This window comes from Tamandua tetradactyla, chromosome 6, assembly GCF_023851605.1.
Source record: "Tamandua tetradactyla isolate mTamTet1 chromosome 6, mTamTet1.pri, whole genome shotgun sequence".
Classification (NCBI taxonomy): domain Eukaryota; kingdom Metazoa; phylum Chordata; class Mammalia; order Pilosa; family Myrmecophagidae; genus Tamandua; species Tamandua tetradactyla.
The window spans coordinates 159,241,445-159,385,623 of record NC_135332.1 but is presented as its reverse complement, the minus strand read 5'-3'; the positions used below and the strand labels follow the sequence as shown (position 1 = coordinate 159,385,623).

At 35.1% G+C, this 144,179-nt stretch overlaps 1 long non-coding RNA gene across 1 annotated transcript; it reads right to left on the bottom strand.

Annotated features, from left to right (window-relative positions):
• Positions 1–25,000: 25,000 nt before the first annotated feature.
• On the bottom strand, positions 25,001–114,720 carry LOC143686457 (uncharacterized). The gene is made up of 4 exons (XR_013177166.1): positions 114,551–114,720; positions 87,439–87,516; positions 27,546–27,654; positions 25,001–25,190 (listed from the first exon to the last, which is right to left on the bottom strand). It is a non-coding gene; the product is annotated as an uncharacterized LOC143686457 (long non-coding RNA).
• Between the last annotated feature and the right edge of the window lie 29,459 nt (positions 114,721–144,179).

The window sequence follows — 144,179 nt, the reverse complement described above, 5'->3', positions numbered from 1 at the left end:
TGGTCTGCCAACTCTCCCCATTGCACCCTCCCTGTCTAGCAAAGGCCCTAGTTGGCTCACAAACCATGTACATATCTGAGCCACAACTAATCATACCACTGTTGAGTCACCAACAGAAAATCCCACAGACTGGTTGCTTTCCTCTTTGTGGTATAAGGCAGTGATTTGAAAAAGAATCTTTTCCCTGTCATTTTTTCTCTTCTCTTCTGAGTCATTTTCACCCTTTTTCTTACTCTCATTTCTTCCAACTCTTAACCCATCCTTTACTAATCTTAACAGCTATTTTAAAAGGATGCTTGTTCACCAGATGCAACTTTCCAAGGGCTCATTTGGAAAATATAACAATCTCTTTCTGTCTCTCTAACTGCCAAAAGTCATCATGAGTCATGATTTTGACTCAACTGACAGAAACACTTCATATAAATGGTTGGCCTTTCCCAGAGATGTTTCTTAGCTGCCACTCCATCTTGTTGATACCAAGTGATTGATAAGATGCAGTATTTGACCAGAGTGCCGGTTTATCCGGCCATTATATCCTTTGTATTCATCCTTTTTCTGTTGCATGTGGCTAAAGCAATCAGTTTAAGTAGATGACAAGCAAAATATCTGGCTGTCACCGAGTATTCTACTCTAGAGTATCTTGTTTAGAACGTTCTTATTAAGTTACAGTCCCCAAATTGGACTAGTTTCCATATACTAAATCATAAATTAGATAATGTATTTTTTAAGTAATAATAATAATGCTAATTTAAGATCATATTATTCCTTAATAATATTGCTATTACAACTCAATCTTAATTACTTGGGACCCATGTAGAAGAATTTGTTCAACTAAACAAAGCATTGGATTTCTTACTATTTTAAGTTTAGTAATATTATGCTAAAAGGAACTATTTCTGGTATGCAGTATTTACCTTTTAAAGTATAATTTTAAAAAAGTTTAAGAAGTATGATTCATACAAACATAGAATAAACATGTCAAAGATTTGGTTAACTCATTAATGAGGTGTACCAGTCAGAAATTCAACTAGGTAAGCAGAATTAGTAGGATATATGGACAAACAGACAAAAATAAATACATTTTTTAGTTTGCTCATTTATTTAGTTATTTATTACAAAGAATTGGCTTATAGTAGGCTAAAAAAATCTGACCTTCTGTAGGGAAATATAAAAGGAAAGATCACAGGTAGGCTAGCCAAAGCTTGTTGTTCACAGGAAGTCAGGAAAGGAAGATTTCTAGAACCCCAAGGACTGAGGCTGTTGTCCTTAGGAAGCTCATGTCATTTTTTAAGGACTTTCTACTGAATAAGTCAGGTCCACCAGAATAATGTCTCTAACTTAAAGTCAACTGATTAGGAACTTCATATTTGCAAAGTCCTCTCTCAGCAGCACCAGCGTTAGTGTTTATTTGCACAACGGGGAGAACATGTGTGTACCCTACAAAATGGCTGCTCCCTTCCTTTTGTCTTCCATGTCTCATGTGACAGTAGCTCTTGTAGCTCACTCTATCTGGAAATACACTAGAAAAGCAATTCTGTGGAATGTAATTTATCATAGCCATGTTGATATACTATAAAATTTAAGTATGGAATCTATAAGATTAATAGTTCTAAATCAGATACAAAACTTGTTAAAATCTGTTTCAGTTTGCTGAAGCGGCCAGACTGTAATATACCAGAAATGGATTGGCTTTTACAAAAAGGATTTATTTGGTTACAAATTAAAAGTCCTAAACCATGGAAGTATCCAGATTAAGGCATCCGGAGAAAGATACCTTGACTCTGATGAAAGACTGATGGCATCCAGTTTACTTTGTCACATGGGAGGGTACATGGTGATGTCTGCTGGCATCCTTAGAGACAATCATTTAAAACAGAGTTCCCCTCTCCTGACAATGAAGACATTTCTGATAACAGGAAATTCAATTTTAAACTACAAACTGTAGTGATATGAACAAATTTATATTGATGTGTGTCTAATACACTATCAATTTAGATATCTTAGCAAGTTATTATAACAACTGCACAAGGAAAATATAACACATTTCTCACTTTTGTTCTGACTCCTTTCCAAGTCACTTTCAATAATACAAAATGAAAGGATTTTGCTCTTTGGCTTAAAATGTTCCCCAGACATGCATTACCTACTGGCTCAGCACCATATATAGCAGCATAGGAGATATAGCCCTGCATGATCTGAGTCTTATTATCTCTCCAGGTTCATTTTTGGCCATGCACAATCAGCTTCTATGTGTTCAATAACTCTACCAAAGCAAAAGACTGGACATTTTCCAAATCTCCAAATACAAGCCTTGCCATTTCATATAACTCCCTTTGCAAGAAATGCCCTTCACCCGCTTGTATTTATGGAAAACTTCTATTCATCCTTTAAAACTCAGCTTAAAGTCTCTTCCTCTGAGAAGCTTTCCATTGTCCTGCCTATTCAAATAGCCTTACAGACTCTAAGCCTTACAGGCCTTAGAGTCTGTAAGGCTTTTGTACAGGCCATTGCCTTCTTCACTTTGTTCTCAGGACCTGGCTGAGGATTTGATTAAGTAATAGCTGTCTATTAAAAATAAACATTTGTTGAATAATGAATATCATCAATTCTTCTGAGAAGATACTAGATATGGGCAATTAAACCAATTAAGTAGAAAAACCATTCATCTGAGGACATATTCATTTTATTATTGCTCCTTATTAATGGGTCTTAAACTTAAGCCTGCATTGAATTACCTTGTCAAAGCACAGCTTGCTTGACTCCTATCAGTTTCAGATTCAGTAGATTCTGGGTAGAACCCCCAAATTTTGTCTAGATGCTGCTGCTGCTCAGGGGCTACACTTATTATAAACCTTTTCCCCAGTGATTGGGCAATAATTTTACCAGGTGCATTTAAAACAGTTCTGGTAATGTTAGTTTTCCTTTAAACCAGTTGAATTTAACTTTTTTTTTGGTGAGGGTGGTAGTTATCAGAACTATTTATGTTCCTATGGAAGCAATAAGTCTCTCCCCAGGAAATCTTACAGATGTAGTAAATTTGTCATATTATTTCAGGTGGTTCCTGGACTCTCCTAAATCTCATACATAGACCTACATTAAGAATTCTTGCTTTTAAGCTTGTCATAAGTGGGGAAGATGAGATAGCAGAGGTAAAATTGGTGCTGTCTTAAAAAAATCAGTATGTTCAGATACAGAGAAATGAAAGTATGTTAAGTCCAAAGGTAGGATGCACTAAAACTTATATAGTGTTTGCTATACCCAAGCTCCTCTAGGTGTTTTTATATAGATTAACTGAATCCTCACGATAGCCCTACACTGTTGGTACTATTGCTTTTTTCATCTCGTTGTTAAGAAAATTAAGCACAGAAAGTTTAAATGACTTGTATAGTGTCATATAACTAGTGGATGGGAGAGTCAGGATTTGAACCCAGGCAGTTTGTCTCTTAAAACTCAGGCTTTTAACAACAACAACAAAATAATAATAAAAGATAAAAATAAAGAAACTCATGCTTTTAACCATGCTTGTCACAATGTGTTACTGCCTTTGTGAATCATTGAGCAGGATCCTGAATGAATTGAATTAATCTGGAATTAGTTGAAATAGGAGACTAGAAGTCAGTCCATTTGTTTTGTCACCTGGTTTTATAAAGACAGTAAAGTTTACAATCCAATTCTCAATTGACAAATTTTGAATTCTGCCTTCCCAAGTGACTTTGAGGAAATGGGATATGCTTTCTGTTTTCTTATCTAATGGAACCATTGAATATATGCTTTTGTACTTTTTTTTAAGAAACTGATAAGTTTTTGAATTAGAAGATTTTTAAACATTATGACAATTACTGACAATAGGTTTCTTACAAAATTAAGAATATAATCATTTAAAGCTGATCAATATTTTCCAATATTTACTTCTTTTCCACTAATTGTAGCTCCAAAAATATTTAATTTTAATGAAAATATTTCATGTATCAATATTTCAAACATTTATTGAGCAAATATTTTATATATAAGGAAATGCAAACATCTCCTGCATCAGTGCAAAAGTAGAGATATCGTGATGGCATGCAGCCTGATTATTATTTTCTCAGCAGCATTTCCTATTAAGCCACTTAGTAAGTGTGAGAATTATTTAGAATGGGTTATAATAAAATAACAAAAATATTATCTTTGGGTTATATTATTTTCACACTCATCAAAACAGTGTCTAGTAAAATATTCTCAATGCATTTTAAAAAAAATAAGTACTCTCTATTAAATTTTAATGACTCTACTATGAGATTTGATATATTAAGCAATGACATCAGAGGAACAACTGTGTCGTTTTATTAGCAATACTGATTTCTAGCAATCTTTATTGCCAGTTTTCACAACTCTCCTTCCTCTTTGCTTTCTTGTTTTTTCCCTTTTTGTTTTTCCATGCAATCAAGTCTTGGGCAAGAGCTCTTGGCCCCTGGGATCGATCTCCACCAGACAACATGATACAAAGCTTCCGTCTGTTTCTGTACTTTAGCTGTTCCTGGCTAGAATTCAATTATATATAAGACACATGGCTGCTTCACATTCAATAGGATTAAAAAAAAAAAGTTTGCTTCCTAGGAAACACTTGTTGATTGTTAATAGGTATCATTTGGGACTTGAAATATCCGGGATTTCTAAGAGTCCACTTGATAACTGCTCCTCTTCATGTGTAACTAGGTTATTAAAGAATCTGGATGATAGTTGTGGGATATAAACAGGATATTGACTAATTCTTTTCCAATTCTTCTTCCTTCAGTCTGGCTTTTGAATTTTCATTCCTTCTGCCTTGAGTACATGTAGGCAGACGTGGCAGCTTTGGTCACTTAACGTATACTGAATAATCCAGGTCAAATAAGAAATTCATTGTCACATTTAATTGACAGATTCTCTCTCTTCTTACTTTCTTCACCCCTACCCTTGCCTCAATTGGTATGATCTGCAGTGTAGATGGTATAATTTGTTTAATTTTTGCTTACTGATTTTCCCTGTATTGCTGGTTCCTGCAGGAATGAATAGGGTCTAGAGGAAGAGGGGCAAAAACTTGATGTCTGTGGTGCTACAAAAATCTGTTTTCTACTCTCTATTTGATAAGGTTTCAAATACTGAGTCTCTTTTAGTATGTACTTGTGAACTTTTGGAGACTATTTAGAGAATACATTTCTTCTATGGGAAAAACACTCAGTCTAATCACTAGAAACCCTTCTTAAGTTTTGGTCTTTCCTCCCTGCCCAGGGGCAAACATTACTGTCCATTAAAGTAAATTCCCTCACTGTGGGAGAATGCAGGTCCTTTAAAGAAACTTGGGTCAAACTAATTTCCAGAGTTTCTGCTTGGTTTATGGTAAATCACTGTTCTAAACATTGGCTAGTTGTGCACCAAACCATTTCCTTTTCTTCCTGGCCAAACAACTATCCTGCATTTTCTAGCCTTCCTTGCACTTGATATGGACATGTGACTGAGTTATAGCCAACAGAATGTGAGTATAAGCACTATTTCCAGGCTGGACCAATCAATTTTCCAGGGGCAGGACTCCATGTCCTTGTCACATCTGCCCCCTTGAGGCAGAGCAGTACAGAGATTTTGGAAAGCACTATTGAAAATGATGAACTGCAAGATGAAGTAAACCTGGTCCAATTAAAGGATAACTGCTTGCCTCTTTGCAATTTTCATGAGCAATAAATAAATTTCTATCATATTTGAACTATTATACATTTTAGAGTTTGTCTCAGCAGCTAGTGAAACCTTACCTAATTCATTCACACTAGAATTGTCAGATAGAAATACAGGACACCTAGCTAAAATTGACTTTCAGGTAAACATTGAATAACATTTAAAGTCAGTATGTCCTGTGGAATAGATAGACATATTTACACTAAAAATTATTAGTTATTTATAGGAAATTCAAATTTAATTGGGTTTCCTGTATTTTTCTGGAACGTCTAATTTTTGCCACACTAAAAAGTGGGTACATGTGCCATCCTACTCTTTCCCTCTCTTGTCATTTCACCTTCTTTGCATATTTACACTAGAATTCAGAAATAAAAAATTTAGAAGAGAATCAGGTTCTAGCCTCCACACTGACAACGTGCCTTGAAACTCCAGGGGATTCATGTCAGCCTCTTCCAAGAATTCTCCAACCCAAATCTGTTTAAGCCTCTCGACCCAAGTTTCTCCAGCCCAGCAACCATCCATCTTAGAATGGTATGTAAACCTTGCCTCCTGAGGCTCCTTGACCTCTATGCATGAGTCTCTTGGAGTCCAGTTGGTTTTGTTTAGGGCAGAGCATGCCATAGCATTTTTTTAAATAATCATACAATTCAACACTAAAATGAATTTTTCCTCTGATGAAATTGAACCTTTTTTTATTCAGATTGGAAGGTGTGGTGGGAGTAAAGGAAGCAGGATATTCTGGCTAATGTTAGTAGGTCCTGCAAGGATGTTTCTAGAAGCTCCTTTTCAGAATGTGGAGAAGCTTATTACCTATTGTTCTTTTTGCGTCTTCGTTGAAATTCAGTTGAATTGGAACAGAAAAGTTCCATTCCATATCTAATGACACATTTGTAGATCATCCAAAAAATGTGGCACTCAATTGTGTACTCTTAAATACATTTCAAAAGGATAACATTAGCCAACCATATATAAAAAGTATCTCTTTTGCTCAGCATAACCCAATGTCCTTGGATTTATATCTTTGGGAAAGTAAAACTTGGTAAAGTAAAACTGACATATATCTTAACAAAATCTTTGGCAACCCATATAATCTATGTTTGTGCTTCAGTTATGTGCTTTGTAGCATTCTTTCTGGTGTTATATTATAATATACTATTTGGTAAATATAATACTAACCATTGAAGTTTTGTTTTGTTTTTCCACATATTTAAATAATTTAACCCAAAGTTTGATTTCTTTCTAGGATGGATATTATATTTCTTCAGAAAAGGGCAGTAAAACATAACCTAGAAACTAACATTGAATGTAATAATTCTTTAAGGTTTCAAAGAAAACAATGCCCTGAAAAGTAAAAGGAATGCATTACTTTTGAATTAATTTGAATAATGAGAAATATAAGTTTGAAATACTATATTATGTGAGAGATAAGAAACTGAAACTCAAAAATTTCAAAGGGGCCAACAGACTTAAGTTAGAGACAAACATTTACACTTTAATCTTTAATTTTATGGTATCAACTTTTAGAACCACAGGAAAAAAATTTCAAAAAAAGAAAATAGCAAAAGAAAAAATTAAAACATGCAATTGTGTTTTATGACACTTACATAGTATACTATTTTCTTAATCTTACTGAGGCAGGCTAGAACAGGAAGAGAGGGGAGAGGGGGAAAAAAAACCTATGAAGGAGCCCTTAAACAAGGGTGGTTAATTAAGGTCAGGAGGGCCCATGTCTGGCACAGACTGTCCAGGGGCTACCCACTTAAAGGAAACACCCACAGATGTGGAACCATCTGGAAGTAAATGACCCCCACTTGAGCAAATCATTCAAAGAGAAGGGTGGAGTCAAATGACCTTCACCTGAGTGAGTCATCTATGGAGAAAGTCCTTTGGCTCCACCTATGTCCTTGATGACCCACCCAAATGCCCTATTTACCACCAGGTAATGCCTTGGAGAGAAGGGAGGGGAAAAGAAAGCCCAAACAAGGAAAGGAGAGGAGGGAGAAAGTAAAGCTAATCTGTAAAAGCAAATGGCCTATATTGCCTTCTTGCCTCTTGCCTTTTAACTTTCTTTTCTTGTGCAAGTGCCCTCATGTCTTCTCACATGTGTATCCAATAAATTTTTGCCTGCTTACTCTCTGGGATGTGACCTTGAATTCTTTCTCATGGCATGGCCAAAAATCTGGAATCCTAAATCTGGTGACATTAGTTTGGCGAGCCAGCCAGGAGTCACTTCTCTCCAACCATCTGGATTGGTGATTACAGGGAGGCTTGGCCATGTGCTGTCACTTTCCTTCTTACTTGGCTCATTGTTTTTCTCTTCTGTGTCCTCATGCAACTTTGTGTCCTCCTAAAAGGATAGAATCATTTTCACTGCTCTCTCTAGGAATCTAGGGGCTCAAATGCAGCTCCCTCAGAACATAAAGTCAATTCAACCTGAGCCTCCAGCTCCCTACTCCGAGAGGGCAGGAGCCCCATCTCCACAGTCAGGGTGTGGAGGAGGCTTTCTCTCTTTCTTTGGGTCTTTCCATCTGTTCATCCACTAGTTTTGCTATTAGCCCTCCTTAGGATGTCATATAATGCAGGAGGAAACCACTGGCTGGGAGAATAGACTCTTGGGTGTGTGTTCACTTTGTTTAGGAAGATCTGTGCTGCAAAGAATGGAAGGAACCTCACTTCTGGCCCTGTACTATAATATGTTCATACCTAGACCTGTAGATTGTCTGAAAAGTGTACTAAGCCACATTTTATTTTATGACTGGTCTTTCCAAGAATATCTCCCCCTAAGGGAGGGCCCAATTTATTTATTATTTAGCCTGGCAACACCTGAGAAGACTCTTTCCCTAGAATTTCATTGTTTGTGGCAAATCCTCTCCATTCCCTTATGCAGTAAATCAGACAGTAAATTAAGAGTACAAACACTTTTAGGAACATGAATGGGTCAGCTCAGCAGTGTCAGGATGGTACTGGCCCATACAATTTCTGAGTCTTCAAGGACCCTGGGGACATGGAGATAGGAAGGCTAATCCCATGGCACCAAGGTAACACTGCTTGGAAGAGTAGGCTGGCAATCCAGAATGTCAGACACTGGTACTGAAATCAGGCTCTTTTCCCATTTCTCTCTCTTCCTTAGAAATGGTGGTGCTTCCACTATTCTGGCTAACAGTCCATTGGGCTGCCTGCCATGAAGTTGGGATAAATTTCCCACCTTAGAGCTAAAAAAGAAAAAGATTATTTTCTACTGCAACACTGCTTGGCCATAATATCATCTGGAAGACAGCCAACATTGGCCCATGAATGGAACCTATAACCCTATCTTACAGTTAGATCTCTTTTATAAAAGGGAGGGAAAGTGGCAAGAAATCCCTTATGTACAAGTTCTTATGACCTTAAATCTGGATAAACCCATGAAGGTCTTTTGCAAATTATGTCATGCTCAGGAGGATTTTCAGGAGTTTCTTCCTCATGCCTCTTCTTCATGGGAGGAGACAGATATTTTAGATGTCCTTTCTTAAGTTGCCCTCCCTACTGTGACCCTGTCCTAGAACGTAAAACACACCTAGACTAGCCCCTAGTGCTGAGGCTGTGGCTTTCTCAACACCCTCTTCACTTCTACCCTACTCTAGTCTGGCAGGTCATTCTTGCAGAGAGGTCCTATACTATTCCACAGGGAAATAGGGAAGAAAGGATGGCATGTTTCTCATTCAGGAAGTAGCAAATGGAGACTTTGGAAACTTCTGTGCTCATATCCCTTTTTCTATGTCCAATCTGGCACAGTGTAATAAACAGCTAGAGAGGTTCTTGGAGGACCCCTCCAAATTTATGGAAGAATTTTAAAACTTGGTATTAACCTATGAATTTACCAGGGGGGATGTGCAAGCTATTCTTTCCTCTTGTTGCACTCCTGAAGAAAAACATTGAATTTCCACTGAAGCACAAGGGTGCCATAGCCTGCCCAGTAGGTCTGACCCAAATTGGAAATACCAGAGGGGTTAGGTAGACCTGAAAGCCAGAGACCACATGCTGACTTCTCTATTATAAGGAATGAAAAATTGTAGCACCAAACCTGGTGTAATATGTTACAAAGCATAATTCAGGTAGATAATGAAATTCCTACTGTATTTCAGGGAAGACTGGTGGAGGCTATGAAAAAGTATACCCAAGTGGACTCTGACTTCCCAAAGGGGCAAATAATGCCTAAAATCTATTTTGTTGGTCGCTCATTTCCCGATATAAGAAGGGAAATTTAGAAACTGGCTTTTGGGTCACAACCCCTGCTGAATGATCTTATGAACACCATTTTTTCTGTTTTTAATAACCAGGATGGGGCTGCAGAGGAGGAAAAGGTAGAGAGAGAGAAGAACAAAACTTGGCTCATAGGGCTTTCCATGAATGGCAAACAGCTGTGTTGGGGCCTCCTAGGGCAGAAGCCAACCAGATCTTGCCATAAGTGTGGAAATGGGTCATTGGAAGTAGAAGTGTTCTCAAAGATCCTGAGAGTTCCTGGGGCTGTGCCCTAGGTGTAGGAAAGGTGGACACTGGGCCTGGAGTGCACTAAGTTCTGGAGGGGTGTCGGGGTCCTCCTGCAGGCCTTAGTGACTCCTCCTAAGCAAGACTGAGGAGGTCCATGGCCACTAGTAGCTCCATCGCCAAAGAACATCAATTTCAACAATCCCTAGGTGACCTTTGATGTGCCAGGCATGACAATTGATTTTTAATTGATACTAGAGTCACCTAATTCTGCTTTGACCTGTCACTGAGGCTGTTGTCCCACCCACTTGTCCCATAGAAGGGGTAGATGGGAAGCTGGGACCTTCACTCAGCTCCTCCTTTGTTGAATTGGCAGTGCTCTTTTGAATCATCAGTTCTTGGTAGTATCAGAATGCCTTACCCCACTTCTAGAAAAAGACTTGCTACAGGCACTGGGTGCACAAATCCAACTAATTAATAGGCTGTTTGTCTCCCCCAGGTCCTGAGGACCCTGCAGAGGATCTGTAACTATATGTCTATCCTTAGCCAGAACTGGAAACCCAGACAGGCTCATCCCTCCTGAACTAGTTAATTAAGTCCATCCAGTGGTATGGGAGACAGAAATTCCTAGGAAAGCTTCTCACATCTTCCTGATTCTAATCAGTTATAGACAAAACTAACCCCTTCCCAAGAGGAGGCAGAACCCCCTTAAAACGGAGGATATAATGGGTATTCACTGAAAATTGGCCTCCTAGCACCCCTGTTAGTTTCCTTGTAATACCCCTATCTTGCCTGTATAGAAACTAAATGGATGTATCAGTTGGTGCAGGACTTCGGAGCTGTGAACAGCTTTGTAATTCCCCTTCATCCTATAGTTCTCAACCTTTGTACCCTTCTTAACAAAATTCCTAGCTCTACCCTGTGATGCTCAGTCCTCGATTTAAAAGATGCCTTCTTCTATACTCTTACACCCAACTCCCAGTTCTTATTTGCCTTTGAATGGCAGCTCAGCTGGACAGTTTCGCCTCAGAGGTTTATGATAGCCCTTATCTTTTGGCAAATGCCTTAGCCCAGGAATTAGCCCCCTTACATTTAGTGTCTAACACATTTCTTCATGTAGATGATTTACTAATATGTATTCCCACTCCAATGGCCTCTCTAATGTACACAATTACCACATTTAATTTTTTAGCTTAATGAGGCTATCTGGCTTCACATTCTAAAACCCAAATTGCCTTATAAAAGGTCCTTTACCTTGGGTTTGTCCTTACCCAGAGGAGCACTCTGTCATCGGAGAGAGTCCAGGCCATTGTCTCAGTGCCTCCCCCTGGGACCAAGAGGCAATTAAGAACATTCTTGGGAATAGCAGGGAACTGCAGAATTTGGATACATTGATTTGGAGAAATAGTATATAGCCTTTATATGAAGCCTGGGAGTGGAGGGTGGCTAAATAGGGCCTCCTTGGAATGCAGAGCAGAGAAAGCTGTTGCTTTTACCACCCTTAAAAGGGCCCTTATTCACCCTCTCACCTTTGGCCTAGCAAACTTTGAGAAATTCTTTTACCTATCTGTTACTGAGGAAAATGTGGTAGCATTAAGAGTCCCAGTACAGGAACTAGGGAACATTCCCCAAAACATACTTTTCAAAGCTGTTAGATACCACAGCTCAGGGGTGGCTCTCTTGCCTCCAAGTGGTAGGTGCCACTGCCTTACTTATAAACAAGTCATCAAGCTGACGTGGGGACAGGGTCTAGTAGCATATGCACCCCACCAAGTCAGATGCCTTCTGGAGGCAGGGGGTCATCAGTGGCTCTCAAATAGTAAGCTCCCCCAAATATTAGACACTCTAGAGGTCCAGATCCAGTTCTTTCCCACCCTAAATCCAGCCATCCTTTTGCCTATAAGCCTAGTCCAGGAAAATGTACCTGTCGAGCACTCAAATATAGAAATAATAGCTCAAAATTACTCTAGCTGACCAGACCTGCAGGATCAACTCCTACTTAACCCAGAGTTGGAATGGTTTACAGATGGAAGCACTTTTGTAAAATAAGGGATCAGAAACGCAGGATATGCTATAGTATGTCTGCATGAGGTTATCAAGGCAAAGCCCCTATGCCCTGGAATCTCAGCACAAAAGCTAAACTCATAGTTCTCACCAGTGGACTAATACTAGCAGCTGGGTGGAGAATCAATACTTCTATACTGACTCTAAATATGACCTTCTAGTGCTGCATGCCCTTCTGCCGTGTGGATAGAAAGGGGAATGCTCACTGGTGATGAGTCTCCTCTTAAGCATAGATAAGAAATTCTCAACTTACTAAAAGCTGTGTTGCATCCTCAGGAAGTTGTAGTGATCCACTCTCAGGGACGTCAAAAGTCTGATTTCCTTTGTCACTAAAGAAAATGCTAATGCAATGAGGCATTACTCCATAATATTTCTCTCCCACAAATATCCCTTGCTTAAACATAGGAGGAAAAAGAACTAGCAAAGAAGTCTGAGTAGGCACAAGAGGCAGGTGGATGGCTCACTAAGCAAGGGGAAATTTCCCTGCCTAATGAAATTCAATGGATAGACCTCCAGGGACTTCATCAGACTATCCATCTAGGTAGGGACACCCTTACCACCTGGTATAAAGGATTTTTGGAGGACAAAATTTAATTCAAACCATTAAAAAGGTCACTCAAAGGTGTGTTCATTGCACCATAAGTAACTCAAGTTCTAGAAAACTTACCTGGCCTCTAGCCTTAGCACCCTCAGTCCAGAGGAGAAGAGCATACTCTGGGGAAGACTGGCAGGTTGATTTTACCTGTATGTCACCTTGCGAAGGGTTCAAATATCTCCTAGTCTTTGTGAACACTTTTTACTGTCTGGATAGAAACCTTCCCCACCAGAAAGAAACAGTTAACGAGGTTTCCAAACTTCCCCTCAAAGAGATCATTCCTAGGTTTGGCCTATCCATATCTATTCAAAGTAACAATGAACCAACCTTTAGTAATAAAATAACCCAAGTAGTGGCCACCACTCTTGGCATGATATGTCACATTCACTGCACATGGAGACCCCGGTCATCCAGGAAAGTTGAAAGATCTAACCAGAGTTTAAAGCAAACCCTAGCTAAACCATGTCTGGAAACCAATATGTCCTGTATTCATAATCTTTCTGCAGCCCTCCTTAGCATGTTTAGTGGTGAGGGAACCTCTCCAACTAAGCCCCTTTGAAATGATGTATGGGAGGCCATTCCTAACTGAGCACTTACTCTTTGATCCAGAAACCCAGCATTTAGCCAAATACTTTACCTCATCAGGAATAACTCAGGAGCTTAATCTGGACCTACAAGCTCAATTCTTCCCTACATTGGATCCTGATCTACCTCTATCAAAGATAAAACCTGGGGACGCTTTCCTAATCAAAGCCTGGCATGGAAGCAGACCAGCTCGAATCTAAATGGAATGGACTGTACTCTGTAATTCTCGTCATTCCTACAGCAGTCAGTCAATGGAATCTCCAGCTGGGTGCATCTATCCAGGGTCAAGCTTACCTGTGAAGAGCTCCTTGACACTCTGGTACAGGAGGAATCCTTCAAATGCCAGCCACTAGAAGGACGAAAGCTTTTGTAAAAAAGCAAAGTAACTAAACCTCTTTACATCGTGTTCCCTAAATCGGGTTTCCATTTCATTCACCTGAACAGCCTGATAATAGCTGTTTCTGATTATCCTTTAAAGACTCTTGTCCAGTATGCAACCATACAGCTAAACCTGTCCAATTACTGGATCTGCACCAATCAATATTTAACCAGCTTGGCATGGTCTGATAATAATACCTGCTGGGGAACTGTGGAACTTTCCATTTTCCCCAACTCTGCAGCATACAGAACCATGGTCCCAGGATGCATGGGGTCCTTTACCTAACTTTCCAGGGGCACTTTCTTATGTTCTGGAGCAACTTAAAGTTCATCAACTTGTAACACTTCCCATTACAGGTTCTGTGTACTCAAAAATAACAGGAGCCCCCAGTTCTACTTTCTCTTTCTATGTCAAATCAAATTCCACAAATGGTCTTACTTAAGAGAAATTACACCTAACCTGTGCAAAACCATAATTTACATCTATCTGAATGTTATAGATGGGAACTAGAAGTATTAGATGCAGGCACCAAAAACAAGGCTCAAGGGAACCTCTGGCCAGAAAGGCCTACTTTTTGTACCAGTCCCAACTATTTTCTCACTGCCAAATTGGATGAGGTGGCACCTATTTTAATAACCAATCCCTAATTAATTGCTGGGACAGAACGGAGTTTTAACACAATAAACCCTATCAGAAGTGTTTTCTAAAACTGCTATTCAACAGGAAGAATGCTGTAAACTAGACCCCAGTATTACTGGCCCCTTCATTAATGTGACCTGGCAAAATAAGATGCCATCTGGCATTCTTTCCTATGAGCAACCTGAGTCACAATCACGCCCTCTCCCCCTTAACTGCCATTTGTATGAGCCTCTCTAAAATATGCCTACATGCCACAGGGACAGACTCCAACAAACACACCTGTGTTCTCCCAGGACAAAGTGGAGGCTGTGTTACCTCAGTCTGCGGACATCTTGCTACCCCATTCTTTGTTGTTACTCTCGAAACAGAAGAGGAGCTATTTTCCCTTTGTAGAAATAATACATACCTAATTCTGCCCAGCAACTGGACAGGTTCTTGTTCTTTAACTTATGTAAGCCCCCAGCTCTTTGACCTAAATGGTTCTACCCAGGCACCTCTCCCTGCCTTTTACCGCTTTTCTCATTAACAGGAACAATCCTCATCTTAATATCCTTTTTGCATCAACACTGGCAGCTAGTTTGGGAATGGGGGCTTAGTCTCTAGCCATAAGCTTCATCATAACCATTTCCTTGAATCATCTCACAGTTTAGCAACCATGGCGCAGGCTTTAGATCTCCTCTGAACCCAGAAAAAGTCCTTAACTGCCATTGTCCTTCAAAGTAGGCATGCCTTGGACCTGCTCACAGCAGCCCAGGGAGGAAACTGTCTATTCCTAAAAGAAGACTGCTGTTTTTATACAAACCAGCCAGGACAACTCCAGCAAAACATCAAAGACCTAATAGATCAATCAGAACATCTCTGTGAAAATGCAGAAATAGATTGGAAGCCACTTTCTTTCCTTCCCAGCCTGCCATCTTGGATTCTTCTTTTTCTAGGACCTCTAATTTCCTTGCTTGTCCTTCTTTTATTTGGACCATGCATCTTTAACTTTGTTGTTAAATTTGTCACCACCAAATTTTCCCCCCTGCTCTGATCCCAAACAAGGGTCTCCCTTCTCTAGTCCATCTATAGAGCCAGATAGTTCTATACCCTGCCAGGCAAGGACTTCCGGCCCTGATCAGCAGGATGAAGGCCCAGTAAATGGACCATCATCCCCTGATTGCCCCTTAAGAATAAGGGTGTACAACTCTCTGAGGGGGAATTTGAGATAGGTTAGGATAGGGAGAGGAGAAAAAAAACTGTGAAGGAGCCCTTAAGCAAGCGCAGCTAATCAAGGTCAGGAAGGACTGTATCTGGCACAGACACCCTGCCCAGGGGACACCCACTTAAAGGAAACACAAGGCAGTAGCTGACCCATCAGGAACCAAATGACTCCCACCTGAATGGGTCATGTAAGGTGAAGGGTGGAGCCAAATGAACCATTCTAATGCACTGTCTACCACCAGGCACCACCCTCCAGAGAAAGGAGGAGAAAAGAAAGCTCAGAACAAGGAAGGAGGAGAGGGAAAAAAGTAAAGGGAATCTTTAAAAGAAAATGACCTGCATTGCCTCCATGCCTCTCTCTTTCATCTTTCTCTCCTTGCAAGAGTGCCATCATGTCTTCTCACATGTGTATGCAATACATTTTCTGCCTGCTTATTCTCTGTGCTGTGCCCTTGAACCTAGAAGCCTAAATCCAGTAACATTATTTTCTGTGGTTAATACAGAAACATTTAGTTTAATGAAACAATGCAGCTTATTATGGAGATAGATGTTCAAAGCAAAAACAGAATATGCAGTGATCTAATATCTTTTTAGTAAAGCAGCAAGGAAGCTATTTGGTAGAAATCAAATTTGGTATTTTACATAATGATTTTCACTCAATATTAGGAAAATATTGCAAACTTCTTCAAGAAAAGTTTTAAAAAATCAGAAAATACTGAGTCTAATTCTTAACTTTGGATAGGAACTGTTAGTCTAAACTCAGAGTCTGCAAACTTTTTCTATAAAGGTTCAGTTAGTAAATATTTGGTCTTTTCATGTCATACAGTCTCTGATGCAACAACTCAAATCAGCAGTTACAGTGTGGAAGCAGCCATAAACAAGGCATAAATGAATGAGCATGGTTATGTTTCCATAAAATTTTATTTTCAACTTGGGCCAAGGGCAAACTTTGGGCTGCATTTGGCCCAAGTACAAGGAGCTGATACTCCCCAGATGTAGAATAAGTACACATTACCTTCCTATCTTTCTCTAGGGAGAGAGGCTATCTTCTGGTTCTGAGTAACTTTTCAGTTTACAAGTAAATTCCAGTCTGGTTCATACCAGTTTGGTCTCCCTTTAAAATGCATGATTCATTTACTGAAAAGCCTGCTAATTTCTCTGTAAAGTGAATGTACTCTAAATCAGATTTGTAAAAAGAAATAAAACAAAATAGAGTTACTATGGCTAAGAGATTTAAAATGAATTGGGAGGTCATTCTGGTTACTCTTATGCAGTTCTCAGCCAGATATCACACACTGCCAAAGTATGCAAATCCTCAAGCAACAATGTTGTGGACATCCGGACACCATGAGCAAACCACAGGATAAAGAACTCTAAACTATATAACCTGAAGGATATTTGGAGCAACCCAAATATCCATCCTGTCCCCAAATTGAGCAATTTTTTTCTTTAAAAACCCTCACCTGGAAGCGCCAATATGGAAAACAGTTGAGGTTGCTGACTGAATCTGTGTTCCCCAATTGCAATTCTGAGACCCCAAAGAAGCACCTTTTTTTTTTGCCTTGTAGCTTAATTTATTTCTCAGTTGATAGATCTAATCTGTTGTCAAACTGCTGGTGGTTTTTAATTTATTAAAATTTAAAAAGAAGCAAACTTGCTTTTCAAAAGTGAAGCAATTCCTTCTGCAAGGTATTAAATTTTTCCTAATCCATTTTGTTTTTAATGCGGATTAGGGAAGATCTTATGATAGCAACTAAGTAACTTTGTTTTGAACGTTTGAGATTTCTCATCATGTATGTATAATCTATTTACAGGCAATCAGACATCTTGATTATTTATCAAGCTTTTGGTTAGAATCATCTCTGCATAGCAAATCACTTCCTTGAACTGAACCTTCTATCAACTTCATCATGGGATAAATAATATTGTGACTTTAAAAATAGCCTTTGATGGCTATCCTTATCTATCCCTACCCCTGAATTTCATATATATGCTGACTCATTTTTCATTAATTCATAAAGTCAGTAGATATTTGTAAAGACCTAGTGTGCACATATTGTTAGGCATTGAATGAGTTGTGGCTACAGATATGGACAGGGCTAAATTGCTATCTGTGAAATCGGGTTAAAACAGAATAAAAACTGCCATTTAAAAAAGAAATTTATTCTTATACGTAAGGAAATATTTTTAGTATTAGTACCGTAAACCACACAGGACAGGATAATGATGAAGTCTATGTGAGCAGAATGCCCTTTTGAAGATTTCTAGTGAACTTTGTTGAAGTGGAAAACTTTGGTCTAAGTTTCCAAAATTATTTACAGATTCAGCTGCCTCATCCTCTATTTTCTCTTCTTCTGGTTCGCCTACAGACAAATCATTCTTTGATTTTGTTCTCCGTTGCTGAGTCACTCTTGATTTGCAATCTTTCCTTTGAGTGAAGTAAGAAAAAAAATATTTTGGCTAGAATTGTGTGCTGCCTAGTATCATGTGTAGGGTTATCTGATGCTCACCAAATTCTGTCTTCTTCTCTCTTACTAATGTACTTTAATACTTCCCACATCCCCCTTAATTCATGTTTTCTACTGAATTGTCTTCAAGTTTACTTTATAGCATGATGGAAAAGGAGACAGATCTTTCTCTTTACTTTATCCATCTGTTTTCTCCACTTAATTTGATATCTACACACTTTACAACTGTTAATCTTATGTTAATATATTTATTATGAGTTCTTACTTTTTCTGTCATTAATGAACAGAAAGTTAATAAACTCTAATGGATTTAGTGGGCCATCATACACAATTTGTCTTAAGGTACAATTATCATAAGGTAGTGTTAAGAAATGTGATAAAATGTACTCTTGAATTGCCTTACAAAATATCCAGCTTCTGCCTAAATAATGTAGACATGTTTCAAAATCAGCTCATAATAATAATTTCAAACGATTGCAAGTAAAACAACATTTTCTAGGTAAAAATTCTATGCTACATAAAGGAATAATTATTTCCACAAATATTTACATCCTCTTTTCATAGGAGAAAACAAACTACATGAGTTTATTAACAGAAAAAAGGTGGGATCATATCATTCTTTTTTTCTAAATAAATCTTAGAATATTTACACAAAAATGTTGCTCAGAATAACCACAAACAGGATAATACCTGGCTTTTTATTCAGTTTCAAATACTGGCTAGATCTGAAGCTCCATGAGAAAGAGATACTGGCTCTTTTGACCAAGGTTATTTCACTAACATGTAACATAATGTGTGATACATAGTAGGCATTCAACAAATCTTATAACATGAAGAAATGACTCAATTTATGAATTCCACAACCTAAAGAATTATAAAGATTTCTCCTCCAAAGTTCAACTTCCATTTAAAAAGACATGTAAACCAAAGCAAGCAAACAAAACCCTTTTTCAAAAAATGCCTTTATTTTTCCTCTTATGCTTTTTCAATGTGCCTTTACATATTTAGTACATATAATCATCAATATTCAATAATAATGTTTCAATAATCATATTTCAATATAAGTCAACGTTAGTTGAAAACGTTCTTCTAGCTTTCCTAAGTGATCCAGATTTCATCTCCAGCTGACACCTGTTAGAGACAACCATTTGTTTTATGTCCCTTTCCTTCCTCATTTTAATATTTTGTCCTACTTTCAGTACAAGATAAAGATTGATATGCAACACAATACTAGAAATCAACTTAAAAGCTAACTAGAAAATCCCCAAATGTTTGAATATTTAGAAATATACTTCTAAAATAATGTACCAGTCAAAGAAGAAATTACAATGAAAATTAGAAAATATTTTGAACTGACTGATAGCAAAACACTACCTATTAAATCTTCAGGGTGCAAGTAAAGCTATAGTTAGTAAAAATGGGTAACCTTGTATCAGAAAAATCAAAAGGCTGAAAATTAATGGACTAAGCACTGATCTAAATAACTAGGAAAAACTGAAGCAAATGAAACCTAAAGAAAGTATCAGGAAATAAATTATAATTATTAATATAGAAAGAAAGCATATATTATAGAAATCTAACAAAACCAAAAGCCAATTCTTTAAAAAATGACTGAACCATTAATTAGCTGTTAGATAACCTAAAGAAATAAAAAGCAAAGGAAACAGAACAACCAGTAATAGGGATGAAAAAGGAATCAACACTAACAGTCCATACCTATTTTACTAAAATATACAAGAACTCTACAAAAAACATATAAGCTATAACTGAGATAAACTTCTAAACTTTATATAGAATTACTAAGATTCAAGACTAGTCAGGAAATTTTGAAGTAGAAGAAAATAGTGGGAGAACTTTTTCTATTATATATTAAGACTTTTGCAAAATAAGCATAGTTAAGACAGCTGTTGGTATGAGGAGAGACAAATAGAAAAATGGATCGGAATTAGAATCCAATAACAGAGTGTATTAGGGTTCTCTAGAGAAACAGAATCAACAGGAGATATTCATAAATATGAGATTTATAAAGGAGTCTCACACAACTATGGGAATGAAGAGTCCAAAATCCGTAGGCCAGGCTGTGATGCTGGAGGCTCTGATGAAGAGCCTGGAAGAATTCCACAGGAGAGGCTCACGGGCTGAAGGAGCAGGGAAAGAGTCTCTCTTCTTCCTTAAAAGCCTTCAGCTGATTGGAATAATTTATGGTGGGAGTCATGCCTTAGTTGATTGCAGATTTAATCAGCCAAAGATGCAATCAACTGACTGATGATTTAATACATGAATCTTCTGGTTTATCCACCAGCCAGGAAACATCCTTGCAGCAACAGGCAGGCTAGTGTTTGCCTGAGCAGACAACTAGGCACAATCATTTGGCCAAGTTTACACCGTAACCCAACCATCAGACAGAGGAATGCAGGTACCATATTTTTAAAAGATGAATTTTCAGCACAGTAGGGGAATGGTAGGCCATTCAATAAATTGTCAGGTGATTGGATCTATAAATGAAAAAAAAATTAACCCTTGTTTCACATTCTTGATACCAAAATTAACTGCAGGGGGATTGAAACTCTAAATGTGAAAGAGAAAACAATGAGGCTACTATAAAATAATGTAGAAAAGTCTCTCCTTTTTACTGGGTTAAAAATATCTCTTTGACAGGACACAAAAGCACTAATCATAGAGGAAAATATTCATAAATTAGAGTACTTTGAAATTAAGAACTTCTGTTAGTTCAAAGACACCAGTTAGTGAAAAGGCAAGCCACTGAGTGGGAGGAGGTATTGGCAATACACATAATTTAAAAAATATGTATTTTCTGAAACTGTGAATAATAACTATAAATCAGTAAAGGATCAATAGACAGTCCAAAAAGCAGTGTCTGTGAAACATGAACAGTTGCTTCATAAGAATTTCTGCAAATGTGTAATGAACATTTGAAATCTTGTGCTACCTTAGCAGTAAAGATATTTAGATATTTAGCAGTAAATTAACAAGAAAAAACTATGATGATACAACCATTGGAATGGTTAAAAAATAACAAATACTAACAACGCCATTTGTTGACAAAGATGTGGAGCATTGGAACTCTCATATTCTGTTGATGTGTTGGTAATGTACCACAATTCCATTTGAAAAAAAAGTATGGTATCATCTCCTGAAATTGAACTGACACATACACTATTAACCAGCAATTCTCTGTATAGATATATCCCGATGAAAATGTGAATAGCTGTGCCCCTCCATATAGTGGCAAGATACACAGTGGACTAGCATGACCTTCTGTGGGCTATCAAGTTAATTAAGTTCCCACAGATTACAGGATGATTGAGAGGAGAGTCAACATAGCCCTAAGGCAGGAGAGTAAAGATAAAGAGCTGTCCTTGGCACATGAAGTCAAACTGCTTCTGATGATCTTTTCTGAAAGTTATTGGGAGTTGGAGAGATCATTTGCTGGGTTAATGGTTCCTTACTATGTGTTAATGATTGTGTCCATTTTCTTCAATTAAAATACCGGAAAGAAAATGGCCCTCCAATTGTCTAGTCATCTGATCTGGTTTTTGATTTATACATACAGGCGTGATAGGAATCATTGCTCCTGCATATTTCAAGTCTTGTTGATTTCACTACTCTAAAATTCATCCTGGGTGCAATATTGTTTTTGGTTAATTATCTTGGTAGGATATGTGGGATACTTTTTACTATAATATTTCTTACTTTAAGACTCGGGGAAACATTCCCACACTTTTTTCCCACCATATATTCTGGAACTGTGGAGTGTATCAAATACATAGAATGCATCAAATATATTATTAACTGACTGCCATAAACCTCTACTTTATGTGGTGGATCATGGTGACATTTGTGTCTTTGAAAGTTAACATCTACTTAATTATCAGAAAATCTGGATGTTTCCTTTTACCAGGTTCACAGACACTCTTGTAAATATCCATAATTCCCTTCCATCAGAATGTATGGCTCTGACCATTCCACATAGCTCAGAGACCCACTTTCCTCATGATTGAAAGAGTTCTGGAAAACTCTTCTAATTCTAGAGAATTAGATAAGAGGCTATGAATCCCAACTAAGACGAATTAAGTTTCTGTCATATCTGTTTTTTTTTTTTCCAGTTGTATATGTTAAGGAGCATCTTGATTAATCTTATATTTCATTTTTAGGGGCCCAGAATCAATTTGCCATTGCCACAGATCTGTGCAGGTCAAAAACTGATCACCAATCTCCCCCTCTGGTTTATTTTAGTAAGTCGCATCCCCATTGTCTTTGATGATTACACGCTACATCTTAGGGTCCTATTAATTCCACTGATGCTTCTCAATTCCTTGCAGCATCTCCCACTGCCATAGCCTGCCTAGAAGACAACTCCACAAGAGTTTTTTTTTTTTTTTTTTTTTTTTTTTAAGAATCTTGGTCTCTTTTCACCAATAAATTCTTGATAATTTGGTGAAAGAAAAGCCTAGGTGGATGGTTAATGGATGGCTGAAGAAATTGCACAGAATAGATTCATTTCAACATGCCATTTCCCTAGCTTTTAGATTTATTTTAGCATCCAACCAGCTAGCCCAGCAAACAGATAATGCCAACTCTAGATTCTCATGCAGACGTATTAACTACTGCATTCCATATGAGTATACCCATATCAATAAGGTTAGCCCAGATGCATCCATCCAATGCCTTGGAGTCCCACTACTTCTCCAGCAGTACCAGTATCATAAGAAACTTGGTGACAGTAAGCAATTAATTGCTACTGCTACCTGAAACCCTTGTAATTTGATTTTATTGCTCAGCCATCTATGTCAATTAAGTAGGCTAGATTATGGGCTCATTCAAAGCCACAAGACAGACTTTCTGTTTATAAACATATATTTTGAGATAGACATCCAGAAATTTCAGTTGTCTTTTTCTCTGTTGATGCTCTCTCTGGTTTTCAGACAAAGTCAATTGATACTACTAACTTATAATGCTTATTTTACCATAGCCACTCAATACCATAACCACTAGATTCCTTAATGCCTTGATATTTACCTGTACAATATCACATGACTCCATTAGTGATAGTCATAATAACTGTGCTTCTTATATCCCCTGGCAGAGACATTATTTTTGCACTTCACAAGTATACAAACAGCCCATTTCAAGAATTTCTCTGTTTCATCAGGTCAATTAATCTACTGGCAAGATCCAGCAGTAGCAACTAGCACCTTCAAATTGATTAAGGAACAGTCTAATAAAGGGACCCATAACAAATTTCAGATGGAATGTAAGAAAACTCCAAGGGATAGAGCCATGCCCAAGGCCTAGTAAATGGATTGGAGGAAGTAATTTTCATGTTTGTTTTAATTTATAAGCTCTTTCTGTGTTCCTAGACTTAAAAATATTTAATAATGGGTTCACATTAAGTAACGTCAAATCTGACTAGAGTTATAGAAGGAGGCTTTTGATTTTAAAGTGTCTAAAACAAACGTTCCAAAGCATTAGTTGAAAAATTATCAGGATGTCAATTTTAGGGGTCTATCTCAGAATTTCTGATGTTTGATTTCAGATGGAATACTGTTCAATGTTTTTAAGGAGTCCACAGATGATTCTGCTGCAAAATTGGGTTTGAAGCTACTATTCAGTTCTTTGAAAGATCTTCTATGACATGAGATCTACCCATGGCAAGTTAGAAGGTGATTGCCCACAATATCTTCTATTTGAACATCCTCTGGACAGTACCAGCACTAGACCCATTTAATACTCAGAAAATATGAAGTAGATATTAAAACTCTGATTTTATAGTTATGTACTCTTGTTTTACAGTTATCTCAGTGTTAGTGCCTATAAATTTGCAAGCAGTTAGCAAACACATGGTGCCATTTTAAAAACGAACTATATTTAGCATGCAAAAATATCAATAGCTTACATACTATATTTCTCCTTTTTTCTGGTTTTCTATCCTTGAAGTAAGTCTCGTTTTGCAAAGCACAGACCAAAACAATTCTTCTCTCTATCCGACCTCCACCAGTGGCAACATTTACTAACAGCTTTTATCAATTTCTTATAGATTTTTGTCATGCATACCACATTTATAAATGATGGGAAACAAAATAAAGTCTACTAATGTGACCCTGGACATAGATATGGACTTCATTCCTTCACCATGATATGCAACAGTGCATTAAAAAGCATTAATTTCAGAATTTCAGAAATTACTCTCTTTGATGAAATTTACCCTGTCCCAAGGGTTATTATTTTAACAGCAAATTTTAATTATGCTATGTTTTCTGTAACAATGACATGTAGAAAATGTGTATCATAAATGTAATATTTGGGGCATGAAAACAAAGAACTAAATGTTGAATATTCTCTATGGTTGTTTTGAGCAAATTATGAATAGAGTAGAAGAATTCTGCTTATGAAAAAAGAGGGTATGTATATACATATATATGAGTATAAGAGTGTAGGTGTAAAAATGTATATATTATATATATATGTATATGAATTTGTATATTTATTTGTATAATATGAGCCATGCTATTAGATTCACTTAATGTAGCTGGCTTCAAAATTGTGTAGTTACTGTGGTGAATTTTATAGTGTAAATGACATCACAGATAATTCTGTGATTGGGCATTTGTATTCGGGGCAATTTCAAATCTTCCAAAAGGGTTTTTTAAAAATTTGTGGTATAGTCACTGAAAACTTTTGTATTTCCACCATGGGTAACTTTGCCAAGACAATCTTCTATAACTATTTTACTTGAAAATTACATTGTAATTCTCTTTTGAAAATTATATATTTTCAAGAATGAAATAATCTTCTAATAATAATAATGTATTAAAATGATCTTTATTCACTGCATTTGAATACAGAGTAAATACAAAAAGGCAACTATTTTGGTAGATTTAATTTGATGACTTTATTACCTAGAATAGAGATATTAGATGCTTAAAAACCCAGCAAGCATAGAATTCTTGTGCCACAAGAGGAATGAATCCAATTGTGGGAGCTGATTAAGCAGTCTATGTAAGATTGTCTTCACATTTGTTGCTGGAGCTTCGAGTCCACAGGATGGACGGTTGGAAATCTCTCTTGTGGCCAACCGTTACTGGGAACACATAGGAAAGGAAGTTAAGAGAGAAGTTGTTCAGCCTAGTTGAGTTGGTACATTACCATAGTACTACAATCTGGATTCTTATTTTAGTTATGAGGGATATATATATATATAGCTATATGTGTATGTGGAGTCAATACCAAGACAAAATAGCCAACTCAATGAAATAATTGGTTGTTTGGGGAGAAAATAAATAGAGTTTTCCTTTAATTTATTGACTTTTTAATTTTTTGGTGTCAGTTTTAACTAACAAAACACTTTCAACCCCTTAAAAAGAAAAATGCAATTGATTACATCAAAACAAAGAATCACAAAACTAGAGATTCATAGCAATATTATATATACAGCATCATTAGCATCAATCTGTAAGGAATGGAGTAACTGTAGGTTATGTGAGATTATGGGGACATAGATCCGTGAAGCCTGAATCAAGAACTTGGCTCCTGCGTTACCTTGGGAAGCCTCAGGCTCCTAACACTCAGCTCTATCAATCATGATACATGTGCATATCACAAATAAATAGCAGATGCTCACCATATTTAACATTTATTAAACAGTAATTCAGGGTATTCATAGATAAGTAATTTTAAATATCTCTTGTACCCAACTTCCCATCAGATAGATGTATGAAATTCCTGTTTTGGAAATAAATATCTATCCTAAAAGCAATTGTTCTGATTTTCCATTCATCATTCCCCTATTTATTTATTATTATGTTGACATTTAATTCTCTGATTAAAAATCAATCATTTCTATTGATTTTTCTCACTGGAAATGAAGAAGTTAAGTATTAAAATTAGGAAAATATGAGTTAACTCATAAGGGACATGGTCTCCAAAGATACTTCCCACTCTTTGAAATAATATTCTGATATTTATTGATCACTTATATTTTGCCAGGGAATGACGGTGTATGTTTACTGGCAATATCACAATCATTATGCACAGTTATTCCATAAAGCAAGTATGTTTTTATTATCCATATTGTACTGATAGTCAAACAAGTGAAATAGATCTGTGCACTTTTTGTCTTATATTCTTCTTAAAATAAATTGGAAAAGGATTTACCCAACTTGCATGTGTTTAATTTGATATCTAAAATTTTTCATTCAAAATTCAAATACCTTTCCTACATATTGCAAATACTTGCATTTTTAATGGAAAATGGATATATTATTGTTTCAGATAAACATGATGGACTTCAAACACAATGATAATTTGATATCTTTCTTCAATCATTATTTAAAAAAAAAAAACCTCTCTAACTGTAAGAAATACTGTATTATTCCTTTCCCCCTTTGACTTATTTCCTCCTCCAAATTTTATATTGAGGTCTTTTTTGCTTGAATATATCTTATTGATTTCATTAAAATATTCTATGGTATTTTACTATACTATTATTGAATATATATTAAAATTTTATTTTTAAATATTTTATTTGATTACAACTCTACACTCTAATATTCCACTTGAGTTATCATTACAACTCTTACTATTACAAATATTAAAACAATAAAATATTAAAATGTTGAAAAATAATTATTCAGGAAATGCGTATTCTTAAAACTTTATATTTTCATATGGATAGATTCTTTCCCGTTTAATTTATGGATGATGGATGAATAATGTACTTTGCTAAAATGTGGCAGAGAGTTCACAAACAACTTTTTTTTTTGCATGGGCAGTTATCAGGAATTGAACCTGGGTCTCTGGCATTGCAGTGAGAATTCTGCCTGCTGAGCCACTGTCACACCACCCTATTTTATTTTTTAATAGAAATGTGGGATGAGAATTTTTAATCATACAAATATATAGATGGATATGGAAAAAATTTGTGAAAGCAGTATTTCTCAGTTGATTTTGTGCTTATAATTCAATAGACTTTCAGATAAAGATTTTTTTAAATCATCTATTAAGTTGATAACTTAATTAGGTCCTTCTCTAATTTTGTGGAAAGTCAAACTGGAAACCACCTGAATTGCGAAGAGATTAGTTTCACAATCATTCGAATTATCCTTCTTCAATTTTTGGAGGAACACCAAAAATAATTACCAAGACTTATCAAATAACTAATAGTTTACTTCTTACCTTTTCATTTAGAAGCAAACTTTAATTTTATTTATGCAAACATTTTTAAAGAAATATATTCATTATAATATATATTACCACTTCTTATGGGGTAAAATTATTTTAAATACAAACAAATTCAAAACATGCTTCATAACCACAAGTATCATACATCAAAATTCTAATTCGAGGAAAAGAGATTATATATATCTGTTTGGAAAAAAAGAGAAGGACAGGGTAAGAGAGAGGAACAGCCTGATACAGAAATATGTAAGGCACGTACCTTCTATGGATTATCACCTGGATGAACCGAGGCGCAATGAAACCTACATTGTTTCATACTGATGTCTCTTTGCTCTGCTGTGATGAGGTTCCCTCTGGAGCAATGCATTCTTTGACAAAATTCAGAGAATGGAAGAGGCAGAAATTTTCCAATGGAAACAGTTCTACTTTCCACCATTCTGCCCTCTAATAAATCTGATTTTAGGATATCAAGCACAAATGAAAATATTCCATTTCTAATGTCACGTGCACTTTTTAAACTATTAGACAAGACCCTAAACTTGACAATGGGTCTGTGGTGCCTTACTTAAAGAGACTTTACCAGCACAAATAATTTTAAATGCCCCATTGTTTGGCGTCCCAGAAGTTTTTTAAAATCCAGGACAGTTCACCATAGAAGGATTCAGGTTGGATAAGACTTGTCCCTTCATTTGTCAAGTAGAAGAGGGGTGATTGTGATCAGGAGGTGGAAGAGGAGATCCCGCTTGACACACAACCATACCAGGCAGGGTGATGTGGGAAATGGCACATATGGAACTTGAACTTCTAGAGACTGACTTTCTTAAATCACTCTTGCCAGGTCTTTGGAAAGTCTTCGGGTACACCCAGAAGTACATTTAAAATCCAAGTTTGAAGACCACTGATTTAGAGAGATCAAGTTATTTGCAGAAGACCGAACAGATGAACTTACATTTAAGCTCAGACATCTTGACTCCAGAACTCAAGCTCTTAACTACTATACTATAGTCCTTTCTTTCACATTACTTTTATTTAAGGTAGTTTCCACCTAGAAAGAAAAGCCTATTACTCTTTAATAGCTGCAAGTCTCACACTGTCTCTCAGTGTAAAATGGTGCTACTTTAACCACCTCAACCTGTAATTCTACCTTCTTATAACAGGGCTGAGAATGTTTTTTTCCCAAATAGTTCTAATTTCTGGAAGTTGAATTTAAGCCTCAGGAAATCATATATCAATTAGAATGCTCAAATAAACTTTCTACATTTCAATTTATGAAATTTTATAGTACTGAGGTAATGATGTTTTAAAGTCAATTTTTTGGTGTTCAGACTCATGGTTTGGCTGCTTTATACTTTCTTAATTTTTTGTTCCACTTTGTCTTAATACAATGCCACAACATTATTATAAGATAAATATTTCAGCTTCATTTATTAGGAAAACATCACAATTTTGTTTTAAAAACATAAATCATGGTAATTGACCTAGATTAATACTGTATGTTCAAAAAAATGTTTGCCTCTGCCAACTGGAAATCATTTTCACACAGGGAATAGCATATAACTGCTATAGCAGTTCTCTCTAGAGGGAGAGCAAAGTACTGCTACTCTACAAGAGTAGTTTTACTGTTTGTACTGCTGACAATGAAGGCTAAAATATTTTCTTTGAATTTTTTTTTCTCAAAATGTTGTAGTTGACCGTTAGTAAGCTGTTTTGAGATATGGAAAAATAGTGTATTTGTCTTTGGAAAACAGAAAGGGAGGGATCGAGTGAGAAATTGCAGGAGAAAGGAAGGAAGGAAGGTAGGCAAACAGGCGGCTATTAAGGAAAAAAAAAAAAAGAAAATTGGAAAGGAGCTTAAATATCACCCAGGTATTCTTTCATTTCTAAACTGGCGTATCAGCCAAACAGATCTGGGGCTATAATTTATATGTTCTGTTGAATATTAGAGAAAAAAACAAATTTTTTCTGAAGGTATGCTGCTTTGTAGCAAAATAGTCTCTGTTTTGCAATGAAGTTTCATTGACTACCTGATCATGTACCTGATATTACATTTGACCTGCTTTCCTCAGTGTTATTTCTGATAATTCTACAACAGTTCTGCTACAGACATACATAGAGACAGCTGCCTTGGTGGCTGTTTAATGATGTTGCACAGGATGGGTTATGGTGTCAGCTTTCTGCCCAACACGAAGGCCCGCTTTAGCTCAGAACCCAACTGGGAAATTCTTTTCCCTATCCCAACATTAGTGATCTTTTGTGCAGAACTATGAACATAGATGCAGGAGGCAAAAATAGAAAGAAAAAGTTGCAGCCCCAGGTAAGTATATGAAGAAATCATTCCTAGGTACAAATAGCTAGTTCGTGACAAGTATTTTGAAGAGCACATCAGAGTCAGGAGATCCTCCCTAGCAAAACATGATGAAGCCTGGATGGTGCACTCACCGATCAGAGATCAATTTTCTGGATGAGCACAACCTCAGTATTTGCTGCTAGACTTTTTGGAGCCACTCTTCTTTTAAGTATGTGTGACTATATTCCTTACCAAGAATTTTGTGAACAATTGGGAGCTGTTTTTTGTCCTCCAAAGTCACGATATGGGGCTTATTCTTCTCCCTTACAAACGGCTGACTTCTTTCTATAAATTCATCCTATGCTTGATACAATTCCACTTTTTTCTTTCTCACAAAGAATCACTACATAAGGCAACTGAGAGTAACAACCTTTATTGCAGAATTTCTTGGGAGGTAGCCCACCCCAGGCGATGCACATAAAATGTTTATAATAAACAATGTTAGATATTTTTGTTCAGGCTTCTGAAAATTTCTCACTAGTTTACTTTCTCCTCGAAATCTTAGCCCCAGGCCTATTGCTAAAAAGTTCTCTCTCCTTCCACACTCTTTGCACATTACTTCTTTACATATTGTGTATACATTATTCTCTTTATCCTTGAGTGTGTGAGAAACTCCAAGTTCTACTTCATTTGGTATGCAGAAAACTCATCTCTGTTTTCTCTTCTTTCAGAAAAAAAATGTCATGTTGGGAAGGAGGACAGCAAGGAAGTTTTCACTTTCACACCCAAAGGATCCTTTTCCTAAGCAAGGTGTCATTTATATTTACTTTCATCAAACTGAACCACTTCCTTGTATATGAAAGCTGCTGTAGTCAATTTCTTTTTAAAATTAATATATTTTCTATGGACACAAGGAAATGATGGACAAGATTTTCAATGAAACTGAAAAATACAGTTGACATATCCCAGCAAATATCCCCCCAGGACAAGGGATTTTGGTTTGTCTATATCTGAGCCTTTAAAGAATGCAGTGGGACCCTAGGAAAAGATAAATTATTCACTTGTCTTTGCATCTGGGAAATGTCTTCCTTGTTTCATGCAGTGTGGGGTCTCTTTGGGCTCTGTCAGTTTGTGTCCAGTCCCTTTACTTACCAAGCATTCATTAAATCGATTACTGAGTGAATAAGGTTTAGTATTTGAAGTCTGAGTTTTTACTTTTTTTCCAGTTCTGCACTGCTATTTACATGGAGTCACAAAAGCACACCCCTCTCCGAGGAGAGTTAATGGACCAGCTTTGCCTATTTTCTAGTTCAGAAGGTTGTTTCCCTTGGGGGAAATCATAGTTTCACTAACCATTGCTGGAGTATTTTCCTGCTTTAAAATGCTGCCTCTGGGCTTTTAGTGTGTGTCTGTGAAGTAAAGTGACAGAGGGTTTGAAACAGTTCATGGTTTTAGCTGCTGCTTATTCTAGAAAATCCTTGTGGCACTGGGATGAGGAATTTCCTCTTTCCCCATGGGACTGTCACGTAGTGGTGATAAAAGGTCCTAACACTCGACCTCTTTTATTAAGCCAGCAGATTTTTGTTTGGAAGGAGACTTGAAAGTCTGAGGAGTGATATATCATAGATAAGCTGAAACCATGTCTATGGTGTGTGGCTCTGAGCCATCTTTTCATCATTTATCCCGTTACCATTGAACTTGTTCAAGCTCAGATGTGGATGACACGGAACAGATTGGTACCTGGTCTCGATCAGACAAAAATTCTACCAGTAGCTGAGATTTTGCATCTAGAATCACAAGAAAGTGTTTGTTTGGGGAGAAGAACTTGTATCTAAGAGCCACAGATTTAGGTCTCAATTCTAGCTCGTGAATTCTTAGGTAGGTCATTTAAGTATATTGTAATATTCTTTCTTCTGTTGAGCTTTCATTTATTTTTGTCTGTTTAGGAGTAATGCTACTTACATTTTAATGCAACTTTGTAAAATGTATTAACAAAAGTATGAGCATTAGGTCTTACTGATTTTCAGGAGCCAAATTACTTTTCTAAATATTGTCATACTGTAGTAATCTTATATAAACATCACATGAATGGAATGAATTAATGTATTTTAATATATTTATCTACTTATGTCTATCATATAAAAAAATAATTACAATTTGTACTTGACAAGTGGCTGACAACTGTATGCATCATTTATACGTGTGTTTGTATACATATATAAATACACCACATACATGAATGTTTGAATAAGGAATTGACTACCACAAGTTTCCTGTATAAGAAAGTGACCCAATTCACATCAGTACGAATGAAACTTTGCATGTATATATAACATAAAATATATGTATGTCTACTTCTTGAATTAATATAGAACTTTAATACAGTCTTACAAAATCACTTATGTTTTTATAAATTTTGTACAATTTTCTAAAAGTACATTGAAATGGAATGATTAAGAATGTAAGGGCAGTGATTTTGAGCAAAGAATAACAATTAAGGACACATGGGTTTCCAGACACTAAATAGTTATTATAAAACACAATATTCCACATATTGTATTAACAGGACCACCAAAAATATATAAACAGGTTCTATATATAAAGAATTAGAATATAATCTCCAAAGTAAAGGAGTAAATATTTATAAACTATGTGATAAAATTAATCAATTTAGAATCTTAACATGCATTTTTTCACTAAGATAAGTTCTAGAAGACAAATCAAATTGAATTAAGAAAATGAAAACATAGAATGAAATAACGAAATATACATAAACAAAAAGGAGGTCTTTCTAGGGGTTAGTACAGTGAAAAAAATAAAGAAAATGTACAATTCATTTGTTAACTATACAACAAAATCACAAATGGCATTAAAATGTCCCAAATTTTTAAAGAAAATATTTTCCATAATTATAATGAAGTCCAAAGGTATAATATATAAAGTATTCATAAAATAGATTTACATAAGACTTGAGTTCACTGATCAAAATATGAGCAATGACCATGGAAAATGATTCGGAGAAAAAATAGAATTTTCTAATAAATATAAAAAAATCAACTACATTAGTAATAAAAAAAGTGAAATCTGATAATTATATTTAAAATGGTAAAAACTGGAAAATACTTAAAATTATATATAAGTTTGTTATGTTGCATAGTTGCAGTGCAGTGGTTCTCAAGCCTGTCAGCACATGTGCAATATCTCCTAGATCCTGAAATGAAATTCATACTTACTATAAATTACAAGATGCATAATTTCTAAGCAAAAATAAAATAATAATTCCCTAACTGGAAAATAAAAAAAAAGATTATTCAAGTTGACCAATAATGCTAATAAAATAACTGATTTAGGGAACCTATTTCTAAGATTCTTATAAATAAGACTGACTTAGGTGTTTTGTGACTAGATATTTTCGATAAAGAATGCTGTTAGTTGATAAAATGCCTGGTATGCCTTGTGAAAAGTTGTTGATAATCCCATGTTACTAAACAACTATGTTCTGTGGTTGCATAAGCAATGACAATAGAAAATTGATTTGATTCAGTGAAATAATTTTCAAGATTTTCCAATACAGACAAACCTTTTGTATCCATTTTTTAGCAATTTCATGTAAACAGAAATGCACTATTATTACACAAATGGGGATGTTTCTCCCATTTGAATTTAAAATTTGCTTGACTTATACACAGCTAAGTTTTTAATATCTTTCACAATTTTATCAATTCCTCTCGAAACAGTGACATTGCTCAGAGAAATAGAACAAATCATTTCATTTGTACTTCTTTCTACCAAGGGACTGCTGGTAAAATTAGTTATTTTCTAAAATTGCGTAGCCTAACATGCTTTGTAATTATTGGTGCTATTCTGTTACAAATGGGGCCTTTATCCTACTGTTTGAAATAATTTTTAAATAAATATTCCTGTAACAGCATCACAGTTTTTAAACTTTCCTTTAAGTCTTGGAAACCTGACATGTCTTTTTCAATTTTAAAAGGTTATTGCTTTGTAAGATGTTCAATTGATCATTATTATTCCACTACTCCATTAGAAAGAAATATGTTGGCGGTATAGGCAAGCTGTAGTTCATTTACGAGCAAAGTGATAAACTCCATTTGTAATGTTCAGCCCAAATATTGTAGATCCTTTTATCTTGAAATTCGATATTTTGAAATGTGGTCTAATTCACTGTAAATTTGACTGAAGAAAATGTAGATTAATATGCATAAGATGTATGTAATGGCACTTTTTGTAGTATCATTGTCAATGCTGTGATTATATGATATGATGAACAAATTTCATTAAGTTTTGAACCAAAATAAGGAGGGAATAATAATAACTTACCGAATGCTTAGTATGATCCCAACACTCTTCTAAGAGATTTATATGTTTTTACCCATTTAATTCCCAACTACCCTAGTAATTAGAAACTGTTGTAATCCCCATTTAACAGATAAAGAAACTGAATCAAGGAGAGGGTAAGTAACTTGCACAAAATTGGAGATAATTGGTGGAGGAGCCATGTAGACTAGACTCAAAACCCATGCTCATAATCCCTAATTATTGCATAGTAAACTTAGTGTACAGTACATGGTAAAATTACATGGTAAATGGAATGCATATTAAAACATTTTTTAGTATTTATTGAGGATTTCCGTTTCTATGTTCATGAAAGATTTTTATCTTTAGTTTTTTTTTTGTACAATCTATGATTGATTTTGTTAACAGGATAATGCTAGCTCCACAGAATGAGATGGGAACTGCATTCTCCTCTTCTATGTTCTGAAAGAGGTTGTTTAAAAAATATGTCATTTCTTTAAATGCTTGCTGCAATTAATCAGTAAAACCATCTGCTCCAGGAAATTTTTTGGTAAGATTTTGAACTATGAATTAAAAGTTATTCATTAAATCTACAAATATGACAGTTTATGCTTTGTATTACCTCTTAAATGAACAGTAGTAGTTTGTTGCTTTTAAGGAATTGTTCATGTAAGTTGTTGAATTTAGAGTTCTATGTAATATTGTATCACTATCTTTATAATGTCCATGTTGTCTCTGATGATAGCACTTCCTTCTTTCATTGTATTGGTGATTTGTTTCTTTTCTATTTTTAATTTGTTAAAATGGATAGAAATTCATTGATAATTTTAAAGAACCAACTTGTGTTTTTATTCATTTTCTTTTCTATTTTTCTGCTTTCAATTTCATTAATTTCTGTCCTTGTATTTATTAGTCTATCTTTATGTTTACTTAGGCTTATTTATAGTTCTTTTTCAAGTTTCTTAAGGTAAAGACTTAGATTATTGATTTGAGCATTTTATGTAATATGAATATTTAATGCTATAAATTTCCCTCTAAGCACTGTTTCAGCTGCATCTGACAAATTTTTATATTTTGTATTTTCAGCTCAAAATATTTTCTAATTCCCATGAGATTTCTGCATTGACTCATGGATTATTAAAGTGCGTTTAATTTCTAACTGTTTTGAGATTTCCAATTATCTCTCTATTATTGATTTCTCATTTAATTCCTCCCTGGTTTTAGAACATAATTTGACTTTTTTTTCATTATATTGTTTATTAATATTTGTGTTATGACCCAGGGTATGATCTGCCTTGGTGTATGTTCCATGTACCCTTGAGAAAAATGTATAATCGTATTTTATTGGTTGGGGTGTTTATAAATATCATTTGTCTAGTTGGCTAATGGCAGTATTTAGTTCAGGACTTCTATATTCTTGCTGATTTTATTGGAGAATTGTACGTAGAAACCAAGGTCTGAATAATGAGCACCGTTATTGCTGCTGGAGTGTTATTATTCCTAATCCTCTCAGCAAAGAGAGCTAGGTGATACATGTGCTCATACTAACCAGTGTACACAGTTACCTAACAGTGTTTCTGATCTCTCCATCTGTCTATAAGTTAAGATAAACCACAGGTTCATTGAAACCTTTTTTTCTTGCTTGTCTGTAATTTTCCTTTCTGACAATGAGAAACCTAGTTCCTGCCATCCGACATTCATTTACTTATTTGTTTAACCCAAGGACACATATAAAACAGTGCCAGAATTGTTCATCTGTGCCCCTGTGGGAAACAAATTTGCTAAGCAGAGTACACTGTTGGTGCACAGTTCTTTTTTCAGGTATTTTTACTGTGAAACATAACATATATACAAAAAAAAAAGCAATACATTTCAAAGTACATTGTAACAAGTAGTCATAGAACAGAGTTCAGAGTTTGGTGTAGGTTACAATTCCACAATCTTAGCTTCTTCCTTCTAACTGCTCCATGACACTGGAGAATGAAAAAAAATATCAATATAATGATTCAACAGTCACACTCCTTTGTTAAATCCTATCTTCTGTTACAACTCCTTCTTCTCCTTTAATCCTTCTTCAATCTTTAAGGATATTTGGGCTATACCCATTCTCACTTTTTCATGTTGGAAAGGGGTTTAAATAATATGGGATAGGGGAATGGAACTAGTTGATGCTTTTGGAGAAGTTGACCCCTCTGGATATCAGGCCTAGGAACACATCTGGAGATTTTAGGTTTCTGGAAAGTAATCTTAATGTATGAAACCCTTGTAGAATCTCAGATAAAATCCTGGATGTTCTTTAGGATTGACAGGCATGGTTTTGGTTGGGGTTTGGCAAACTATGGTAAATAGCAATATCTAGATGGAGCTTACACAAGAGTCACTCCGAATAACTCACCGTTATTACACAAGAGTCACTTAACTCTCTTTGAACTCTTTTGGCTATTGATGCCTTATATTGTTATATTTCTTTCCTCCCTTCTAGTCAGGAAAGCATTGTCGATCCCACTGTGCCAAGGCCAGGCTCATCCTTGGGATTCACATTCCATGTTGTCAGGGAGATTCTCATCCCTGGATGTCATGTCCCCCCTAGTGAGGAGGGTAATGATTTACTTGTAGAGTTGGGGTTAGAGAGAGAGATGTCACATCTGAACAATGAAAGAGGTCCTCTGAAAGTAACTCTTAGGCATAACTATAGGTAGTTTTAGCTTCTCTGCTACACAAATAAGTTTCACAGAGCAGGCCTCAAGATCACGGGCTTGACCTATGGACCTGGGAGTCTCTAATGTTTGAGACCGCACCAAGGGTTTCCCTGGTGGTAAATCTTAATAGCTTCATATTTGTTTTCTCCTGACCCTCAAGAGAATTTGCCAATACTTTTAAATTATCTGCTCAACATACTCTGGGATGTATCCAGGCATTACATTGAGCTATACAGAATTATAAACACTTTTTCCCTTTCTGGGCTCCATGTACTTGGGTTATTTAAATGATCTATCCAGATAAGTTGCGTTAGATAATGTGTTACAGAAAAGTTAGGTTTTGGACCAAATAAACCCCTCTTTCTTTGGTCTCAGACAGCAGGTGAAGTTCTAAAATCATTCCCCCTGCATTCTGAGTTACCTTACTCTCAACCCGTTGGCTTCATTCTTATCTCTAATTGAAGGCTGAAACCATTTGGGTTTCTTTAATAGTTCTTGTCTGGGCAATGCTGACTTTCAGAGCTGCAGAACTCCAGCTCTGAGTCTTAGCTGTCACACAGGTCCCCAGAGTTACAGGGTGAGATCAGGTTATACATATATAGCACAGCATCTCAAAATCTAGAAATAACAATTACCACTGTAGACTAAATGTAACTGCTATAAAAGCTTACAAACTAGGCCCCAATTTTTTAATAAGTATTTTATAAAAGGGACCACACAATATTTGTTCCTATGTTTCTGTATTATTTTGCATCACATAATATCCCCCAGGTTCATTCATCTTTTACATGCCCTACGACTCATCCCTTTCTGCTTCTGCACAATACTTGATCATAAGTACATACCTCAGATCTCACCATTCTGATTCTCATCAGTGTATCCTTCAGCCACCTGCATCCACTGGGCATGATGTATAATGTTCAAGGTCAACAGTTCATATCTCACATTATCCTCACTTAGTTGTACAATTATCAACACTCTCAATTTTAGACAATTTTCATTGTTCCCAAGAGAAAAATAACCAATAACACACTCTCACCAAATAGAAAACCCAAACCTCCCCTTAACCCTTGTCTCTCCCCCCTCCACCAGTTATTTACTCCTGGTATACCTGTGGTACTGTTGATGTCTTCCTGTTAAATATAAACCATAGCCTGCAATGGTAGTATTCCACCTATACCCCTCTATTATTTTCTCTTTGTACACTATTCATATCTTTGATGTAGTTCTTACAATAACTTATTTATATCTGTAATGTTAATCACAACCCCTTTCAATATGTTCATCTTAAATATGGCAATATTACTTATAGACCCACTAATGAATTGCCTTCTCATCTGTTCATTCCTTTACAATTAAGCTCAACTTCATCAGCTAACCGTTCACCCATCTCTAGCTTTTATGTATCACTAGGTCCTCTGTATTTTGTATTATAAGCCTCTGAGTTTACCTTTACCAAGGTCATCAAGGCAAAATCATACAGTGTCTATCCTTTTGTGAATGACATTTCTTTTAGCATTATGTCCTCAAGGTTCATTCATGTTGTCATGTGCTTCAGGACCTCATTTCATTTTATTGCTGCATAGTATTCCATTGTATGTATCTACTACATTTTGTTTGTTCACTCATCTGTTGATTGGCACTTGAGTTGTTTCTGTCTTTTAGTAATTGTGAGTAATACTGCTGTGAAATTGGTGTGAAAACCTCTCTTTTTGTAACTGCTTTCAGGTCTTCTGGGTATATACTGAGTAGTGCTATTGCTGGGTCATAGGGCAACTCAATATTTAGTTTGCTGAAGAACTGCCAGACCGTCTTTCATAGTGGCTGTGCCATTATACATTTCCACCGGTGATGCTTAAGTGTTCCAAGTTCTCCACATCCTCTCCAACATTTGTAGTTTCCTGTTTGTTTAATAACAGCCATTCTTATAGGTAGGAGATGGTATCTCATTGTAGTCTTGATCTGTATTTCCCTCATAGCTAGTGAAAATGAGCATTTCTTCATGTGCTTTTTAGCCATCTGTTTTTGGTCTTAGAAAGATGTCTATTCATATCTTTAGCTCATTTTACAATTGGGTCATTTGTTGTCTTGTTGTTGAGTTGTATGATTTTTTTATGTATACAGGATACCAAACCTTTATCTCATAGGTGATTTTCAAATATTTTTCCCATTGAGTTGACTGTCTCTTCACATTTTTTACAAAGTCTTTTGAGGCACAGAAATATTTGATTTTCAGGTGTTCCCATTTATCTGTTTTTTCTTTTGTTGCCTGTGCTTTGGGTGTAAAGTTTAGGAAGCTACCTCCTATTGCTAGGACTTGAAGATTTTTCACTATATTTTTTCTAGGAGTTTTATGGTACTAGCTTGTTTATTTCGATCTTTGATCAACTTTGAGTTAATTTTTGTTTAAGGTGTTCGTTCTTTTGGCTATTGATATCCAGTTCTCCCATGCCCATTTATTGAAAAGACTATTCTACCCCAGTTCAGTGGATTTGGAAACTTTGTCAAAGATCAGTTGATAATAGATTTGGTGGTCTGTTTTCACATTCTTAATTTAATTCTATTGGTCAATACTTCTATCTTTGAGCGAGTAACAAGCTGTTTTGACCACTATGGTTTCATAATCTTTAAAATCAGGAAGTGTTAATCCTTCCACTTTGTTCTTTTATTTTAGGATATTTTTAGTTATTCAAGGTCTCTTTCCCTTCCAAATAAATTCAGTAACTTGCTTTCCCAAGTCTTCAAAGTATGTTGTTGGAATTTTGATTGGTATTGTATTGAAATTGTAGATCAATCTGTGTCAAACTGACATCTTAATGACATTTTACCTTCCTATGTATGAGCAGGGAATGTCTTTCTACCTGTTTAAATCTTTTTTTTTTTCTTTTAGCAATATTATATATTTTCCTGTGAACAGGTTTTTTACATCCCTGGTTAAGTGTATTCTTAGATAATTGATTTTTTTTAGTTGCTATTTTGAATGGGATTTTTTTCCTTAAATGTATCCTCAGTTATGTCATTACTTGTGTATAGAAACGTTATTGATTTTCACTCATTAATCTTGTATCCCATAATTTTGCTGAGTTTATTAGCTCAAGAAGGTTTGTTGTAGATTTCTCAGGATTTTTCAAGTATAGTATCATGTTATCTACAAATAATGAAAGTTTTAATTCTTCCTTTCCAATTTAGATACCTTTTATTTCTTTTTCCTGAATGATTCCTTTTGCTAGAATTTCCAGTACTATGTTGAATAATTGTAGTGACAGTGGGGCATCCTTGTCTCATTCCTTATCTTAGGGGGAAGGCTTTCAGTCTCTCACCATTGAGTTTGATGCCAGCTGTGTTTTTATCATATTGAGGAAGTTTCATCGATTCATACCTTTTGAAGTGTTTTATCAGAAAAAGATGTTGAGTTTTGTTGAATGCTGTGGTAGTTAGATTCAGTTGTCAACTTGGCCAGGTGAAAGCACCTAGTTCTGTTGCTGTGGACATGAGCCAATGGTAGGTGAATCTCATCTGTTGCTAATTACATCCGCAGTCGGCTAGGAGGCGTGTCTGCTGCAATGAGTGACGTTTAACTTAATTGGTTTGTGCTTAAATGAGAGAACGCAATGTAGCACAGTCTAGCAGCTTGGCATTCCTCATCTCAGCACTTGCAGCTCAGCCCGGGCCCTTGGAGATGGAGAAAGAAATCACCCCGGGGAAAGTTGTTGGAACCCAGGGGCCTGGAGAGAAGACCAGCAGAGACCATCCTGTGCCTTCCACATAAGAAAGAGCCTCAGTGGAAAGTTAGCTGCCTTTCCTCTGAAGAACCAACAAAATAAATCCCCTTTTATTAGAAGCCAATCCGTCTCTGGTGTGTTGCATTCCGGCAGCTAGCAAACTAGAACAAATGCTTTTTCAGCATCAATTGAGATCATGTTATTTTTCCCTTTTGATTTGTTAATGTTCTGTATTATAGTGATTGATATTTCTTGCATTGAACCACCCTTGCATTCCTGGTAGTGGTGTATAATTCTTTCAATGTGTCATTGGATTTGATTTTCTAGAATTTTGTTGAGTAGTTTTGCATCTATTTTCATTAGGGAGATTGGCCTGTGTTTTCTTTTCTTATAGCATCTTTACCCTGTTTAAGTATAAGAGTGAGATTAACTTCATAAAATGAGTTAGCTAGTGTCCCTTTTCCCTCAATTTTTTGGAAGAGTTTCAGCAGGATTGGGTGGTTAGTTTTTTTTTTTTTTTTTTGAATAGTTGCTGAAGTTTCCCTGTGAAGCCTTCTGACCCTGGACTTCTCTTTGTAGGAAGATTTTTGATGACTAATTGAATGGCTTTACTTATGATTGCTTTGTTGAAATCATCTATTTCTTTTCAAGTCAGCGTAGCTTGTTCATGTGTTATAAGAATTTGTCCATTTCATCATCTATTTATCTAGTTTGTTGGCATATAGTTGCTCATAGTATCCTCTTATTATTATTTTTTTTCTTCAGCATCCATAGTAATGACCTATCTCTCATTTCTGATTTTATTTGCATCTTCTACCTTTTTTCTTCGTTACCCTAGCTAGGGGTCCATCAATTTTATTGATTTTTCTCAAAGAACCAACTTTTGGTTTTATTGACTCTTACTATTGTTTTTTTGTTGTTGTTGTTGTTTTTCTCCAATTCATATAATTATGTTTTAGTCTTTATTTCTCTTTTTCTATTTGCTTTGGGGTTAGTTTGCTACTCTTTCTCTAGTTCCTCCAGGTGAGCAGTTAAGTCCTTGACTTTTGTTCTTTCTTCTTTTTTAATATAGGCATTTAGAGCAATAAATTTCCCTCTTAGCACTGTCTTTGCCACTTCCAATCAGTTCTGATCTGTTGTATTCTCATTTTCATTTGTCTCCAGGTATTTACCAATTTCTATAGTAATTTCTTCTTTGACCTGCTGATTGTTTAACAGTGCATCATTTAATCTCCAGATATTTGTGTAAGTTCTGAGGTTATTGATTTGGGGGTTACTGATTTCCACCTTTATTCCATTGTGATCAGAAAAAAGTGCTTTGAATAATTTCAGTCTTTTTACACTTATAAAGACATGTTTTGTGCCCAGCATATGATCTATCCTCGAGAACATTCCATGACCATTAGAGAAGAATGTATATCCTGGAGTTTTGGGGGTGTAATGATCTATATATGTCTGTTAGGTCTAATTAATTTATTAATTTTTTTTAACTCCTCTATTTTCTTGTTGATCTTCTGTCAGATTATTATATCTGTAGAGGAGAGTGGTGTATTGAAGTCTCCCACTATAATTGTTGAAATGTCTATTGCTTTCTTCAGTTTTGCCAATGTTTGCCTCACATACTTTGGAATTCCTTAGTTGGGAGCATAAACATTTATGATTGTTATTTCCTTTTGGTGAATTGTCCCTTTTATTAATATATAGTGCTCTTTTTTGTTGCTTATGATGTCATTAGATTTAAAAATCTATTTTGTCTGATATTATTATATCTACTCCTGCTTTATTTTGGTTGCAACTTGCATGGAACATCTTTTTCATCCTTTTACTTTCAATCTATTGGGTCTAAGATGATTCTCTTATAAGCAGCATATAGATGGATCATATTTCTGAACTGTATCTTTTAACTGGTGAGTTTAGTCCCTTAACATTCAAAGTTAGCTATTACTACAAAGGCATTTCTTAAATCTACTTTCTTATCCTTTAGTTTTTATTTGTCAAATCTATATATTCTTTTCCCTCTTTCTCTCTTTATCCTTCAAGTTACCCTTACTGGTACTCTTCAATTCTGTGCCCCCCTCCAGGCCTCCCTCTCCTTTTCTTCTTTTTTCCAGCCAACAGAACTCCCCTTAGTATTTCTTATAGGGCCAGTCTCTTGTTGACAAATCCTCTCAGCCTTTGTCTGTCTGTGAAAATTTTAATCTCTCCCTCACTTTTGAAGGATAATTTGGCTGGGTTCAGAATTCTTGGCTGGAAGTCTTTCTCTTTAAGGATCATAAACATATCATACCCCTGCCTTCTCACCTCCATGGTGCCTGCTGTGTAGTCTGAACTCGGTCTTATGTGGTTTCCCTTGTATGCCATGAGTTGCTTTCTCTTGCTGCTTTCACGATTTTCTGTTTCTCTTCAACATTTGACAGACTGATTAGTATGTGTCTTGGAGTAGGCCCATTTGAATTTGTTCTATTTGGATTTGTTGGGCTTCTTTGATTTGCATATTTATGCCTTTTATGAGGGTTGGAAACTTTCCCTCCATTATCTCAACTAATCTTCCTAACCCTTTTCTCTTCTTCTGGGATACCAATCATTCTTATACTTGTGTGCTTTGTGTTATTCATTATTTCCTTGTGATCCAATTCAAATGTTTCCATCTCTTTTGCCATTTGTTCTTTTGTGCATTTGAATTCAATTATCCTATCCTCTGGTTCACTTAATCTTTTTCTGCCTCTTTAAGTCAGTTGCTGTGTGTCTCTAGGATATTTTTAATTTGGTCTTCACCATCCTTCACCTCTGTGATATCTGCTGTTTTTCCACTTGTTCTTTCAAATTCTTCATTATGCTTTTCTACTGTCTTCTTGTTATCCTTTATATCATTAGCCAATGCATTGAATTTATTTAAGAAAGTTGTATGGAAATCTTTGATTAGCTGTTCCAAAGTCTGTGTCTCATCTCCTGCTTTAATTTGGTCATTTGGCTTGAGCTATATTTGCCTGCACCTTCTTATGCATTATGATTTTCTATAGACTTAAAGGCATTTAATTATCTTGATAGGGTTTCTTTGGATGTTGATTTCCCTCAGTTGTCTAAGGGTTTGAATTTGCTTGGATTTGCATTGAAGGTCTCCTTTTGCACTTTTCATTAGTAATTCCTTGCCAAACCAAGGCCCAGACCTCAGGTAGGGGATGCGGATGGCATGAGGGGTGCAGGGACAGGGTGAAGCATGGGCAGGGCATGGGGCCAGGGTGTGGTGCAGGGGACACAAGGCAGGGTGTGGTGGGAGGCGGGTCACTAGGGTGGTGTGGTGAGTGGGGTGCAGGGTGGCAGGGCATGAGTAGCAGATGCGCAGGTGTGAGGGTGTGGGATGCACATGTATGCATGTGAGGGGCACAGGGTGTCAGGAGGTTGGGCATGGGTGTGCACATGCCTCGTTGCAGGGTTTGAGGGTGGGGTGCAGGGGCCAAGTGTGAGGATTGGAGGGATTGGTCATGGGCACAAGGAGGGCAGAAGGTGGCAGTTGTGTGGGCTGGGCGTAGGTGTGCAGAAGCATGGAATGTATGAGATCTGGGTGCAGGGGTTGGAGAGGTAGAGCACAGGCTCATGGGTTATGGAGTGGGCAGGTCGCAGGTGTATGGGACAGGTCATGTGTGTGTAGGGCACGAAAGCTTGGGTTGCAGGAGGGTGGGGCATGAGTACATGAATACATGTGCTGTGAGGGCTGGGTTGCAAGTTATGTGTATGGGTGCAGGGCACATAGGACACAGATGTCAGGGAACAGGGTGCGGGGGGAGGGCTAGCATGTATGGATGCCTGGGTGTGGCCTGATCAAGGGAAGTAGTTTGGCTTGCTTCCTCTTGCCTGTCTCCCTGTCCATGCAACCTCTGAAGGCTCTGGACCTTCATTTGGGAAGGTGTCCAGTAGGCTCAGTGCATTAGTTGGATGGTCTCTATTAGCAGGAAAAGCTGGTTTCCTGGCTTTTGGGTTCCCCAAGAGAGCTCTGTACCATGGAGCTGAGGGGGCTGATATTCCACCCTAGCTGTGGTGACAGGCACTTTTTTGGGCACAGTCTCTTATCTCCAGTTGAGTCCTAATAGAGCCCACTCACCCAGTTTTCTGCATCCCCATTCCTCAGCTTTTTCATCCAGAACCTCTCTGTACAGTTTAGAAGATGCTCTTAGTCATTCATATCCTGGATCCACTGTCCTGGTCATTTTTCTGTCACTTCTCTGTTCCTGGGAGCAGGAGTGAACTCAGCCTATCATATTGCGCCATCTTCCTAGAAGTCTCTGCACTTTCTTTTGTGTTTAGTTTTACAGTTTCCAGTAAAAATATTGGTCTCCAGAGTACTTAGATCAGCTCCTTCGTTTATCCTCGCTCCTGTCATCCATGTATGTCTTTCATTTGTAATATATTTAATTAATTTGTTAATTTAATTAGTATGTCAATTGTATAATTAATATGTTAAATTAGTTATGATAATTTGCATTCCATTCTTGCATCAGACATCTTGGTTGTTTATTGTTTCTTTAAATTTGCAGGCATTAAAGTTCATTCCTGTGATTTATATTACTCACAGAATTACAATTCTATGAGTTTTGAAAAATGGTTTGGATAATATGTCCACTACCACAGTAGCAGATAGAGCATTTTCTTTACCCTGGCAGTTCTCCTGAGTTCCCTTTGTAGTTAACCACTCCTCCCTCCCTAGTCTCCTGGCAACCATTCATATTCTCAACACCTTGTGAATGTTCAATGCCCCAAGTGTCTCTTTATGCATAACAAGATTTGACAATTTTTATTCTCTGGAATCTAAACCCTATTATTACATTTACTGAGCTATCTTAAGACTTCGCATGTATGCGTGTGGATTTGTGTGTAGTGTAAAGCTATGGAGACTGTGAATCAGCCCCGTGAATTTAAAGTTAAATCCTCCCACCACCTTCTTTCTTCTCATGGCCTTAAGTGCCCTAAGGGAAATTCCAAACAGTACAAAAAAGGAACAGAAGTTGGACAGCTGATTGAATAATGCCTATTAATATATGGCATGGACTGTTACTTAGAGTTGAACTTCATAAATGTTGTGCAGAGCTTACATTTTATCTTCCCAGGAAGATCTAATAGAGGAAAAAAAAGCAATACAAATTTTTCACCTCCTTATGTCTTAGAATTTCTAATAACAAAATATTTCTTCCTAAGTCAAATAATTTTCTGCTTGCTGTTTGCGCTCACTCTTGCCAGTTGAATTTGCTAATGAAATCTTCTATGTTTAAAACATCTACCTACCAGCTGTCCAAACCTCTTTTCATTGCAGAGACTCACAAAGGCCAAAATTCTATACAGCTTGCTAGCCAAACCTAGTCTACAGCTGCCTTTTCAGACGGCACCAGTTATAAACCAATCACACATCTGAAAAAGCAGTTAAAAGTCACATGCTACATCCCTGAGAAATATATTGTGCAAACCTCCATATGATTCCTACTAGCTGCAGACAACACAATATTAGTGTGTGGTTTACTTGCTCAAATCCACAAAATATCTATCAAAGCTACTGCAAAGTGTAGTCGAATTTTGTTCAGTGCCAGAAATCTTACAAGTCACAAGGATGACCTATATTCTATTCTTTCCCATTGATCCTTATATAGTATTTGTTGTGCAACAACATATTATACTGGGTGTTATTACTCACATGATTTTGGAATCAGTTAAGAAATAGTATTAAGAGTCAAGCAGGTGGAATAAAGATATCATCTCTTATTGATAAAACTAGTATGTGAGAATATGACTTAGGTCTGCTACCCTAATGTAGAGATGAAATAATTGCAGATAATGCTGGGCACCCATCTGCCTCCACCAAAGCTTTTGCCCTCCTAACCCGAGAGTAAGCAGGATGTGGACTTCTGGAAGATAGCAGGCGCCCAAAGGCAGAAGGTGAAAAGGAGGGATTGAGCTGATCATATTTAGTTTTCGCTTCTAAAACTCATCAATGAAATAAGAAATAAGTAATTCCTCCTTTGGCATGGAATTAAGGAGAGTGTGGGGAAAGGTTAATAATTTAAGGAGTTTCTCTCCACATGAAAATAGAAGAAGTAAAGATAAATATCTCCCCTAAGAATACTATATATTTTCTTTCAACTTTCAGAATGGATCTATAGACGAAATATATAATAATTTAATATGATTATGGAAGAGGGTATAACCATTATTCATTAATTATGGCAACTTTGAAGTAAAGGTGTAGCTCAAAAATATCAGGTGGAATAGGATAAGTGATATATGTCGAAGGAAAGGGGAGCTATTATCTTCATAATCAAACATAGAGATCAAACAAGAGCTATTAGGAAAAATATTGGAGCAAGAATATTTTAAAATTAAATTAAAATTCAAATTTGGGAAGGGAGAGGAATTTTTGTGAGCTAAATTCTCTTCTGGAAAAAGTTTTTAAACTGGCAAACTGATAAATAAATATTTGTCTATTATTAAAGTTAAGAGCTAACTATAAAAAAACAGTTGAAAGTTGATGTTTTAAGGAAATGAGCTTTATGTTGGGGTGATATAGCTGTATTATAAGCCCTTCTGTACAATTTTGTTTCTTCCATATGCATTTATTACTTTTCTAAAAGTTGAAAAATTGAAAACGTAGGGATTCAACTTTATATCTTGTAAAAATTTCCTATTTCTAATTTTATAACTGTAGCTGGAAGAAATTTTTAATAAAAATATCATAAAATAATGAGCAGGTTGGGATTCTAACATCTGATAATAAATTATGTGTTACTGACATCTTAAAAATTTAACATTTACTAAGTGGCCAGGAATTGTTTTGATTTATTCTGAATCTCAAAATTTTCTTGTGAAATTTCTTTGGAATTTGAATGCAAATCCCTTGAATTTGTTTGAACAAATGTCTATTATATTCCAGAGCTCAATATTGGAAAAAAAATTTTTTTGTTTAATTTTGGCATTATGTGTTAAGGAACAAATACATTCAGCTTACACTTTATTATGGATAAGGACTTCAAATTAAGAGTTTTATTGCAAAAGTTCTTAGCTTTACTGAAAGTCCCCTTCACTTTGCCATTTCAGTGATTCAGAAGGAAAAAAAGCGCGTTTTAGCTGCTTATTTTATTAGTCTAATTGTTAGCGTTGACTAATAGACTGCCTTGAGCTAGGTTCTCTTTTGAAAACCAGTGCACTTGGCAATGTGATAGTGTTCTCAGTTGAAAACCAACTATTATTAATCCCTGTTATACAAATACAAGGTGTGGTTGCTTTCTCTAGCCTCTCAGAAACTTCAGTGAAAATGGTTAACATCCCAGCTATGATTTCCTAGTATCAGCTGCTGCAGGTGGGTTTCACAAGACATGATTGATTGTTTTTGTTGTTTTGTTGGTTTGAAAACATTAGATTTGATGTTAACTAAGAAGCTGCTCAATTAAACGACATGAAACTTATATTTTCTGTTGAACATGTTTTCCAAAGATAAGAACTATCAACTACTGTACAAACATTCGAATATGCTTCAAACATGATGCATGACAAATCAACAGCTTTTTAGTAATACTGGGGTCAAATTATAATGATTTATATCTTATACAATTTGGAGCTATTTAATTTTATAGATATCTATCTTTGGATATGTTATTGCTTCATTAATTGGTCATTTAGATTTTCATTTTATGTTAACTGAATATAATATATTATATAATGTGGAAAGAATTTAGCCTTGTTTTCATTAGCCATGCTATTTTTAAAAAAAAATGTTTTATTCACATACCATGGAATCCATCCTAAGTGTACAATCAGTGACTCCCAGTGTAATTACAGAGTTACACATTCACCACTACAATCTATATGAGAATATTTCCTTTTCTTCTAGCCATGCTATTTTTAACAAACAATTTATTTTTAAAAAGTATCCATATATTTTAATGTAAAGTTTCATTTCTTCTGTCTGCAATTATATTTCCTTATAATTTATATTCCTATAAAGATAATACTTCCCAATTGTATTTCATTTCTACTTCTCTTTTACTTCAAATGCTCACAATTAATAGGAAAAATTATCTAAATTTGGTAATATTTATATTTCTATCATTTGTGCCCAAAAATCTCCAAGAAAAGATTTGAGGATTTGACTAGTATATGATAAAAGTATAAATGCAGTGAAGATGAATATAGCCTTCCCTGGGATATTCCAAGTAGGATAGGTTAGCCTGAGTCAGACTGGACTAGCAGGGAACATGGGGCTAATCTGTATAGAGTCTGCTTGCTTGCTTGCTTTTTCTAGTCCTTGCACCAAGAATCTCTCCCCTTGACTTAGGTATGAGTGAAGTAATATACTTCTCATCAAGAAAAGGAAAAAAGAAATGTAGACTCAAAAACTAAAAACTTAAAAATAAGTAAATAAGGGACACTCTGACCAAATACAAATTTGATGTAGTTTGACAGGCCATCTTTATTTTCTATATTTTCTATATTTTCTATATTTCTATATTCTGTACTAGTAATTTCATGTTATGGTTCATATTTATTAAGAGACGAATGTATATATTAATTCAAAACATATATTGAGTGTCTAATAGGTGTTTGGTGTTTTTCAAAAACCTGCTCTTCTGTCAACCCCAAACTCAGGTCTTCTACTTTTAAGATACCCTACTATTCTCCTGTCTGATCCCTTCATAACTGGCAGCCATTCTCTGCTACTTCCAGCCACATGTGTGTGTGTGAGGAGGGGTGGGGGTTGGAACCATTCTGCTTAGTCCATGCCATTTGAACAAGGTTTGCTAATATTTTACCTGCTTCATCTCACTAATCATTGTTCTATGTCTGAGAAAAGGACTTGAGTTCTTTATCTGGGACCAATTGCTTTCCTAACTTCATATCTGCATCTCTTCTGTTCTTTAATGTAACACTAGGATTCTTTTATCAGCCCAGGTTGCAGAGGGAAGAGATGAAAGAATCCTTGCTCTAAACTCTCACCTCTCATGCATTTTGTTAAGGCTGTACTATCCTTTAAGGCCTTACCTGAGCTATTGGAAAAGAAAGAGATTTACTAAGTATTTCATTTCAGTTCTAGCTCTCTGTCTCTTACCACTCTCTCCCCTAGCCTCCCTCTCCTAATATACCAGAATCCCTCCACTTCCCCTCCTCTACAGAATGGCTTATGTGCTTTTAGTGGGTAAAAGGCAAAGACATAATAGAAATAGGGGAAAGGAGTAATATTACATATATAATATAACATAGAACTATTCAGTCTTTTCATATATTAACTCATGTAATGCATCAAACTTATGAAGTAGCTAATAATATCATTACCATTTTGCAAGTGAGCAAACTGAGGCATGGAGAAGTCAGCTAACTTGTCCCAAGGTTTAATCTATCAGAAATTTTATTAAATTACACTAAAATAAAAATCCTTTGGTCAATGACCTATAAGGAGCAGCTGAATATGAAAAAATCAAGGAGTTAAGAGAAAATCTATTTAGGCTCCCCTAAGTTATTTGCCATCTAATAATTGTCTAATTTGGAATAAATATGTCAGCCTGTCTGATCCGACCTAACTAGTCTAGGGATAAAGATCTTTCTATTGACTATGAAATCAGAGGTAAGTGATGTGGTTTTAATTCGTCACAGGTCCATGGGCTTGGGGTCCAAATCTATCATTACCTTGTGATAATGTTTTGTGGTTTGTGTTTTTCTGTTTTTAACAGCAAGAATGGGAGTTAGTCAGAGCTGACATTTCATGGAAAATTTTTATGATGTAACTATAATTTGCTATCAAATTGTTGAATAGGTATTGTATACTATCTGCATTTATATGTACATCATTATGTATATTTTACAAGCCTAATCATTCTGGCCAAGTGGTGAACTTTTAAGGGGTAGATTTGACTTAAAAAATACAAATTAAAAATATTCTACACCAGATTAGATATGGAAATGGAAACAGTGATTTCAAACATGCAAGATCTCACACTAGTTGAAATGCACCAAGAGTGCAATGCTTAAATAACACAAATTCAATTATTTTTCTAAACCCTCATTCCCCTGGTATCTCTGACTAAAACCAATAGTAACCATAGAAATTGATTATTAAATAGAACATGATTTCATATCATAATTGAAAAATTTTCAAAATAGAATGTAGGCACATAAAACTATAAACATATTAGTGATGGAGTTATACATTGACCCGTTTAAAGTTTAGATCAGCGTTGCCAGAGCTAAAAGCATATCAAAGTGTATCAAGTTCGTCTTCCCCAGAAAAATTGATTTATATAAGCTATAATAGCATGAAAAAATAAATTCAGACTCTTCAGCTAATATGATTTCTGTGCTTTTGTTTAAATTAAGAGAATATCATAATGGTTAATTTCATGCATTTAATAGTTTGTTGTTGGTATATAGGAAAATAATTGACTTCTATATATTGACCTCGTATCCTAGCAAACTTTCTTTACTAGTTTATTAGTTCTACCATGTCTTTTATTTTATTTTTATTTTTATTTTTATTCATTTGTTATTCTTTCATTTCGGTTTTTGTTTGTAGAATCTTTGTGAGTTCTTACATAGACACTCATGTAAACTGCACATAAAAGCAGATTCATGTTTCTTTCTGCAGTAGGCAAAATAATGGCCCCCAAAGATGTCTGTGCCTTGACTCTTAGAACGTCTGAATCTGTTAAGTTAAATTAGGAAAATAAGGGATTTACAGATGTTAAGGTTAAGACTCTCAGTATGGAGATTGCCCTTGGGTTACCCAGGTGGACCTATTCTAATCCTATGAGTCCTTAAAGTTGGAGAATCTTCAACTGCAAAGAATCAGAGAGAGAGAGCAGTGTCAGAAGGAGTTGAGCTGCTATTGCTGTCTTTGAAGAGATATCATGTGGGGCGCCAACCACAGAATGCAGGCCGCTTCAAAACCCTGGAAAAGGCAAGTTAAAAAATTCTCCCCTAGACCCTCTAGAAAGGAATATGACCTTGTGGATGCCATGGTTTTAGGTCAATGAAGTCAGTGTCAGACTTTTGAGCTGTAGAGCTTTAAGATAATAGATTTATATTGGTTAAGCCTCTAATTTGTGATAATTTGTCATAGCAACAATAAAAAGTGAATATACTTCCTATTCTGTATAAATTTTATCTTTTGCTTGTCTTATTGCATTTACTAGGACTTTCAGTAAATGGAAAGTCCAGTGTGGAATGACAGCAGTGAGAGGGGACAACCTTACCTTTATCCTGATCTTAGGGAGAAAGTGACTCTCCTCTGGCCATTAAGTATAATGTTAACTGTTGGAGTTTTTTTTATAGTTGTTCATTTTCAATTTGAGGAAGTTCCCCTGTATTCCCAGTTTTCAGAGTGTTTTATTTTTTTTAATCATGAATGGGTGCTAAGACTGTGGCAAACAATTTTTCTTCAGCAATTGGTAGTATTGTATGATTTTTCTTGTTACCATTTTTACATGGTAGATTACATTGATTTTCAAATGTTGGACCAAGTTTGCATATTTGGAATAAATCCTACTTCATCATGGTATATAATACTTTATTAATGGTTGGGTTCAATTAGCAAAATTTTTGTAGAGGATTGTATATATGCTCATGAGAGATATTGATCTTAAATTTTCCTCTCTTGTAATGTCTTTGTTTTTGGTATTTGGATGATGCTGATGTAATAGAATGAGTTAGGAATTATTATATCTGCTTCAAACAGATTTGGTACTGTTCCTTCCTTGAACTGTTGATAGAATTCACCAGTGAAACTATTTAGGCCTAGTTCTTTCTTTTAGAAAGCTTGTTAATTATTAATTCAATTTTTTCAATTGATTTATAGGGCTACTCAGATTACCCATTTATTTCTCTTGGTGTGAATTTTGGTAGTTTGACACAAACTTTTTGAAATAATTTGTTTCATTAAAATTATCAGATTTATAGGCATAGAGGTGTTCATAGTATTTCTTCCTTTTAATGTCTTGGCAATCATTAGTGATGACATTAATTTCTCTATAGATAATTTATGTTCCTTTCTCTTTTTGCTCTTGGTTAGCCTGGCTAGAAATTTATCTTTTTTTTTTTTTTAATCTTTTCACGGAATCAAATTTTTATTTGCTGATTTCCTCTGTTATTCTTCTGTTGTCAACTTCATCAATTTCTTCTCAAATTTTTAATATAGCCTTTCTTTGGCTAGCTCTGGTCCTTGTTTGCTCTTGTTTCATATTATCCTAAGATGGAGGCTTAGAGTATTGACGTTTACCTCTTCGCCTTTTCTAATACATGCAGTTAATTCTATAATATTTTTCTTTAAATACTGTTTTAAGTGTTTCCCATATTTTGTCAATTTTATTGTCATTTTTGCTTAGGTTAAAACATTTAAAAATTCCTCTTCAGCGTTCTTCTTTGATCCATCACTTATCTGTATTTGTATTGCTTAATTTCCAGATACTTGGAGATTTTCCGGATTTTTTTTTTATTGATTTCTACTTTTATTTCATTTTAGTTTGAGAACATTTGCATAATTTCAATGCTTTTAAGTTTGTTAACTTGTGTTTTATGTCCCGGAATGTCATTTATATTGGTACTTGTTCCATACAAACTTGAGAAGAATATGCATTCTGAGATTGTGGCTGGAGTATTCTATAAATGTCAGTTAGATCAATTTGATTGGTAGTATCTATATCCTTACTGATTTGTATTTGCTTGAGCTATCAATTACTGGCATGATGTCTGCAACTACAATTGTGGGTTTGTCTATTTATTAGGAACATACATTTTTAGGGCTGTTATATCTTCTTGGTGAATCAAAACTTTTAACATTATATAATAGGCTTCTTTATTCCTGATTATCTTTTTTTTCAGATGTCTATTTTTTCCAGACAAATATAGTTATTGCAGCTCTCCTTTGATTAGTGTTAGCGTGGTATATCTTTCTCCATCCCTTTACTTTTAACCTTGTGTGTTTATACTTAATGCACAACATAATGTTTGGCTGTTATTTTCTATTCTCTCTGACAATCTTTGTCTTTTATTTGGTCTTTTTTAGACCATTCATATTTAAAATGATTACTAATATAGATGGATTAATATCCATCATGTATGCAATTCTTTTCTATTTGCTACATTTATTCTTTATTTTCTCATTTTTTTCCTGCCTGCTTGGGTTTAATTGAGAAATTTACATAGTATTATTTTATCTCCTTTCTTCTTCCATGAACTATAATTCATTAAAAAATTAGTGGTTTCCCTAAAGACTGAAATATACATTTTTAACTAATCTAAGTCCAGTTTCAAATAACATTATAACACCTCCCATGTAGTGCCAGTAACTAACAATACAATATTTGCATTTCTTTCCTCTAATCTTTTGGGATATTAATTTCATACATTTAATTTATTCCTGTGCTGTTATCATCCACTATATTGTTATTGCCTTTGTTTTAGATAGTTACCTTTTAGATCAATTAAGAATACACAATATTTTTATTTTATTTATTCTTTCTCTGATGATCTTCCTTTCTTTATTTAGACCCAAGTTCCTCATTTATATACTTGTCCTTTAGCCTGAGAATTTATTTCAACATTTCTTGAAGAGAAGATGTGCTGATGATGAATTCCCTCAGGATTTTGCTTGGTTGAGAATGTCTTTAATTTGAGGGGTAATTTTGCAGGATATATAACTGTAGGGTGTTAAAAGATGTTTAGAAATCCTTTCAGAACTTTTAATGTTTCACTTCATTATTTTTTTCTTGCATATTTTCTGGTGAGATGTCTGCTGTAATTATTTTCAATGTTCTACTGGTGAGATGTCTGCTGTAATTATTTTCAATGTTCTACTGGTGAGATGTCTGCTGTAATTATTTTCAATGTTCTATAGGTAAGGTGGTTCTTTTTCCTTCTATAGCATCTTTCAAGAGTTTTTTGCTTGTTTTTCTATAGTTTGAAAATAATGCATATACATTTTGTTTTCTGTTTTTTCTTTTTTTATCCTTATGGGGATTCTCTGAAATTCCTTGATATCTAGTTTTGTGTCTATCATTAATTTTGTAGTTATTGGCTAGTATTACATCAAATATTTCTTTTGCTCCATTCTCTCTTTCTTCTTCTGGTTTTCCTATATACCATGTTACATATTTTGAAATTGTCTCATATACAAATACACTTTTGTATAATGTTTCATTTCTATATATAATTTTTCATTCTATTTTCTCTTTACACTTCAGTTTGGGAAACATCCTTTGGGCTCTCTTCAAGCTCACTAATCCTTTCCTCATACACATTGAGCCTACTGATGAGCCCGTCAAAGATATTCTTCATTTCTAGTACCTTGTTTTTGCTTTTTAGAATTTCCACTTAATTTTTAGAATTTCCCAACTCTCTACTTACATTATCTGTGTTCTTGCTTTCTCCCTTAAACATATTAATCATTTTTTAAAATTCCTTATTTGATAATTCCAACATCTATGCCATATCTTTGTCCCGTTCTGATGATTGCTTTGTCTCTTTAGAATGTTTTCTTGAAATGATTAATGGAATTAGCATTTAAGAGGACACTTTTTCAAATAACGTTGATTTGGAAACTTCTCATATTACTGTTGCCCTCTCACTTTACCTCAGTTTGTGTATATACAGGTAGGCACTTGCCAGCATGTTTCCTTTTCCTAGGTCCTCTATTATGGTATCTGATTTTAATTATTCCTTGAATGTACACTGTGCACAAAATCAATAATACAAAATTTTCCTTAAAAATCCAGAATTAATTATAATGATACTATGTGGGTGGTGAATTGAAGAACAACAAAAAGGCACTTATGGAAAAAGCTATTTATCACTTTGAATTATTTATGTATTTGTAAATATACTGGTTTACTAAACATTAATTGAGTGATTAACATGAACTAAGAACTATGTTAGATGTTTTGCAAAAAATAAAACTAAGACATAAATATTTTTGATAAAGTTTCCTAAATTTAATATGTATTAAAGCATGAGAGGAGATAGCTAGATATAAAGTTAAATGTAATAAAATGTAACAGGGTTGATATACTTCCAAAGTGGTGACCTGTACAAAGTGGTTTAAGGATATTATGAATTATGTTATACCAATTTAGATGGAATAGACACGTTCCTTAAAATATATCAGTAATTGTAGGAATTACAGCTGACAAAATAATTAGTATAAAGTATGATTAATTATTTATACTTAAGGAATTTAACTAGTGATTAAACAGCTTTTCCTAAATTAAACCCCAGGTTTCATTGTTAAACTCTATCAGAGACTTAAAGAAGAAATAATAATTATATTACACATACACTTTCAAAAATTAGATACTATGGTACCAGAAAGATCAGTAGCACTAACTACAGCCCAATAGTCCTCATAAACTCAGATGCAAATGTCCTTAATAAAATTTTAGAAAAGTCAGCAACCATTGATCAAAAGAAATGTCTCTGAAAACTTCTAATAAGTGGAAACATCCTCAATTTGATAAATGATATCCATGAAAAATCCATAGCTAACATCATACTTAGGTCTAAGAAATATCACTTGCCCCCTAAGATTTGAAAAAAAAAGCAAAAATGTCTTTGCTTATTACTTTTGGTTGGACTCATATTGGAGATCCTAACTAGTTCAATAAGGGAAATAAAAATCCTAATTATGGGAAAGGAAGGAGGATCATGGTGTTTAATTGTAGACAACATGGTCATTTATAGAGAAAATCCTAAGGAATCCACAAAAGTATTATTAGAAGTAGGGATTTCATTAGCAACTTACAAAACACAAGGTAAGTATTAAAAAAAAAAACAAATTGCTTTATTAATACTAGTAGTAGTGCCATTTACATTAGTACTAAAAAATATGAACTATTTATGAAATGAAAAAATTTGAGTAAGATCTCCAAACTGAAATCTGCAGAACAATACAAATGGAAATTAAAGAAAACCTAAGTATAGAGAGATGTACAATATTTAAGGAATGAGAGACTCTTTATTTTAGGACGTCAACTCTCAACAAGTTTATGAATTCTACATAATTCAAATTGTAAACAATACTTTTTCTTTTTTCTTGTAGAAATTGAAATGCAAGTCTGAAATTTAAAAGTAAATTCAATGGACTTAGTGCAGCCAAAACAGTCCTGAAAAGTGAGATGTAAGTTGGAGAATTTATGCTCTCTGACTTCTAGACTTATAAAAAAGCAGCAGTGATAAAATGTTCACAAACATTTTCATATCTGGATCCCTTTACACTTAAAAAGTATTGAGGCCACTCATTTTGTGAGTAATATACTGGTATTTTCCATATCAGAAATAAAAACTGAGAAATTAAAAAAATATTAAGCATTAATTCACTGTTAAATGACAGTTAAAAATCCACTAAAAGTTTATATTTTATGAAAAATTCTATATCTCCAAGACAAATTAATGAGAAGAGTGATGTTGATTTACATTTTTGAAAAAAAAACTCTTAACTGTCTAACTTAATGGAAGAAACCTTGGTTTTATATGCGCTTCTGCCTTCAACCTTTTGAAATATGCTGTTTTGGTTGAATTGTATAAATAATACCCAGACTCATATGGACATATAATTGGCAAAAGAGCTAGTATTTTAATAGATTTTTTTTGGTATAATGGTACATTTTTTTGATACCATGGTATATAGTCTTTGACATTGCACCAAAACTGACAAGTGTTAAGTTTTTCAAAGATTGGTAACAATGTGCAATGAGAAGACATATCATAAACTTTTCATACTCTGTTATATTCAAATCTAAACATGGATTTACACTTTTATTTTGAATTAGTCTTTTACCATGCATAATTTTACATGCATTGTTCATACGGTAAATAACGATTCACAGAATCATGTGAATTTTCCAAATGTTGATAAATTTCATTTACATCAGGTAGTATATTCATTAATAACACTACCCATTTCACCAGAAATGATTTTTCAAATTGAGAAGCTGTCATGGTGCTAGAATCACATTTTTTAAAATTATAATTTTCACTTAAAAATGTTTGAAATGTATCATTGACAACGAATACTGTCAGTTGCTATCCTTGAAGTAACTGGTTTATTTCATTCATTGTGAAGAAAATGTTACCAAATATCAAATAAGATTAATCATAGTTTGTCTGTCAATGATCTTTTCATGTTAAAATGGGGTTCTGCATGAAAAAAAATGACTAGCTCAGTTGTACACTTCAACAGTCACACATTTACTTTTCTTTGTTACAACCACCATTTCTTGGTATGTCACAGAGTTGCTTTATGCATAAGTCCCATCTCCTTTCATAGGATGTTAAAAGAAAAAATGTGAAATTCAAGGTTCGGTTTTGTTTTGTTTTCCTGTGGGTGCATAACAATGAAGAATGTATTGACTATTAGTTCATTTCATGCTACTTGCTCATTTTAAGCTAAAACACGATAGATTTACTCACCAAGCCTGCTCGAACAACTAGATGTCTGTATTTTTTAAAAGTACCTTTCCTTAACTTTCATATAGTACACAGAATAACAAAATAGACAATTAACCTAAAAATGAAAAGAACATATAGAAGAAATTCTTTGCAACCTTGATATAAGCAAAGCTTTCCTCATTAGGATACCAAAATCACAAGCCTAAAAAGAAAAAGAAGAAGAAATTGGATTTTCTCAAAATTCAAAATTTCTGCAGTTTAAAAACCACCATTGGGAAGATGAACGAGAAAAGCCACATATAGGGCGGAAATATTTCCCATACATGCATATATGATAAAGGACTTTTATTGAGAATATATAAAGAAATCTTCAATAATGAGAAAATAATCCAGCTTAAAAATAAACAAAAGACTTAAACAGACACAATAAAAAAAGATAAAAATGGCCAAAAAGCATGCAAATTGATACTCAAAACCAATAGTCAGAATGGGATATGCAAATAGAACCCCAGTTAGATGCCTTTTATGACATGAACCCCCTGAAACTAGCCAACAACCAAAGACTGAAAATATTAAATGTTTGCATGGATGTAAAGCAAATAGAACTCTTGTATGTTGGGGATATAAAATGGTATAGCCATTTGGAAAACACTTTGAAAGTTACTTATAAAGTTAAACATTTACTTGCTATATGACCCAGCATTCCACTCTAAGGAACTTACTTGACAAACGAAAATTTACATCCAACCAAAGAGTTTTACATGATTTTCCAAAATGTCTCATTCATAATTGCCAAAAACACTGAAATAAACCAAATATCCATGAACAGAGAAATGGATTTACAAATTGTTGAATATCCACTGAAATGAAATATTACTTAGCAATGAAAGGGAATAGCCCGTTAATATAGGAAACAACATAGATGAATCTCAAAAAAAGTACACACTGAATGAAAGAAACCAGATTTAAAGGAAAATTTGACACAGCAAAAATGATCAATTGTGAAAGAAAACAGTTAAGTATTTATCTCTATCCAAGAGTGGTGGTAGAGAAACTGAGTGCAAAGGGGAATGAGGGAATTTTCTGTGTTGATGGAAATGTTTTATATTTTGATTGTTGTGGTCATTACAACACTTTGCATATATGCAAAAACTTTAACATACTTCAAACAGGTGAATTTATAGTATATATATATATATTTTTTTACCTCAAGAAATTGATTAAATTTGAAAAAATGAATTTATTGCAAACAATTATTAGAATGATTTTTATGACATAATCGAAAACCCCACCATAATAACAAATTTAGCTGTTTCATTTTTCCATGTAATCTTACAGTTTACTTTCATTTGAACACAAATTTTACATAGTTTTCTTTTTTGGCATAGGAAGGCTCAGGGAATCAAACCTGGATCTCTGGCATGGCGGGGCAAGAATTCTGTCACTTAGCCACTGTTGCACCGCCCAATTTTTACATATTTTTAATCATGAGTTGAAGTCACTTTTGTATTTGGCTTATTTGTTCTTAACATTTTTCATGTTGCTACATAGTTTTCATAAGTATGTATTTCACTGATAGAATAAGAATCTGTTGTTACCTATTAAAATTGACCTGTTTTTGAATACCATTTTTTAAAATTTTAACTGCAAATCCCAAATTAGCAATAATCCAAATTTCCAGAAAACATAGAATATATAGATATATAAAATATAATATTATATATAATATAAATATATATATAAATAAATTGCAGATATTCTGCAAAGGAATACTCAATACGATTATAAAGAATAAATTACTGCATTCAAACAACGCATGAATGAAACTTAGAGACATAATGCTGAGTGGCAGAATTAATATGCAAATGTACATTTAAATAAAGTTCTAGAAACTTTTTTTTTTTTTTACATGGTCAGGCACCAGGAATCGAACCCAGGTCCTCTGGCATGGCAGGCAAGCGTCCTTGCCTGCTGAGCCACTGTGGCCCACCCTCTAGAAACATTTTTGATGAAAGTCAGAAAACTGGTTATCTTTGAAGATGGGCAGAGGGAATGTCAGAGCCTTTTGGGATGTTTATCTCAATACTGATTGCGATTACTTGAGTGTGAAAATGTGCAAAACTCATCAAGTTGTATATTTAAAATTTGTGCATTTGAAATGTATCTGTCATACTTCACTACAGAAGTAAAAAACAATAAAAATGACTTTAAAAATGATGCAAATATCTCTCCTCACCCCAGTTATTTTTCTGTGAATTTTTTTTTTTTAATGATTTCCTTTCTGGGATAACCACTATAATTATAATTATTTCTATAGTTCTTTAGACTTCTTTTTTGTTCTTCTTTTGTTTGTTTTGCAAAATATTTTGGCCACTGCTCCCAGCGATGAGTATCAGTTTTTATACACCCTTGCCCCCACTGACACAAATATTATTCAAAGGTTTTCCCCTAAACTAAAAGCCACTTACTCTATTTCTTGTAGAAAGTGGACGAAATTTGGGGTGTAGGATTTATGTCTATCGTCATATAGATTTTTTCATTGAAATTCCTAACTGGAAACACTTCTTCAGTGAGTCTGGGAGCAATGCTCAACTCACCCATAATCTGATATCCTTTATAAGGCTGATAAAACTGACATCTAGATAAACGTTCCTTTTTTTCTGGTGGGAGAGAGGCTTCTATTTTTGTGGAGAAAGGGCCATTGAATGACTTAAGTTCTGGTAGATGTGCTGTTTGCCTTCTCCTTTGTGCATCAAACAAGAATATTGTTTGTGAAAAGAATGGTTTTGCCAATACAGCCAAGTGCTTGGGGAGTCTGCCGAATCTTGTATTAGAGTTTTGAGTAAGTCACTCAAACTTTGACATTAGGGCTAGCAAAAGTGAAAGCAATTTAATAGCTTTCTGCCTATTAAATGCAATAAAAGCCCATGTTGAAATAAGGAAAGCATCCACGTACTCCGACCTCATGTTGATGCATACCCAGTTTTCCTAGTTTCATGCTATGTACCAGGTACCCTATAATCCATAAATAATAGTTGTAAAGACTTTGGGAAATGGTCCTAAAGTTATGCATCTTACATCTCACTCCATCTGGGAGTTATCGGCAAGATTAGTGGGTCTTTAATAGAGCACAGTTGCACTTTTCATGTCTATTCTAATAAGGATACTATTTATTCTGAAAATCTACTTTCCTCTATTTTTCACTGCCTTTGCTTGCCATGGCATGTAAACAGAGGATGTAGAAACAAAATCCATAGAATAATTTATCACATTTTAATTAGCCATCATTTATATCCTGAGGGAAATGATGAAAATGGATTGACAGCGATTCAGAATATTTAGATGCCATAAAGAAAACATTAGTCATTACTTGGAAATGATTCTCATGCATCTGTAAATCAACAAATAGTCCAAAGAAATATTTATGTTCTGCATACACATATAGTTTAAATTTCATACATATTTGAGGAATTGAAAAGGGGTTCATTTCCTTTTCTTCTCCCTCTTTCACCTCTCCTTTTCTTCTTTAATGACTAGAGGCTGGTAAGAAAATAAACTCAGTGTTGCTTACCAAAACTAAGAACTGGATCATAAGTATGCACCGGCAAGAAAGTTAAGCTGCTTCTTTTCTTTCCTTCCAATTTAAGGTATACTTTGGCTTTCTAAAATGTGATTTAAAAAGTAAAAATAGATAAAACAGTACTCTTCTCTCTTTGCTCTTAAACATTTGGAATACCATTCTCTCTGCCTGAGACACTCTTCCCACTGTGTCTAGATAAATTTAAACTCCAAACTGCAGGTCTCAATTAAGTGTCACTCCCTGATCCCCTAGGCCAGTTACATGCTTTCATAATATCCTGTGTTGGTCAGTTGTACCTTTGTACTCAAATCCACTTCCTATCCTTCCCTTGATCTATTGTATATTATAAGGGGCTCACCCTAGAAAATTCTGTTTCTCATATTCCTTTGTCAAACATCTTCCAGTTGGGTTTGACATTGGAGGAAGTTGGGAATGTAGGAGTAGGAGAGACACCAAGCTATTTTGTCTTCTCTTTCTCCTTACTTTGGAGATACTGCTGGTAGTGAACGGGTCTCCTGAATGACTCTAGTTCCCACTAGAAGGCTCCACCCATGAGGTATGATATGCTTTGCTCCATTAGTCCCTAAAATCCAAAGGGTAATAGCAGCTTCCTGCCATGACTAATCTTTCGTTAACCCACAGTCCTTTAAGCCTTCTCAGCAATTCTTATACCTTTGTGACTAATTCCCCATACTAAATTCCCTCAATTGAATTAGTTGGCGTAGGATTTGTTTTGCTGACAGAAATCTGGCTGATATTTATATGTTCCTTAACTGTAACACCAATCTCACTTTTAAGTGCTTATTTAATTTGTTCTCCCAGTCAGACTAAACTGCAGAAAAACAGAATTGTGTTGATTTTTTCATATTTATATTCTCAGTGATTAGCACAGATCTTGATTCCTAGAAGCCAGTCAATATTCATTGAGATAGGAAGAAGGAAAGAAAGAAGGGAGGGAGGGAAGGAAGAAGGAAAGAAGCCCTTTTAGCTATTTTCCAATTACACAATAAAGTAGAGAATTTGAGTGTCTGTAATTCAGGACAGAACACCTTCCCCTTAATCAAATCACAGAGATTAGGTATCTGTGTGACAGTGACACAGGAGGAGAGTGATCTTTTCTGTGTTTGAATAATCATTGAATAGGAAAAGTGGAAAATTAAATGTTTCTCTGAGTTAACAAAATGATAGCAAAAAACAAAACAAAATTTTCTTGGAACACATAAAAAACAATTTAACAAGATTTCAAATGTTTGTATTTATCTAAGAAAGACTGCATAATTGATAATTCATCTTTTGCCACCCAGGGAAGCTCAAGGCTAAGTCTGTGTGTCTTGGCTCACTCAGATTACCACAGTCCCCTTCTTGCGGCCCTTTTCTTAGGCAGAGGGTAGAAAGCTCCTGCTCCATCTTCATTTCCCAGATTCCCTTGATGTAGGATTCCAGTGCCTTGTGCAAGATCTAAATTTGGAACTCAGTTGAGTAGGGAAAATGAGGGTACAGCCAGTACATCTGGAATCCTAGTCAAGTGGCAGGATGACGTCTGATCCTCACATAGTGGTTGAAACTGTGAAAGCAGGTGGAGCAGTGGGTTCCTTACTCTTGTGGAAGTAACATTTCCCTTTCTAAGCTATCTAAGCCCCTCTAACAATTTTTAGATACCAGATTTCCCGAACGAAGTCCATTTTTACTTAAAATAGCAAGAGTGTTTTTTTGTTACTGGCAACTGAATACTGTCTATAAAGGATCAATTTGTATTGCCTCAAAATCAGAATAAAACTAAATTAAAATTCATGTATGTATTTAATAGAAAGAAAATGAAGGAATGTTTGGAAGATAATCTAAACATGAAGTTTAATTTTTTTTTTTTAAATATAAGCTGAGAAGTACTGGTGGAGATGTTTATTCAACACTGGTTTGAGAGCCGAACACTGGGTTAAACTTTAAGGAAACAAAAATGGATACCATCCCTGCTCTTGACATACTGCTGTTTAAATAGGAATATATATATTTTCCCCCAGAGATTCACACAATTAAGTGGTGTAAAGTTGTAATTTATATGTTATGAAAGAAAGTTAAATTTTTCTATGAAAAGTACTTAGGAAGTGACTAGCAACTACTTGATGCTCAAAAAATATTACCTCCAAAAAAGAGACAATTAAACTGATATATGATGGACTATTTAGAGTTAACTAGAAAAGTTGAGGAGAGGGGCGGAGGGGAATGCCTGCAGAGGTAAATTACGCAGAGTCCCCAGCCAACATGAAGCTAATATGACTCAGGAGGTGAAATTCAGCCATTACTTTTAGACCATAGCAAAAAACAGATAAAGATGTAGCTGAAGGTAGAGAGCTGAGACTAGAGATAAGGCCAGATGAAGTCCAGGTGATGCCATGTTGGCCATGGCAATACTTTGGGTCTTTATTCTGAGAGCAATAGAGGACAGAAACAAGGCAATCTCTTGTTTCTGAGTTTTATAATGCGCAGAAGAATAGCTGTCTCAAGTGGTTAACTATTACTCGAGAGAGAATGCGTAACGTTTTTATTCTAAGCATGGTTGGGACTAAATGAGGAACACAGCCTTCTTTCATTTTTTGTCTTTATTTGCTCTGCCTCTGCCTTGACCAACTTTTTCTTTCAGTTCTGTTTTATTATTTTAATACACCTTCACTCATTGGCTTTTTCAGTCATCAGCTTCACATCTGTCTGACTGTTGAATACCCACATTTGTACCCAACATTCTTTAATGATTTGGAGATGATCTGGTGCCAAAGGTTTTCAGATAGAAGAAATACAATTTTCCTGCAGTTTTATAAGTGCTTGGTTCCTTTGAAACATATATCATCATAGGGGATGGACATAAGAATAATTTAGTTTTTTAGCTGATTTAAGTAGTGACTATGATTTTATATCATATTGTGTGGTTCTCCTTCTTGCTATGAAATATAGGACTTAGTTTTTATTATAGTGTGATTATACATTTTCCTGAAAACTTTTAAAATATGTGCTCATCTTTTTAGTCATCCAGCAATGTAAAGGGATATTAATATCATCAAAAGCAAAATGAAATTCAGTGAATCATATGTGAGACTTTTTGTATTATTACTTCAAAACAGAATATAGGTATTTCCAAAGACTACTTAATTCAAAATAAATATTAAAGTTTGATATGTACTGGTTAATGTCTTTTACAAAGCAAACCAATAAAATACTTTTGAGTTTGCTTTTTTCTGCTCCTATTTGAAACAGCTGCAACATCTAGTGTTATGAAGTGTATTAAAATTTTACCCATTTCAAATGAGTGGAGAGTTATATGTTTTAGCTGAAAGGAGAAATGTGTGGAGAAAAATTTGATTTTATACAATATATGCCAGTTCTTTAAAAGATAAAAGTGCTAAAGAATTGTTCACTGTTAAAAAAAAAATACTGATGAAAAAAGATTAGAAATATAAAAAGTCTGAGGAAAACAGAAAATGTAAAATAAGTGATACTGTCAAAATTGCAAACTTCAGAATATCAGCTAGTTGTGTAACCTGACAGCTCTGTGTTACAAAAATCCAAATCTCTTTTCTATACAAAAAACCCTCTGATTTACAGCTTCATGAAGCTAAAGCTTGTTTCCATAGAAATATTCCTGCTTTCTTTATAGAATTAAGATTTCGTTAAGACTTCCTGTTTAAGGAAAATTTCAAGTGACCTTTTAGTGCAATGAGCCAGTATCATTTTTGACTTTTAAGCAACTTAATGAAAATATCACTTTTATGCACACTGTGTCTCTTATTATAGGACTTTTCATAAGGTCTAACATTCAATTTAAATTCATTTCTTAAAAAATGAATATAACTGTTAAAAAAACAAAGAACTTCAAATATAGTGAATCTAGGGCCTAATTTCAGAGTGACTAAAATAAGTAAATTTTCTTATACCCTGTTTTTTTCTATAAATAAAGTGGGGAGGATGTTAATTTGTAACAGTGAGAAATAGAATGTTTGTAATGACATTTATTTAAAGTAATCATTTATCATTAACATAAATACATTAATAACAACACTAATAACTTTATTTAGAACATAATTTATGACTTAAGAATAAGAGTAATATGAACACTTCAGCACTGCAAAGCCCAGCTTATGAGCATAGGAACAATTTAAATACATTTTTTCAACAATTTGAATTCTGAAAGCACAGATGAGTGACTATTTGGTCATGTTGTGCCAGAAGAATTATTTTTTGGCTTTCTGTTCCAGGTCACAATGATACAAATGAGAGATTCTGAAATTATCACCAATTTTTTTTACAGTAAGTTTTGTCGTCTGGATAGATAATTGAGAACCAAAGACCCAGCTCTTTGGATATTATTTTGCATGAAAAAAACAAGATGATAGATTGTAATTACTGGTCATCATATGGTCTGTTCATTTGTTACTTTTCTATATTTTTATTGATTTCAAAATGTCAATATTTAAAGATGATTTTAATTTTTTGGTTACTAATATTTAACTTTTTAATTTTATTTCTCAGTGTTTTATTTTGAAAAATATTAACATTTCCTAAAGGTTGCAAAAATAATACAATAAACCACATATATTCTTCCTCTACATCCATCAATTCTCAACAACTTGCGTCTCATTTGCTCTTCTACACACGTTTCTCTTTGGAACCCTTTGACAGTTGGTAGACCTCATGATTTTTCTCCCTTAGATAGTTTAGCACATACTTCCTCAAAATAAAACAACATGATCATTACATTCAGGAAATTTAACACTGATATGCTACTATTATCTGATTTAGGTTCCATATTCAAATTTATGCATTTGTCTCAAATGTGGGCTTTAGACCCGTATTATTATTTTTAATAACTATTTTAATATTATTCTAATTTTGTAAAGAGTCAGAATCTAATCAGAATCATGCCTTCTTTTAGTCATCAATGTCATTAGTCTTTTTTGATCTAGAAGATTTCCCCAGGCTTTTTCATGAACTTGACATTATGAATAATCCAGTACAGTTGTTTTGCTGAATGTCCTTCAATTTGGATTTATCTGATTCTTGCCTGCTGATTGGACTCAGGTTAAACATTTTGTCAGGAATGCTAAGTAAGTGATGCGGTGTCTCCATGAGGCACACAAGAGGATTCCTGCTGTGAGTTCACCCCTTTGTTGCTGAGGTTAGGTTTGGTCTTTTAGTTAAGGAGATGCTCACCTCTCCCTGCTTCTTATTTTATTCAACAGAATAGCCAGTTATCCAAATTTAGATTTATTCAAGTCCCAGTCTCTAGCTGGCTTCCTTCTTCCCTCTATCCTCAGTTTTTTGAGGCCCCAGTATGTTCTTAATCTCAGGATTCCCCTGTTTTAATGCCCCAAACCTGGTCAGTGAAGATAATCAGTCACTCAATTAACAAGTATATACCAAAGAATCTGAGGAATATGGCTTTTGTGGATAAAATAATTTCCCATTCAAATGAAAATATTTTGAAAGTGAAAGAAGATACCATTAATAATATCACAGGAGCAGATACCAATACAAATTTCTCTATCTGTAAGAGAATTGAATCCATTTTAGCCAGGTTAAGCAGTGTTCTAGTTTGCTAGCTGCTGCAATGCAATATACCAGAATCAGAATATCTTTTAAAAAGGGGAATTTAATAAGTTGCTAGTTTACAGTTCTAAGGCTGAGAAATGTCCCAATCAAACAAGTTTATGTAAATGTCCAATCTAAGGCATCCAGGGAAAGATATCTTGGTTTAAGAAGGCTGATGAAGTTCAGTGTTTCTCTCTCAAGTGAAAAGGCACATGGTGAACATGGTCAGGGTTCCTCTCTCATCCGCAAGCGCACATGGCAAACAAGGCATCATCTGCTAGCTTCTTCTCCTGGTTTCCTGTTTCATGAAGCTTCCTGGGAGGTATTTTCCTTCTTCATCTCCAAAGCGCTGACTGATGGGCCCTCGGGCTTCGTGGTGCTGCAGCATTCTCTGCTTTCTCTGAATCTTCCATTCTCCAAAACGTTTCCTCTTTTGTAGGACTCCAGTACACCAATCAAGACCCACCCAAATGGGTGGGGACATGTCATCACCTAATCCAGTTTAACGACCATTCTTGATTAAATCACATCTCCAGGGAGACAATCCGACTATAGCTTCAAACATACGGTATTGAGTAGGGATTATTCTGCCTTTATGAAATGGGATTTTGATTAAAACATGACTTTTCTAGGGGACATACATCCCTTGAAACCAGCACAAGCAGGAAGGGGGTTATTTATAAGATTTTTAAAGTCTAACAGAACCATTCACTGATCAAAAGAATGGAGTCTGACCTTCAGAAGGGATGTTCAAAGCCACACAGCAGCACCAAGCAGCGAACAAAGCTGCTGCCTCTGTGACCAGGAAGCTCCCACCACACTACCAGATCAGTCCTCCATTGCTCCTGTTACAGTCCACATTAGCCACATGCATGCCTGCATGTTCCCTCTGGACATCCACAGAACTACCAAGGTAGACTCTTGGATTTTGCTAATTCTGCTAAAAAAATAAAATGCCTGTGTGAACTCGCTTGCCAAGAGAAATAACTGAAAGAACAGAAGTAAAGGCAGCAGCATGCACAGCAGAAGCATTACGTTTCCGCCCTCAAATATTTTGAAATATATTGTACCTCCAGCATTCCCCTGTGGGATCATGCTGAAGCTACCCTCAGGGGACCTTGCAAATACTGCACACTTTCTAGACTTCTTACACTCTCTGTCCTCTTTCTCAACTCAATAGCTTTCTCCTGGGAGCACCTTCTTAATAAGATGCTAGTCCATGAATCTCTGCCACAGAGACTCTTTCTAGTAACTTTCTGAAAAATGGCCTTAAAGAATAGTTCCATAGGCTTCCATACCACATCTACTCATTTATCTACAATGATGCCCCATATTCTCAGCTCTTACTATTCTTATAGCCACGTGCTCCTACTATTATGATGACAAATAGTGTTGTTCCTATCAAAGGCCAAAGCCTTAATTTATCTACTAAATACTATCTTTTCTTGCCTATTCAGGACACCACTTCAGCAATTTTCCCTATCTCTTCCCTTTCTTCCCTCTCATTATTAGATCATTCTTGTTGGTATCCAAATATGTTATTTTTGCCAATTAAAATAATAAACATTTCAATTGACTCCCACATGCCTTTCCAGCTATGGCTAGTGTTCATTTTTCTGCTCCTCTCCATAGTCAAACTCTGTGAGAGCATTGCTTCCTCCCCTCCCTCTTAACCTCTCGCCTCTAAACATTGGATTGCCCTAGAATCCAGACTTTGGATCTTTCCTGTTCTATCTACTTTCCTGACCTAGTCTTAGCTTTAATTACCCTCTGCATGCTGCTGACTCCCAAATTTGTGTCTTTAGCTCAATCTACTTCCTTGAACTCCAGATATATATATATATATATATATATATATATATATATATCGATCTTTCTACAAGAGATTTTCTCATGGATGCCAGCCAGAAACCTAAATTAACATGCCCATACATGAACCCCTAGCATTGCTCAATCCATCCCCCACAAATATGCTTCTCCAATGGTTCCCCACTACAGGAAACACATGTCCACATGTCTATTTAACCAAAACCTTGGAGAAGTTCTGCCTCATGCACAGATATATAAAGAGATGTATGTCTGGAGTTCAGTCTACCATTGGAAGGCTGTGAGCAAAGGAATGACAAATTCTGTTGGATCCACCTTCAAAATATATCCAAGATCTGACCACTGCTCACCTCCCCCAATATTATTATCTTCCAAACCACCATTCCTTGCCTGGGTTAATGAGAAAGGCTCCCAGCTGGTCTAACTGATTACATCCTTTACACCCTGGAGCTATTCTCAACAAACAGCCTGATTGATTGTTTTAAAATAAATTGAGAACCTGTCACTCCTTTGCTCAGAACACTCCATCTTATTTAGAATAAAAGCAAAAAATCTTGACAGTAAACTATATGGACCCACAAATTCTGTCCTCCTTGCTTGTAATTTCATCTTTTTCAAGTCTTAGGCTTTGATATCAACTTTCCAATGAGACCTTTCTTGGCCAACCTATTTAAAATGGTAAACCCTTCTCCTCTATCAAAACCACAATAAAAACATTCTAACTTTTTCTATTCTCCTCTATTTTTATTTCTTTCTTTCTGCACAGTTTTACCTTCTGACGTCCCATGCTTTCCTTATATTTGTAATACAAGCTCCATGAAAACATGCATTTGGGTCTGTTTGATTCACCGCAATTTTAATTTGGTAACTTTATCCCAAAAGAACTAAATAAGCACAAGTAATCAAAAGATATGGGGGTGCGAGGGTAGTTCAGTGGTAGAATTCTCACCTGTCATGTGGGAGACCTGGGTTCCGTTCCTGGCCCATGTACTTTCCACCAAAAAAACAAACAAATAAGAAGTCAACAAATGGTGCTGCAATAATGTGATACTCACATGGAAAATCCCTATATATCCTCAGTGTCAATTACTGTGTCTGGCACAGAATTAATACTCACCAAATATTTGTTTTACAGATGAGTTACTGAATAACTTTTTTAGACCATTTCCTTCTCCTCTCCTAATTGAAAATTAATTCTTTCCAAAGGGCACCATGCTCTCTAAGGCCTTCTGATCTAATTGCACTTCGAATCTGTTGTTCTATTTATTTCCTCCCCATCTCTGCCTCTTCTTTTTGTCCTTCATTCTCTATCCACTTGGGGCTGGGTGGCATTGGATGGCTGCACTTAATATTTCTGAGATCAGGAGAGGGAATCATTTGGGATGAGTCATCCCTGCTCCTTGTGGTTTTTCTTCCTCCATGGAGCACTCAAGATTTCAAAGAGCAGCAAGAGAGGGCATGACCCAATGCAAAAATCACTTTGCAAATATTTGCTTCTGTCAGATTTGCTGACGTCACACCACTAAATCACAGGGCCACTTGTAGATTCAGTGGTTGAAGAAATAGTCTTCAACTCTTGACAAGGGCAAATGTAAAATGCTGTGGCCATTTTTGCCATCAGCAGCTGTTTGTAAATTGTTATTAAAGATGCAAATGTTAGGCATTATTACTTAAATATAGTAAGTAATGTCCCTTACTATATTTCCTATTAGCTTATTCAGTATATTAATGTTTATTTCCACAAATAGCTCTTTTAACTCTGGAGACTTTTCCCAGTGAAATTTTTATTACAATTCATCCTGTAGGAATTATATTTTAAATATTCTCATATTTTTTCTCCCAAATAAAATATGAAAATCTAACCATGATAAAAGTGTAGGAACATGAAGATATCCACAATTATGAGTTGTTTTATTATTTTTATTTATTTTTCAGTTTCTTTTTTCTATTAGACAAGTACTAACAGACATAAAATTGAAGACTTATGGATAATGCACCCAATTACACCAACACCTACTACTGAAGGTTCTTATTATTCCTCATTTCTCATATTCTTAATATATATGTCTACATAAGTCACATGGTTATATTTCTATCTGCTTATGTAGTTGCATATATATTCTTTTATACTTTTAATGAAACTGCATCCATGTTACAAAGTTACTAGTGTATAATTTGCTTTTAAGGATTTTAAAATGTTCAATCATTTATCATGAACATATTTTTTTAGCTCAGTGCTTAGAGATTTTCCTCATCCTTTGAAAAATCTGTATAGTTCTTCATTTCATCATAAAGGTACATTCTTAGTTATTTAACCATTTATCTATAAGTGAATATTTAAGATGTTTCTAATTTTTTTCCTGTTAAAATCCTTTCATCTTTCTACATATCTTTTTTTTTTTGTATGCTGTATAGCAGGGTCACATTTCATTCTTTTTCCATGTGAGTATCCCATTATTGCAGCACCGTTTGTTGAATTCTTATTTGTTTGTTTGTTTGTTTGGTGGGAAGTACATGGGCCAGGAACGGAACCCAGGTCTCCCACATGGCAGGTGAGAATTCTACCACTGAACTACCCTCGCACCCCCATATCTTTTTATTACTTGTGCTAATTTAGTTTTTTGGGATAAAGTTACCAAATTAAAATTGCAGGTTCAAAGAGCATAAAGTTGTTTAATTTGAATTAATTTATTTGGTCACTGGAATTCTAAGATGACTTGTCTGTCACCTAGAGAATATAGCAAAGACAAAGAAAGTCTGCCGCTCTAATTAAGGCTCCTATTCCGCTGGGCTTTGAGTTAGTAAAAAGGAGATTATCCCAGGTGGGCCTGAACTAGTCAGGTGATAACTTTAAAAACAGCCTCAGGTCTTCTCTGAAAGAAGAGATTTAAGACTCAGAAATTCTTTCTTGAGTGCCTTGAAGAAGCAAATTATGAGTTGTACAGTTGCAAGGAAATGAAATCTGCAAACCACCGTGCGAGTTTGGAAGAGGACCCTATACCTTAAACGATGTTACAGCCCTAGCTGATACCTTGATTGCAGTGAGATCCTGAGCTGAAAAAAGGATAAAGCTTTGCGCTTGGACTACTGACACCTGGAAACAGTAAGATACTAAATGAGCGTTATTTTAAGCGTCTAAATTTGTGGTCGTTTGTTTTTTAGCAATAGAAAACTAAGCAGTTGCCAATGAATTATTTTCTCAGTGACCTAATACACTGCTACCATGATAGCCTTCACCCTCATCAAAAGTAATTATTACAAAAATTTATACCTCTGCCATTGTCTGGTGGAAAACAATATTATTGTGCTCATTTACATTCTTTAATTATTAAGGAGACTGAGCATCTATTTTACATGATATTTAACCACTGTTCTTTCTTTACAAATAGATGTACATTTCTCTGTCAGTTTGTATTTCTCTTTATTTATAGAGCTTCATTTATTGGAAATATTAACACTGTTCTATGCATTAAAAATATTGTCTATGGTTCTACTAGTAGTCTTAAGTTTTTATGTTGCTTAAAAATGGTGCAATTTAAATTGTAAACATTTCCTTTATGATTTTTGAATTTCCTCTCTTAAGAAATTTCCTCATCCAAAATTTTTAAAAAACATTTATTTTCAGCATTGTTTTTACATGTTTAAGCTTACTACAATTGAATTTATTTTTGCTCATTATGTAAGGTAGAGACCTAGCATTTTTTTTTCTAGTGGGTATTCATTTCTACCAAGACAAGTTACTGAGAAATCTTTCCACTCCTTACTTACTTGAAATTGTATCTTCAGAATACATGCTTATTTTTCATATAGCATTTTATTCATTTCATAATACCCGTTGCTTTTCTTCTGATCTTTCTGTCTCTATTTGCACTGGTATTATAATGTCTAAATAAAGTAAAGTTTATGGTATATATATAAATTATGGAGAAGTTAGGACCTTTTTAAAAACATTTTTTAAATTTTTATTATTTCATATGCTTTTAGAACTACTTCCTCTGGGGTTCTCCAAAATTAACTGGAGTTTTGAATTTGAGACAAGTAAATTTACCTGCTTATTTGGGAATGATTAACATATTCATTATATTAAATCTTCCCTTTTAGGAATAAACTAGTTCCACCCCCTACTTTTTACCCAATATTTTCATATCCTTTAGTAACATTTATTGCCTAATTTGTTAAATATATTTCCAGCTCTAACACAGTTTAAATCATTTAAATAAAATGGACAGATGAATACAGTCATATCAAATTAGCAATTGTTTAATTGAAATCCCAAAGAGATAAGAAAGTCAGAATAGAGAAAAATAAATATTTCAAGAAATAATGACCAAAAATTTATCAAATTTGATGAAAGAAATTTCCAGTTATAAAATGCTACATGAGCATACTGAACAATAAACATAAAAAAATCCAGACTAAGGCATATCCTAGTCTAAACCATTGCAAGCCAGAGATAAAATTTCAATGTTGAAAGAGAAAGCAAATCAACATATAAAATATGGAGAAATAACTGTTCAATTGATTTCTGACTTTTCGTCAGAAAATATGGGGGCCAAAAGAAATTAGAATGTAATCTCCAGAGTGCTGAATAAACCAAGGGGAGAGCGGAATCACCACAAAAAAAACTACCAAAAGAAAATTCTATATCCAGTTAAAATATCTTCCAAGAATGAAGATGAACCACAGACATTTCCAGATAAAAGGAGCAAAAGGACTTTGTCACTAGTAGACCTGCTGTATAAGAAATGCTGAAGAAAGTTCTTTATGCTTAGAGGACTAATGTCAGAGAGAAACTTGGATCATCAGAAAGTAATGAAGAGCATCAGAAATGACATCTGGGTAAATCGAAAGTATTATATTATTATTTTTGCTTTTCTTCTAAATTTATTTGTGTATTTATACATATATTTCACATATTTAGTCATATTTTACTATTCAAAGCAAAAATTGTAGCCTTCTCTGTGAAGTCTTTAATATATGTAAATGCAGTGCCTGAAATAGCTGTCTCATAAAGGGTGGAGGAAGGATCTGTAACTTTGGAGTTGAAAGATTTCTGTATTTTATGAAGTGGTACAATATCAATGGAATGGATTGTGAAAAATTATTATAATTGTAATTGTATATATTGTAACAACAATCACTGGAAGTTCATGTGAAAAAGTCTATCTAAAAATCCAATAGAGGTGGTGCCACAGTGGCTCAGTGGCAGAATTCTTGCCTGCCATGCCAGAGACCCAGGTTCAATTCCTGGAGCCTGCCTGCCAGAAAAAAAAAAATCTAATAGGAAAATTTAAAAATGAATTTTAAAAGTATACATACATATTTTTTAAAGACAAGAAAGGGGCAACAGAGGGACAAAAACCAGAGGGAACAAATAGAAATGAAATATAAAAAGGCATTCCCAAACCCAACCAAATCAATAACTTATTTAAACTTTAATGGACTAAACTTTCAAAATAAAAGGCAGAGAATATCAGATTGGATTAAAACAAGCAGCTCTATGCAGTAGTGGTACTAATAACAGATCAAATAGATTTCAGGACTAAAAGTATTATCTCTGTTTAAGAGAGAAACTTTATAATCCTAAAACCATCAATTCTTCATGAAGACACAATAGTAACTATATGTCCTTAATAACAGAGTTTCAAAATACATGAAGCAAAAATTGACCAAATTAAAGGGAGAAAAATACAGTTCTATTAACACAGTTATAGATTTGTTTAACACTGTTTCACTTAGGGATAGAAAATCAAAAAAGAAATCAAACACCTGAACAATACTACCAAACACCATAATTTAATTTATATGCATAGAACATTTCCAAAGGGGCAGAATATGTATTCTTTTATTCTTTTAAAAAATATGTAGTGTGTGTATAAGATAGACAATGTCCCATGCCATAAAACAAGTATCAGTAATTTTTAAAGATTGAAGTGCACAGAATTTGTATGATCACAATGTACTAAATTAGAAATCCATAACAATGAATAAATTAAAACAAAAAGAATAACAACAACAAATTACATGAATTTAAATAATTCACTTCTAAGTAATCAATAAGTCAAAAAGAAATAACAAAGGAAGTTGGAAAATATTTTAACTGAATAACAAAATAGCAATATCACAATTTATAGAAGGCTAAAAATAATACATAGAGAAAAATTTTTAAGTTAAACGCTTGTAAGAAGAAGAGGAAAAAAGATCAATAATCTGACTCCAAATGGAAAAAGAAGAACAAATTAACCCCCCAAAAAAGTATACAGAAAAATAATAAAGATGAGAACAGAAATTTTTTTAAAAGACTGTAAAAAGGCAACTGGTAAAGAAAAATGAAGACATGAGCTACTAATATCATGTATTAAAGAGTGGCCCTTTCTATAGATGGACAGAATATTATTTACCCTTAGGTTAGGTTCAGATAAAATATACTTTATCGTGTTTAGGAAGTAACCTTGTAATCTTATTTTATATTTTACTTAGTTCTTAAAAAGTAGGGCTGGTGATGTTTATAAGTGTCTTTTCTGCATCCGTTTATATAGCCATGTTACTTTTTTCCTTGAAATTCATTGATGAGTCTACTATTTTGATAAATTTGCTAATAGTGAATCATCACTGAATTCTTTTTTTTTTTTTAATTTTTTTATTAATCAAAAAAAAGAAAAGAAATTAACACAACATTTAGAAATCATTCCATTCTACAAATGCACTCAGTAATTCTTAGTATCATCACATAGATGTATGATCATCATTTCTTAGTACATTTGCATCGATTTAGGAAAAGAACTAGCAAAACAGCAGAAAAAAATATAGAATGTTAATATAGAGAAGAGAATTAAAACAATAATACTAATTATATATATATATATAAAGGAAAAAGAAAAAAAACAAAAACAAAAGATACAAACACACAAACAAACAAACAAAAAACCATATTTCAGGTGCAGCTTCATTCAGTGTTCCAACATAGTTACATTACACTTAGGTATTATTGTGCTGTCCATTTTTGAGTTTTTGTATCTAGTCCTGTTGCACAGTCTGTATCCCTTCAGCTCCAATTACCCATTATCTTACCCTGTTTCTAACTCCTGCTGGTCTCTGTTACCAATGATATATTCCAAGCTGATTTTCAAATGTCGGTTCACATCAGTGGGACCTTACAGTATTTGTCCTTTAGTTTTGGGCTAGACTCACTCAGCATAATGTTCTCTAGGTCCATCCATGTTATTACATGCTTCATAAGTTTAGTCTGTCTTAAAGCTGCATAATATTCCATCGTAGGTATACACCACAGTTTGTTTAGCCACTCATCTGTTGATGAACATTTTGGCTGTTTCCATCTCTTTGCAATTGTAGATAATGCTGCTATAAACACTGGTGTGCAAATGTCCATCTGTGTTTTTGCCCTTAAGTCCCTTGAGTAGATACCTAGCAGTGGTATTGCTGGGTCGTAATCCATTCTGCCATTCTATGTCTTTTGATTGGGAAATTCAGTCCATTAACTTTTAGTATTATTACTGTTTGGATAATATTTTCCTCTACCATTTTGGCTTTTGTATTATATATATCATATCTGATTTTCCTTCTTTCTACACTTTACTCCATACCTCTCTCTTCTGTCTTTTCGTATCTGACTCTAGTGCTTCCTTTAGTATTTCTTGCAGAGCTGGTCTCTTGGTCACAAATTCTCTCAGTGACTTTTTGTCTATAAATGTTTTAATTTCTCCTTCATTTTTGAAGGACAATTTTGCTGGATATAGGAGTCTTGGTTGGCAGTTTTTCTCTTTTAGTAATTTAAATATATCATCCCACTGTCTTCTAGCTTCCATGGTTTCTGCTGAGAAATCTACACATAGTCTTATTGGGTTTCCCTTGTATGTGACGGATTGTTTTTCTCTCGCTGCTTTCAAGATCCTCTCTTTCTCTTTGACCTCTGACATTCTAACTAGTAAGTGTCTTGGAGAACGCCTATTTGGGTCTATTCTCTTTGGGGTGCGCTGCATTTCTTGGATCTGTAAATTTAGGTCTTTCATAAGAGTTGGGAAATTTTCAGTGATAATTTCTTCCATTAGTTTTTCTCCTCCTTTTCCCTTCTCTTCTCCTTCTGGGACACCCACAACACGTATATTTGTGCGCTTCATATTGTCATTCAGTTCCCTGATCCCCTGCTCAAGTTTTTCCATTCTTTTCCCTATAGTTTCTGTTTCTTTTTGGAATTCAGATGTTCCATCCTCCAGTTCACTAATTGTAGCTTCTGTCTCTTTAGATCTACCATTGTAGGTATCCATTGTTTTTTCCATTTTTTCTTCTTTGTCCTTCACTCCCATAAGTTCTGTGATTTGTTTTTTCAGATTTTCTATTTCTTCTTTTTGTTCAGCCCATGTCTTCTTCATGTCCTCCCTCAATTTATTGATTTGGTTTTTGAAGAATTTTTCCATTTCTGTTCGTATATTCAGCATTAGTTGTCTCAGCTCCTGTATCTCATTTGAACTATTGGTTTGTTCCTTTGACTGGGCCATATCTTCAATTTTCCGAGCGTCATCCATTATTTTCTGCTGGTGTCTGGGCATTTGATCAGATTTCCCTGGGTGTGGGACCCAGCTGGTTGAAAGCTTTTTCTGTGAAATCTCTGGGCTCTGTTTTTCTTTTCCTGCCCAGTAGGTGGCACTCGTGGCGCTCGTCTGTCTGCACGGCAGTCGGCCCGGGAAACCGCGCGTGGAGGTGGGGGTCGCTGGCCGCCGCGGCTTGGGAGAGTGCCGGTCCTAATTGCCCAGCTGGCCCGAAACGCCAAGCGTGACGGGAGGGCCCCGCTATCCAACGTTCCCAGTCAGACCGGGGAGCCACGTGCGTGGAGGGGACCCCAGTCACCAGCCGCCCCAGCTGGGAAAACGCGCGCCCCTCGGGTAGCTCACCGCAGCAGATTCTCCCTGCCCGTTCAGCTGTTCCAGAATGGGGTACGCTGTCTTTTTGGTCTCTGTCGTGACTCCGGGAGCTGTTTCGTATTGTTTCTGTTTCTTTAGTTGCTTTTCTGGAGGAGGAACTAAGACCCGCGCGTCTTACTAAGCCGCCATCTTCTCCGGAAGTCCCATCACTGAATTCTTAATATAAACCCTGTATGTTCATGGTGTATTTTATCTATGTTTGCATTCAACACGCTAACATTTTGCTTAGAGTATCTGCATCTTTATTCAAAAGCAGAATTGGTCATTTCTTTTTATTTTACACTATTCACATTTTCATATTGGAAGCAGTTCAGTGTGTGGCCCTGATGCTAAAACCTTTGCATGTAAATCCTGGCTCTGTCACTTACTGTGTGATTGTGGGCATGTTATGTAAAGCTTCTGTGCCTCAAAAGTGCACTGGGCAATGTACAGATGATAAGAGTACCCAATTTACAGGATTAATAAGAGAGTTGAATGATTGAGGCTCATAGTGTGCTATTTGTCACTAAGTTAATCCTATCTTTGCAAACTATTTTCTTTCTTTTTTTTTTTTTTCATGGGCAGGCACCAGGAATCGAACCCAGGTCTCTGGCGTGGCAGGTGAGTACTCTACCTGCTGAGCCACCTTGGCCTGCCCAGTTTTACTCTTACGTAAGACCTTATTGCAGTCTCAGATTTTGATACTGAACATGACTGATAGAATGAACATGGCCAAATTTTGGACTATTTGAAAATACTCCAATTTTATAGCATTTCATTTTCATTCTACTCTCCTTGGGGCATTGCAATGTGTTCTAGTATATTTGCAAGTACATGGAAAGAAAGGTTCTTAGCACAAAGCTTTTCAAAATGCAGATGGGTCTTCTCCCTTTTTCCTCACTTCCTGTAAGCTAAAGGTATTCAAATAGTATGCACTGTCTTATTCATTATATATAACCAGCAAAAATGACACAAGATTCTTGAAGCGTCTCTCTTATCTTTAGTACATGAATAAAAACATTATTTTCATTCCCTGGACAGATGGAAAGCTATTTGTATCAAAGGTTTCATAAATTAGTTCCTATTGATATTGAGATATACTAATTAGTTTTCCTGAGACCAGCATCAAGAGCAGGAACTGAACTGTGAAAGGAGATTGTGACAAATTGGTTGCTACAGTGTCAAAATAGAGCAAAATGTGAAAGAAAAAAAAGTAAATTCAAAGCGGCCAAAGCCTTGAAAACACATACTTTCATTTTTCAAGCTGTCATTTCATCTTATGTTTTACTTATTTTACACTTTAACTGCACTTTGGATTATCTAGTAAAAATTACATAAACCAATGATTATGGATTTTTTCCTTTAATTTTCTGATATGGAAGGCAAGTCACACTAAACCAAAGCAGTAATTAGAGTTTAGCTAAGGAATGGAAAATTAACCAGAAATAGATAAAAAGGTAAGTTTGTATGTCATTTTTGAGGTATCTAAGGAATGTTTAATTTATTTATAACCAAATGCATTTGTGTATATATATATATATATATTTATTTATATATGTCAATTGTTAGGGACGATGTTATGTGTTAAATGCGTTATTTTCTTTCCCTCCTGAGCCCACATAAGGACCACGTTTCCCAGCCCTTTCCATCCAAGTGAATCATGTAAATACTTCTGGTCAGTATAATTTGGTTAGCGATGATGTACTTTCAGGCCTGTTTCTGAAACTGCCACACGATTTTCCCGGCTTTGCCTTTGCCCGTGGGCTGGCCATGTGCCCAGGATCAGCTCAGGACTTTGACTTCCTAGTGGCCAGCGGTGGGGAAAATTGAAAGAACATAGACCCCTGGAAGTACCATTTAAAAGAGAGCCATTCGGGGGAGCCGTTCAAACCGAAATATCACATGTAGACCTTATACATATGTTTATTATGATAATGCACTGAAATTTTGGAGTGGCATTAATTTTCGTGACAACTACAAAGATTAGTGCCTTTCAGCAATGTACTCCCTTCACAGATAATGAGAAAACCTCTATCAGATTCTGGGAAAACAAAGCCATGTGATGTGTAATGCAGCAGAGAACATGTGGCCAAACTATTGCCTGTGATAATTTGGGAGGTAGATGATATGATTACAGCTAACAGTTAACTCTAGGTAAGAAAACAGATTCTTAATAGAGTATGCTGATTGCTACTGGCTGCATTTGGCAAGTTACTAAAAGAAAGAGATGAACTTGGGGGAGAATTAGTCAGTTTACAAGCAAATATGAAAAGGTATAAAGAGTATAGGTATTTTGAGTTTTCAAGGGTTGGAAAAACCAGTATCTTCCAGACCCTAAACATTAAGTAGGGATTTTAAGTAGGCTTTGTGAAACAAAACCCAAGTAAACCATTTCACTTGAATAACGTAATAAGGTGACTCAGGGAAAAGATCAAGTTAATAGTGTAGTCTTCTAAATTATTATTCCATATAGCCCCAAGGAAGCTACTATTAACTTCAAAGAGAAGGTTATGAGAGTAGGAAGAAAAGGGATCAGGATTGAGAGTGTGGGAAAGCCTAAGAAAGAACTTTGGGTGTGGTTACCAGCACAGGACACAGACTGAAAGCAAATAGATGAGAAGCCAACTAAGTTTGAGTGAATCATATTGTCAAAGAAGCTGACAATATGTCAGTTGTCTGTCATATTGTGTGCCTGGACTAACAAAGGCTTTAACTCTTCAAGTTTAAAAAGTCCTTAGTCCTGCAACCTTCCAAGAGCAGTGGCAGGCTTTGAAGACTTCATGGCCCTGAGGTGAGAATACTCATCAACACATACACATGAGATATGGCCAAAGAGAATAATGGACAAGCAGGGACCTACTGAGGTCAGGGTCAGGAGTCACGTAAACCACTGGACCAAGATGTTCCTCCTACTTAGCAAAATTAAGGCATTACTACGGGATATACCCAGCCCCCAACACAGGAGCTCTTCATGATGTCTTCTCAGTGAAATTTCCTAACTACTATGGACTAGTAACTATATTGAGTTTTCCAAATTTCCTTTCCAAAAGTAAGTTTTTATGACAGTAAATCTTTCCCTGCTCTACTTTTGTGAATTGAGTCTACCTGTCTGTGTATGTGTCTGCGGAGGTTTTGGACAGATGTCTTGTCATCAAAGTTCATAAGTTATTAGACAAAGAACAGTCATATCTAATAGAAGGCTGCATAAACATTGGAAATCTTGTATTTTGAGTTGTAGTATCCGAGAAGTTAGGATTTAAGGGATGATTATGATTATTGAATCATATAGATTATTCTGTTTTTCTTTCTGGTATATGGGAGTAGACAGAGGGAAACATCTGAAATCTTTGAGCTGTAATCCAACTACCTGCATCTCTGATCATTGTATAGCCCTTATCTTGTGCTGTTGTGATTGTAAAAACCTTGTGTCTGACCCTCTCTCGAACCCATTTTATCTGGTTTTTCAACTTTGGAGTTTTGTGATCACTAAACACAGCCCCTATTGTTTATTAATGAAGGGTCTTGGGTCAGCCCAGAACTAACCCATACCAAGTCCAAAGTTATCTTGATAACTGGTGCTGGATCTAACCAAAATATGGCTGCCTGGCATGTGCACTGGCTTCAACTTCAACCCATTAGTCACCTATACCTCATTATAATACTAGAAATCACACCCATTGTCATATTAAGGCTGACATTTTTTTACATACTTTCTGTGACTAAGCATGTAATCAATCTGCGCATGCTTAATAATTGGATCACCTTTAATTACATCATCTGGGACTATTGTCCTCATTATCCTAAAACCTACCCATCTTTTGATACTATAAAACTATCAGAATCGCTGCAATTTGGGGAGACTGATTTTGGGGCCAATAGCCATCAGATCTCCTGCTTCGTGCCTAGCAATAAACTTTTTCTCTCTTTGAAACCCATGTCTCAGAAATTGGTCATCTGAGCACTTCAGGCAAAAGAATCCACTGCCTTTATCCAGGAACATGGTGAATAGTTAAGATGATGGTGGGTTCCTTTGGGAAGACAGCGAGGGCATTCTTCTTTCAGGGAAGACAGCGACAGCGCTTCTGACCAGAGGAAAAGAAATGGGAGGGAAAATGCCACAAGCTCACGACAGCATTTCCTTTTCCTTCTTAGGAGATAAGGAGAGTATATTTCTGAGTGTATTTACTTTGAGTTGAAAATAGTTCTGGCTCAAGGATTATGGGCAAAAGTGGTGTAGACTTGGTTCTTAAATCATCCTTTGCACATCTTTCATGATCTCTTTTCCATGCCTTCATGATTCAAAGCAAAGATCTGAGTCAGTGAAGCTACACAATGGAAGGAACTAAAATTGCTTTTATTACTTAGAGAGAGATGCGATGCTTAGGAGAGCTGCCAGACTAGAAACATCACCAGACACTGCATAAGAGTAATAAATATGTATTGTTTTATGCCACTAAAGTCTTGGGGCTGGTTGTTAGAGCAGCAAGCTCTAATACATTTAATATATAAATGTATTAAATAAAGAATCACAATTTCACATCCTTTTACTCATGGCCTCCTTATTTCCAGTATACATTTTGTTCTTTGTTCTGATTGAAATCTTCAGTCCCAGGATCTGCCCCTGTTGTTCTAATCTCTAAACATCTACTGTGCTTCACTTTTTTACCAAACAACTGGCCTCAGTGGCTTATAACTTCAAAGAGTTCTTAACTATAACCCTCAATTTTTTTTTTTTTACCTCTGTTCTTTAGTTTCTTTTAGCACATCTATGCTGAGCCTTGAATAAATATAAGTTGCTGCTTTGTTTTTGCTTTAGACTACTGAAGATTGAACTGTAAAATCTGTGGTCTCAAACCTCAGCTGAGTCTCAATGCTGAGTACTGCCCCCCCCCCCCCATCAACTAATTCTCACCAGGCAGATTGCTTTTCTAATTTTTTACCAGTATTTTAAATTCATTTATTTCTTGTTTACTTCACTCATAGACAAAATGTTCTTCCTCCTTCATAGGGAACACTAAGAATGTTACAGAACAACATTCTCAATTTCTGACCCTTTCACCTTTAAACCCACATTACTTTCTCTCCTCTCAGAGAAAGAGGGCCCCTATGTCTTAACATTCAATTCCATCTCTTCCTTCTATCTGTTGTTCTTTTATCTAACAATGATCACCCTCCGTTTTTCTATTTCTTTTACCCCTCTCTCCATTGTTTCCTGCTGCTCCAGTTGCCTTTTGGTAATCCTTAGCACTGTTTATCAAATATTTCCAGCTCTCCACACCAATGTCAAATGATAGGATTGCACTCTGTGGTCCCTGGGGGCTGGAAGGGACCAAGCAAGTAAGTAAAGATAATGAGTTACAAACAGAAATGAGGTGAGTCATTATCTGAGGTCCATTTTATTACCATAGTTCTATCTTTTCTTTGTCATACATCTAGCAACATTAGAGAAGGTTGTTGCTATATCAGCCTGAGCCTACAAGTGGGCACTGTGATGGCATGTGTTGTGAGCAAGAAAACACGCATGAGCTTCTGAGCCTGTGAGAACCTGGGTTGCAATTTCACAGCATGGCCTAGCCTAGGCCAACACAATTCTGAAACAGTCTTTCCTTGGGACCGTATCTTCATCAAACTACCACTCTGCCTCTTCTGTTTCTTTCACTTTCAAATTGATTGAAAAGTAGTATAGATCTTTTAAATTTTGTCTTCACTTTCATTCATTTTTCAATGTAGTATGCTCAGATATTCTCCCTTATCTTTTTAATGATGCTACTCACTCAAGTTTTGTGGCCTGTCACTAGAGACACCGCCTAAAAAGAATCTTCCATGAGTATTTTAATCAAGCAGCTTCTCTGGATTCTGGAGAAGTTACAAAATTTCTTCTTTTTGGTTCTGTTGTTTTGTAATCCTTAAGCCTGCCACAGTGTGTAGGGAGTGTAGATTTTCCTCGAATCTTCTCAGTTGTGAAAATGAAATTTATACCCTTCTAAATAACATCCAAAATATGAATCCTTTCAAATCAGGAACCTAGAACCCTAATACCAACAGGCTTTTGTCAAAGGTTCTACTTTGAAGTGCTATTGTTCTCTTCCCATGCAAATCTGTCTGGCAAAAATGGTATATAAAGAACACAAATGGGAGGGCTGTTCACTAGTTCCACATATAAGAGTTATACATTTATTTCAGTTCACATTAGCAAAATGTTATATAATCAGATGAATTTGGATTAGCTCCCACAGAATTTCCATTATTGGAATCTACATAAGGAGCAGTCATATTAAAAGCCTTCTTGAATTTGTAGAACATTATAGAACACAATATCGAGAAGATAAAGAGAAAACAATGTGGAAAGCATTAGGAAGAACACTTATTAGAAAAGGGAGTAAGTGAATTAGAACAAAATGCAAGTAGTGACTATCTCCAGTCAGTGAAATTATGGGAAATTTGTATTTCTTTATACTGTCATTATTTTCAAAAATTTATTTAAATTCAATTTAAGAAAGAGTTTTTCAAGAGCTTTGTCCTCTTGATTTTTGTTGTTAATTTATTTTGAGTCATTAGTATGGGAACTATTAAAAGTAATTAAATGAAGTTGTTTTGTAGAGTTGATTTCTATTTCAAGCATTCAATATTATTTTGCAAGGGTTAAGTTTTAATGAAATCTATAGAAGCAAAAGATAAAAATCACAATGATGAATGGTGAAGGAATAGCAAAATGGTAAAATCTTAGTTGCAGGAAATATAAAAGAGACTATGAGATATAATCAAAGATAAGAAATGATCTGAGATACCTAAACTTACTACTGATTCTAAAATCACTGTTTAGACGTGAAGGTGAAAATAAATTTAAATAACTTGGCACATTGGTTGTGTGTATTTAGTCTTTTCTTTAAGATTTTACCCAAATTACAGAAATCTAATACAATTTTCTAACAGAGATTACTTTCTCTTTTTACAAGGAATATTAAACAAATTTAAATAGAACTAAATTGCAAGGTACAAAATGCAGGTGAAAGAAACCCAGATTATGATTTTCAGGCATTTCTATATGGCTAGATGTTACTCTGCAGTAATAGAGAAAAAAAGAGTAAAAATAAAAATTACTATCATTATTTTTTGTCATTGAATTTAGGCAAGGCTGTCCTGATTTTGAAAACAATTGGAAGAGAAGTATTCCTGTTCTATTATACACTTCAGTATAAAGGCTGAAGGACATTTTCACTTATTATGTGTCTCGTGCAGACAGAGTGAGTTAGTTGTTGCTCTACCTCTTAGGTTTAGGATAGATTTACAATTCATAGTCTGGACACTCAGATAGGCAAAGAGGTGATTATTTTCTGTTACTATTATTAACTTAGCTCGTGAACCCCAATTTCTGCTCCACAGCAGGAAAAAAAAATCAGCTTCCATATTAAAAGTAACTTGCAGGTTAACTCAGTTTCTTTGGGGTAAATAGTGCTTTTTAGGTTTCTTTCCCTATCTCTTCCCTTTTCCTCTCCCTGGGTGGATCTATGTTCAGCAGTAGCTTATATAACATCATGACACCTGGGCAAGGCATCTGGCTCCACAAATACTTCTTTGGTCCCTTTCTGGCCGGTGTTGTGGGAATATTCCCTGTCTGGTCTGTCTCTGCGTACACTGACTGCTGTGATAACTCATCATTAGTCTTCTCAGCATGGGCAATACATAGTTCTTGTTCCTTGGATCTTGGCCATTTCTGCCTCCATATCTCTCACCCACTAGGGTGAATTGACAATAGCTAGGAATGGATTACTTCAATTAAATGAAAAGTTTCAAGCTAGATTAAAGATAAACAACTACATGCTTTTACAAAGTCTCATCTAAAATATAGGCTGCATATGGGCCAAAAATTAAAAAAAAATAAAAAGAGAGACCATGCAAACACTAACCAGAGAAAACTGTTATAACTGTATAAAATCAGACACAGAAGAGCAACTTAAGGGATACTTCATAATAAATAAAGGATGAATTTACCAGGAATGCTATAACAATTTGAGGTATAATAATATAACCTCATGTAAAATCAAGCAAAAGTTCACAAAACTAAACACAGAAATAGAAAAATCCACAAACACTGGGGATATTTTAACACATCTTTCTTCATAACTGATAGTGTGGGAGAAAAATCAGAATGTTATAGAGGCTCTGAGCATCAGAATCATCAATCTTGATCTAAAAAGTATGTATAAAATAGTGAACTGAATAAATGCAGAATTTATGTTGCCTTTATGCACTCAAAGAAAGTTTGCTAAAAATTAAGCATATTTAGCCGTAAGACAGTACCGATACATTTCCAGAGGATTAAATCATGGAGTATAATCACTGATGATAGTGTAAACTAAACTTGAAATTATTTAAAATATGTTATATAATCATGCATAATTAAGCTAGAAATAAATTTTGATGAAACAAAAGCATCACCAGATATTTTTCACCTCTTCTTGGGGTATTTATGTCAATTTATTTCAATAAATATTTAATTCTAAAGAGTTGTAGATTTACAGAATTATTCCAAAGGTAGTTCAAATGTTCCCAATACACCCTGATCAACTGCCTTGCTATCGAGTTTGTCGGGCTCCCTTTTCCATACTCCACTGTTCCCTTTCTTCTGCTGTTTGGAAGAAAATCATGTTGTGTAGCCCACATTGAGGAGGGGAGTGTCTGTATCTTGTTAGGGACAGAGTATCTACATAAATTATTTGAAATTCTTCTCCCTGGACAATTTACTCAAAAATTTATATCAATACGGGATCATGGATATTTATTTTATTCTTTGGATTAAAATTCAACAGTACTCCATTAATTTTATTGCTCAAATTGTTCCAGCTTTGGCCATTTTAAGATTTTTCCAGTTACATCTTGTTTGCCTTTAATATACAACATCATTGTGGCTGCTGTTTTTTCCTTTGTTGTTTTTGAATCTGTTGTGCTTTGCCTATTCAATTCTTCTCCAATCAATTGCTGCAACTATTGATCTCTTCCTATTTCTATAATGTAGTCTTTTCGAGAATGTCATTTAATTGGAATCCTGTAGTATGTAGTTTTTTTTTTCAAATTGGCTTCTTAAACTCAGCAGTATGCATTTAAGATTTACCCATGTCTTTTTGTGATTTGGTAGCCACTTCTTTTCATTGCTGAACATATTTTATTGAACAGATACACCAGTGTTTGTCCTGACACGTACTGAGACATATTAATTGCTTATAATTTTTGTTGGTTTATTATTAAACCTTTATAAACATTCCCATGGAGATTTTTGCATGGGAATACACTTATAATCAGTTGGAAAATACCTAGGGGTACTGTTTCTAGGTCATATGCATAGGAGTAATTTTAGCTTTATAAGAAATTGCCAAACCATATTCCAAAGTGGCTCTATGTACCATTTTACATCGCCACTAGAAATGAGTGCATTCTCCTGTTGCTCCACCTCCTCACTGCTTTTAAAATTTTAACCATTGTCATGGGTATGTAATACTATCTAATTGTTTTGGTTTTTAATTCCCTGATGACAAATGATATGGAACATCTTTTCACACGCTTAATTGTCATCTGTATATCTTCTCTGGTGAGGTGTCTTACCCATTTTTAAATCTGAGTGCTTGTTTTGTTGCTGTTTAGTTTTATTAGCTTTTCAAAACATTGGTATACATGTATAAATATACATATATCTATTACTAATCATATCTATGTCTACATCTGTCATTATCTATGTGCCTATATCTACCTATATATATCTATCTATTGATATCTAAATATTTATGTCTACATATTTGATTCTTATGTAAATGAAACACTTGCCTTATGGGGAGAACTGGTGGTAGAATGGTATATCCAGTGAATGGTTCTGAGTCAGGCAATTGTAGGTTGATTGTAGATCTAAATGGAAAAGGCAAAACAATAACGCTTTTGAAGATGAAGTAGAAAAATATCTTCATGACCTCAAATAGGAAAAACTTTTAAAACTTTAAATGGGTTGCAAAAGGTATTAGTCATAAAATTTAAAGGTTAATAAATTAAGCTGAATTGTTAAACTTCTGCTTATCAAAACATATGAGAAGGAAAAAAAAGCACACTTTAAGGAGAGTGAAATGATGAGCCATGAAATAAAAGAATTTTCAACCCATCTCTGACATAGTACTTATATCCAGAATGAGCAGAAAACTCCTACAAATAAAGAAAGAAAGAAAGAAAAGCTGCCAATATAATGAAGGGGCAAATATTTGAACAGGCATCTCACAAAGTAACTCAAATAGTCAATAAATAAAGGGAGGGGAACACATGACCTATTGGCGTAAACCCCTTCCTTTTACCTCATATTAACGTCGTATTTTATTCGAGCAGTCTGTGCTCTCTTTTTCACAAAAGCATTATCATTTCATTATTGTTTGTGCTATTATTATTAGAAATTCTTTGCAGAGTTTTGAAATTCATCATTTGTATTATTGATTCCCAATGCTAATTTTGCACAGTTTGAAGTAATTTGAAAACCATTTTGGTGGAAATTTAGGCTTGAAATTACCTTTGTTAGTGAATTAATGCTTTGTTTTATAAAAGAAAGTTTAGAAGACCATTTTGCAGGAGTTTGGATGTAAGATAAATGTACAATAGAGAGGGAAGCTGATGCCTAAGATTGGGGAGATGAGGCACTGGGTTCAGGAGAGTAAAGACATGAGAGCTGGCAGAACTTTCAAAATTCTTCTATGTAAAAGGAACCATCACAAGTCCACAATTTAAGGTTTTTCTTCTAGCTGCTCTAAGATATTGGAGACTACAAGAAATGTTAATATGATTTAGCAATCATATTCATTTGTTAAACACTACCTTCTCTGTATTACTCTACCATCACCTTTGATCTTTCTCCTACTTTTTAGGGGTATTGTAGCCCATAGCACTCTCTGAAATTTATTGTTGTGATATGCTTTGATATTTACTGGTTTTTTATATATATGTTATTTTTTACAAAAAAGAAAAAATGCCAATTGTGGTGACAAATGCACAGCCATATGGTGATATTGTGAACCACTGATTGAACACTTTGATTACATGGTACGTGAATATATCATATACGTCAATATAAAAAGGAACCATCACTCCTACATCTTCCCAAGAACAACCCTCCAAAAATGGTCTCTCCCAGACTTCTTCGGTCTAATAATTAATTATTCTATAGCTGCAATTTCTTAAGGCAAAACCCTGGAAGTGATATTTGATAATCTCCTTCATTCACTGATCACATCCAGAGCGTTACTGTCTCCCAAATCTGTCCATCTGTCTACTGCTTTCCATTTCAGCTATCACACGGTTCCACTCACCTTTATCCTCTCTTCTGCAAATTGCTACATCTGATTTTCCTGGATTTACTTTAAGATTTATTTATTTATTTATTTTAAATAGAACTTTTTGGGAATAATTTTAGATTTACAAAAAAAAAAAAAATGCAAAGATACTGCAGAATTCCCCCTGTATGTTCTTCACCCAGTTTCAGGTTCCACTAATGTTGTCTTCTTACATTGCCCTGGTATATTGGTCAAAACTAAGGAACCAACACTGGTGTATTAACACCCTTTTACAATGTTCTCCTACAACTTAATATACAATACAAACTTATGAATGTGACCTGCATGATTTAACTTCTGCTTTCTTCTTCAACATCTCGTGTTATATTTCTCCTGGCTCACTAAACTCCAAACACACTTACTCTGAATTCTACAAATGTGCAGTCTTTCCCAATTCAAATTTAGAACATGCATATCCTTCTGCAACATTCACTCTTCCTTCATAGTTCACATTTCAGCTTAAATTTCACCACTTCTAAAAATCCTACCATAATAACACAACAGTAACTCCCAACCCTAATATTTTTTCTATTTATTCACTCTGTACTCCCTATTCATTTCTTTAATGCCTCTTTATCACACTTCATCATTATTTTTTTGTTTAAAAATGTTTACTATTGGCCTTATCAACTGACTCCAGGAAGTAAGCTCTAGGAAGTTAGTGTCTCAGCTGTGGATACACAGCACTTAGTATAAGACCAGACAAACAGTCCGTATTCCATAAGTACATTTTAAATACATGAATTAACTTAATTGGGTAGTAACATGAAAGTGATACAAATGTTGAAAAGTACTCATGTTGATAGGGATTTGGATTTGAACTTGGTATTTAGCAGCTGTATAAATAAACATAGCTCTCCTATTAGAGTTTGACAGTATCCCCAAAGTCCAAAATATTCTTAATAGGCAAAAGTCATCAAGGCAATCAGCTAGTGATCTGAAATGCATGCCTCCTGCTTCAAGAATCAGTAAGAATAACTTATCTCAGGGGTTCTCATCTGATTAGATACTCTGACAAAACAGTTTCTTCCTGGGATACTCTTTCTATTTTAAGATTGGACCTTACAGGTGGGACTCACATTGTGCTAATTAGCTAAGACCCTCAAGTTCCATTGTGCATGTGCTCCTAATTCCTAGGAGAAAAAGCCTGACTTGCTGTCGGTGTCTCAACCTTGCTATTCTCATATTTAGAGAGATTAAAAAAATATATTGGCATCTAAGTACCACCACTGAACATATAAGAATTCATAGCCAAATTTTACAGCTGCAACAATATTTTATTTCTTCTCTATAGGTTTTAATAATCATGCAGACATTTTGTAAAATCAGTAACTTCTGGAAGACACTTCGGTATTTCACTTTAACCTGTCACCAACACCACATCCCAGCAAAAACCTCACCTACCGTTTATAAATAGCTTTTACTAATGTTTAAACCTATCAAAATGACCATTCTTTTGCTAGGCATTTTTCATAAAGAACAAAAACATAGATAAAATATATGAGCTAGAGGCCTGAAGTAAATGGTCAAATCTGAATGGCAGGCTTGACATTTGAGTTTAGAGACTATTCTCATTGACACGAAATCAATGACTTAACCGAGTGTTTTCACTGTGGGATGTTTTAATTGAAGTTTAACTACCCTCCAAGTGAAAATTATCAATTTCATTTGACCCTGTCAGGGCTGAGTTCCAAAGCAGAATCATAATGTGTGGGTGAAATCATTCTGAGTGAAAAAAAAAACAAAACAGAAATATTCTGTAGATTCACATGAATTATATATATTAAAACAGAAGGAACTATATTACTGACCTAGTACTTCCCTAACCAAGCACAAACTCCATTCCTACCTTTCTCCCTCTATTAATAGTCACTATATCCAGCTTATTTTTTTTGCCAACTACATCAAAAACTGCTTCCATTTTAGTCAAATGGAAGTGCTACTGCAGTGCCCTTTTATACCTTAGTATTCCCTTTTTTAAAACTATATATAATATATATATGTATGTTTTCTTTTCTTTTTTTTTTGCATGGGCAGGCACTGGGAATCAAATTTGGGTCTCCGGCATGGCAGGCGAGAACTCTGCCTGCTGAGCCACTGTGGCCCACCCTTTTTTCTACTGTATTTTGGCACTGTTTCATAAAGTGTGTCTACTGATTACTTGCTCTTAAGAAGTTATGGCTGATAAATTCAGTGATTCAACAGTGTGTAAAATGCTGCATGTTTCTCCCATTCTTGGAAACTTGTGATATATTAGCATAATAAAGTCTCTGAGAAGTCCTTGCCAGAACCTCAGATCAGTTGTTTTTATGTTGGCTTACTATAGAAACAGTTAATAAGGAAAAGGTAAACATAAGAAATTCAAGTTAAAAAAAAGTAGATCTCTATCGCCTTGCTTGATTCCTCCAGCTGGCACACTTGGGGAGTGGTCTTGGCAGCCCTTGTAGATTGATGCAGTTTCCAGGTTAGAGGAGCCAGAAAAGCAAACTTACTGCCTTTTATATCCCCAGACTTAGAAGTTTCCAGGAATAATTTATGCCACCCTATAAGGCAATGATGCTGCCTCTCAGCAAGTCACATCTTCCTGCCCTAAAGTCCTGGTTCCAGGCCTATAAATTTGTGCTGTATCAGCACAAGAAGCATCTTCTCTTATCTGAGTCATCACTATAGGGTTGGTATGTTTCCATTTACATTCCTTTAGAGGCTTTTTTTAATGCATTGCCTACTATCATGGTACAATAAAGAAATCTGTGTAATTTTGTTGAACCCATTGTTCCCAAACAAACTTGACTAGAGAATTCTGTCTTTAATGGCGTATATCTTAGCTTCCAGTTAGTGGTTGATACAAATAGGCTGAGGAAATGCTGATCTATAATGATCTCACCTATATTTATGTGCCTGCAGGAGTCCTACTGAGAACACAGGATTAAAGTAGCTGAGACACCATTTCTGTGCATCTCTGGAGGCTCAAATTACAGAGTTTGCAGCTGGACACTTTTATGGAACATATTTATAATGAGAAAACTCTACAGCTTAATATCCATGCTAATATAAAACTAAATATAGAAAGTAGAGTGGGGTTTCTGAAATCAGTCTCCTATTCCTCTTGCCAAAAGAATTGGGAACAATCTTTAATCAGTTGGTCAGAGATAACAGTTTTTACACAATTACAGATCTTCCTGTGTGTGTTCTACACAATTTGTGTTGGGATGTTTCTTTCCCGGAAGTACCAAAAGGTCAATTTTGTGTGAATATTTTGTCGTTTACTTGCATTTGTTGAAAATTGTTTCTGCAAGTACCAAAACTACCTACTCCCACATTGCCTACTTTTCTTTTCTTCATTGACTACTTCATGAATGGATTTCAGTAAGTTGGTATGCATTCCCCCGTAACTTTCTTTATTCTTAGACAGCTGTATCTCTACCTTTACCTATATGTGGTTTATATTTGTTTTTGAAAATGGCTTACATATTATATACTGTCTGAATATTTCTTACTTAACCCCCCCCCCCCCAAATTGAAATGCTGTAGGCATAATTGGGCATACATTGCATGTAAGAGTATCATGGAATATTATATAAACTATAGAGCTGGTAGGAATTTGGGGAGAAAGTATACTCTTATATACTGCAGAGGAAAAATGGGATCAACACAACTTACTTTTTGAAAGAAATATGTCAACATCTATTAAAGTGATGAGTTTAAGTGCTTTGACCTATACGACTGAAATCAAAATAATGCACCTATATATTTGCAAGGCTGTATACTATAGTGTAATTTATACTGATACAAAAATTGGAAATGAATTAAATACATGTTTGTGTTTGATAAAAGTCTATTGTTTCTCGACAGACTTTTAACTGGATGTTTTTTTGTTGCCACAACCCTACTGAAATTTTTTAAAAAATCCTTCTGACTTTAGGTGGTGATAAGATACATCTCGTCCCTCTCCAACTTTCATTAAAATTAGTAGAAAGGCATCATGCCAATAGGCAGTTGGATACATAAGTCTAGAACTCAGAAATGAGGCTGGGGCTAGAGAATCAAAATTGGAAGGATACTTCTATGATCTTTGTAATGTTTTGTTTCTTGACTTGGGTATAGATTACTTAGGAGCATTTCCCTTAAAATGTTTCTGGGCTGGGCATTTATGATAGGTGTGCTTTTTTCTACGTGTGTTAATCTCAATAAAATTTACATTAATAACATATATGCCTACTTGTAAAGTTTGACTCTCCACAGTGTGCTGCGCTTTTTAAAATCAGAATGGAATCAGCACTATATCACTCCTTTCTTTTTTAGGTTTTCATTATAAATATACTCATACTTACCAGTCATTTAGGGAGAAGAATAGGGAAATTTAGGTCTAAGTCAATTTTTCTCCACACCATGAGAATGGCATTTTGTGCAGATAATCCTTTATGTGGGGTTGTCCTGGCTTTGTAGCGTATCTAGCAACATCCCCTGCTTCTACCCACTATATGTAAGTAGCAGCCTCTTAGTCAGGGTGGCCAAAAATGTCTCCACCCGTTGTTAAATGCCCCCTGGAGGACGTCTCCCCCAGTTGAGACTAAGTTGCCTAGGTAAATTAGATACGAAAAACAAGAGAACTTGAGTAAAGTCTGGAGAAATTAAACTGGAGCACGATATCATCTCTGAAGTATTTCCAGTATCTGGCAGTACATACTCTTATCTCAATCATTGAGTGAGATTTTTATTTTCCAACTTCAACTATTTTTAACCTTCTTAATATTGCAAAGGATTACCTGCAATTTTAAGGAACAAAATTTTATGCCAAGAAGAAATTCATGGTTCATAATTTGGCAAATTCTTAGGTGAACAGTTCTCAGTTAACTTGTGCTAATATTTCAGACCACTGCTGGGTGAACGAGGCAGCACCCAATCTCTTATTTCCTGGAGCATCTTCAGTGGAGCATGCCACCCATCAGCTGCTACTGATTGTTTTCCTCAAAATGGTTTGTTAACATGGGTGACCATGAAAAATGAGGAAGTGAGTGTGTCACAGACAGTGCAACTGCTAGCAATCTGTGAAGATTTTTATAGCTTGTATAGTTAAAATTCTCCCTTTTTAATGGACTTGTATACTTCAAAGGATACAATATTTTCCTTGGAGATGAGTCTTGTTTGTGTAAAATGCCTTCAGGGGACAGGTTATGCATAATGCAAAATCCCATTCACTATGGCAGATGAGGAACAGACTGCCTCTTAGATTTTCAGAAGAACTGCAAATCGACACACCCCGATTCAGACAGGGCTGTATTTACCATGCTTCTTCCATGAGACATTTAGTGCATTTCATATATAGTATGACTTGAATTAATATAGATTATTTTTATTAGTCTGTTTCTCAGAAAATCTGATGGAGCAGCTAATCCCCCAAACGTTTGGGCACAAAGAATGTTTAAGCAAATGCACTGTCAAAACAATACTACTGCAAGATATTTACTAGATATTATTATGCATTATATCTCAATTAGAACTTTTATCTTATGGATATCAAAAATCTTGCAGTGATTTTTCAGACTACTTAAGAAATCATCACATTATTGGAAATAAGTTTTTTGCAAATTAAATGATGCTTAGGTTTAACATATGCTTCCCAGGATCTATTTGCTTTTGCCTTCCTCAGTATTAATTTTACATGTACACTGGAAATGTTTTGCCAAGATACTTCTATTACAGAATTTTCTGAGTCTGTATTGCTGTTAAAAGGGAACAAAAAACTTTTTTCAGAAAATCCCAGCTGATAAAACATTCCACTCAGCCTTACATAGATTTACTACTTTGTATTAAGGGAATGTTCTTTTTTCCAACTCTCTGGGCTTATCATACATACACACATAGAGTTTTAGGAATTCCAATGGTTTCTAAGAGATCTGGAACATTCTATGATTGGACGAGCAGCACGTGTGAAATGTCGTAGAATTGGCACAAGGCAAGGGCCGGGGGGGGGGGGAGTAGGATATTTCTGAATCTCAGTCAGGTGCTAAGAGCAGCTTAGTGCCTAAAATACATTTTCCCTGTGTAAACAAACTGTCCAAGGTAAATTCAGTCCCGTCTCTGTGCTTTGTAAACTCCAGGGCTACACTTGGAGATAGGGAACATTAAGGTTTAAGTTTTTTTTTGAAGGAAGACAGTCTATTGATATTTTAAAATATTTTATAAGAATTGCCAGTCTTTTGTTATCAAAGATTTGTTGTGCTAATGAAAACAGCCTCTTAACCAAAGTTGGGCCTCCAGTTTATTAGGTTTCTAAAATGCAATATTAAATTGAATTTATTTTATAAATAATTATGTGGAGATGACTATATTCTCTAACCGGATCAGGTATGTATGTGATAATGGGAGACCTGGCTGGGATTTGAAATTAAATGTGGTTTTAGGCTAGGAGCCTTGATAAGGAGTAGGGTAGATACATAGAGGAATGGAGAGGAGAGAAGGTTTTGAAACACTTACTCTGTTTATATGCAGCTGACATTTGGTGACATTTGCTGAGGTCATATTTTGGAATAATATTTAAAGCCATGGCACATAGAATCATAAAGACCTGCTTATTAATCCTCACTCTTTCCCTATTGGCATTTTGCCCTTGGGTAATTTTCATAACCTCTCTAATACTCACTTTTCTTATTTATCGCAGGAAATAGTGACTTGACGTAATTGTTCTGATGAAGAATGAAGAGCACTAAGCACTTTTGAGAAAACTAAGATGTTAGCAAGAAATTCTAGTTAAATTTTTAGGCTATTAATTATTTCATTCTTCTCTCTATATAACAATGAATCTTTGAAGACAGATGCGATTTTTAATATAGTGAGATTGAGGACAAGGTCTATGTCCAAATTCACTTTGCACATGAACATTTATCACAGCGTGTTATATGTTGTAAATACCGTGTGTGTTGAATTAATTGAGTGGCTCATGGAGTAGATCCATTTTCCCGGAGGGGCAAAGTGAATCTGGCAGGCTGCTGATATACGTAGTCAAGTGCTGTGGAAGGGGGTGGATGAGGTAGGAGTTACTGGTTCCAGAATTCCCTCTTCATCCTATATGCAAAACATCAATCCTTGACTAAAGCTTTCATTTTATATATAGGAATTATTTTCTTGCCATTCCTTTAGACTGCAACATAATATATTACTTTAGATGATTTCAGGAATAAAAACTCAATTATAAATAGGTACTAGATCATATATGGATATTTGAGCAGTCCATGAAAGTCATGTCTATACCTATAGACATCTAAACATGTCTATAATTAAAAAGTTCTGCCCACATATGCTCATAATCACACAGATATAGAAGAGATTCCACTGTTTTTTTCACAGGAGAGGGAGTATTATTTCACTTAGTGTTAACATATGAAAAAATATGTATCTTTTAAATGTGACTTTATCATGGGTAACTTATGAATTTTCTTTCTATTTATTTGCATGATCTCAGATACATGTTGCTTATTTAAGCTTGGGATTCATTGCTGTTTTTATCTTATTGTCTCCAAAAGGCTTTGATCTATTAACACCGTTAAGTACTGTCAGAGTAGTATATTATTAATAAAGTAAGTTTATTTTCTAGTCATAGCAATTCTTTAAGTTATATTATTTTTTTAACTATTTAAAACTGAATATAGTTTTCTATATTTGAAATTTAACCTTTGTGAAGACTTGGTCCTAATCCTTTAAAATTAGTCCTGTTGAGACTTTAAGATTACACAGTATAATTCTAAATCTAGGTTATTTCTTTTAAAAATCGTGTTTACCTCTGTCAAGAATTAGACCAAAGCTATTTGTAATACTAGATCACTATGAATAAGTAAATTTTTAAAAACTGGATAAATCTCCATTTGGGGGCCACTCATTCTGGATATTACATTAGATCCTGGGTTACTAGGGTATAATTGGGATTCTTTCATGTTAGAAAAGTAATAAAGGAATATAATATTTATCATGGAAAGTATTTTTTGTTAATTAAACATATAAGGGAAACAAGGGAAAGTCCCCTCTTTCTTAAAAGTAGAAACTCCTAAAAATTAAAATGGCAGGGTCCTTTCAGAATTGTTCAATAAGGTTAAAGGACCTGATAAAACACGCATCCCATAAAAGAATTAAAAGCAATATGTTGAAGAGAAAGTACTTAAAAAAAAAAAGTATTGCCACTATTTGGAGAAAGTGAAAGAATAAAATAATTTATCTGGGTGAGTTGACTGGATCAAATATCTCATCTCTGATAAAATAGTGTTCAAATGAGAAAATGCTTCAGAGTGGTTCTGTTGGGTCAGATTGCACAAACTCAACCTTAGCTGACATACTCCAGAGACTTCCTCGACACTGGGATAGACATGCAGCTATTCCTAGGACATACCTTGGATCCTCTTATTCTTCTCCAGTCTCTACCCTAACACCCAGCAGATAATATTCCATTCTACTTCCCAGAGAAAAGTGAAGCTATCATTTCTCTATCTCTACCAAACTATAAAGCTGCTAAAATATTATCTGTCATTACATTCTTTACTTTCATACATACATTAAGTTTTCTTTCCCCTATTTAAAACCAATTTCTCTATTTATGCTTTACATGTATGTGCTCCAGGGGATTGCATTGCCAAATATCAACTTCTTTTCAGGTGAAACCTTTCTACTTTCACATAAATATGCTCAAATTCCTGGAAGTTCTCAAAATCCCCCTTGATTCCATATCATTTCCTTACTTCAACCTAATATTGCATTTCCACTTACAGCCAAAGTTCTTTTAGAAACTTTCCTCATGTCTCCTTATTTCATTTGAATTTCGATATAGTTAAGGTTGTTTTCTTACACCTTCATCACTGAAACAGCTCTTCCTAAGGTTAGCAATGATCTCTATGCTGCCAAACCCAAAGGGCAAGTTTTACAATGCATTTCTTAATCTCAATGGTATTTGGTATTTTTGCCATTTCATGCTTCTATTGGCTTCCATCATATTACACCTTACTAGTTGTTTTATTCCCTTGCCATCCCTTTCCAACCACACTTGGTAGTTCATTTCCTCCAATTGGTGATTAAATATTTAAAACAAAACTTTTTCAAGGCTCTTCTTATTCCATATACTCTCCCTAGTCAAACTAACTCAGCCATATGGTTTCAATCACCATCTGTATGCCAATGATTTCCAACCTTATATAGCCAAACAGGCCTCCTCTCTGAGCGCTATATATCCAATTCTAATTCCATGTCTGTACCTGAATAATTCCCTCACCCTTCCTTCACTTCCCATTTACAAATTATTACCAAGTGTTGTATCTTTTATTCCCCCTATATATATTTCAAGCATTGCCACTTCTGCCCATCACTACCAGCATGACACAAGTTCAAGCTACTGCCGTCTCTTGTCTAGAATATTGTAATAGATCCTCAACTGGTTTTACTGCATCTGTACTCATCTTAGTACAGTCACCAAATAGGTTACTGGAATGAACTCTGTAAACTCAGAATTGATTTTGACCGTCTTTCACGCAGGTAAAGGCTTTCAGAGATTGGCATTACCCTTAGATAAAGAGCAAACATTTTATCGACAGTATGTCTCCAGCACATTCCTGATACATTTCCAGGACCCTCTAATTTCTCGGCATCATCTCATACCACCCTCTCTCCTTTCTCTGCAGTCTAGACAGGCTGCACCATCCAGTTCCTCAGACTCTTGCCGCAGGCTTATGCATGAGTCAGAGTCCTGATGAGAAAATTCTTCTCTCAACTTCCTTCTTTCACCTATTTTATCTTGAACGTCACTTTTCATATAAACATTTCTTGACCACCCAGATTGGTCAGGTTCCCTTGATAATATTCATTTTAAAAGCGTGGTTATTTTCTTCCAATCACCATTTGTCAATATACTTTTTCTCAAATATGTGTTATTTGTTTCATGCTTCATCCCCAAGATTCCTACCAGGTTTTAGAGCCCACACAAGAAAGGTCTCTCTGTTTATGCTCGCTACGGTAAACTTAAGGTCTGCTGCTGTGCTTGTCACGTAATACATATTTCAGATTATTTATTAAACCAATAAATAAATGAGTTGCAATGGCTCATGACGCTGAGCTTTGGTTTCCTATTGCATCTTACATTTCCTTTAATTTACCCTCAAGTTTTCAGTTCAGCAATTAAATCTTAACTCCTCTTGAGTACAGGACTCTGTGGGGGGGACTGTGGAACTATAGAGGTGGACAATGCCCAGGGCTTGACTCCACAGAGCTATGTCAAGTGACACAGAGACAAGAAGAAAAATAGTTCTTTAAACTGAGCTGTGAATTTTGAGAATCCTGCAAAAGATCATCAGTGAACTCTCTTGGTTCATTAGGATGCTAATACTCCTTCCAGTGAGTAGAGTGTTCCCATAGCGTGCTGTACAATCCTCTATTATTACTCTTACTCTTATCTTATTGCATAAAAATTATTTTGATTAGCTTATCTGGGGCATGAGTCTTTAATTTTTGAAAAACAAACCCTTTGTTGCTCAAGAGTGCTCAATAAATCCATTTCTACTGCAGGAATGAGTTTAATTGTCTAGCATAGTTATGTTAATAAATAGGTGGCTAACGAGGCCAAAGGTGTGGGTGAATTTAATTTCCAGTTAGAGACAGCATCAAAAGTTAATAGCAGGTGGGCCATGGTGGCTCAGCAGGCAGAGTTCTTGCCTGATGTGCCAGAGACCTGGGTTCAATTCCACGTGCCTGCCCATGCAGGGAATAAAAAAAAAATTAATAGCGAGAAGGAGTGGGTATGATTTCTCCATTTGGTTATATTTGAATTTGAATTCTAGATACATTATTTACTAATGATTTTAGTTTCCCAGATGCTAAAACAAATACCATGCAATGGATTGGCTTAACAACAGGAATTTATTGGCTCATAGCTTCAGAGGCTAGAAAGCATGCTTCTTCCCAGATTTTCTGACTGACTGGTGACTTTCGGAGTTCTTTGGTTTTTCTGTCACAGGATAATGTGTATAATGGTGCCTTCTCCTTTTTCTTCCTGCTTCTGGAAGTCTCCCATACCTTGGCTTTTATCTCTGTGACTTTTTCTGTAAGGCCCCTCGTAAAAGGGTAAAATTGGGGCAGAATTAATGTTGATTTTTCATCCTTGTGGAGCTTACAGCACAGTAGAGTAAATAAATATGAGTCTAGTAAGTATAGAAATAAAATATAATAACAGCTAGGATAATACCTAGCATAATTATTTAGAAGATTAAATGATATAACATATATAAAATATACAGTGAAATAATCAATACAAGGTTACTGCTGCTATTGTTAAGTTTTTGACTTTCACACTAAAACCTATTCTACTGCATAGAATGAATATCTAATTGCAACCATCTTGAAAACGTGTGTAGTGAGTGACAAAGATTTCACACACTGACACTGACAGCTACCACAGTGGATGCCTTCAGCACCTCTGAGGTTTTAAATATGTATTCAAATGTGTGATAGCACACTCACACATGTACATTATCCCCCCCCAACAGATATTGCTTGAAATATTCAAAACTCCTTTCTCTCGTGTCACAGAACAGCTTAGCTTGTAGCTATTGAGTATTTCTAATCAACTGACAACTCTCCTTTTCCTGTATTAATTTTCAATATTCAATTTGAAGGAGTCTAGTAAAGCCATAAATAACTCCTTTATGAATTTTGTAGCAATCTGAAACCTGAGTGATCCTTTCAAACATAATATTCAACTACATGTCTCAGTGTATGCTATGAAACCACAGTTCCTTGTACAACATTTGGATTAAATCTCTTGGCAGTATATGGCTACTTCACAGTCTAACCATATAGAGTCCCTTGGTGATAAACTATCCTGTTGGAACCACAAAGAGAATTAAATTTGGCCAATCTTAGGTTTAAGCACACTATTACATAATAGACACTACATCAAGCAATAAACATTCCGATTCTGGAACAAGAATGGTCTATTTTTGGCAAAAGGCAGAACTTCATGAACCCAAGCATTATTCTTAGCATTGCACCTTATTTTGGCATGGTATGATATACATAGAAGAACAAGAGCTCCTGAATCATTCTGATCAGTTAACTATAAATGCTGACAAGTAAATAATCCCCCATTCCCTATTTTCTTAGTACTTCACTGACATATTTAAGTATTTGAAAGGGCATTTGTTAAGGATCTAACTACATATATTCAGGCTTTCCAGCAGGCTGTAGTGATACCCTTTGCTGTGGCCATGACAGTAATATCTTCCTTTGCACAGGCATTTAACCTTGAGAGTTTTTTTATTGCTTCCATATAAAGATGCTAATGAGGTCAAAATTTTGCAACAATTGTTTTTGTTAACAATACAATAAATAGGAGTACTCATTGCTCTTAAGCCTCAGAAACTTGAAAACTTAACAATATATGATTTGTGTTAGACCATGATTATATGAGATCAGAGGACATCAATGTTGATATATTACATTTAATATTTTTTTATAACAAGTGTTCATTGTGTTTTCTCTCATCCGTTATCCTTCCAATTTATAGGCAGAAAACTTCTCTTTACTTGGGGAACTACCCCCTCTAACTCCAAACATTTTCCTAGTAGGGGTGAAAATAATTCTTATCTTGAGAACTGCTGATTGATATTCTAAGCATCTTACATATATTAACTCATTTATCTCATGGCAGTTTTATGTGATAGATACTATTATTGTTATTCCCATTTTGCTGAGAATAATAAGACCCAGAAGGGTTAAGGAACTTTCCAAAGTCACGTGGTTGATAAGTGGGAGAGTTGGGATTTAAATAAAGAAATTTGTTTCTTGATTTCAGGCTCTTACTATGCTTCACATGAGGCTAGTCAGAGGCCTTCCTTGAAATTTTCAAATTAGGGCTAAATCTTAGTGTGTTTGAGTTTAAGAGCTGTCGGCAGGTCAGGCGTGCCACCTGATGATAGAGAGTCCTAGTAGCACTGAAGAATTGTTCTGGCTATTCCTGAGGCCCCCTGTACTCTAGCATTTCCTGTGGTTTGGCTGGTCAATCCATTTCTCTTCTATCAGTAACCAAAATAGTTTTTCTAACACACTCATCTAAAATAATTAGTTGTGTCAGACCCCTGGAGAATGTTGGAAAACTATCCCAATTGGAGTTAGGCTTCCCCAAGATTATTATTTATTAATTTTAAAATGGGGTGGCCACTATGAGTAGTTCCCAAGCTTCATAAGCAGTGTACCTATAAAGGAAAGAAACTTGAGCTTTCAAAAGCAACACACCTAAGTAAAGCAACCAAACAAACCAAAACTTCCACATATATCAGAGTTTATGTAACCAGAGGAAGGGTTTCACTTGTATTTTAGAAAACTTGCTACATTTTAGCCATATTAAAAGATGCTGCTTAAAAATTTCCAAAAATAGCCCTGGCAGGAGAGAGAAAATTCAGATACTTGGGTATTATGTCTGTGAGTCTGTGTGTGTATAAGCATATGTGTTTGATAAACATGTACAGTGGGTGGAGTGATACTGGGAACACAAAGATTTCCATGGTAACTGAAATTCATAGTTACTGTGAATATCAAACTTAAAAGTTTCACAGTTTAAGTCATGATATATATTTTGTAAAACATTATGATGCAATTGCCCTCAGAACTCATGAAAAAATGGATATCAGATGTGATAAAAATTTATGCTTTGAACTTTTTACTTTTGAATTCCCAAAAGTCATTTGGAACAAATCATTTAGAATAAAATAGATTAAGTTTAGTAAAACCATTGGTTTGGAAATTGCATTTTACAATAACATAAAGAAGTTAGTTTTTTTAGGTATCATCAACTGACAATGAAAAGTCAAAGAGAAGTTATAAATCATTTTAAACATCCAAATATTACTGAAATCTCATTTATCCACTTACTAAAGATATTATTGATTGCATTCAACATGTAAGGTGCTGGTCTAGGTCTTGGGATATAAGAATGAATACAATGGGCACAGATCCCTGCTTTCATGCAGCTCACGTTCTTTGGGGGCAATTATTTTGCCGAAAACAATAGGAAAAATAATTAGGACATTTAATGTAATTGATAATTGAAGGCACTACCTTCAAAATGCTGTATGATATAAATGATATAAAAATAATAAAATGATACAAAGTGTAAAACATTACAAACAAAAGGAAAAAATATGTAGGGCAGGATAAAGATGGCTAGAATAGCAAAACAGTTGTAATTTTAAGTAAAGTGGTCAAGGGTAGACAAAATAAGATGATCTCTGAGAACAACCTGAAAGAGGTGAAAGAAGTAGCCATTCCTTGAACGAGCGTTCAGTTCAACATCCCTAATGTGGGAATAGGCCTGGCATATCTGAATAGTAGCAGTAGGCTTGTTTGCCAATTGAAAAAGAGGTAAGGTTAGCAAGGTAACAGGCTGGAAAACACATGTTGCAGGGTCATACCAACCTTGTCTTAGAATGAAATTGGGAACAAGGGTGGCATGCTATGACTTATGTTTTGAAAACATCACTTTGAGTGCCAAATTGAGTCTCAAAATCAAAAGTACAATCAATATAAGCTAGGGTCCATAGTCAACAGTAACATTGTAATATGGTTACACTGACTGTAACAAAGGCATTGTGCCCAAACTAAACGTCAACGGGGAGTTGGGAGGAATTGGGAAAGGGGTATGGGTTCTTTATGGAAGAAAAGGAAATGTCTTCAAATAGAGTATGGTGGCAAAGACATGTCTATACAATTAGACTGGATTGTATGATATGTGGATAAAACTGTTTAAAGATGAACAGAGAGAAACCAGTGCTAGAGAAAATGTGGAGAAAGAGCTATACCTACTCACTGTTGGTAAGGAAGTGAGAGGTCTAGCCCCTAGGAGGGCAGAGTAGTGGTTCCACAAGAGGCTAGGGGTGAGGTTGCCATATGATCCTGAAACCCCATTGCTCAGTACATACCTGGAGGAACTGAGTGTAGGGAAGTGAATGGGTATTTGTACACTGGTGCTTCTGGCAGCGATGTTTCTGATCCACAAAGAATGGAGGTGGCCTAAGGGTACAACAATTGAGGAACAGAAGGGGGGACTATGGTGTATATATACCATATATATATATATACAATGGACTACAAGGAGGAATGAAGTTGTGAGGCATGCAACTAGGTGAATGAAACTTAACAGCTGTATGTTGAATGAAATGTCAGGAACAAGAAGACATGTATTATCATGCCTCAATTATATGGACTAACTATAATATAAAAATTCATTGAACTCAAGTTGAGAACATTGGTTATAAGGTTGGGGCTTATTGTAAAGGGTCCTAGGTTGTATGCTCTTACAGCAGTCACATATAGTCAGGAGATTTAACTATTAATTCTAAATTCTGAGATACTGGGCTGTTTGTATTTAACATGGTTTTTCCCAGAAACTTCAGGTGTATATGTGACACCTGAGACTCAGAGTTAGAGCTCTGAAGCTATGAAAGTCAGCAGTACCCTATATAGGAACTGTTTAAAAAATTGCAAAAGTGATCAGACACCGAGTAGAAATATGAATGAAGCTTATCTGGATAGGACTAAGGTATAACGGAAGACAGGGTAAAGGATGATATCATCCATATTTGAAAACTTCAACTTCTGTGTGAGACTAAAGGGAGAGATATTTATTTGGTACAAAATTTATATTTTGGGTAGTGCATCTCCTAATTTAACTTGTATGTTCAGTTTAGTTGAACATCATAAGTACATGGAATCTTGAATAGGGTGTGAAATTTTATACCCCAATCAGTCTCAGAGTGATTTAGGCAGTGAATAAAGACATATTTGCAAAGTCCCCTTGGGGGAATGGGGAGAAAGAAGGAAATATTCAACCTCCCTATCTGGAGAATGTCTGATGTTCTCGCAAACAATGGGACAACAAAATCAATAGGCTGAGCCCTAGATCTTGGGATTCATCCCTATAAAACTTATTCCTGCAAAGGATAGGCTAAGCAACTTAAAATTAGGCCTGAGAATCATCCCCAAAGAACCTCTTTTGTTGCTCAAATGTAGCCTTTCTCTCTAAGCCAACTCGGCAGGTGAACTCACTGCCTTCGCTCCTACGTGGGGCATGACTCCCAGGGATGTAAATCTCCCTGGTAACATGGGACAGAAAGCCCAGTATAAGCTGGGATTCAGCATCAAGAGATTGAGAAAGCCTGCTTGACCAAAAAGGGGAAGAGAGAAATGAGACAAAATAAAGTTTCAGTGGCTGAGAGATTTCATACAGAGTCTAGAGGTTATCCTGGAGGTTATTCTTAAGCATTACATAGATATCGCTTTTTAGTTTATGGTGTATTGGAGAGGCTAGAAGGAAGTACCTGAAGCTGTTGAAGTGTGTTCCAGTAGCCTAGATTCTTGAAAACAATTGTACAAAGTTAAAACTTTTATAATATAAAACTGTGTGATTGTGAAAAACTTGTGTCTGATGCTCCTTATTCAGGGTACAGACAGACGAGTAAAAGATATGGATAAAAATAAATAAATAAATAATGGGAGGACAAAGGGTAAAATAAATTAGGTGATGGAAAACTAGTGGTCAATGAAAGGGAGGGAAAAGATCTATGGTATGTATAAGTTTTTTTCTTTTTTTTTTGTATTTCTTTTTCTGGAGTGATGGAACTGTTCTAAAAGAGATTATCATGGGAATGAATACACAACTATGTGATGATACCTTGGGCCATCGATTGGACATCATGTATAGAATGTATGTGTATAAAGATTTCTCAATTTAAAAAAAAGAAAAAAAATCAAAAGGAAGAAGGGAGCCCATATTGGAAGTTCTTGCAGCAAATCAGGTGAGAGGTATTGTAATTTGGACCAGGGCAGTTGCCATAGAGGTGGTAAAAAGGGAAAGTGGAACCAATGAGATTTCCTAATGCTTTTGAAGTAAGGTGTAAGAGAAAGAAGAATATGAGAGGACCGCAAGGATCATCATCTGAACAACCAAAACTAGACTTTTCACCAACCTAAATGGAGAAGATTTTATGTGAAGCAGGTTTTAGGGGAATGATCAGGATTTCAAGAATATATGAGCAGGAGTAGTCAATGGTATCAAATGCTACACGTTTATTCTGTAGAATAAAAGCTCAGAAGTACTGATTTGATTTGGTTATTAATGGTGAGCTTGTGAGAACTGATTCAGTTCAGAGACAATGTAGGAAACCAGCTTGCAAAATCAGAAATATGAATGATAGTTGAGGATATGGATTTAGTAATGATAGTCATCTTTTTCAAGATGTCTGGCTCTGAAGAAGCTAAGATAAAATTGTAGATGGAGGAAAATATAAGATTGGGAAGGATACTTATGTGTAGTTTTATGGAGTTGGAAACTAATTTCTTGCATGTTTGGAAATACATTTTATAATATTCTGTTTGTATTTATTATGTGTGTGCGATGCATATGGATATAATTTAACTCTGAGAAATGTAGATGATTTCCCTTATTTTCAGAATAGTTATCTCAGGATGAGTTAAATCAGGAGCAATTTCAGTGAACATGACTATTTCACCTTAGCAAATTATAAAATAAATATACTTCTTGAGTACCATCTAATATGATTATGGTAATAAAATGTAATATCTGTGAGAGCACATACTTTCCTCTACCTATTACTTTAAATTTCCTGAAATTTTTATACTCTTCAAACACGTTTGCAATCAGCTTGTGACAGCATATTTTTAAAATTAATAACAATCCATTAGTCACATACTCCTTTGCATTAGTTATAGGCTTTTTCTTTTTAACCTCATTTTCTTTCTTCCTTAATGACATTAGAATAATTCATGCTAGCTCTTCCTTAAAGACCTTAAGCTGCATATGTGACATATTAAAGCTCACAATTGTTCATTTTAAAGCTGACATTCAAAAACTGTTACAGTTTCCCCTATGTGTAAAGATTGGTGGCTAATCCTGGTAGCTGTTCTCTTCTGCCAGTGTAAAAGAACTTCCCAAAGTAAACATTTTATTTCTCAACCTTCTTTGTTTCAAGTAATTGGCATGCAATTAATTTAAGTCAATGGCATAAATAAAATCATTCATGTAACAATTTTTGGGAACTTCACTTAAATAGCACTTGCCATGTGCCCTTTTTCCTTTTCTCTTTATTCCTTCCTTGGTTCTACTGCGTAGAAATGGACGCTATTATTATACTTTTAGTCATTATTATATGCCATGAGGATAAGGTCTATACCTTAGTCATGGGAAGTATTCATCTGGAATGAATTGTACCCCTGAAGACTTTGAGCAACAGAGTTAACATGTTACTCGTGAAAGTCTTACCTCTACATTCCCATGTATGATAGAAATAATATTTTAATTTATTTATGCAACTATTTGTGGTCTTTGTAACTTGTAGCTGAACTTCAAACTGCACGCCCTGATTCTCATTATGAAATCTTAATGAGCGATGAAGTATAGACTACTTATTATGCATTTTAAACAAAATAACTGAAAAATAGTGTACTATTCTGCCATCCATTTCACAGTGATACTTTTAAGTTTTTTTCTTTTGACATGTTATACACTCTAACAGAAATGCACAGATTAAGATAATCCAACTGTATAATTTGCATCCCAAGAGAGAAGTAGAATATTAACAGCACACCTAGAGATCTCAGAGAAATTCTAGACCTTATCCCTTTGAAGGTAAATACTATATTGAATTCCATAACCATTGATTGCTTTTGCCTGGTTTAGATATATATCAGTCAGAATCTTTCTGTTTATGTTCTCTCTCTCTCTCTCTCTCTCTCTCTCTCTCTCTCTCTCTCTCTCTCTCTCTCTCTCTCTCTTTCTCTCTCTCTCTTTCTGCAGGGGGAGAATGGTCTGGCTTCTTTCACTCAATGTTATGCTTATAAGATTCATTCATATGGTTGCATATAGCAATAATTTGTTCATTCTTACTGTTGAGAAGTTTTCCATTGTATGAACTGTAGATGTACCACCTGTACAGGGAGTATAGTCAACACAGAGACCCCAGCTCTCAGCACCGTCAGGGTCCGCTTCAATGGCCGAGACCTTGTTTTGTACAGAGGTCACACTGTTCTCTAGGGAGTGTGTATATGTTAGTAATGAAAGGCAGGGTGTAAAAGCCTGGCTACTTTGTACCAATAATGGACACTCTGATGGGCAATACACACTCCAGACTTCCTCACCAGTTAACTGAGCCTGAGTTGGGCATGCATCATAGTTCAATTCTTCTATTGTCTATCTCTTCTTCCTTCCCCTTCCCTTAAGGAACATTGTTCTTTAATAATATCTTGTCTCAATTTCTGCTTCCAGATATCCCAACTAGTCATAGTTGGTACCAAGAAAATAGGTGATAAGATGGGGTTTTGGAGTTGGATCACAATTAAAGTTCCATCCATGTGATAGGTGAAGCACTGATAAACACAGACACAAGGTCGTGATTCAAATATTAAAATTTTCACTGGATAGTGATTGGCAAAAAAAAATCACTCATGGTAGGGAATGCACTAATAAGCATGATGTATTAGATATTGCAGATATTCGGAGAAGAGAGTAACAAAGAGAATTGAAGAACTATTGCTATAAACCATTCCTACCCTAGAGTAGGGTTTCTCAACTAGGAACAAGTTTTCTCTTCACTGCCCTAACCCAGAAGATATTTGGCAATGTCTGAAGACATTTTGATGGTCTTGACTGAGGGATGAAGCTCTTGGGATCTTGGGGTAGAGTGTAGGAATTCTGCAATGCACAGAATAGGCATCCATAACAAAGAATTGACAAGTCTAAAATGTCAATATTTCCAGTGTTGATCATCCTTACTCGGTAAAAAGATAATGAAAAGCCAAGTTTGAGTTACTGGCTATTGAAAACCAGATCAAAAGTTAGCCAGTATATTTTGTTGCATTAAAAGATGCCACAGTGGCAAAGACCAAGTAGAAGCCTCTGAATCTACCTCCCATACTAGCTAAGACAGTAAGTAAATAAATAAATAAAACACGCAAACAAAACCGCATCCTGAGAAGGGCATGGTGGAGATTAGTATCATCCTAAGGATCTGAAAAATGTAGAGGAGGTCATCCGTACATATTTATGCTTAATTAGACTTTCTGGATCTTGCAGAAACTGGATGTAACCACAAAGACAACTTTATATTTCTACTGATTCAATCAAGCAGTAGGCCCCATCACAGGGTAGCATAACTTAACATGATATGTTATGCAGTCATTGGTGTAATGAGTACATTTTTTCCTGTATCAACCAGAAAAAAATGATCAGAAACATCTTTCAATCAAATGAAATGGATAATGATATGCATTTACAGATTTGCCCCAAGACTGTGTTAATTCTCTTGTCTCTGTCACAATACATGATAGAGAGCTCTTGATCATCTGGACATATCAGAGAGCATCATATCGGTCCATTATATTCAGTGATATTATGTTGATGGGGACAAATAAATGTGCTGAAAGCCCTAGTAGAACTCTGATAAATATTCAGGGGTCTATAACATTCATAAAGGTTATAGGGTTCCTATGGTCAAGGGCATGCCATAAAATTTGCTTCAAGTAAAAGAAAAATTATTTTATCTTATACCTCCTGCCATGAGGAAGTAAGCACAAAGCCTGATAGACTTTCTCCAATTTTGGAGGCAACCTATCTAGGGATATTGCTCTGACCCATATACCAGATGCCACAAAAGGTTACCAGCAGGAGCATGCTCTGAAACATTAACAGGTTTTAGTGTAAGCAGCACTTCTACTTAGGACATGCAAACTTGTATGCCTTATGATGTTGGAGGTATTAGTGATGGGAAAAGATAACTTGCAGAGTTTGTGAAACACTTCAGTAAGTTAATAAAAATATAGACCTCTGGAATTCTGGAGCAAAGTCATCTGTAACATAGAATTATACATCTTTTAAGAAACAGCTCCTAACATGCATCTAGGAACTGAGTAGAAACAGAATACCTGACCAGGAGACATGAACAATCAAGTCCCCATGGAATTGGGGATCATTGATGGGTTGGCTCCATCAATTCATAAATTTGAAGAACACTGGAAAATTCATTGTGATATGGGTGTGTTTTACCTGGGATTGAGCACAAGCCAGACCAGAGGGCCAAAGCCAGCTGTATGGATGGATAAACCAGACCCCTATGGCATATATCAAAGCTCTACCAGCTTTGTACTATAACCTTGCAACTAATTAAAAAGAGGAGAAAAAAAGTTTAGTTGATGGGTGGTTGGCTTGAAAATGCATGGAGACTGCATTATAGCCTCACTCAGGGGCAGTTGTATAAGAGTGGTTAGCGGTAATCCTCACAATAGACAGTCCTTCATGTAGTGCACCTCACCATCTAATTTGGGTGGAAAAAGAAGTGTCCCAAGGTTAGAATCTATGTAGACTCATGGGCTTTGATAAATTCCTTGATGGGCTGATCAGGTACCTGAAAGCAGAAAGATTGGAGAATTAGGGATAAGGAAGTCCGGTTTAAGGGTACAAATATGGACATAGGAGAATGATAACAAAGTGTGAAGAACCTGAATTGCATATAAACGACCACCACAGTGTACCAACCATGGAAGAAACACGAAACAATCATACAGATGAAAAGATGCAGCCAGTTGACCCTCAGCCTGCTCAGTGCTGAACCAATGGATACACGACTGAACTGGCCATGATGGCTGAGATGTAGACTATACATGGATTCTGCAACATGGGCTCTCACTTTACAAGGCTAACTTATTGCTACCACTGCTACCAAATATCCAACTTTCCAGGAAAAGATACCAGCACTGAGTTACCAATATGTCCATATTCTCTGAAGGGGCAAACTGCTCACTTGGCTGCAACCTGACTATTTTAGCTTTTTCCTGATTAGAAGGGCCAGCCATGCATTGTCATAGGAATAGACACCTACTTTGAATGTTTTTCTTTTCTACCTGCATGTCTTCAGCCAGTGTTATTACCAGAGGGCTTTTGAAGTAGAGTATCCACATGCATGAGATTCCATAAAATATTTCTTCAGATGAGAGGATATTTTTTCTACTATTTTTTTAAACAGTAGTTACATTTTTTACAATTGATGAAAGATTATTAAGGTAGTACTATAACTATTGTCTATAGTTTATGTAGGGGTATTTTCCCCCATAACCCCAACCTGGGTTTTTTTTCATGCATTTCTTTATTTTATTACTTATTACCTATAAGCTGGATAAAGTGAGTTTCAGTCACACAGTATTTACAAGCACACGACCACATGCTGAAAGCTCTGTAGTGATATGGTATTATCCAAGATCAAGGCTACATTTCAATAATTTCAGGTATTTCCTTCTAGATATTCTGATATATCAGAAACTAAAAAGAAATATTTATGTAATGAGTCAGTAGTCATAATCACTTGTTAAATCCTAATTTCTCACTTATACCTCCTCCCTCTTATTTGCTCATTCTCTCAGTCTTCAGGGATAGGTGGGCAATGACAACTTTAGCGTCTTCATGTTAGAAAGGGGTGCCAACCTTAAGGGGTAGAGAAATGAAACTTGTTGATATTCTTGGAGAGACTGGTACCTCTGGGTTTCGGAGCTTATCTGGCATGTTACAATCTGGAGGCCTTAAATTTCTAAAAAAAATAAATTTATTAAAACTTTTTATAGAGTCTTAGATAGAGCCCAGGATATCCTTTAAGGTTTTTCGGAATACTGCTGGTTGGAGCATGGCATACTGTGGCAGTTTGTAATATCTGGCTGAAGCTTGCATAAAAAGTAACCTTCAGAATGACCTCTCAACACTGTTAGACATCTCTTAGCCACTGAAACTTTATTTTGTTTAATTTCTTTTCCTCCTTTTGGTCAAGAAGGCATTCTCAATCCCAGGATGCCAAGGCTAGGCTCTTCCCTGAAAGCCATGTCCCATGTTGCCAGGGAATCTTACACCCCTGGAAGTCATGTCCCAGGTAGGGGGAAGGGTAGTGAGTTTATTTGCAGACTTTCTTAGCGAGAGAGGCCACATCTGAGCAACGAAAGAGGTTCTCTGGGAGTGAGTCTTAGGAATAATTGTAAGTATGCTTAGCTCTGCCATTGTAGAAATATATTTCATATGGGCTAGTATCAAAATTGAGGACTTGGCTTATTTAATTGGGAGTTCCTAATGCTTAAGTGAATACCAGAAAATTTCCAGGTGCAGTTCTATATTTTCATATTTGTTTCCCCAGTCCCTCAGGGGACTTTGCAAATACTTTCTTATTTTTTGCTCAGAATACTCAGAAATGTATCAGGGTGTTACATTAACCTGTACAGAGTAACAAAATCTCATTCTGCATTCCAAGTTCCATGTAATTAAGTTGTTTAAATATACTAACCATTGAGGTTAAATCAGATATTGTGCTACAGACCATTTAAATTTGGGACAAAATAAACATCTTTTCCTTTAGTCTCACACAGAAGTTGGAGTTTTAAAGTATAGACAAGATCTTTCTTTATGCTGTATTCTGGTTTATTTTAGTCCTAACAACATTTGCTTCACTCACACCACTAATTGAAATCTGAACTATTTCAGCTTCTTTAACAGTTGTTATATGAAGTAATTGCTGGCTTTTAGAGCTGCAGAACTCTAATTCTGAGTTTCAGATGTCACACAGATACCTTAAGTTCCAGGACACTACCAGGTTACACATAAAGAACACAGTATCTCAGAATTTAGAAATAACAGTTAAACTTAGAAATAAATGTGACTACTATAAGGACTCCCCATCTAGAAATCTTTTCAATGAGCCTTACTGAACATTCAGTACTGCTTAATCATTGATTGCTCAGTTCCTGCCACTTCCCATCTCCTGATAACCTATGCTCTCAAATTCATTTCGCAGAGTTTGCTTGGTATAATTAGCTAATATTAGTGACAGCGTACAATATTTGTCTTTTTGCTTCTGGCTTATTTCATTCAACATAATGTCCTCAAGTTTCATTCGTCTAGTTCCATGCCTCATGACTTCAGTTTTTCTTCAGCTGCACAATATTCCATTTTATGTGTATAACACAGTTTGCCCTCCTTCAATGCACCCGTAAGCCACTTCCACCCATTGGCAATTGTGAATAATGCAGCCATACACACCAATGTGCAAATGTCTATTTGTTCCCTTGCTTTCAACTCTGCCAAGTGTATACCTAAGAATGGGGCTGCAGGATCATATAGCAACCCTAAACTTAGCCTACTGTGGAACCACCTCACTGACCTCCAGAGGGGCTGCACCATTCTCCTTCCTTACTCACAGTGAATAGGTACGTATCTCTCTGTGCCTCTCCTCCAGCACTTGCATCTTTCTATTTGTTTTCTTCTCCTATTTATTTTAAACTGTTTTATTCACACCCCATACAATCCATCTTGGGTGTATAATCAATGGGTCCTGATATAATCACAGTTATGCATGCATTCACCACCACAGTCTATATGTGAGCATTTCCATTTCTTCCACAAGAAAGAAGAAGAGAAAGAAAAATATGGAGAAACAACAACAAGAATCCCATACCTCTCCCTTATTCCCCCTCTTATTGACATTTAGCTTTGCTAAATTGCCTTTGTACACTTAATAAAAGACTGTTACAATGTTACTGTTAACTATAGACCCTAGTTTGCATTAATTGTGCTTTTTCCTTATACTGTTCTATTTTTAACACCTTGCAATGGTGATATTCGTTATCCCGAATGTAAACACTTTGTCATATTTGTACATTTAATCACTATCATTGTCCACTCTAGCCTTCTCTAAGTCATACACTCTCAGTTTTTATCCTCTGTCTTTCCTTCTGGTGTCAAATATGCCCCCAGCCTTCCTCTTTCAACATACACTAAGCTTTGTTCATTATACTTAAAATAGTGTGCTACCATCACACAGTATTGTGCTATCTACTTCTGCCCATGCAAAAGAAAAAAAAAAGTGCTCAATTTCATGATCTTTTGTGGAAATGCAAATCAAAACCACAATAAGATATCATCTCTCCCCTACTAGAATGGCCATTACCCAAACAAACAAGCAAACAGAGAACTACAAGTACTGGAGAACATATGGAAAAACAGATTATTCACTGTTGGTTGGAATATAGAATGGTGCAAGCATTCTGGAAGGGAGGTTGGTGGTTCCCTGGGATGCTAAGTATAGAATTGCAATACAATCCCATAATCCCATTACTAGGTGTATTCTCAAAAGAACTGAAAGCAGGGACACAGGCAGACATTTGCACACCATTTACGGTGGCATTATTCATGATTGCCAAGAGATGGAAACAGCCCATCTGAATTTTTACAGAAAATGTTAAACATTCTGTACTCCTTCAGTATCAAATGCCCAATCTCTACCCTCTTTTATCTCCTGATAGCCTGTGCTCTCAACTTTAACTCTCAGAGTTTACTCATTATAGTTTCACTAATATGTGAGACCAAACAGTATTTGTCCTTTCGTTTCTGGCTTATTTCACTCAACATAATGTCCTCAAGGCTCAACCACATGTTTTCATGTGTCATGATTTTATTCCATCTTACAACTGCATAATATGCCATCATCTGTATTTACCAGTTTGCTTACCCACTTGTCAGTTGATAGACATTTGGGCTGTTTCCATCTCTTGGCAGTCATGAATAATGCCACTGTAAACGTTGGTGTGCAAATGTCTGCCTGTGTCTCCACTTACAGTTCTTTTGAGAATACACCTAGTAATGGGATTATGGGATTGTATTGCAATTCTATACTTAGCATCCCAGGGAACCACCAACCTGCATTCCAGAATGCTTGCACCATTCTATATTCCAACCAACAGTGAATAATCTATTTTTCCATATGTTCTCCAGCACTTGTAGTTCTCTGTTTGTTTGTTTGTTTGGGTAATGGCCATTCTAGTAGGGGTGAGATGATGTCTTACTGTAGTTTTGATCTGCATTTCCACAAAGGCTCATGAAATTGAGCACTTTTTTCTTTCTTTTGCATGGGCAGGCACCAGGAAATTGAATTCAGGTCTCCAGCATGGCAGGTGAGAACTCTGCCTGCTTAACCACTATGGCCCGCCCTATTGAGTACCTCTTCATATGCTTTTAAGCCATTTGCATTTCCTCTTCGGGAAAATGTCTTTCCAAACCTCTTGCCCAATTTTCAATTGTGTTAGTTTTTTGTTGTTGAGTAGTTGGATCTTTTTTATAGTTAGTTTCCAAATATTGTCTCCCGTTGAGTAGGTTCCCTTTTTACTTTCCTGACAAAGTTTTTTGATGTGCAAAAGTATTCAGTTTTGAGGAGATACCATTTATGTATTTCTTCTTTCATTGCTTGCACTTTAGGTGTGGTGAAAATACTTTTTACATAAGAAAAAGGGCTCATAAGTGGGACCCATGATTCTGGGATCCAGTGGTTTAATCAGATATCATATTGCCCAGAAGTATTGATCTAAAGGCCTGCTGAATGCATAGCTGAAGTACCAGTCCAGAGGTAATACTCAGCAATGATGATATTCAGCCTCCAAAATCCAGTTATTTTATTTAATCAAAGATATCTCCATGTCACTCATAGGAAAAGTATATGGGTCCAGGAACCAAGAGATAGATGCAGAGGTGGCCTCACTTATCATAACTGATTTGTGCTTTCCTGTCACAGCTCTGGACTCTGCAAAATAATCATCATCTTGACAGGGAAATGAACGCTGATCATCAGTAGGATATGCAGGTGGGAGAAATAAATACAGATATCAGGTAGTCTACTTGGATGTCTCTTATTACCTCCGGCTGAATTGTGAATTTGAATGGAGAGAGTCAGCAAATGCTGGCAGAGAAGGATATGGTGTCTTTGACCAGGTTATGGTAGTTAGATCCCTTGGGGCTCACACTATCAAGTAAGCTACTAAGGACAACTGAGATGGTAGCTACAGGTGAAATAAATATAGCAAATACAGTGGAGGATGTTGATGATTGAGTATCAGTTGCAGTCTGCAGCCTAACTGCAGCAGCAGAGGCCATAATTTCTTTCTGTGACCTCTTTAAGTGTCCTGTCAGCAATGGAGACCCACAAGAATCCTGGAGCAGCCACACCCTGAATATATATGAAGAAGTGGATTTGAACAGAGCGAGGAGTAGACTCCGGTAAACATAAAGCTGTGCTTCTCAGATCTCCCTTCAAGGAAGATTTGTTGCCCAGGCTGCCCTAAGTCTGTTTGGTGGAGGGTCTCCAGTAGTCATCTGCTTCAGGATCTGCCTCAAAACTTGCCTCTTGTCTGAAGTCATGCCAGGCTGGTGAGGCAGACAGTTGGGGGTGTGAAAGCTAAGCTGGAGATTATGTTCTTCTCCTTGGCAACTCACATCTTGTGATGGAACAGAGCTAGTGTATGAAACTCTGGTCATTTTGGCCTCATAAAGGACACTCTGGTTGACAGGGCCCATTCTAGGGCCCCCACAGGGTTGCCTGAGACTTCGCTAACCTTCTTCCTGGTTTGACTCTCCCTCTGTCCAAGCCTGCTTTCTCACATTTTCCTTTACAAATCTTTATCTTTATTAAACATATTATACCCCAAAACTTGTTGCAGCATCCGTTTCTGGAAAACTCCATTGGTTACAAAATTATAATGTATACATTCTATTGTAAATGGATATTTAGTGTGTTTATAGAATTTCACTATTATATTGGATGCTACTATAAGTCACATGAATCTCTTTGAATATTTCTCCTGGGTGTAGAGTTGGGAATCGAATTGCTGGTTCAAAAGCAAATGTATGTTCTGCTTTAACAGACACTGACAACTAGTTTTTTTAGAGTGGCTGTACCAATGACTCTTTCTTCAGAAATACATGGTTATCCAGTTGTTTCATGTAGTCGCCAAATATTTACATTATCTATTTTATTTTACATTCTTTGCTGGGCAAATAAAGGTTATGGGCTTGTTGTTTTATTTGCATTTATTTTCATGATGATTAATGAAATGTATCACATTTTCATAGGTTAAATGACCATTTTTATATTGTTTTGCGAAGCCCTTATATAAGCCTTCTTCCCATCTTTAAATTGGCTTTTTGATCATTTTTGACAGTTGATTTGAGGGATCTATTTGTATGTTTAGGATATATATCTTTTATCAGATGAATGTTTTACAGATATCTTATCCTTCACCGTGATTCTCTCTTACTCTCTTTACTGTGGTTTTTGAAGAGCAGAGGTTTTTCATTTAGACATAATCTAATTCATCACTTTTCTTATTATGATTAGCACATTTTGAATTCTAGTTAAGAAAGCCTTGTGTATTCTGAGTCATAAAGATACTTTCTTATGTGTTTCCTGAAAGATTTATTGTTTTACATTTCACATTTAGATCTACAATACATCTGGAATTGATTTTATGTGGATGGTATGAAGTGGGAGTAAAGTTGTTTTGTTTGTTTTCTCTTTCCATGGATATTCAATTGACCCAGCACCATTTATAGGAAAGTTCATTTTTTCCATCTATGCCACTTTGTCGCTTTATTTTTGTAAGTCAAGAATGTACATACTCTGGAATCCTACTTTTCTTCATTATGTGACTATTCGGCCCTTAAGCCAATACACACTGTCTTAGTTCTTATGGCTTTATTAAATCTAGTTATCTAATAGTTTAAATTCTATAATTTCCTCATGTTTATCTTGACTCTTCTTGATCCTTTGCATTTCCTCTTAATTGTACAATCAGTTTACTAACTTCTACACAGAAAGCAAAACCTGCTGGAATTTTTATTGTCTTTGTATCACATATATAGACCAGTTTGAGAAGAAATGACATTTTTACTACATTAAGTCCTGCAATTCATCAACATGCATTAGTCCTCTTTAATTTCTATTAATACCTAAAAACTGAAAAAAAAAAAGTTATCTGCAATCAGGGGATGGGGTGAGGATAGGGACTGAGAAGTTAAAGCTTAAAATGTATGGGTTCCTATTTGGAATGCTGGGAATGTTTTGGTAATGAAGGTAGTAATGGTAGCACAACATTGTGAAAGCAATTAAAAGCATTGAAATGGATATCTAAGTGTGGTTAAATGGAGAAATGTTAGATTGTATATATGGTAATAGCATTTAAAAAAAATCCATGGCACAGCACTGTAAAAACATGAACTCTTAAATCATGGACTATAGTTAATAGCACAGTTAAAAAAATGAGTTTTCATCAGTTGTAACAAATGTTTCACACCAATGCATGGTGATAATGATAGGGTGGTGTATGGGAATCCTGTATTTAAGGCATGATTGTTCTGTAAACCCACAACTTCTCTAATAATGAAAAAGTTATCTGCAATAAAGGCTTTCATTTCCTTATCGCCTACGCCTCCCTCAACCCATTGCAATCTATGCTTTATCCTTTGGCGATTGACTGAAACTTTTCTACCCAAGGTCATCAATGGTTGTCATGTACCTAAATCCAGTGGAACATTTTACTGTCTGTCTTGCTTAGCTAAAACTATTTGATCATGTTTTTGACCACTTCCTCCAGGAAATTTTTTTTTTATTTTTTCTGCTATGACTTCTCTGACATATTCTCTTTTGGAAATCCTACTGCCGGTGGTCTGCTTTTCTTTTCTTCTTTTTCTGGTTCCTCTTTTCTTATTTTGCCCATCCTCTAAATGTCAATGTAAATACATGGCTGTGTCTTAATTCTTCATTCTACATGTTACTGGGTAGTTCAATCTATTTTAAGTGCTTGAATTACAATGAAAGTGGAGGTGGTTCCCAGCTTTAAAAATATCCAGCCCAAATCTTTCTCCTGTACCTCAGACAACTTATCAGACTGTCTTCCAAAATAGATGACTCATAGGCAGATCAAAATCAACATATCCAAGACAGACCCTCTAACCCAATCTCCCCAATCACATTTTGATCACGTGTTTCCTATTTCAGTGAATACTACCTTGGTCAACCCAGTTAATATTTACATATTTATGGTATATTTACATATTTATGACTAAGTTTTCTTCTTTCTCACTCCTAAAATCCAATAAATCACCAGATAATTTCTCTTAAAATTTGTTGCTAATGTTTTATACAAGCTTCACTCTAAAATAAAATCCCATGGATTTGAGCAATACTCAAAAAGGATTCTCTGCTCCCAGACTTGACCATGTTGAAATGGTTGACTGTGTTGATTGAGAACATCTACCTTACATCAGGACATAAATACTTAGAAATTCTACAGTAAAATGTAATGTGATAAAGTATTTTACGATGCATACCTACACTCAAAAGCAAGAATGAAGAGTTTTCAAATAAGAGAAATAAGAGCAAATTCAAAGCTAATGCTGAAAGATTGATGAAGCGATATGGATGATGGGAATAAGGAAATGAATTTAGGCATAAAAGACTGAGGCCACAAAGTCATGCCTCTTTATGAAATAGAAATTTTAAAAGAATAGTCTTGTATAATGCCAAGAAGCTTGATGTTTACTGATATCTGGGATAGAATATGAGTCACCTGTAAACAATTTGCAGTAAGAAATCTGGATCATTTCTGGGCATGGGAATAAAATGCATACCATCCATGACATAAATACGAAAATAGATCCAAGACCAGTGAAATCCATGTCTCCCAGTAAAGATAAACACAAAATGGCTCCGTAGAGAATTAGTTACAACCCAGATATTCAAGACTTCCTCAACCTACCCAACCCCACACCCTATAAACACAAATGCATGCACTCCAGATGAGCTCACAGTAATAAAATAATACAGTACATGAGAAAATGAAACACCATTGGGGAAGCCAGAGCAAAATAATGTAATTACCTTGTCTAGAAATAATACGTCTTAAAAGAGTTCAGAAATAATGCTAAAATTATGAAGGAACAGAAAAAATGAGGTAAGAACACAATCGAATGCACTATAAATGAAGTTATGTAACAAAAATAAATAGATATTTGGGAATAAAAATATAATTATTGCATTAAAAGTACACTATGGTGGGGTGGGGTACAAGGGTAGTTCAGTGGTAGAATTTATTGCCTGCCATGTGGGAGACCAGAGTTTGATTCCTGGCCCATGCACTTCCCCCCAAATCAAGCAAGCCAACAAACAGATAAAAAACAAATAAGCAAAAAAATTCAACAAATGGTGCTGCAATAAAGGGATACTCATATGGAAAAAGAATGAAATGTGACCCCCACCATATAGCACACAAGAAAAAAAAAAGTTCACTATGGATGGCTTAAAGTGTATACTAGATGAGAAATTTGTGAACTGCAAAATAGAGCTGAGGAAGTTATCCAGAAACATGCACAAAGGGAAAAAGAGATGGAAAATTTTAAAGGAAACTTAGGAGTTACAGAAGCAAACAACAGAAGAAATGGAGGGAAGAAAATATTCCAAGAGAAATTGGTTGAACATTTTTTCTAAATTGAGGAAATATCAAAGTCCACATTTTGAAGGTACACATGTGATCCTGCACAAGATAAATAAAGCAAATCCAAATCTGGATACATTATAGTTATACAACAGAACATAAAAGTGCATAGAAAAAAATCTTAAAACTCACAAGAAAATCAAGACTGATTGTTTATAAAGGAATGACGAGTAGATTGATAGCACATTTCTTGGAATCAACAAACCACACAGGAGTCAGTGTGATAATACCATCACAGGGCTGTTGTATTGCAAATATCAATCCAGACAAGTTTGATCCAAGCTAATCTCTCAGTGCTTCAAGAAGCTGGGTGAAATAATGACATTATTAATTATGCAAAGGCCAAAAAAATCATTATTCACAAAAAGAATAGCAAATTGAATCAAGATTACATGTGAGTACATTCAATGCCCAGTCACATGAATTAATTAAACAAGTAGAAAACTTAATCAAGAATAAAGCAAGAGCAAAAGAAGTTCAAATGTTGGGGAATCTAAATATGTACTTACTCAAATTAAAAAATTACTAACTTTAGGTTTTTAGCATAGAGATGTTAAAACATTGAATTGAAAATAAAATATTAGATAAGAATAAGCTAGAATAAAGGAGAGAAGGATTTCAAAGTAATACAATGTCACTGCCAGATTCTGAAGGAGGATAAGCATACAGATTAACTCTGGACTCTGTTAAATGCACATCTTATAAGGCAACTACAAAAGAATGAACATAGAATTAAAAAAAAATAATAAAGCAATAAGAAAAAAGAAGTGGTAAAGGAATGCTTTATCAATATAACAAAAGACAAGACAGTAGAAAACCAGCAAATCAATATTATAGTACATAGAAAATGCAAAAGATGATGGGAGGGTGGTACAATGGTGGCTCAGTGGCAGAATTCTCGCCTGCCATGCCAGAGACCCGGGTTCAATTGCCAGTGCCTGCCCATGCAAAAAAAAAAAAGTAACAGTGAAGCCTGGCCAAGACAGAAAAAAAAAAAAAAAAAGATGGTGGGAATTCTGAAAAAATAGATAAGTACTCACACAAAAAAAATTATTTTAAAAACAATATCTAAGAAAAAAGTAGGAAATTTCAGAATAAATGAAGATGATACCATTCATGTAAAGATTTTACAACTCCAAAATAATCCTAAATGTCATTGATGGTACATATATTTGAATTAAATGTTTAGAAACATAGGTGAAAAGACTATGTATGTACATGAAGAAAGTGGTTTCCTCTAGTTTGCTAAAAAGGACCAGGAATGTGATTGGAAAAGATAACTAATGAGCAAATGAGATTGAATTATATCTGTAGTGGTTTATTAAATAAATGTGTAGTACTTAACATAATGTATAGGAAGAGAGGAAAGCATCCGAAACATAAAAAGAACAGAAAAGCATACATAGTCCACACTATACTTTAAAGGGCTCATAACTAACCAATTAATTAAAGCTAACTAACCTTTTAGTTATTTCTATTAAAATAAAACCTTCGAAGGAGTACAGTGAATCTGCCTAAAACATTTAATGGTTTTACTTTGCCTCTAGGAGATAGTCCAAACTCCTTCATTTGGGTTAAATCTGCCTTCATGAACTAGCTTCTCTCTCTTCAACTAATCTTTGCCAACTTCCTTTCTTGAAATGTACACATATGAAATGTCTTTCAGGTTCACAGCTGTACAATTTGCTGAATCTCCTACGGAGTCTAATATACTGAGTTCTGTTTGTTTGTTTTTTTTAATGCGACTTCAGTTGCCTAATCGTTAAACATTCTTTTGGTTTCATCTTAAATGTCCCTTTCTCTTAAAAGCCTTCTCTAAGCACTGAGGCCCTTTTATATAGTTTTCTATAGTTTTATGTCTTGTTAAGGTACTAATTGCTTGTGTCTCCCATCAGTCTTAAAACTATCTTAGACAAGGGCTTGTGTCTGTCACATTTAGTTTATTCTAGTGCCTCACATTAGCCAATGGCACATACTAGAAGCTCAAAATCCTTTTCACTAAATGAGCACATGAATGAATGAATCACATGATCAAAATCAAGAGCTGATCTCTACAAATCCTTTAATCATTAACATTTATAATTCTATAAAATCCTGGTATTAATTTCTGATTAGCCAATGAAAATATACATCTCAAAGTTATATTGAAGTTTTATTTAATTCTGAGGTTGATTATCAGAAATAGGAGATTATTATATTTCAGAATTAATCCAAGAACTGGAAGAGTCACATTCTTTATAGTTATGCATTAAATTCTAATTTATATATTATATAAGTATATAAATTTATTTGTTCATGTATATACACACTCATATATTTCTTCTTTCCATCCTATTCTTTCCTCAGCCTACAATTTAGAATCTAAAAAGTTACCATATATTCTGAGTGATGAGTGAAACTGTCCATGGCTCTCTTTGTAAGAAACAAATTTATTCTTTCTACTTCTTTTCTACATTCTTCTTTTCTACAAAGAAGATATGTCTTCTTTGGTACTTTCAAACATTTTTGCTTGCTGGGCTTATATCCCATGATAGAAATAACATGACTCAGCTACATGAATAATGATATATAGTTAAATTCATGATAAAACACATATATGATTGAGGACACTCATATCTAACTCTTTGGGAGGCTAAAAACCATATCAAACACAGCCTATCCATGCAGTCATATTATGAAGGACACAGAAAATTAACACTGATAATTTAATTGATCAACAAATATCGACCATTCTAATGATTTGGTGAAGGCAAATGTGTTAGATATTCAGTGTTTCTCTAATTTTTACTCCTTAAACTCCTTAAGAAGTTTCTGGAGGAGGTATGATATCATCTAAAAATGATAATAAATTCCATGAGAAATTGGTTTCAGCTTTGGGGCAAGGATTGGGGACAGTTTGTGCCAGCAAAGAGAAGCAACCTCATATGAATTTCATGAAGTAGTGGATGGCAGGAACTATTGAAGGATTAGATGTACTGGGTGCAATTAACCCAGAATTGTTGTCTGGGTAGTAATTCCAAGGTTCCACTTAGGTGCTTCCTAAAGTGGTAAGGAGGTTGAAAGAGTTTAGGAAATAGTGGGGAATTTTAAAATTTTCATTTCCATATCAAGTTCTGCACAGCAGTTCTCCCAAAACATTTTACTGTCTTAAAATTTCTTACACCCTTCATCATTAGAACATGACCTCAAAGTTATTTTACTGTTAAATATATGTCCATCTCACTTAGATTGACTCCATTGTTTTATTCTCTCTTTAAAAGTTCCCCAGGCTCATGATTTATTCCTGAATGCTTTCTTTCTTTCACACCTGACATTAAAACTTTCAACAAATCCTGTGAGTTTGTGAATCAAAATATAACCAGACTCTTACTTCTGACCACCTCCATGGCTATGATCTGGGTCCAAGCCACAATCTTCTCTCGCCTGCATTACTGTGATAGCTTCCAACTGGTTTCCTGCTTCTGTACTTGTTCCCTTACAGTCTGATATCAACACAGCAGATGAAGTCATCTTTTTCATGTCATTAATCTGTTCAAAACTCTCCAATAGATATCCATTTCATTCAAGATGAAATGGCCATCCATTCCCTCCATGAGGTTGTCTCTTCTTACTGCCCTGATCTAATCCTCCACTCCACCCGCCCTTGTTCACTCTATGCCAACTCACTGCCTGCTTTGCTTTTTCTATAACACCTTAGGCTTGATCTCACTTTAGGATCTTTTCACTTACCATCTCTGACTGAATTGTTTTTCCCTGAGGTGTTCACAGGGCTAACCCTTGTTCTCATTCAAGTCTTTGTTCAAATTTCTTGTCAGTAAAGCCTTTCCTGACTAGTGTATTTAAAATCGGAACTGCTATTCCTTTTGATTTTTCCCCATTAAATTTATCACCTCTTCTTCTGTCTATTTTTCTCCTCCCTCCCTCCCTCTTTCTTTCCCTTTCTTTCTTCCCTCCTTCTTTCCTTTCATTACCCATTTGATTGAATGATTGCTTTGAATTGCTCGAATGATTGCTTTCCCAGCTAGAAGGTGAGCCCCAAAGGGTAAGGAAATTGGGTTGTTGTGATCACTGCCAATCTCCAGGAGTCTAGGTAGAACTATCCATGTAGTCAGGTACTAAATAAATTTTGATTGAAATAATGAATCAGTTACTTCCTCCTCTCTTCAGTATGGGATACTGAAATAGTGCCTTTCCAAAGCTAACCCTTTAGTCTGTACTATAGATCCTTTGCAGTATAAGCCCATTAAGTACACTACTTTCCCTTATCTCATGGACATATTCAGATTTCCCTTACTCCAGGGAAAACCTTCAGCTCTGCACCTGCTTATCTCACCACTTTATTTTCTGTCGGAACTGTTTACATTCAGCTCTTTACCGTGGTTCTTCCCGTACGCATGCCAGTTCTTTGCAATCTGGTTTCCATTTCTTAACTTTCCTGAAATTGCTTAAATGACTGTCACTATTGGCCATTTTTATCATCAATCCATAGATTATTTGCAGTTCCCAGATCGTTTAACTTCTGGTTAACAGTTTGAGCCCATGACTATTCTATCCTTTGGAAAACTTCTCTTTAGATTAATGAAGAAGTCAGGTGACATGGCTAGGTTCCATCTTACCTCCTTCTTTGGCCATCAAAGCAGGAGGAATTCTCAGGGCATCTTTCCTGACTATGAATTATTCTTGTAGCTTTGAAGGAAAAAGAAGCCTAAGTTATTTATTGAAGCATAGATCAAAGCAAATAACTATTGGGGTGCAGGGATAGTTCAGTGGTAGAATTCTCACCTGCCATGCAGGAGACTTGAGTTTGATTCCTGGCCCATTCAATCCCCCACCCCCCGAAGAAAAAAACAAAAACAAAAAGCAAAAAAAACCTTTGTGAACAAAATTCCCTATGATAGACATACTACATATTTGCCTCTGTGTGTATGTATGTATAGATATAGAAATAAATATATGTATGAAGATGCATAAAACAATGAAAGCTAAAGATAAGGGGAAGATGACTAGAAAGAAAGGCAAATAACTATTAGCAATAACATTAATATAGTTGTTTAAGTAATATATATTCTTTGAAAATATACCATACTTATGAACGGATATATCTAGTTAGTGCAAGGATACAAAAGTGGACTTTCATTCAATTAGTATCTCAGTTCTTATAGTAATTTTCTATAATACCAAATTTAATGTGGAAGGAGAAGGAAAAATAAGTGTATGACAAAAATGTGGAAATAACAGGAAATAGGTTTCCAAAGATAAATCTTTGAAAGATTTGTTTCAGTAAAGCTACAAGGCCCATGTTTGGTGAAAATGAGTGCTAGCAAAATTATGTTTATAAGAAATGTATAGTTTAAGGAAGTTTGATGTTATATCATTTGATTCTTAAAATAACTCTTTGACATATTCATATTATCACCATTCTGAGGAAGTTTAACCTCAGAAAGTTTATGGACTTCAACAATAAATCTTCATCTTGTAAATTTAAGGACTAGGATCCTTTTACTCCAGAGCTCAAATTTTTGCAAGACAATTGTATGTGTGTATGGAAATTTGCTTGCCAGATTTATTCTATGAATGATTTTCTGCTTACTATTAGGAAACAGGTTAAATGTTCTAGTCCTTATTTTGTAGTAGATATTTTTAAACCAGGGAAATAAAGTAAAAGTTTATTGAATAGAAGGTTATATTAGTGTTCAATATAATGGCTAGCATTTTGTGATTTCTAAAATTTAAGATGATTATATCACATTCCAATTTGTTTTTTTAACACATCGTATGTACCAACTAGTATGATAGATACCTGGAAACCCAAAATGTGTAAAAATAGCTCTTTCAAACATCTTAATGAGATCAAAGTTGATAAGGAACTTCTGGGTATGTTAGAAAAATAGATAGATGAATATTATTAAAATTTTTACTAAAATAAAAGACATGTGGATGACGTACTAAGGAATCCTCCAGACTGGAGGATTGAAAAGATTATGTTTTAAGAGATCACTTTCAGAAAATGAGTTTTCCAGGTAGAGAAAGAAATGAGGGATTCCATGAAGACTACAACAGCTTGAGCAAAAGAATGAATATATTAAAATCTCTAGCATACCTGGGAAATGAGATCATATAGTGGAATTAAATATGGAAAGATAAATAGCATAAAGAAAAATTGAGGAGACTGTCATGGTTTAGCATAAATTGTTGTTGCTGAATAAATCTTTCTGGGATCTATCTCTGTAGTGTTTGCTCAACCATTTGCAACTCCTAGGTCTCTCTCTGGTGGCTGAAGCCTGCTCTGGACGTAAAAGTTCTAGAAAAGAAATGTTCAGTGGGACCTACTCTCTGTTAATGACTGCAAGAAGTTGGTGTTTACCCAGCTCTCTTACTCGTTGGATGGACAGCTCTAAAGCTCATAGTCTACACTGACTCGAGTTTCCCAGCAGGTAGAGCTCAGTAACCTATACGTGTGATAATGGGCTTGAAAATGCATTCCTTACTGGCTGTCTTCCATTTCCTGTCTCACTTTTCTTCTTCCCTCTTTTGTTATCTAGGATTAATCCTAATAAACTGCACACATTCAAATGTTTCGCACAGAAAATGCTGCTGATGGAAGGTAAATGAAACATATGGCTTTAATGGATAAATGTTAACTAAGTATTCTTTCATTTCCTTTATGATGAACCTGCATCAGCGTCCTACTTTCTCCTCTTTCAAGTTCACCAGGAAAGGTACGTTGACAATTAATTTTGTTCAATATAGAAACTTAGTATCTTAATACTACAATCCAAGAAATTTGGTCTTTATCATAATGTTTCTTATTTGGCACCTTAATTATTAGAGGCCTTGGAGCAGGCTGCTTAAAAGCAATGGATTGAGAGTCAGAACTATTTGAAGAATTATGTTCTAGTTTCGCCACCTTTTAACTGTGTAACCTTTGACAAATTCCTAATGTCTCAAAGCCTTTTTGTTCATCTGGAAAATTAAGAGAATTGTGATGCATGGGAGTGTCTAATATATAGAATATTCACTGATTATCACTTGTCGTTGTTGTTCTTTTAGTGATGTTATTAATAGGTTATGTGTTAAGGTGCTTGATATGCAGCAAAATGTTAATTGAGATTTTTAGCTTTGAAACTAAATTGCATCCTCCCCTTTTAAATAGTTTTAGTCCATTGGCTATGTAGGCTCAAACAATAACCATCTACAATTTAGGGAGCTTTGCTATGTGTGTGCCAGCTTCTTTGTTAAGTGATGTTCAAACATTTTCTCTTTTAACAGCATAAACTTACAAAAACCTTATTATTTTATTCCATTTTGTTGATAGGGAAACCGAAGTAGCAACCATCCCCATTTTCTTGGGACTCACGGGCTTTCCCTGCAATCTGAGAAAATTCCAAGCAACCAGGATACTTGGCCACTCTAGAACTGAACATATTGAGGATAATTAACTTGTCCAATATTGTGGATCTTGTAAGTGGTAGTTTGGGGTTGGAAACTTGCTTATCTGATTTAAGAAAACCACATGCTTTGTCAGCTCTTTATAATAGATTCTTTCATATTTTCCCTATTCTCCATAACTACAATATATTTTCTTTAGGATCTTTTTAAGGTCTAGAGGATGATTGCTTGCCTTGACAAATAATTGGAATTCAAGCTATTACATTCTATGCCAAAACATACAGAATTAAGTGACCACTACTTCTATCAACAAGATCCAGCTCGTTTGTAGCAATATAATATTTCTGGTTTTCTCTACATTAAAAGTCCTTAACTTACTGTAACATTTCATTTCTGTTTCAATTAAGACTATTTTTTGTCTTTTTTCTTACCACGTAAAAGAAAATTTGGTCCATTATTGTAACAGTAGTTCTTTTAATGTTCCCTTTTATTTTTTCAAATGGAGTTGCTTCTAATATTACTTCTTTTAAATCACTGGTGTATACAAACATGTGTCCACTTTATTTTGTCTTCCAATGTGATATTGTCTGAGAATTTACACACTAAAATTCTTATACTTTAATTATAAATGTTTTCCTCTTTATTTCTTCATTATTTTACAGTAGATACTATTATTGTTTTTAAAAACTCACATGTATGGGAAATCTATGTTGTCTATTATATTGATTTAGCCATCCCATGTGGTTACTTTCAGTAAAGGAAGCAGATTATTTATAAGCAATTATAGCACTAGATATTTTGAAGCAGAATGACTACACAATAATACGTCTTTCTCCAGTAATGGGTGATTTTAAGTTCAGTTTTAGGAATTCCATTTAGATATGAGAATATATTCTTGGCCAAGAGTTACTATAACTTAAAATATGTTACAAAGAGAGATTTTAAAATTTCAGGATACAGCAAAACTTGGTCTCCACAAGTACCATAACAAAATGCTTTTCAAGCCAAATGGCAAAATTGTCTGAAAGGAAGTATGGATAAGCTGAAGCCACAGAAATTTAGAGTCTTGTTAAAAGAGAAAAGGAAGCCAGGAGAACAAAGAACTAGGATCCTTGCGACTCAAATCACTGAGGAATAGTAGAAAAACGAAATACGTGTGTGCAAAATAATTCTATGAAAAAGATGAAAGAGAAACAAGAAAAGAAAAGACAAAGTTAGAATTCACATTTTTAAGACACTGGATTGGGGCTGGTTGAATATTCACCGAAAAGGATTTGGTTTGATACTAAGAAAATTTACAATTTGGGGGAGATAAATAAGGCTAATGGATAATGACAATGGTAGCACAGTATTGTGAGCATAATTAGCAGCACTGAACTATATCTGTGACTGATGTAGGAAAGGAAATTTTCTATCGTATATATGTTGCTGGAGTAAGAACTGAAAGATAAAACATAGGACTGTATAATACAGCGAACCCTATTGTAAGCATTAAACTATAGTCAACAATACAAGTATAAAAATGTTCTATCATGAGTTGTAACAAATGTTCCACATTTACACAAGAGTTTGTAAACCGACATCTTCTCTAATTAAAAAATAAATAATTAAAAAAAATGAATCTGAATATTGACTTGAACAACTTGAAAGATGGAGCTGATGTTTCCTACAATTATCATGCCTGTAAAAGTTGAAGACCATGTCGCTACTCTGGGCTAGAAATATAAATTTGGGATCAATAATTTGAGATGGTATTAATGCCATGAGACTGAATGAGATCATTGAGGAAGACAAAGTTTTGCCTGATGTATACAGGTCACAGAGATGGGAACACTCTCTTAAAAGATATAGAAGAGGGAGGCCCAGGAGAAGGAACTCCAGGAGAGGACAGTGTATTGGAAGTCACATGAGGAAACTATCAAATCTTGCTGATAGGTCGGGTAAGATGAGGGCTAAAAGTTGACCAGAGATATAGCAAAATGGAAGTCTGTTAGTCACCTTGACAAAGGTCTTTGAGTAGCTTGAAAGGGCCAAATATCTGATTTTAGCAGCAGACCGGGAGAAGTGAAACAGAAGATACAGCACAAAATATAGGCAATTCTTTGCTGTAAAGGAACCAAGGGGTGGTAAAAACAACTATATGACAGTAACTAAATTGAATTCTAATTTCATTTAAAATATCCTTGTGATATCAGTGAGCAGTGTGTGGAGATTCAGAGCCAAGCAAATTTCTATTTACCACTGATACCTTAGATGTTCTCAAGGATGGTATGTCAAGAGAAAATAATTGTCATATATGTATTCTCTGTTGCCTGTCATGATGATTTGTTGAGAGAAAATACTTTACAAATATATAGTGACTCCTTGTATGGATGATCAATGGATGCACAGATGAATAAAATGTGAACCTCATGTGTATGGTTATATAAAAGTAATTTCCTTGCTGCCACACAAGACTTTGAAGTGTCTCTAAGAACTAGAAAAGTAATATATCTTAAATACTTGAAATGTGAGACTTTAGGAAAAAAAAACAGAAAACACTAAAGTTGAAAAATATCTTGCACAGTGAAAACATCCCATTTCTAGATGACAATCAGGCCCTTGAAAAATTAGATTTATGAAAATTTCGATCAGCAAACTCGAACTGTCTTGGCTCTTCTATTTTATCCTCTGCTATAACCCTGTTTTTCCCTCTAGCAGAGGGAAATGTTTTTCTCTGAGAAACCAGAGAAAATGTTTTTCTCTGATTTCTCAATATACACAAAACTCATGTACTCCTCTTTGCTTTTCATTCATATAGGGATTTTCTTGCTTTTAGGTAACACTGGTGGATAATACATCAAAACACTGCTTCAGTCCACACTTACACTGGGAAAACATCCTTACTTTGCATGGGATTAGAAAACTTCTATGGAAATTTCTCATGGTTCCATGTTGACTTGTTGATACCCTACTAATCCTACACTGGCAAGTGGCTGGTCATTGTCACTGCGCCCACACAGACCTTCCTCACCTTGTTTGACTTTCATACCCCACCCTGGGTTTCTGGTCACCCTCAACCCCTAGCCTCAAGGTAGACACATAGTCTTCTGCTACTCCTCGTTGCAGGAAAAATGGCGGGCAGGAAAAGAGAAGAGCAGGAAGAAGTCAGGAGAGAGGATATGAATGGAGAAACAAAGTCCTTCTTGCTTTCTTACACTTATTGCTTGCATGGTGAATCTTTAGCTATTTTTCACTTTCAACAGATCTATGCTTTTATATTTAAGCATTGGGTCTCATTTCATATCCAATCTGATGTCCCCTTCACTATAGGTGGTATGTTTATTTCATTAATGTTTAATGTGATTTCTAATACCTTTGGGTTTATGTACTACCTTGCTATCTGGTTTAGAGTTATTCCATATGCTTGTTTTGTTTATTTATTTTTTTCTCCTTCCCCTGAAATGTTTGAAGAATAATTAAATATTCTCTAATATTTTATTTCAATTCTTTTTTCTTTAAATTTTTTAGTTATATCTTTTCACGTTATTACATTAATGGTTGTTATTAGGATAAAATATGCATCTTTAATTTTCACAGTTTATTTAGATTTACAATTGTATGACTTCACACAACACATAAGAACTTTACAATGATACCATTCCTTTTTTTTTTTTTTGCATGGGCAGGCACTGGGAATCGAACCTGGGTCTCCAGCATGGCAGGTAAGAACTCTGCCTGCTGAGCCACCATGGCCCACCCAATACCATTGCATTTATACTCATCCTTTGTACTATTGCCCTGTATACTATATCTACATGCATAATAAAACTCATATTACTATGTTAAAAAATTTTCTTTAAACAAAAATTTAAAGAAAATTTATATAATATTTTATATTTAGTCATGTATTTATAAGTTCTAGTGTTCTTTCTTCTTCTATAGCTATGAGTTCCCTTCTAATGTACTTTCCCCTCATCCAGAGGAATTTTCTTTGGTATTTTTTGGTAGTTCAAACCAGCTGCAATGATTGTTTAATTTTGCTAAGGCTTCCTTTTTTTTTTGCTTTAATTTTTAAAGGATATACGTTCAGTTCTACAAAATTTTGGGTTGACTTTTTTTTTTTTTTTTTAATTCAGCACTTTATAAAGTGATGAGGTTAGTCTTCTGGTCTCCATGACTTCTAATGGGTAGTTAGCTGCCATGATATTAGTGTTGCTTTGTGTGTAATGTATCATTTTTACTCTGTCTTTGATATTCAGTGGCATGACCATGTTGTTCATAGGTGTGCATTTTCTTTGTATTCTTTCTTTCTGTGGGTCTCTAATCTTACATTTTTATCAAGTAGAGAAAATTTTTGTTTATATTGAGTTATTTCTTTGCGTACATTTAGCCCACTCTATTTCTCCTTTGCTTCTGCAACAGCAATCACACAAATATTAAACTGCTTTATATTGTCTCACAAATCACTAGGGCTATATTTATTATTTTTATTAATTTTTCTTTGTGTTCTTTATATTGGACAATCTCTATTGCTCTGGCTTCCAAATTCACTAAAGTGTTCTATCTTCTCCAAACTACTATATGGATAGATAGATAGATAATTTTTTACTTCATGTATTTTACTTCTCAATTCTAGAATTTTGATATTTAATGATATTAGTTGTGTCAATGAGAGTTTCACATCTGTTCATTCATTGGACCCATTTTTTTTCAAGTTGAATATATTCAAAATTTATAGTATATGCTTTATAAGAACTTTATAGGTTCTTGTTTGCTATTTCCAAAATATGAGCCACCTAGAATTGTTTATAATCTCTGTTCATTATGAATTCCATTCTTCAATTTCTATACATGTGCAGAATACAACAAAACTTATTGGACATGTTCCGGCAGGCAGTTGACTGAGTTAAAACAAATTCCACCCTGTGGAATTGCAAGAGATGCAATCTCCTATAGACACACAATAGGATTTCTCTTCACCTAAAAGAAAAGAAGAACTAGTTGACATACAGTAACATAGATAGAATTTTATAAAATGTGATGTAAAAAGAGTGAATGGGTTTATCAAATAATATCATTTATCAAAATCAAAAAGCATATACACATGAAATAAAATTATATACTTTACTAAGATACATGTATACTAAAAGAAATATGACAAACACGTTAGTGGGGTGCAGATGAAGTAGCATATAACACAAAGGAAAAGTCATTATTTTATAGACAAATAATGGAAGAATCCCATGAAATGGTGAGCATGATTAAGTTGGCCTGTACTTTAATCACTCATAACCACAGAACTGAATTCCTTCTCAGGATTCTTCAATCTGCTGTCACTGCCTCAACTTTTTCTTGGGAAAGAACTTCAGTGATATATAGGATGGCACTTACTAATTTGGAAATGTTAATATTGGTTATACATTCATTTTGACTAACCAAAAGCAATCTAGTTTTCTAATTGGTTAAATTTTCACGTTGTTTCATTTTATATAGGTACCATTCAACAAAAAAACAAAAACGAACAAAACAAAACAAAAACACTGTGATTCATTTTCTTGCAATCAATTGCGCAATCACTACCTTTATGTACTTTCATTTATTCTTTGTTGTTTTCTTTTTAATATTTTATAGGTGGCAGTTTGGTTCATTCCCTAAAGGGGCTGTCATAAGGAAAATGGGATGATAGGCCTGAAATCTCTTTGAGCTTTTAGTATGCAAAGTGCTTAATGAAGCTAAGATATTATCTTTAGTATTAGGATGTTAGATTTGGCATAATTAAATTGTCTAGAGTATTAAATAAAAGTAGCACAAATCATTCTGATAAAATTTAAATAAGAAAACATGCTTCAAATTAATTTTCTTCTTTCAGAAAAAGTGTGCAGCACGTCAGACAAGGATAAGAATAGAGAAAGTTTACTTTACAGTAAAATTGTATTTATTTGTTTTATAAATGCACAGAGTGTAGAGTTTACAAGTTATAGAAGGGTAGACAGTAAAATTGAAAAATTCCTAAGTATTTCTCCAAATTCTCAAATGTTCTTCCTCTGAAGGAAGCATTACTAATTAGAGTTTTGTTTCTTTTCAGAGGTGTTTTGTGGATATACACACAATTTGTATATACATGGGTTTTTTTGTATACTGTATTGTGGGGGTCACATTTATGTACGCATGGATTTTTATTTATATATACATACAGTAGCTTCTAAAACAAATGGTTGATTACTTCATATTTGATTCATCGAAAACAGTTGTTTTTCAAATGAGACAAAATAAAAAGTTTTGAATACTTGTGGAAACACTTTACTAACCACAAAAAACAAAATATTAGTCAAAATCCAGGTGCTGGTAACCTGGTTTAGCATTTAGTTGCAAAGACAGTCATTACCTAGTGAATCCCCAAAACCACTTCCTACTTTTGGGTCACCCAGCCAGGAGTTCATTAGACACAGACCTGTTAAACGTTCATTCACATTAAGGGTTATAAACCCACTGTTTATTTGAAAGGTTTGTGCCCCGACTGCAAAAAAAAGGTCCTGAAATTTTAACTAGCTATCTATTGAAGGTCCAATTTCCTTTCAAGCGCCAGGAAACACAGATCTAACCCTCATGCTGTGCAAAGGGCTTCTCCTGCATACTTAAGATCTTTGTGCTAAGACTTACTAGTGTTAAGCAAAATAAAATGTCTGCCTTCATTGGGCACTGCTGGAAGTGACCTCTTTCCAAGAAAGGTTTCCAGAAGTCAAAACCAGTTCCCTTCAGGAACTTTCCAAGAAACTGGACTGCACCTTACAGAATTGCAGGGATGTAGCACCTCATGTTGAGTCAATTTCAGTCCAGTATAGGGAGATTATCAGAATGGACGAGCAAACCATTCTAATCAATGTATATCTGCAACCTACCTTGTTAAGAACCCCTCCCCCAAGTAATAAGGCACTTTAATGTCCTCTCACCATTGTAACCCCCATTTGGAAATCCCCTTAAATGCCTTTATAAAGTAGCTGTGACCAGATAGCTACTGAGATTATGATTCTGACTTTCCCAATTTAAGATCTCCCTGCGTGAGTAGTTTCTCCTTTAATAGAACTGCAGTTTTGATTATGCTGGTGACTTTGTTTCTTTAAACATTAGGAACTGAAATTGAATATTTCTAAGCTATTATGTGAAATCCCTTTCCAAGTTCATGCTTATATTCTCTCTATATTTCAAAAGGGTAAAAAGAGTAGAATTTTATTCCTTGTAATAAAATTTGACTATAAAATGAAGATAATCTGAAATTATGTCCTGCTCAATATGTATGCATATATGCATGTATATATATATTTTGAAAACCAGCTTTAGCATGATGAGTATACCGAATTTGCAGGGGCATGAAATGCTGCAGAGTAAGATTATTCTGGTGTCACAAAACAGCTTTACTAAATGCACAAGGTATTTTTCAAGGAGCAAATACATATTTAATTTAACTTTATAAATAATTATTTTGCAATCAGAATGGGCATTCTCTCATACTTATTTTTTCTTTTAATGACACCAAGAATTAATGAATTCCTGTGTTTTTAAGAACTTTAAATTTAAACAAAGAAATCTGGAAAATCGGTTGTCATCTTGTTCTAAACCAGCTCTAGAAGGGTGCAGCCCCAATACTGAAGAACACGCTAGCATGGAGTCAGACATGTGTTTTATCAGAACCTATGAACAGGGGAAGACTTTGTCCTGGTGGCAGCTGTTTGGGAAGTCAGCACTCCACAAAGGTGGGAGTGCAAGGGGGCAGCTTGCAAGGGTTTAGGACAGGATAGTCCATAGGGTATGAGCAGAAAGTTATCCACATGTCAAGGGAGAGGAGTTTTAATGCTTTACAAGATAAGGGGTTTATGATACCATCTGTACATTCTTTTCCTCCCTGAGAAAGTCTGCTGACCTTTAACTTCTATCCAGGTCACATGGACAGCTACATGTAATGACTTACTCTCAATGCAGAGGGGGAGCCCAGACCCTGCATCTCCACAATCCTATAGTCCAAAAGAACAATATCCCTAAATAACACAGGCTGGGAAGCTCCTACTCACTAAAGAAATATCAGATATAAATTTTCCAATTAGTTTGAATAGGGAAGAATCTGTTTTTTCCCAGAAAACATAAATGTACTCAGTATCAGAAAAGCATTTCACCTTGATAAAATTTGAATATGTGGTGGAGAACATTTCTGTTCACATTTGAGCTTCTGGTAAAATATAAACTGTGGTTCAGTAAGCAATTCTAACCCAGCCCTTGAAGGCTCATTGCATCATTTGCTAAGTGTGCACATCCAGAGAAGAGACACAAGTGTGGAGCAACTTATGAATTCTCAATCATACGCAAGCGTCTACAAAACTCCTTGAAGCAGTCATATAAAATCTGCCATATGCTAATATTGCATTCAGGTGGCTCACTCATCATAAGAAAGTATGATGAGTAGTTATGCTGAGTCAGTAGTCACAAATTGGCAACAATCTTGAAGAAAATTGGGGTCATTCATAGGAATGTATAGTACAAAGCTCTGTCTTGAGACACACAAAAAATTTAATTCATAAGGTAGAATTGAATTGAAAGTGGTAGTGTAATACTGTTCCTGGGACTAAATTCTGTCAAATGATATACAGAGGGCAGGGAGAGCAAAAAGGGCAAACCCAGTATTTTATTGCTATTCGGTAGGTATTGTCATCAATGGGATATGAAATATCAGAATGAAGCAAAGAACCAAATACAAATTGTACCTTCCTGTTATGAAGCTTAAAAAGTGACATAAATGGCACAGTTTGAATCTCAGAATTATTTTATTGATACTTCCATGCTCTATGTTACATTAATTTGATTAAGTTCAACAACCATAGATTGAATAAACATATGCAGAATGTCTGTGCTAGAGATCACAGAATAAAGGATGTAAATTTTGCTCTCAAGAAAAGTACATTCTTACTGACATCCTGTGATGGTTTGGAGCTTTGTAACACAGAAAAAGAAGTTATTAAACGTCATCCATTCCTGTGGGTGTGAAACCATTGTAAGAGGGATCTTTCGATAAGGATACTTCTGGTATCCTTAGGCGTATCCTTATCAAAGTGCGTGGCCCAATTCAGTCAGAATTTATAAACAGAATGAAATTAAGACAGATAGAGAGAAAGCCACACAGGGAGCATCAGAATCTGAAAGTCAATGGAACCTAGAATAAAAAGGAGAGGCCAGAAGAGGACTCATGCACATTGCCATGTGACAGGAAAGCTAAGGATCAAGGCTGGCTAGCAGCCAGCTCCAGAACATCACAATCTCCTGGCAGAAATCACCACTATGACAATGCCTTGACTTTGGACTTCCCCTGTTTTCTAAACCATGAGTCAATAAATTCTCATTGTTTAAGCCAACCCATTGCATGGTATTTGTTTTGGAAGCCAGGAAACTAAAACAACACTCAAAGCTTTTGCCTGGTATGTGATCCTTCAAACCTCAATGTTTCATTTGTATTCCTCATCCCTCATCCTTTATTTTATTGGTCAAAATTATAAAAACTACTTCCAAGATTCCTATGTAGGGGTTGAAGTTGGTCTTGGTTGGATGTTTTTCTCCTAAGACTGAGTTACATTTCTCCAGTTCTTCATATGTCAAATAATTTTGAATTATATCTTAGACAATGGAAATGTTAGTGCTGTAAAGATGATTGACTTGTAAATTTTTCAGTCAAACAAGAAGTGTGTTGTTTTCTTTTTATAAGGCACTTAAATAGGTTGTACTCTAATTTCAACCTGTATCTTAGGTGGCAGCTCAAAACTCAATTGAGTTTTTATTTTCATATGAGCTGCCTTGTGCATGTCTGCTCAGACACCATCCATACAGATTTCTGGACTCTGCTTCTCTGGATCTCTTCTTTCCAGAAATTTCCCCTCAATTTCCAGTGATTAAGGTTGTTATAAAGTCTCTTTTCTGGTCTCCAGTTTTGCTTTAATTATCCCTAGTGGTCCCAACTTTTGCTTGCTCTCAGGCTAAAAGTCTCAAAAATGATACCCTTCTCAGAGAATCACCTTTTCTAATTTAAGGCTCTCTATAATCTACCTACTTTTGCTCATATTCCAGTTGCATTAAGCTTAATTTGTTTTCTTCAGTTTATAGTTATATGCTAAACATTTGTACTCAACAGGAGTTTATTCAGCCATACTCAGCTAAACCAACAGCTTCTTACAAACCTCTTTGTTATATTATCCCAATTTTTCTCTTGTATTTGATTAAAACAAAAAAACTCTCACATATTTAACATCAATCCCAGATGAAACATTCTAATGTCCATAAACCATCCATCTGTTAAAAATGTATTTAATGGTTTCTTGGTTCATAGAGAAAATATCCCAAATCCCAATGTTCTCCATTATCTGACTCTATATTTGTTTTCCAATTTAGTTTCTCATAATATAGATACCACAGTAAAGAAAAATTCTTTAAAAAAACTGGCCATTTTCTCAAAATATATGACGCTTCTACTACAGAGATGTTACTTACAATTTTGGGACTTAAATTTGGCCAATCCCAAAGCTGGTATTTAAATCCAGCTTCATCATTTATTAACTCATGGAGTGAATTACTACATGTGCATTGTAGACACACAGGCTCAGGCACAACAAAGACTTTCAGCAAATGGCTGTTTTACTTACACAGCACAAAGGGCCCAAAAGAGCAGGGGAAGAGGTCCCAAGGAAGCCATTTGGCTCGTGGTTGGTGGATGGCAGCTCCACACACCATCTTAATTTATGTCAGAGAAGAAGGATGCCCAAACTGCCCAAGTGTAGGGTATTTGTATACCTTAGGGGTAGGAGTCCTTGCCAGTGAGCAAACAGCATTTATCAAGCAATCTTTGTGCAGAGTTCCCACCTTGATGAGCAACTGGGCTTGCTTGTTCTCGATTTTGGGCTCAAGGTTTGGTCAAGCTGTTCCATTAGGTCTATCATCTCCCCCAAGCTGGAGAATGGAAATAGACTGAAACATCTGCATACACTCAAACAAGGAGAAAGGAGAGGGGTAGGCGAGATACAGAACATTTACCCTGAGTATGCCTGTGACTTTCCCAGCATAGCTGTTTGATCTGGGACAGCATTCGAACTCTTATAATATTAATATTAATAAGAAATATTATGTATTAAATTATCTCTATACATTAGGCAGTGTTCTAACCACTTTGTATATTATCATGTTTATCATAATTACCATATATACTATGTATTACAGTTATATTCCCATACTAGATAAGAAAACTGAAATCTAGAAAAGCTATGGAAAGCAAGCCATTCAGCTACGAGATAGAAAAGCAAGGTTTGAATCCAGACAGTGACTCTAAAGCCTATATCTTAACCACTAATTTATACTTCATTTGGTATGGAACTTTCATATCATATATGAATATATAAATATAATAGTATAATTGATTTCACATGGTCATTGTAAGGATATAATCAGTGAGAAACTTGGCACATATTACATGCTCAGTAAGCATAAGATATCAATATTTCCCTGCTTCTCTATTTCCTGGGCAAAAATTTAACCTCTCTTTAGCTCAATTTACTCATTGATGAAATGGGAAGAATTATAGTTTGTACACTTCAGGGTTGTTACGATTAGATGATTCGATATCTGAAACTGCCTAAAGTATTCTCTGGATAGGTTAAGCAGATCCCCAAATGCAAGCATTTCATAAGGAAATATTCTTAATAGAAACCTGTAAGAGAAGAGAGAAGCAGGATAGGGTAGAGAAGGAGATAAGCAGAGCTGGTCACAAAAGGAATCAAGCTTCTCCTGATCCCATGGGGAAACTCTGGAGCATGAAATGCACCATGTAGTAAGTCCCACTTTGAAATTATGGGGTCAATATTTTTCCCCATGACTTATGAGTACTATCTTGCTTTATAGTTACTTCTACACTGTTAACCCTTAAAGCCAGGATTCTGTTTATACTGTATTTCTCACAGTTCTTATCAAAATGATATTTTCATTAACTAGTTTGTTTGAATATTAAATGAGTCTCAAATATTAGAGTTATAAATGTTTGATGCTTATTTACATGCTCAATTTGATGAATTAAATTAATTAATATACAAATAAGAAACTGTAGACCATGGTCCTAAATGAAATTTCTTAGAAATATAAAAGATGTGACCTTGTTGTATCCCATAACTGTTTCATCATTTATTTTTTCTTGCATATGTTGACATGCAAAAATGTTGACAGAATTTTTCTAAGAAACAAATACCTAGAAAAAAACAGTTCTTTTACTTATTTAGAAGTTACCATACTTGAAATTACCTTGAATGCTAATTATATCCAATCCTGTAGGTATTTTACTGGTATTACTTGATCATTGATTAAAAAAATTACCAAGGAAATCAGTATTTTTTATGCTAAAATAAGAACTAGAGAAATTTTATTAATCAAAACTTTATAATAAAGACCCAATTTTAGATGACTGTTAATACATTTCTCACTCTACTTATCTCTCATTCAATTAAGAGTGAAGTTTTCTAAATTGGAAGAAAAAAATGTTATAGAGGGGATAGGATAAAATACTTCAAAAATTTTTAAATAAATATTTATCATTTCATTTTCATGTTATTATTAACAAACTGATTTCTAATATATAGAAATTGTTCATATTTCTCATTTACTTATAAACTGCCAGATGGTTGTGGTTGAAAATTGAATTTAAGAAAATAATATATTTATACATCCTTTCAATTCTATTTTTTTCCTTCTTTCTTGGTATCTTTTATTTTTTATTAGAGAAATTGTGACTTACAGAACAATCATACATAAAATGCAGGATTCCCATATACCACGTTATTACTAATGCCTTGCATTGGTGTGTAGCATTTGTTACAATTGAAAGCACATTTTATAATCGTAGTATTAATTATAGTCTATGGTTTAAATTAGAGTTTAGTATTTGTGTTGTACAATTCCATGGATTTTTAAAAATTTTTATTCTAGTACCATATGTGCAACCTGAAATTTCCACTTTTAGCCACATTTAAATATATAATTCGGTGCTGTTAAGGTCATTTTCATTTTCAAATGAAATGTAAATTTTTCAGCAAAGTGAATTGTGTTGATCTCTTTACTCAGGATAGTTCCATTTTCCATCCTGATTTGTCACATTCTGAATGAAATTAGAGGATTAAGGAGTCTGTTGAACCAATTTTTTTTTCGTTTTCCTAAAATTCTTAACAATTGAAGCATGTAATATGAATGGAAAATGTGTTTTCCTCATACAAATTAAAGTTTAGCATATAAAGGAGAGGGATTATAGGCATAGTTTCCTAGATCTGCCATTAAAAATAAAAGCCCAACTGGGTGACTTAAAACAACAACAATTTACTGTCTCAGTTCTGGAGGTGTCTCTGAAATCAACTTGTCAGCAGAGCCACGCTTCCTCTAAAGTCTGCAGGGAAGAATCTGCTTCATGCCTCTTTCCTGGCTTCAGTGTAGGCTTGAAAGAAATCCATGGAGTTCTCTGCCCCAGTCATCACATAGCATTCTCCCCTCTATCTATCAGTGTCCCAATTTCCTCTTCTTATAAGGACACTAATCACATTGATCTAAGAGCTCATCCTACTTTAGTATGATTTGCCATTTAACTTGCCTGATTCTGTATACTCGAAGTGCATAAACAATAAATCAGTACTTACAAAAGAGGAATATGTTCTTCTTAATAAGCATGGCCCTTGGTCTAGGGTTTGAAACCTAATAGATTTCTATTTATATATGAATTACTATCAGATATGTTCCAGTGGAAGTTATCTATGCATATCAAAATTCTATATAATGAATAATCTCTTTGAAAATGAGTGTAGAGTAGAATCCATACATTATAAATTCATTCATTAAGCAAATGCCTTCAATTGTATAACTATTAATGTAACTAAAGCATTTAAGATAAAACCATTTTTCTTTATCTAAATAATGCAGTTTGTTTCTTTCCGAAGACTTTATCAGTTGTATGGTTTGATGATAAACATGCCATTCACATATACCTTGGTCTCTGGGGAAATATGAAATTAGTTTTACTTCCACATTAGCAACATTGAGTGAATTTTCTTTTCTTTTATTGCTAAGGACATCATTTGGACCGGTTGTGATTTAGCAGTTTAGTTACCTTTGTTCATATCACAAAATTCTAGAGTTGTAAGGGAAATTTATTTTACACAGAAGGAAAGTGAAGCCCAGAAAAGTATAGCAACTTGTCTAAACTGAGAGTGGCAATATGATAGTTAGAAGGATTAGAATAAAAGTTGTAGACCTATAGTGGGTGTTTATTAAATCTACAGAGGTAGAGAGTTTGTTGAGTTCTACATTGTAGCATAAAATCTTAGAGGTGGCTCAGATAAAGGAAAAACAAGTATATGCTTTGTATGAAAGATTGTTCCAGCAAAGACTGAAGCTGTCAGAACCTACAGTTTTGTCCAATCTACAACTATCTGTGAAAAAGATAGTTTGCACCAATATGAAGGAAATATTTCCTAATATGCCCAGGGAAAATTTCTACCTAATGTGTAGGTCTCTACTACTTTATAGAGATGTTTGAAAAAATCCTCTCTTAAGGAATATCACCAAGTTAAGAAAAAGATCAAGTAGCAACAAAGGAGAATGACTTCTTTTTCTTCTATTAACCTTGTTCAGATCATCTTTTATGGAAATCAATTGGAGACACTCATGAACTAGTTACTTTATTGTTCTGCAAGACACGATAATGTCTGAAAATTGCCCATGACTGTGAAAGCAGAAGTGATCTGACTTCCTTTAATTTATCAAAATCTCCAAAGGGCCATGCCGTTGTAAAGGGATACTGGTATGATAAAACAACATAGCACATTTATTTATATTTTCTACATGAGCCAGACTTTTGTGTATAAACTTTAATTATCTTTTATTAATAGATTTCGTCAAAGGAGTAGCTAAAAAATAAGCAGTATCCATTGATCCTATCTTGATAGCTAAAAATGAAAGCATTTTAAAGTGTTTCACCAATGTGCTAAAAAATGAAACCTAAATGATAAAAACTATTTATTATGAAGTCTTTTGAAATGCAGTTCTTATGCTAAGTAATAATCATATTTTTAAAGTATTTGATCTTTTTAAAGGAAGTACAATAAAAATGGATTTATGTATTTTCTTCTAGATATTATTCTCTACAGGCATGTTAGGAATGTTCAGCTAATGTTGGCTCTGAATTAATAGAGCAATATCTGTTTGTTTAATGATTTATTATATGAAGTGATTAATTTTTGAAGCACTGCTGCAAATTCATGTTTTCCATCCAATGGTCATGAGCTAGGTATATGATACAGAAGCGTTTTCTTTGGACTTAAAAACAGAACTGACAAAAATGCCTTCAAAGATCAGTCTTTCCCACATGGTGTTTCTCCGTGACCTGCTGAATTATTGCCATTTGTTGAAAAATAATGATGTGGCCAATTTTCTTTGTAAACTTATACCCAAGTGGTTTTCTCATGTTCTAACACTTCATTAAACCATTATTGATGGTTGGAGAAAATCTTTATTTCCCAATGCCAAAGCCTTACTTAATTTGAGTTTAAAGTTAAAAGTAAAACAAAGTTCTGGTACAACTAAAATTTCTGTCTGTGCATTCATAGATTTATTCAAATAATCATGTGCTGTGTATCATCAACCAAGACTTGACTAACAATTATGCACAGAAACCTTGCTAGTTTGGAACAATTAAAAAAAAAATTAAGATTCTTCCATTATAGAATATGTATTTCGGTAAACAATATCATCATTCTGTAGATTTTGTTTTTTTTATTGCGCATACATAAAGAAAAATAAAATTGTCTTGCTATAATCAATTCCAAATCAACAGAAAGTCATAATGTGTGCTGGGCAGTGGACTAAGTGCTAGAAATACAGGGAAAAATAACAACAGTGATAATAAATATTGATGACAATAATAGTTGCTAGCAATTATCAAATGCTTATGCTCTACTAGATAATAGATTAAGCACTTTAAATACATCTTCTCTTGAAATCTTTTAGCAGGCATAGGAAATAAATGTAGCAATAATAATTACCCTTACTTTAAAGGTGTGGAATCAAGCTTAGAGGGACTAAATTGCATGGCTCTGTTTACACTGCTAGTAAAAGATGGAGCTTGGATTTTAATTTAATCCGTCTGATGCTATAGCATGAGTCAAAAAGCTCATCATTTAATAGGAAGAGAAAAGCAAGTACAATGTGAACTGACAAGGATTAAGCTCTAAATGATGTGGAAAAACTGTGTATTGACACTCTCTCAACATAGTCCAGGAAGGACAATGCTAATTAGGTGATTTTCCGAAGTATTTAAGTTGAGTTTTATTTTTGTTTTTGATTGAGTGGAAATTAAATCTCCTTTTGGAAGTCAGTCCCAGTCCAGATTAAGCT